General features: G+C 57.9%; 2 protein-coding genes across 4 annotated transcripts; one reads left to right on the top strand and one right to left on the bottom strand.

Moving 5' to 3' along the window:
* Positions 1-2,651: 2,651 nt before the first annotated feature.
* ITFG1 (integrin alpha FG-GAP repeat containing 1) lies at positions 2,652-46,018 on the bottom strand. Its single transcript, XM_084905503.1, has 18 exons — positions 45,736-46,018; positions 44,230-44,302; positions 43,212-43,357; positions 41,957-42,014; positions 40,423-40,497; positions 33,358-33,452; positions 28,361-28,422; positions 26,951-27,032; positions 23,143-23,237; positions 20,716-20,888; positions 18,096-18,246; positions 17,354-17,462; positions 9,679-9,722; positions 9,160-9,238; positions 7,399-7,523; positions 6,574-6,656; positions 5,067-5,184; positions 2,652-2,985 (listed from the first exon to the last, which is right to left on the bottom strand). Exons 1-18 carry the CDS (start codon positions 45,941-45,943, stop codon positions 2,926-2,928), a joined length of 1,836 nt encoding a protein of 611 aa, XP_084761629.1. The 5' UTR covers positions 45,944-46,018; the 3' UTR covers positions 2,652-2,925.
* A 161-nt stretch (positions 46,019-46,179) lies between these two features.
* Positions 46,180-92,512, top strand: PHKB (phosphorylase kinase regulatory subunit beta). 3 transcript variants are annotated; one of them, XM_084905473.1, is made up of 32 exons: positions 46,192-46,326; positions 47,995-48,107; positions 55,902-55,991; positions 56,377-56,515; positions 57,864-57,963; positions 61,549-61,656; positions 64,220-64,300; positions 65,786-65,901; positions 67,513-67,576; positions 69,372-69,467; positions 70,203-70,400; positions 71,025-71,082; positions 71,784-71,861; positions 72,952-73,110; positions 75,065-75,159; positions 76,593-76,648; positions 77,083-77,176; positions 77,831-77,914; positions 78,525-78,629; positions 79,109-79,191; positions 79,357-79,447; positions 80,749-80,810; positions 80,887-81,049; positions 81,134-81,215; positions 82,965-83,022; positions 85,261-85,351; positions 86,488-86,687; positions 88,540-88,674; positions 89,354-89,483; positions 90,660-90,767; positions 90,882-91,022; positions 91,724-92,512. In XM_084905473.1, the coding sequence occupies exons 2-32, from the start codon at positions 48,053-48,055 to the stop codon at positions 91,859-91,861; spliced, it is 3,258 nt and encodes a 1,085-aa protein (XP_084761599.1). In that variant the 5' UTR covers positions 46,192-46,326; positions 47,995-48,052; the 3' UTR covers positions 91,862-92,512. The 3 variants fall into 3 exon arrangements, with proteins under 3 accessions (XP_084761598.1, XP_084761597.1, XP_084761599.1); XM_084905472.1 differs by lacking the exons at positions 47,995-48,107; positions 85,261-85,351 and adding an exon at positions 84,307-84,397 and having other exon boundaries at positions 46,180-46,326; XM_084905471.1 differs by lacking the exon at positions 47,995-48,107 and having other exon boundaries at positions 46,181-46,326.
* Positions 92,513-138,941: the final 46,429 nt, after the last annotated feature.

The raw sequence follows: 138,941 nt of genomic DNA on the forward strand, positions 1-138,941 counted from the left end.
CCCACCCGGCGTCACTGGGGACCAGGGCCGGCACCGGGAAGAAACCTCCCCGGTTGTCAGGAGCGCTCTTTCCTTCCATCCCCAAGAGGCAAAGCAGTGGGTTTGCTGTGAGCGCGGCCCGACCCCGGTGGGCACCAAGGTCTCAGCCCGTGGCCGGGCCCGGAGGCATCGCAGTGTGTGTGTGGGCGCCTCCCCCCCCCTCCCGCCGTCATACGGAGACGGCATGAATCAAGAGCCAGCCAGCGGATGGGACGTTCAGGAGCCCCTTCCACACACACTGTCAGGTGCCCCCGGGGAGACCTCCGAGCGCAGACAAGGGTCGTGGGGCCATCTGCAGCATGGCAGGCTCTACAGGCATGGCCGCCGCGGGGCGCGAGGAGGCGTGTGTGATGCCATCGTGGAGGGGGACACGCTCAGGGGAAGGGCTGGGTGGCGAGGGGAGAGGGGAGAGGGGAGCATGGTGCTCGGAGGCGGCGGTCCCAGCGGGCGGAGGTGGGCTCTGGAAGGGAGAGCCTGCTGGAAGGACAGGCCGGAGTCTGCTCTCCACTGAGGGCAGGAGGCACAGGGTCACAGGGGAAGGCTCAGGGGCAGGAGTTCAGGCTGTGACAGGAGGGATGAGAGCACCGGTAGTAATTCATTCTTAAAAATACACGTTTGTTTATTTCAGAGGGGAAGGGAGAGGGAGAGAGAAAAGTCTGTGATGAGGATTGTGGACCGGCTGCCTCCTGCACGCCCCCCACTGGAGATGGAGCCTGCATCGCAGGCCTGTGCCCGGACCGGCATCAAACCCTGACCTCCTGGGTCATAGGGTGAGGCTCAGCCCCGGAGCCCCGAGGCCATAGCCACTTAACAAGCACACACACAGCGTTTTCATTCAGCCCCGCAGCTCTCACTGGTGCCAGCGCCATGGAACCTCAGCGGCTCTTCTCCTCTGGTTGGGGAGCAGCCCCCAGAGGAGGGTGGGAGGGCTGTGGAGGGGTGTGGCTGGGGGTGTGGCTGGAAGGGGGTGGGAGGGGGGTGGCTGGGAAAGGAGTGGCTGGGGAGGGGGTGGCTGGGGAGGGGGTGACTGGGAGGGGTGTGGCTGGGGGTGTGTCCGGAAGGGGGTGGGAGGGGGGTGGTTGGGAAGGGAGTGGCTGGGGAAGGGGGTGGCTGGGGAAGGGGGTGGCTGGGAGGGGTGTGGCTGGGGGTGTGGCTGGAAGGGGGTGGGAGGGGGGTGGCTGGGAAGGGAGTGGCTGGGGAAGGGGGTGGCTGGGGAGGGGGTGGCTGGGAGGGGGGTGGCTGGGGGTGTGGCTGGAAGGGGTGGGAGGGGGTGGTTGGGAAGGGAGTGGCTGGGAGGGGAGTAGCTGTGGAAGGGGCTGGCTGGGGAGGGGGTGACTGGGGAGGGGGTGGTTGGGAAGGGAGTAGCTGGGGGAGGGGAGCGTGCGGAGGAGCGTGCAGGGACGGGGAAGCTCGGCTGTGGCCCAGCCTGCGGGGAGGCCATATGCTCCGGAGGCCGGAGGCCAGCGTGCACCTGCCTCGCAGCGGGGTCTGGATCCGGCTGCCTTTTCTGGGAAGACCACCCAGGAGCGCCGGTCTGTTCCCGCTACCCGCCAGTGCCCAGGGCAGGCTCGGGGCCTCCTGCCGGCTTCCTGGCCTGGGTTTGGCCCCTGCGGCTCTCAGAGTCCCGCCCACCCGCCCGCCCGCAGCCTGTGGTTCCTGGGACCCGACCCGTCCTTCCTGCCCCAGCACGGCCCTGCACCACTGAGTGCTGGACGCTTACACCTGTTCACTCGCAGCCGCAACGCACGCCGGTTCCTGGTACAACATGAAGCCATCATGTTAACATGCAGAGGTCTTCCCGTTAGTGCTTCCTGCCCATCAGTGCACGGGTAAAACTTCCCACACAGGTGAAAATACATGTGCAGCTACTGTAGTTTAATTGTTCCTGTTTTTTTAAAAAAATATTTTTTATTGATGCCAGAGAGAGGAAGAGAGAGGGAGAGAGAGAAGAATCAATGATAAGAGAAAGTCATTGATCAGCTGCCTCCTGCACGCCCCCCACTGAGGATCAAGCCCCCAACCTGGGCAAGCTGTGACCTCCTGGTGTGTGGACTGATGCTGCCGTCTGTTTTTGAACTTGACATGGATAGTATCGTGCTGGATGTATTCCCTTCCCACTTAACTTCATGGGATGGACGGGTGCCGTCTGGTGGAGCTGGACATTACGTGTCCCGGCTGCTCAGTATGTCACGGTGAAGCCATCGATGGCTGGGCACTCAGTATGTCACGGTGAAGCCATCGATGGCTGGGCACTCTGCCACAGCACAGACAGCCCCCGGGATGTCTGCTCATCCATACCCAAGGGTTCTGAACGTGCCATCACCAGCCCTAACTAGATATACTCTTCAAATCCATCTCAAACCGGTGGGAACTATAGGCAGGAGAGATTTTACCAAGCATCGGCTACGTTCCCACGGCCTGCGGGGGTGGGGCCAGGGCTCGGGCAGGTCTTTCTCGAGGGCCCCAGCGCAGGACTCCCAGCCACCGCGCCGTCTGCCGTCGGGGAGGCCCCGGCCTGCCAGGCGGGGGAGGTTGGTAACGTCCCTGAGACTCACAAAAGGGTGTCGTTGGGGTGAGGAGCGAGAGCCAGTCAAGCGGGACAGAAACAGCTGCTCATTTAAATAGTTTATTTACAGCCTTTCCCACCACCATCATTCCACGGCGATTACGAACACGGACACGGAGAGCATGCACCGCCCACGGGGGAGAGAGCCCGGCACGGCGAGGCCCTGACCGCCGGGGGCTCGGAGGACCGGCCCCTCCGCACGCCGGCCGCAGCCCTTCCCCCGTCACAAAGGACGCAGCGCCCGGAAACAGCCCCCCTTTCTGGCCGAGCGCACCAGCGTCTCCTCCATCGGCGAGTGCCGTCCACGCCGCCCCAGGAGGTCACATGGCGTCGAAGTGGAACCGGTGGGCTTCCTGCCGCTTCTCTCTGTCGTCCGCCTTCTGAAAGAGACAGCAGGCCGTTTACACACGTCGGCTCAGGCCTGGGAGACAGGGGCCAGTTTAGAAAAGCCCTCGGGATGAACGGACACAGGCGTCATTCTGGAACCGTCTGCGCCCCGTTTCCGAAGTGGTTTTACAAGTAACGATCTACACTGACTCTACAAGCCAGCCAGAGCCGGTCCTTCAGCGCCTCCTTTTAACCGCGTGGAGCTTACTGGAAAGCAGGGGAGACGGGAGACTCTGTGAGGACGGAGCCCGCGGTTACACTGCCCCACTCCTGCCCCGCCCGAGGGTGACCAGCGCCTCCCAACTGATCACGTTAAAGCGCGTTGTTCTGGGGTTACCCTCGTGAGTTAGCAGAACTGACTCTGTTCCCGGCAGAGTGCTGTGCTCGGTGCTTCGAGGGATTAAGAAGACCCTCATTTTTGTATTTTGCTCTCAAGGAACTGAAAGGCTAGAGAGAAAAAAGCCAAACACACTGAATGGTGTTTCAGAATAAGAAGTGAAAAACATGCCCGGCCGATGAACCAGGAGGTCAGGGTTCAATTCCAGTCAGGGCACAGGCCCGGGTTGTGGGCTCCGTCCCCCGGGGGGGGGAGGGGGGGGCGTGCAGCAGGCGACCGATGGATGATTCTCTTTCATCGTCGATGTTTCTCCCTCCCTCCCTCTCCCTTCCTCTCTGACGTCAATAAAAACATATATTTTTAAAGTGGAAAATGCTGCCAGTGAGCTGAGAGGGAGAGGGCTTGGGAGGGAGCTGCGGGTGCAGAAAAGAAACCCTTCAGGGACCGAAGCAGCCCTTTTGGGAAGCACTGGCCACCTGCCGGCGGGCGCTTTGTGCTCGTGCACACGTGGACATGGCCCTCCATCTGCATCTAAACCGCCATAACTGCTGCCTGGTCCCCTCACCGCACCGTGTGGAACCCGCACACTGGGGTCTGCTTTTCATTGGTCAGGGTTACACTGAGGCACAGGGATCACTCAGTGCAGAGGACACGTGACAGGAAGCTGGCACTTTAGCTCCGAGCCCCTGTGGTCTCCCTTCTTCTCAGGGAGAGAGGGGGAGGGGAAGAGAGAGAGGGAAGGGGGGAGAGAGGGAGAGGGGGAGGGAGAGAGAGAGACAGGGGGAGGGGGAGAGGGAGACAGGGGCAGGGGGAGAGGGAGACGGGGAGGGGGAGAGGGAGACAGGGGGAGGGGGAGAGGGAGACGGGGGAGAGAGAGAGGAGGAGGGAGAGAGAGGGAGGGGGAAGGGGGGAGAGAGAGAGAGGAGAGGGAGAGAGAGACGGGGAAGGGGGAGAGAGAGGGGGAGGAGGGAGAGGAGGAGAGGGAGGGAGGAGGAGAGGGAGGGAGGGGGAGAGGGAGGGAGGGGGAGAAAGGGAGAGAGAGAGGAAGAGAGAAGGGGAGAGAGGGAGGGAGAGAGGGGGGAGAGCGCGTGCTCGAGAGGTGTCACCCCCGCAGAAGGCCTCCGCGCTCTCCCGGGAAATCATGAACACTCATCACAAATGATGATCCTTTCCCAGGCCGTCAGGAGATTGTTCCAATTTAATTTTCTCAGCACCTGGTGACTCGGGCCATCTCTCTGCCACTCTACCACAACACCAACATTTTAAAGGAGATGGTCTCCTGTAATTTGTATGGCCTGCTGAGACACAGCACCTTAAGGGAATAAAAGCAAGAACCGATAAGGTGCCATTATGGCCCTGGCCAGCGTTGTCCAGTGGTTAGAGCACTGGTCCAAGCACTGACGGGTCGAGGGTTCAGTTCCTGGTCAAGGGCACGTACCTGGGCTGCAGGTTCGATCCCTGACCTGGTGGGGGCACGTGCGGGAGGCAGCCAATCGATGTCTCTCTCTCTCTCACATGATGTTTCTCTTCACTCTCTCTGAAGCCAGCGGGAAAGCAGTGCTCGGGAGAGGATTAGCAGCAGCGAGGAAGAGACGCACGGACCGGAGTGGGGATCAGAAAGCTTCCCTCCGGTCGGAAAGGCTAGTGTGAGGCCGCGGTGTGTGAGGGCCGCGGTGTGTGAGGGCCGCGGTGTGTGAGGCTGCGGGACTTAGCCAGCACGGGGCTGCCGGGACGGACCTTCTCCTGCCAGTGCAGCGTGCCGATGATGGCCAGGATGAACACGCACACGCCGATGAGCGCGATGGCCGTCAGCAGGACGATGTTGCTGGGCGTGAGGTACAGCTTGGCGCTCCAGCTGCCGAGGACAACAGAGGAGTCAGAACGGTCGTTTTGACTTAAAGATTCTACTGAGACCAAAAGCCAGACGGCTTATTCACGTCACCCCCGTCTGTCCCTGTGTCACCCACGAACAGAGCCGCTGTCCCGGGGCAGGACTGACGCGCTGGCCCTGAGGGTGCAGGGGGCAGCAGCGACCTGGAGCCGCAGGCTTTCTGACGAGGGGCTGTGACCTTTCTCCTCCGTCTGGGGACAGTGCTCCGAGGGACCTCTGTCCAGGGGGCTTGGGATGACGTTAGGCGCTGCTTTCACACCCTGCTCGCCTCTTAACTCCACACCTTGAACCCTACGCTGCTGGCCACAGGGTTTCGGTGAGGTCTCCTTAGCATCTTTCCTTGGGCCTCCGCGCACAGATGGACTAGACCAGCTAAGACAAGCACGTGACCAGGTGGGTGCAGACAGGGCTAGGGGGGCCCCTGGGCCGTCCCCGTGTCATGGTGGACGGGAGGCCCCGTACAGAAGCTCCACGCCAGGGCAATGGGCACCTCAGCGCCAGCAGAGCGGGTCTCTCTGTGGCCCCACACGGCGGCACCGCACCCGGGAGCCGGAGGCAGCACACTGCGGGTCCCCCACAAACCACTCCGCTCTCCCCAGAGAGAGGCGATGGGTGTGTTCCATCCCCGAAGCTTAATAAAGGCACGCAGGTTCTGACGAATGGCAAGTGAGACTGGCTGATTTGGGGCTAATTAAAATTTATTGATCCTCAAGTTAGTCTCTAGTGAGTAAATCTCAAAATACACCTCCAAGCAAAATCAGTCTGGCTTTTATTACGTCATAAATCTGGAAGGAACATTTCCTCAGAGAGAACAAGAGGAACATGAAAAGTGTGGAGACTGCAGAGGAGCGGGGAGTTTTCCGGAAGCCCGGGAGTGGGAGACCGGAGCTCATTAGAAAGCCCGGAGCCCTGACCTGGGGGTTCACAGCCGGAAAACCGAGGACCGACTGGTTAACGGACGCGCAGGAACCCTCAGGTCGCCTGCTGGCGGTCGGATAAGGTGCGATTTGTCTGCACGGAGTGTGGGGCTTTGTGTGGGTCAGGGGTCTGCGGGAGGGGTGCCATGCGGGCCCGCCCTCCGGGGAGCACAGCAGGAAGCACAGGACAGACGCTGGTCTGGGCGGGAGGGGTGCCGTGTGGGCCCGCCCTCCGGGGAGCACAGCAGGGAGCACAGGACAGACGCTGGTCTGGGCGGGAGGGGTGCCGATTGGGCCCGCCCTCCGGGGAGCACAGCAGGGAGCACAGGACAGACACTGGTCTGGGTGGGCGGGGTGCCGTGTGGGCCCGCCCTCTGGGGAGCACAGCAGGGAGCACAGGAAAGACACCGGTCTGGGCGGCGCTCAGGGGCCTTACCTCCGAGGCATGTCGTGGGGGTAGGGGATGACGATCAGCTGGGAGTTGGGGATGATGGCGGTCCACTCCTGCTTCCGCACAGCCTGCAGAGGGGAGGCTCAGCGTCTGTCCCTCACACGGCCTCTCCACCAGGAGCGGGCCAGTGCTCTCTGGCCGCGGAGCCCTGGGCCCGGGAGGCTGCGTCCCCGTGCGGGGCCCCGGCAGCTCCCGGCGCTGCGGCTCGAGGTGTGCGATCTCTCAGGGAGGACCGCATGTCCGCCTCCCGGTGCGTTCCTTCCACAAATATTATTTATCACGGCACCACTGCTTCCAGGGCTGCGTACGGAGGCCGCTTGGAGCTCGGAGAGGAGGGGGTCTGACAAGCTCCTGAGACTCTGAATGAGCAGGGGAGGGCGAGGCTCAGGGAGAGGAGGCGGGAGATCCAGCTCCCATTAGGACGTGCTCCCGACAGGCCACCGCCAGCGATTCTCTTAGCTCTTTATTTGCATCACTGTGATTCAACTCAACTCAACTCAGGAGTCTGAATTCAGCAGAAACCATTTGGCTCAGTGGATAGAGCATCGGCCTGCGGACTGAAAGGTCCCGGGTTTGATTCCGGTCAAGGGCATGTACTTTGGTTGCGAGCACATCCCCAGTGGGGGGTGTGCAGGAGGCAGCTGATTGGTGTTTCTCTCTCATCGATGTTTCTGACTATCTCTCTCCCTTCCTCTCTATAAAAAGTAAACAAAATATATATATTAAAAAAAAAAAAAGAGTCTGATTCAAATGTCTGAATAGTGAATATTAGAATACAGGTTAATTGTAAACAAGTATGTTTGTACGCACCTTCTCTCCAGAGGGACGGGGGATCCCGACATAGAGATGATCAAGGAAATTCGCACTTCGACCCAAACCAAGCACGTTGTACGGCAGCTGGAGAGCCAGGTGTGCCGACTGGCTAAGCTGTCCGGCTGCGTTTATTAAAAAAAAAAAAAGAAAGAAAAAGAAAAGACACCTTTGGAAACAATGCGCTCATCAAATATCGAAAAGATAAACTTAAAAACAGGAAGAGAATCTCACGAGGCAAAATCTTTTGTTCTAACAAGTTCGGCGCTGCAGTTCCTAATTTTCCTTGATTTTTCAGAATGCGTCTGACTCACTGCCTCTGTGCAGATGGGATTCCTGATTGCCGAGCAGCTGAACGAGCTCCAAACTTTCTTCCCGTTTCTCCTCTGTTCCGTGCGTGCGTAAGTCATCCGTTCACCCCGTCGCTCGGTTTTTGAAATCAGACCGAAAGGAGCACCAGTTGCTGCTTAGAGGCGGCCTGTCTCTCCCTCCGCCCCTCCCCCCGCCCTTGCCTTTCGGAAAAGCACCGTCACTAGTTAAGTCCCTCCATGTCCCCTGCTCTGCGGACGTGGCTCTTCCTGTCAGGCCGTCAGTTGATGTGGGATTAAGGTAAGGGAACGATTCTTGCAAAAATTAATTTTTCCAGAGAGAAACCATGTCGTGGGCGTTCCAGAGGGCATTATCGCTCTTTCCATTTTCTTTTCTTTTTTTGTTTTGTGTTTTTTGACACAAAAATCTGCCTGATATTCGCTCAGCGAAGAAGAAGGACCCCAGCGTGTCCTGGACGCCCTGGCTTCACAAGGATCTGAACTGGGACGTGAGGAAGCGCTTTGTTCGAACGTCTGTGTCCTCACTTAGGCTGCCCTGACCAGCACCGTCTACTACGGCATCTGATCATCACTGCTGGCCAACTCCTCCCTGAGTGCTGAAAGCTTTTACTTCTGGGATCTGTGTGCTGCGGCAGCAGCAGGACTGAGAGTGTAACCGTGTGCAGTGGGCCGAAAAGGGCACTCACGGGTATACCGCCGTGAGGCCGGCATGCGCAGCGAGAAGGGCCGCCCAGCGAGCTCTCCCGTATGGCTGGGTCCGTAGAAATGGAGAATAAAAGCAGCTGCGCTTATGCGTCTCCATGGCGAGGCCTAGCGTCTCAGAGAGGCACTGACATGTCACGGCCCCTTTTCTTATTTAGAGAGTCGGAGCGATCGCAGGGTGCTTACTGCGCTCTCCGCCCCATCCCAGGCCGCCGGCATCTGTCAAAGGCACCCTTCCCTCGCCGAGTCTCATTTCTCTTTTGTCTTAATGGCGTTTCTCTCTATTATTGCCTCAGAAGTAGAGCGAGAGTTTTTCTTTACGATCATATATCAAAACCAGCTCTGTGTAACGTTCTAGCTTCTATTCCACTGGGGAAGAACCAGGACTGCTTTAGGCTGTAGACTGGATTCCTAATTTTTATTTCTCAGGGAGGAGCTTAGTTAACTAATTTCCACTTCAAATTGGATAAAAATAACGCAAGTGATTTCTCTCAGTCTTTGTTACTTCAAGTGAAAAATCGGGTAACAATTTGGCTCCATCCCGGTTGGGGAATGTGTTTGTCACGAGGACCTTCTGTGACCTACTGATGTCAGTCTGCAGAGAGACTCCGTGTGATGTGCCGGTGAGGGTGGTGAGGGGTGAGAGAGCGGCTCACTCTGTCACCAGCTTACTTTCCCACAGACCGACCAGAGGGGTTCCTGTGCGTGTGAGCCCGGCACCCAGTCTTACCCGAACCGTTTTTCGCATATCCGTTGGCGTCCACGGTTGTGTACATGATGTACGGGCCGGGCTGATTCACTCCGAAGGGCTGCAATGGAAAGAAGGGTCGGCCTTGGGAAGTGAGTGAGCCCTCTTGTTGGACATCCAGGCGCTAATACTGTCCACCATATACGGTCAGCACCCGGAGCAGCTCCCCCAGAGGACTGTCCCTCTTTGAAGTCTGGCAGCCCGCCCCGCCCCCAGCATGTCTGCATCACCCCTCCTCCCCCCCCCCGTCCGGAGCTTGCTCTGTGTGAACAGCCCTACCAAGCGGGGCTGTTTGTTAAAAACAATCTTCAGGGACCTGAGCTGACAAGTCTCCTAGGCAAGGTGCCTCCTTCCCAGCAAGCTCTCCTTGAGCATGGGAGGGCACTGCGGCCACTCCTAAAGGGTACCGGCTGGATTGTAACCTATAACAACTATTCTGTGTGTATCTATATGTCACGCAAAGAATTTCTCAGAAATATTGATAACTGAGAGGTTACTTACTGTTATCTTACGAGGACAGTCATTAGAACAGAGGCCGCTAAGAACTGTGGAGAAATAAAAAAAAGGCTATTTATTATCCTATATAATAAAAGCATACTATGCAAATTGCCCGAAGGGCAGAATGACCAGTCGCTATGACACACATGGCCCACTGGGCGGACAGACGCTCAATGCAGGAGCTGCCCCCTGGTGGTCAGTGCACTCCCACACTGCTCAGAAGCTGGGCTCACGACTGGCGAGTGTGGCGGTGGGGGTGGGAGCGGGAGCCCCTCCTGCCTCCGCTGCGGGTGGACAGTAAAGCAAGGGGTCCCGGGCCGCGGGAGCCCTGGACTGCGAGAGGGATGTCTGACTGCCTAAGCCAGCAGGCGGACATCCCCTGAGGGGTCCTAGACTGCACGAGGGTGCAGGCCGGCTGAGGGACCCCTTCCCCCACCCCGGTGCACTAATCTTGTACATGAGGCCTCTAGTTACTGATAAAATGCAAACATATTTAAAGCAAACTCTTACTGTTTCACCTAAAATCTATTAATATGCTCTTCTGGTTGAGCAGAAACCAATTCATTTCTTTAGATCTGAGTAAATTAAATTTTTGTTGTTCATTTTATACCGGGATTTCAAAAGCCTTTGTGAAGCCATCAGGATGCTAATATATAGGTGAGGTAATTCTGGTTACATCCAGCTACAGCTACTGTGGGATTTATTTTCCAACTGGTTAGCTCCATTTCAAGGATGAATTGGAATCTGACAAAAGTGCCAAATGCAAACCAATTAAAATGCCTGCTGAGAAAAACAAATAGAACATTTAGTACTTTATGCCTCAAACTAGACTTTTCCCATTTATATAGTCAAAGTTTCTGGTCACAGATTTTGGGCACGTTTGATAGCTGCTATAGAAAACACAGCTATAAAATAATTGATGAGTCTACCGAACAACAAATATACAGAAATAATGACACACGTATTCTATAATCACCCGCAAAGAGAAGGCGAGGATATGGGAACAGTCCTTATAGGAGCGACCTCAGTAGGAGACACAGCTGCGCCCCCGCTGCTGCAGGTGCGGCGACGCCGTGTGACAAAGCAGACACGCGCTAGGACACGCCTGTGTGTCACGAGCTGGAGAGAGCTGCCGGTCCCACTCACACGCATGCGCTATCTCGAGGACAGTTCACACAGGTCCATGGGAAAACGGGTTCTTCCCTTACGTTCTGTGACTATAACATGACGATTGTTCTAAAGGAAGTACAAAGGCGCTAAGACATGGGCGTGATTGTTTCATCATGTGAGAAGAGAGCTGCTCATTCACGCTGAAGGCATGCATGTAGTTCCATGTTTACATGACATACAACTTCAGGGAAGAGTGAAGTCAAGTTTTCTGCTTGCAACACCGTTTTCAGTGGTTACATTGCTTTTTCCGGGACAGTGCCTGGCCCTCATGTTTTATTCTCAAGGGTTCTTTTGTTTTTTGTACATCTCCCCTCCACTCCAGGCAGACATCAGTATTTCTTTTCATTTATCCCACAGCCTGAGTGTCACACGCCTTCCCTGAAACCACCACTCTGCTGAACAGCAATGGTTGCCCACGAGCCCGTTGCTGCCTGGCAGGGGGCTCTGCAGCATTTCCCGAGTCTCAGGGCCTGTGCCACGGTCGCTGCCCCAGAAACACTCGTGCCAGCAGGAAGAGCTGGATCATTCAGTAAACGCCCGGAGAATGGACTGCGTGGAGGAAAGTGAGGGAGACTATAGTGAGTAACATAAAGATTACATTTGGCAATGGCCCAGATAATACCAAGAACTCCCACATTTCAATAATGAAGAGACGATCCATTAAAAGTGAGCCAAAGGTCTGAACGGGCATCTCTCCGAAGAGGAGGCGGCAGACGAGTTCATGAGAAGGTGAGCGGCCTCGCACCAACTAGGGGAGCGCCTGCTACTCGGGTCCGGGAGTGGAGGCACCCCTACACCCCCCAGGGGCTCTGCACCCCCCCCAGGGACTCTGCACCCGCCTGGGACAGGCTCCCCCCACAGGAAGAGGTCCTGCCGTGGGCCACCCCACGGGGAGCCGGACGTCATGCTGTGAAACAGCCAGACACGGAGGATGCAGGCGCCCGAGGAGCCAGGCTCACGGAGGGTGGGGTGGCGGTGACCAGGGACACTCGTCACAGTGCTTCCGGGCTGAGCCTAAGGCTTTGGCGGGACAGCGGAACTCCTCTGGGAAGATCAGGCATCATCTCCCCGTCTTCTCTCCCCCTTCTCTCCCCGATGTGCGGTGAGTGGCGGGCTCTCAGGCGGACTTGTCCCCGCAGGAAGGCCGCAGGGAGTGCAGGGGCCCCTGCTCAGCAGCGGAGCCGGAGTGGGGCCAGCAGCCACTCGGGCACAAAGCTCACGGAGCTCTGAGGGCCACGGACTCTGGCCACGGACTCGCCTGCAGACACGCTCTCCTGCGTCGGGAAATGGCTGTTCTCTGTACGGGGTGCTGTGTCGGCTCAGCACACTTGAGAATTCCAGGTGAACCGGTTAATAATGCGGACTTCCTTCCATCAATAAAGTTACACATGTGTTGATATATGCGAGTTGATATGTATGCTGTTTTGTTGTATTGACACCAAGCTTCAAAACTTCATGTCAAATTTTCTGAAGATGTTAACATCATAGTTATTTTTATGCTTAAAAATGTCAAATTTTGGGGAGGAATCCAAGATGGCTGCTCGGGTAGGCAACTAGCCGCAGCCGCACACAACAATTTTAATAAAATACAACTAAAATATAAAATGGACATTACCCAGAACTACAGGAAAGTCGACTGACTGGAAATCCTACAACAAGAAGCAAGGAGAAAACCAGAAGGAAGCACGGAGGAGCTGTAAAAGCCTAAGGTACGGAGCCGGAGAGGAGGGAGGCCGAGTGCCTGGCGGGCGTTCCCAAGCGGGAAGGAGAGAAAACTCCGACTGTGCTTGGCCCCTGACTGCTCTGAACCCCAGTTCTGGGCCAGACCCCGGGGACTCAGGCTCAGCCATAGGGAGCTGGGCTGTAAGTCGGAACCCCGGGGTAGCGGAGAAAGGAGGTCCCGGAGGCGCGCACACTGCCCCCAGAGAAGGGACGGTCGGCTGTGCCGCGGGATTGCCCTGACGGGAAGGAGACTGGGGCTCCAGACTGTTGTGAACGCCACCTCCAACTCCACTTCCAACTGAACTGAACCCCAATACCGGGCTCATTGTGGGAGAGCATAGACTGTTTGGCAGCAGGCGAAAACCGAGGGCACCTTTCTCTCAGAGGCGCCGGCAGCGAGCACTGAAGGACCCGCATAGGGCGGGGCTGACGGAAGCCAAAGCTGCAGGCTCCACCCTGAAACCCCGTCCCATCTGTAACTGCGAAATGCGACAACAAAATAGATCACAAACGAAAGAAATGGAGGACAAAAAGCTTCTGGATATAGAGTTCAAATCTACGCTTATAAGGTTTTTCAAGAATTTCCTAGAAAAGATGGATAAGGCCTATGAGGATATGAAAAGAGACCATCAAGAAATGATAAGGGAACAACAAGAAATAAAGAATACATTGTCTGAAATAAAAAATATTCTACAGAGTCCTAAAAACAGAAGGGAAGATCGCAAGAATCAAGTCAAAGATTTGGAACATAAAGAGCCAGAAGACACTCCTCCACAGAAGCTAGAAGGCAAGAGAATCCAGAAAATTGAAGATAATGTAAGAAACCTCTGGGACAACTTCAAGCGAACCAACATCAGAATTATGGGGGTTCCAGAAGATGAGAGAGAGCAAGATATCGAAAACATACTGAAAGAAATAGTGACAGAAAACTTCCCCCACCTGGTGAAAGAATTTGACTTACAAGTCCAGGAAGTGCACAGAACTCCAAACAAAAGGAATCCAAAGAGGACCACACCGAGACACATCATTATTAAAATTCCAAGAGCAAAAGATAAAGAGAGAATATTAAAAGAAGCAAGAGCAAAGAAGGTAGTAACTTATAAAGGAGCACCTATACGATTGTCAGCTGACTTCTCAACAGAAACCATGCAGGCCAGAAGGGAATGGCAAGAAATATTCAAGGGGATGAATAGCAAGAACCTACAGCCAAAAATAAGCTACCCAGCGAAGCTATCACTCAGAATCGAAGGCCAGATAAAGAGCTTCACTAATAAAAAAAAGCTAAAGGAGTTCATCACCACCAAACCAGAATTATATGAATTGCTGAAGGGGGTTCTTTCAGAAGAGAAAGTAAACAAAGATAAAAATTATGAACAACAAATACGTAATTATCAACAAGTGAATCTAAAAACCAAGGAAATTAAAAAAATCTGATGAACAATATTAACTGTTGAATATAATAGAATCAGAGGTATGGAAGGGGAGTGAACTGACGATTCTTGGGGAAAAGGGGAGAGGGGGGCGTGGGAAGAGACTGAACATAAACTGTGCACCTATGGATGAGGACAATGGGGAGAGGGAAAGGGCAGAGGGTGGGGTGGGAACCTGGTGGAACAGAGCAATGGTGGGGGGGGGGGAAGGAACATTTGTAATAATATGAAAAATAAAAACTTATTAAAAAAAAAAAAAAAAGTCAAATTTTGTGCCAAAAGAAGAGCATTTGCGGGAAGTTTTAATTCATTACTTTATTTTGAAGAAAAGTGCTGCTGAAGGTTATCGTATACTTCGGGAAGCTTATGGTGAACATGCTCCATCTCAAGATACTTGTGAACGCTCGTTTAAATGCTTTAAAAGTTATCCTTTCAATGTGAAAGACAAAGAACATCCAGGTCAACTGTAAAAATTTTGAAGACCAACAATTACAAGCATTATTGGATGAAGATGTGTGTCAAACTCAAAAACAACTTGCAGAAAGGTTAAACGTTGCTCAGCAAACAATTTCTGATCGTTTAGAAGCAATGGGAAAGATTTTAAAGGAAGGAAAATGGGTGCCACATTCACTGAATGAAAGACAAATGGAAAACCGAAAAGTCATCAGTAAAATGTTGCTTCAATGGCACGAAAAAGTCTTTTTTGCATCGAATTGTGACTGGCGATGTAAAGTGGATTTATTTTGAGAATCCCAAACGCACAGAATCATGGGTTGATCCAGGTCAACCATCAACATCAACTGTTTGGAAAGAAGACACTGCTCTGCGTTTGGTGGGATCGGGAAGGTGTGGTGCATGATGAGCTTCTAAAACCAGGTGAAACAGTTAATACTGATCGCTACCGACAACAAATAATCAATTTGAACCACGTTTTGTTCATAAAACCACCAGAATGGGCCAGAGGACACAGCAAAGTAACTTTGCTTCCTAATGACGCACCATCACACACTTCAGAACCAGCTAAAGACACGTTAAAAGATCTTGCCTGGGAAGCATTAACCCACCCGCCGTGTTCACCAGCCCCTGCTCCGTCAGATGACCGCCTGTTCCCATCGACGGCACACGCCCTGTCTGAGCAGCACTTCAACACGTACGAAGTGGAAAATGGGGTCTCTGAATGGTCTGCCTCAAAACAAGAACAGTTCTATTGGGACGGTACCCACAGATGACCTGACAGACGGGGGAATGTGCAGCTAGCGATGGACATCACTTTGAATAAAGCACTTTTGATGTTTCTCTTGAAGTTATCATGTTTTCTTTGATTATAAAATCTGCTATTATTAACTGGTACACCTAGTATTTACTCAAAATTACATAATGGGCTCTCTTTTCATTTTTGATAGAACAAGCTAAAAACTGGCTTGTATCCTGCATCTATTTTTGTTTTTTACAAGACTTCCTCTGTCAAATTTGAAGTTTCATATTGTATGGCCAAAAATGATAAGATTTCAACGTGTTGTAGATAAAATTACACATACATTACCCAGCACGCATTCCTTGGTTTCTATAAGGTCCGGGAAGGAAGGAGGCCACTGCTTGGGCGTCATTAACATCCTGCACATGATACTGTGTATGACAGTTTACACGCCCGGGACTGCGAGCGCCTCCAGGACTCGGGGCCTCGGGGCCTCGGGCGGCGGCCGGGCCGGTACTCTCAGACTCGGGGTAGGAAGTCATGGGCCACAGCCCCAGGAGACGCTGAGGTTTGTACACTGTTCACACGCAACTTTCCAAGCACACACCTAGAACAGTATAAGGTAGCCCGCCACACAGCTTCAACTGTCAACAGCATGTGGCCAGCCACGTCCACGGGCCACGTGCTGCTCCGGGCCCGCAGGGGGACCTCAGGCCTGCGTTCCCGGGCAAGCACGTGGCTTCCGGCTGCTCCTTCTTTAAGGAGGGGGTCCTCTCTGAGTGGCCCTGGGGTGGCCACGGTGTCGGCCATGGCGGCCCCGTGCCTGCTCTGCTTCAGGGAGAACAACCGCCCTAACTGGATGAGGACTCTGTGGTCATTTGTTATTATTTTAAAATTTATCTTTATGGCTAAAAGCATCACAGATGTCCCCCGTTCCCACCACAGACCCCTCCACCCAAGATAAGCATGTTTAAAATTTACTTTAGCCCTAGCCAGTTTGGCTCGGTGGAGAGAGCATTGGCCTGTGGACCAAAGGGTCCTGGGTTCGATTCCTGTCAAGGGCACGCTCCGTGGTGGCAGGCTCCTCCCCGGCCCGGGCCCTGGTCACGTGCAGGAGGCAACCCATCGAGGTGCTGCTCTCACAGAGATATGTCTCTCTGTCTCTCCCTCTCTCTCCCTAAGAATCAGTGGAAAATACCCTCGGGTGAAGATGAAGACAGAAACACCTAAAACAAACAAACAAAAATGTTTTGGCTCTAAAATAGCCGAATCATACCCCATCCAAAATGGCAGAGGGGACAGTCACATGGATGGGAAGTGCAGACTCAGGCTGCTTCCTGTGGCCACATGGGTGACGGAGGCGGGGCCATCCTGGCTCATCCAAAAAAGAGAGCATTCGCTAGGAAGGTCTCAGAAAGCAAATCACATGCTCTGTCATTTTCATTTCTCGCGTCTCCTAATGCTCATATTTCCGTGGCTTTTCCGTGTTTAGCTAATCAGGACCACTTCAAAACCGTAATATTCACATGGAATACATGCCATTTCATTAACAAGTGGACTGATTTGCTGTCTGGGTGTCAACTGTGATGACAGCAATAACACAGAGACAGTTACCTTCTCTCACCAATTCATGATAAAACGCTCAGCAAACCAGAAACGGGAGGTTTCCCGCACAACCCAGAGCGCCCACCGAACCCGCAGCTCGTCGCCCTCAGCGTGAGACGAGCGCTTCCTGCGAAGAAACAAGGCAGGAGTGCCCGCGCTCACCAGCCATCAGCCCAGGGGGGGATTCTAGCAAGAGCAAGAACAGGGAAGGCAGGGCCCGGAAGAGAGACACAGCCCGGCCCTCTTTACTAACACCATGCCTGTCTCTGGAGAAAGCCCCAGGGACCTAAAACCACCCCGGGGACCCCAAACCAAACAGCAGGAACCGTTACAATCACCTCGAGGGGCACAGACACAGGCAGACGCTGACGGAGCCCGTGTGGGGCCCGGGCCGGCCGGTGGCGGGAGGGGACGGGGACGGTGAGTGACTAAGTCCCCGGGGACGTGGGCGAGGAGCCGTCACCGGCAGAGGGTGAGGGAGCCTGTGGGTGGCTGGGTTGGCACAGAGTCACGCAGGCACTCCTGCGGATGCGGGTGGTAAGGGTGAAGCACTCACCGATGACCTTCACGAAGTAGGCGTCCGCCTCGAAGTTGTTCTTCAGCGCGTGGATGGCCATGTCGCTCCTCCCGCGCCCTCTGCTGAGCACCACGATGTCCAGGATGCCCTGGGGGCGCAGGCGGACCGGTGAGCGCAGACACGGCATGCAGGGCGTTTCCACGTAAACGTCACCCGTCCCCACCCCCACGTGCCCACGCAAACACACGGACAGGACAGAAGCCCCGAGCAGGGAACACAGGGCGGGGAGTCGCTGCTAATTCAGATCCCGGAGGACTGCGCTCTGCTCGGCTGACCCAGGGCTGACACGCATGAAGGCAAAGGCCCGGGACAGGGCCCCACGCCACGGCCACGCCTGGCAGAGGGCTGCCTGCTGTGCCCCTCCTGTCCCACTCCCTGCGGGAGGGGAGCCTTGCTGCCCCTGTTGGGGGAAAGAGGGCGCCTGTAGGGTAAGGTGACCAGACGTCCCGATTTTTAACAATTTTAATAAAATTGGGACTTTTTAAAAACGCCGCGGGACTCGGGACAAATTGCTAGAAATTGGGACTGTCCCGTCAAAAGCAGGACGTCTGGCCACCTTCCTGTAGGGTCCCTTTCCAGCCCGTGGGGTGACCAGGGACCGGCTTTCCCACGCCAGCCGCCGTGTTTCTCCTGTGAGTGACGGCGCCCTGGTGCTCGGGAGGGGGTTTTGGTGAAGCCTCTGCACAGCGAGGCGGTTAGTGATCCGATCCCCGGGACTCACGTCCTCGTAGATGTCGAAGAAGGCGGCGGCGGCGGCCTGCGGGATCTGGCCCAGGTCCGTCAGCTCCCAGAACACGCGGAACATGCGGTGCGCGCCCTCGCAGCTCGCGTTGTTGCAGGGCACGTTCTCCAGCAGGAAGGCCTGCTGGCCGCTGCGGGGAGGACAGGCGTGAGGACACGGACACGCGTGCGCGCCACGCGGGCGGGGGCTCCCGGCGCGGTGCTGTGCACTGGGGGTCGCTGCCAGCGGGGGGCGTCTTTGTTTCACATCTTTACTGCGGACAGGGTCACATATGCCCCCTCCCCCATCTCCCCTCTTATCCCCCACCTCCCCCGCCCCGACCTTCTCCCAGCTGTCCGTGCAGAGCGGTCTTCAGTGCTCCCGGAACAACACACACCGGGAGACGGTGACGGCGCCGCCGAAATCAGAAGAGCCCACAGCTGTGGCCGCCTGGCGGCCTCGGGGGACAGGGGCCATTTCCTCTCACCCCACAGGGCAGCGCAGTCAGGAGGCGCCCCGCACGGCGATGGGACAGCGTGTCCCTCGCCATCGGAGGACGTGTGGACGTTCGCTGGAGGTGACGCCTTTCCTGGCGGTGTTCCACTCGGAGCTACAGACACCCCGCCCGGGAGAGCTCAGAGGACGCCTGGTGCTCAAATACCGGCGAGGACACGCCTGTTCTCCCGGGAGGACTGCTCTGGGCAGCAGGCACCGGCACGTGCGACTGTCCGGTAACCGTCAGCCCGTCCGTCCTTTACGGGGGGAGATGGCAATGGGACTCAGACAAAAAGCACGAGCCTGTCCTGTCACCAGCGTGTTTGGTGTTCACACCATATCCGAACACCAGTTCCTGCGAAGCGCTCGGTGTTCCCTGAAGGGAGACGTTCTGTGCGCCCGAGCTCCTGGGCGGGAAGAGCTGCCCCACTGGAGTCCCAGTGCTCCTTCCCGGGGAAGTCTGACCACATGCTGAGTAAGACAATTACCACCGTCAGGAAGGGGCGTCATCCCGACCGGAAATGCACGGAAACGAGATTAAACCAGCGAGGGATACGTAATCACCTATTAGGCCCTTTCTACCGCAGAGGACAAAACAGTTAGGTAATTAACCAGCAGAGGAAAGCAGATGGAAATAATTAGTTAGAGCTTCTGTGCAGCTGAAAACCTTCTCCTGGTGGGGCCTCCCTGGCCTCGGGTGGCCCCAATGGCAGATTCACGCTCAGCGCCCTAAGCTCTGCTACCCTGCCTGCGAGGGGGGAGTCTGTTCTCGCAATGAAGATGCTTGGAACCTGCCCCGTCATGGCACAGCCGAGATAATGGGAAATGGAAATCTACGCCAATGTCACTAATGAGCCGCGACTCCGGGCTGGGGCACTGGAGGCCATAAGCAAAGAATATGGTTCAGAGACCGAAACCGCTCCGCGGGATTCAGCCCCAGCCGCACGCTGCGCTGAGCCCAGGCCCAGCCCCTCCTCTCGCCGAGGAGCCCGCTCCTGAGGCCGTGGCTCCGGAAAAGCCAGGTCCCTGGGCGTCCTCCAGGGCCAAACCTCCACTTCCTCTCGAGGGAGGGAGCCCCTTCCAAGGCCTGTGACCGCGGCACGGCCCCGTAACCGTTTCCCGTTCACACGCCACACACCGCAGCTCCCCCGCGCCCGAGCACCGTCAGCCTGCCCGTCTGCTCTGGGAGGGGGACGGGCTGCCCACCGCCCCAAAGGCTCAGAGAGTCACAGATGTATTTTCTGGGGAGCTCAGGACCCCAGGCCCCCCCCTTACGTTGCCCCAACTGCGGGTTTTGGATTTAGAAGGAAATCGCGTCTGAAAGGCCCATCTCTGGCCTAAACAAAAACTCGGGTAAGAAATCCTTTTCTGAGATTACGTGGCAGGACTGCCAACACCCTGCTGTGAAAGGGTGGTGAGCGCGGGCCTCGTCTCGTCCCTGACCTTAGGAAGGGCTTCCGGCTTTCCGTCACTGAGTATGATGCCAGCAGTGGCTCGTAGCCTTTCCTGTGTTTAGGCATGTCCCTTCCATGCCCACTCACTGTAAGAATGGATGTTGAATTTCTTATGTATTGAGCATATGACTTTTATCCTGCACTCAGTGTATGTGACACAGTATGCTGCTTGACTGGTGGGTATTAAACCATCCTTGCATTCCAGGAATAAATCTCAATTGATCATGGTATATGATTTTTTTTTGTTCTACAGAAAATAAATCTGTGAAAAAGAACTAGTGTTCTTCTTTTTTCTTTCTTAAAAAAACAAACAAAAAACTTCTATTGACTCTCCAGGAAGGGAGAGGGAGAGAGAGAAAAACATCAATGATGAAAGAGAATCACTATTGGATGCCTCCTGCACACTGTCTACTGGGGATTGAGCCCGCAACCTGGGCCTGTGCCCTGCCTGGGAATGGAACTGTGACCTCCTGGCTCATAGGTTGATGTTCAACCCCTGGGCCAGCCGGGCGGGCGGGAGGGTGTTCTAAGCAGCTGAAGAAGTTCAGGGACCACGTGAAGAAATAGGACCCACCTGGTCTTGGTATTTGAGGACCGGACCACATCTGGGTGCCATTTAGTTACAAAGTGTCACGTGACGATACTTTACAAACAGGGACTCGATCCTGTACCTGCCGGACGTGTTCCTCAGGATGGCCAGGGCGTCGGGGTAGCCGTCCATGTTGTAGTCGCCGATGCGGAGGGTGATGGGAACCGGGATGTCCGCCGGGTGCTGCTCCGGCACGAACGGCACGAAGCCCCAGAGGGTGCCCTTGCTGCTGAAGTCCTGCAGGACCGGGACCCACTGCGCACGGAGAGAGGGGAGGGCCCTGCCGTCAGCTTAGGAGAAAACCCACTGTCTGCAGAGCGGGCAGTCCTCTCCGGGTCCGCACGGAGAGAGGAGAGGGCCCTGCCGTCAGCTTAGGAAAAACCCACGTCTGCAAAGCAGGCAGTCCACTCTGGGTCCGCACGATACACAGCACCTGGCTAAGTTCTTCTCGCTACGGGGAGGGCGCTACACTTCACTCTGACCTGCGGCGCCGGCAGGAAGCTCTCTAACACTGATCACTGGCCGTCTTACCCCGAACGGGCACGCACAGCCTCAGGAGGATTTCACAGGATTTCAGAGTCTTAGGACTAAAAGGGCATTACTAACTACAGAGCTGAACTGCCCACTGGAAAACCTGTATTGACTGGAAATATAACCTTAGAGAAATAGTGTTAAAAGCTAGAGCCAGCTGTAATATGTCACTGATGTCCTTCCAGGAGGACCGGGTTAGGGGCAGTGAGAACCCGACAACGCTCTTTCTGGACAACCTCGTCCCCGCCGGGCCTCCGACACATGGCCCTGACCTTGGCCATCACTCCAGAGCCAGACACCACCCGCCGGGCTCTGACCACGGGCTCTGCCTGCCCCGGAGGAGAGCTGGGTCCTGGAAGACGGAGCTCCGTGTCAGTCAGTCCTTCCTTTGTAAAGGAGCGAGTGAACAGAACAGAGAGAACAGGCTGACTGTAAATAAAGGGTTTGGAAACCCTTTCTTTCCTGAATGCCCCCGTTTTCCTGTGCACAGCGAACGCACACCACGGCTCTGAGGGCGGAGAGAATGCTAACGGCGCAGACTGCCCCGGGAGCTGGGAGCGGGGACGCCGGCGGGAAAGCCGGAGACACCGAGACAGAAGCGGGCGCCGAGGGCAGGGCCTTTCTCTGCCGAGCAGGGGAGCTGCATGAAGCGGCTCCGGAAAGGACTCGCTGCACAGGGAGGCCGGACGCCTCTGTGCTGTCTGCAGGAGCACCATTTGCCGGGGAGAAGAGAGAAGCTTAAAGACACAGCTACAGAAAACAAGGCCCTTAAAAATACTTGTAACTTTGCCCACTTCTCCAATCCCTCATAAAGTAAAAAGGTTCTAAATATCATCAAACTGTTTCCACGTTTCGCTGGACTGAAAAAACAAACAAACTGGTTTTGTTTTGGAAGATGGAAACTTCCTAAAGTGCCAACGCATCACCCCCCTGGAGGCCGCCAGCTCCCGGAGGAGGGAAAGCGTCCCAGGGAGGGGGATGTTAGGGCCGGAGAAGCACAGCGCTTCTTCATTAGCGTAACATCCCGCAGTCACCGCAGCCCGGACACTCCCTCCCGGGCTGGTGTGAGGTGTGCGTGCGGGGTGCCCCCGGGGACGGCCCAGCAGGGGATCACTTACACCTGTGAATCCACTCGAGGTGTGTCACCTACTGTCTCAGAGGTTCAAGCTTTAAGGAAGTCCAGGGTAATAACACTTAGGACTGTAACAGCTAAATGTGTCAGGATGCTATTAGAGCATTGGGAGGACAAGGGCTATAGAATTACACGGCTTCAGATGCACAGCCCCACAACCATCATCTGTACACTGTGCTTCGTGTTCAAACCCCCCCCCCCCCCCCCCCCCGCCCCTCAGGCTTCCTTCCATCACCATTCATCCCCTTTATCTCCTCTCCTTCCCCCCCAGGCAATCACCACGCTGTGGTCAGTGGAGACTGGTTCTCGTTAGTGTCTCAGCGTAAAAGGTGGTGTTTGTACTTCTAAGGCTATAAAAGTCAGTGTGCTATTCTATCCTTTCACCGCCAAGTAGGAAGGAAAACGGATTAGCTCTGCCCTATCACTGGCCTCCTGCCAGCCCGTCCACAGGGAGAAGTCCTCAGTGTCATGACCTCTCGCCTCCTTGTCAGTCCTTGGCTGTGACTATCGGATCCTAAATCGTCCACCTTCAGGCGGAGGGGAGAGTCGGCGGGAGATGACATGGATCTCAAAACCAGATCAGCCCGGGCAGAGTGAGAGTGCGCCCCCCCCCCCCATATAAATGCTGACATCATTTAACTACAGGACGGAGACCAGGTTTTCCTCACCGGAATGATTGCAACAGCACTCCCCCCTCCACAAGCCAATAAGGAACGGATGGGAACGCATGTCCTAAGGGAGGAAGTCCATACTTTGGTTTCTCTGCTTACCCTTCAGATCATCTTTCGGACCCTCCGGAGACCGCCTTCCCAGGCCCGCCCCCGCCCACATCAGCGGGGGACCTACCTGCTCCGCCCCGGACCTCGCCAGGTAGATGGCGCTTCGCTGGCAGCCGGGATCCTCACAGCCCGGGAGCAGGTGGTCCATGTGCCCGTCTCCGTCTGCGGAAGAAGCGCCCAGAGTCCGCTGCAGCCCGGCCACGCGTGCTCCGTGCGGGCAGGGCACGCTCCCGCCCCCCCCCCCCCCCCCCCGCCACGCGTGCTCCGTGCGGGCAGGGCAGGGCACGCTCCCGCTCCTCCCCTGCCACGCGTGCTCCGTCCGGGCAGGGCACGCTCCTGCAGCCCGGCCACGCGTGCTCCGTCCGGGCAGGGCACGCTCCCGCTCCCCTGCCACGCGTGCTCCGTCCGGGCAGGGCACGCTCCCGCTCCTCCCCCGCCCACCTCGCCCCAGCACACCGAGCAAGCCGGCGCGACTGCTAACCGCGTTCCATTAACACTCCTGGGCCTGGCTCCCGGTCACCCGGCTGCTTCCTGTTTTAACCGCTCACCTTTCTGGGCTACATACTTACCAACGTGGGGAAAAGGCCCCGTTTCGGGGTCTGACGTTAAAACCGCCCATTTAAAACTACGGGCTTTTGACTTATTTACATAACGATCGCCGCCGCCCTGGGAGAAAGAAGCGTGTCCGCAGTACCCCACGGTCAGGCGTGTTTTACATGTGTTTACACGCGGTTTGTGTCACATGCACGTTTAGGTGTCGCCTAGACAGCAGGATCTCAGTGGTCACAAAGCTCGCAGCCCTGACCTCTAAAAAGCAAGACGTTTTCTTTTCTTTCTTTTTTTTTTTTTAAAGGTTTTTTAAAAATATATATATATTTTATTGATTTTTTACAGAGAGGAGGGGAGATAGAGATAGAAACGTCGATGAGAGAGAAACATCAACCAGCTTCCTCCTGCACACTCCCTACTGGGGATGTGCCCGCAACCAATGTACATGCCCTTGACTGGAATCGAACCCGGGACCTTCCAGTCCGCAGACCGACGCTCTACCACTGAGCCAAACCGGCTTTGGCAAGCAAGACGATTTCATCAATAAAAGAGCAAATGGAGGAAAACCAGATGTCATTTCCAGCTGCTGCGTTTGTCAAGCACGGCACACTGTCTGCAAAGACCTCTGGAGGGGGTGCTGAGGGCCCGGGGCCACCCTCAGGGCTCCCCATCTGCTGCCCCGGAGCCTGATGGGAGCGGGGGGGGGGGGCAGATTCTGATGTCTTCGCCAGGGAGTGGTCCCCTGGCTCCTAGGTCGGGGCCTGACTCGGCGCTGCTCTCATCACTGACTCATCGCCACAGCTCAGGGACCCGTGCCCCGGGGCTGGGCTGCCGCGGGGCCGGTGCTGGGCGGTGCAGGGCTGCCACGGGGAAAGGCCCCGGCGGAGCTGGCATACTGGCAGACAGACAGACGGCCGTGAGCCTATGGAGGCTGCAGGGCCGCACCCAGAGGGAGAGGCGCTTAGGCGGAGCGGGGACCTGGAGTGGAGCGACCTCAGCAGGTGCCTCTCAGAGGAAATGAGCATTTTCATCGGATTCCTGGGGAGCCGCTCAGGGTCCTGGTGCTCTGGCGAGGACACGCCTCCGGGGGAGGGAACTGCCAGCGGGAGGGGCAGGGGACCGGGGATGGGATGGCGGCTGGGCTGCGGGGAGAGCGCCCGCCTGGCTGCGGACGCCCCGGAACAGCCCAGCTGAACAGGTTTAAGACGATCTCAGGATTCCGTGTGAGAGAGAACCCACCACAGCTGTGGAAGCCCCGTTCCCAGACGCCTTTTGGAACGGGCTCCTCCTGTGAGCTCCAGCCTTTATCCGCAGGCGCCCGCTTCCCTTCCCTTTTTTTACACCAAATGAATGGAGTCACGCTGACTTCCTGCCTGTCAGTCATTCCCTGACTTGGCTCACAGGAAGTGGGAGGCGGCAGATGAAGGCTGGGGTTCACAGACTCACTCAAATGCACAGGAAAATCCATCGTTTGTACATATTAATATTCATAGGCTTACTCAATGCACAGGAAAACGCATATTCCGTATGCATTAATACTCACAGACTTACTCTGTGCCATCTGCTTTTTGGGACTCATTAGCAGCCTTGTTTTTTTCTAAAACCAACTAAGATTACAAGGACCTCTTTTTTTTTTTTTTTTTTTAAATATTGTTGTTGATTTCAGAGAGAAAGGGAGAAGGAGAGACAAAAACATCCATGATGAGAGAGAATCACGGATCAGCTGCCTCCTGCACTCCCCCCCACTGGGGATCGAGCCTACAACCTGGGCCTGTGCCCTGACCAGGAATCCAACTGTGACCTGGTTCATAGGTTGATGCTCAATCACAGCCACACCAGCTGGACAGGACTTTTAAGTAGACGTTGTGGAATATTTATCTAAAGTTTATTGATATATTAATTCATATGCAACCTAGAATATATTTATTGACATGCTACCTAAAGTCATTAAAAATAGGGGAGAAATATCATTGTATTTTCATTGACTATATCCTATATATATTTTTTAAAAATATATTTTATTGATTTTTCACAGAAAGGAAGAGAGAGGGATAGAGAGTTAGAAACATCGATGAGAGAGAATCATCGATCAGCTGCCTCTTGCACACCCCCTACCGGGGATGTGCCCGCAACCAAGGTACATGCCCTTGACCGGAATCGAACCCGGGACCCTTCAGTCCGCAGGCCGACGCTCTATCCACTGAGCCAAACCGGTCCCGGCATATATATCCTATATTTTGTGCATCTTAAAAATGACAACATATAAATGAGCAACACATGCGCCTGACCAGGGACAGAGAATGGAGCCTACAACCCAGCAGGTGCGTGCCCTTGACTGGAACTGAACCCGCCCTTCAGTCCGCAGGCCACGCTCCGTCCACTGAGGCCTGAGGAGTGCACTGGCCCCAGACATCTGCGCTGGGTGCAGGGTCTGTCACTGACGCAGCCCCCGGTCCCCAGCGGCACAGCCTCGTGCTTCCCTCCCTGGCTGCTTGCAGTAGACGCACTAGCGCCAGGTGTGAGCTCCAGACCACGGTGTGCTTCATGTCCCACCCCCCACGGAGGTCAGGGCCACCGACACCACCCGACCTCCTGCTGCGACAGGGACTCGTGGCTGTGACAGGGACGCGGGAGGCAGCCATCTGACAGACCCAGGCAGGGCCAATGGGAAGAGAGCAGTGCCCTGTGCTCCCAGGATGTGCCGACACTGCTGCCCTCAGCCAGCCTGTAAGGTGCCCGCCACCGTCACCCTCGCTGGATGGCGGGGAGACGGGCCTCTGGGTGGGGTGGCACGCTGTCTGCACCCCGAGGGTCAGGCTGAGGAGTGGCAGCCTGCAGAGGGAGAGCTGCCACCTCTCAGGAGGAAGCTAGACCCCTCTCTCCTCCTCCTCCTCCTCCCAGCTGCAGCCCCGGGGGCGGAGAAAGCATGTGTTTGTGTGTCCCAGCCAATGCCAGCGTGGCTGGCGGGACAGAACTGCAGGAATTCCTAACGGTGCGCTCTCCGGCACGGGCTGCAGGTACAACATAGAGTCTATGCAGGGGCAGGTGGATCCTATAGTCACTTTGGCTCCCTAACCTGGACGTATGGAACCTTCCCTGAGAGAGGCCCGGGTTCACTGTTACTGAACACACGTGGGCAAACTGCTCTTCTGCACCAGGGTCTGACCACAGCGCGCACACAAACATACACACACACACACACACACACACACACACACCCGCGCGCGAGGAGAGCCATCTATGACACGATGGCTGAGGGTGGCTGTCTGCTGACGGAGGTGGCCAGGGCAGAGTGGGGGGTGAACGTGAAGGCGGAACAGCCTTACCGAAGTCTGCGAACGCTGACTGTCCCACCACCACCATGTTGTGAGGCTTTTCAAACACGGTCTTGCTGGAAAAGTTCCCGTCCTGTTAGAGGCAGGAAATGCTGGTTAGACTGTACAATCCATCCGCCAGGGGGGCAAGCAAGCATTTAGCGGAAGCAGGAGAGAAGTAACTCGGACGTGTGCATCCTACACAACGATGGTCCTGGACAGGGCAGCGCAGCGCGTGGACGGAGCCGTGCAGCTGGACGGCTCTCCGGTGTGGGTCCCAGGGTGACCACCTCCACTACACGTCACCCTGACCCCAGACACACTGAGCGCCCTCTTCCTTGTGTCAGGAGGTCTCGGAAACACTCCGCTATAAAAACAGGAGCAGACACGGTGTGACTACCCTGTTCACGGGCAGTCCCGCTCACCGCATGCACGCTGCGTGCACACGCTAGTAAGGCCTTACGGACATCACCCCACTGATCCTCACAAAGCCTCGCACAAGCACATTTTAGCGGTAAGTAAACAGATGCTTAGATGAGAACTTCCCACGCAGGCCCGTCGGACATGCTGTACCGCACTCATCAGTAATAAAAGCTCCAGCCATCTCTCTCAGTCCTAAAGCCTTTTAAACACTTTGAAATCCAACGTTAAGATTGGGGGGATTTATTCTTCATTAATGGTCCTTTCACATCATCTAGACAGAGCAAGCTAAAAATGAACAAATCAAATCACAACACCAGTTCGGGAATCTTCTGCCTGCAATTACACAATAACGTGTATTGGGGGGGAAAACTCCTTAATCTTGGTCAACTTGGCAAGAAGCTTAGTATCTGGGGGGGGGTGTGTTTTATATAAGCCTGGAGGCAGGGAGAACAACATCAGTCTCTTATAAAGAGTTTTCTTCAATAAGCCATCAGCTGACTAATTACTGACAGCCCCGTCTCTCAACAGCTGACAGACAGCCCAGCGGGGCTGCTCCCGCCCCCACGGGCCGCCTGCTGGGTGTAAGTGGCAGCTGCCCTGAGCCTGCAGGAGCGGGCGCGGGTGCAGGAGCGGGCGCGGGTGCAGGAGCGGGCGCGGGTGCAGGAGCGGGCGCGGGTGCAGGAGCGGGCGCGGGTGCAGGAGCGGGCGCGGGTGCAGGAGCGGGCGCGGGTGCAGGAGCGGGCGCGGGTGCAGGAGCGGGCGCGGGTGCAGGAGCGGGCGCGGGTGCAGGAGCGGGCGCGGGTGCAGGAGGCTGATGCTGAGTGGAGCATCCTTCACGATGCTCGGCCGCCTGCATGCAGCAGCCCAGCCAGACTCCTCACCTCGTTCTATTTATTGTTGTAACCGACCGACCAGCTGATTCCTTTCGCTTCATTTCCTAACACTGTGTTTTTACTGAAAGCCACCATTTAAACATGCTTCAAAGAAGAGATTTCTTACCAGATTTTCCCAGATCTCAAACTGCGGGGTGCCAGCGGCAGACAATGTCGTGAGGAATAAATCTAGAAGAAGGAGAACCGAACTGTAAGCTGGGTTACTGATGTGTATGCTGGAAACAGGAAGACACGGCTACACAAACCGCCATTCATTCAGTCGCTGACACTGCGTTAAGTGAGACTGTGAGGAGCCCGATCCCAGCACAGGAAGCAGCAGGGGAGCAGGGCTGCTGCCTGAGGAGGTGTTTGCAGAGGGAGCACGGGGAGGGAGGAGCCTCCGACAGGAGCAGCCTCAGCCCAGCCAGGCCTCTCCCCTCCACCGCAATCACACCATCCCCGGGACACCCTCCCCTACCCCAGAGAGAAGAGGCCCAGGCCTCTGGGAACATCTCCCGGCCAGAGGGCCAGGAGGAAACACAAAGCAGGCTTCACCTGTGACGCCCTCCCACCGCAGGGTCCCTCCTGGCTGCTGGGAGGCGCTGCCAGGGAGCCCACTCCTCTCCCCAGGACTCGGAGCACGCTGTCTGTCTGTTTTTATTAGGAGGCAGACTATTTTAAGAAAAGATATTCTGGTCGTAATCCCAGTTTGCTGTCTGCCCCTAAAAGCAGCATGAACCCCTACATCCACTCAGGTTCAAGCCACAGTGTTATCCACACCGAAGTCACAGAATCCTGAGTCTCCAGCACTCATGTGAAGTGAACAAGTTGTATTTCAAATTTTGAGTAGAAAAATGATCGCCACACATTCTATCTCGAGAGCGGTGCTTTACTGAGAGGTACGACGACTTCGATTAAATTTACAAACAACAGGCCGGCAGCGGCCAGACCCCTGCCTGTGGGAGGCCCGGCAGCAGCCCCACTGCGTCTGCGCTGGCAGCTGGGCCTGTGATCAGAGGGGTGAGAGGGGTGAGCCAACTCCCAGGGACACGAAACGACATTACTCTTTGGAGCTTTAGAAATGGAAATTGTGCAGAGTGATGGGAAGGCCTGACTGTTTTAAAGGGAATAGACACAGGAAAACATCATTCATCCTTTGTGTTTTCTGTAAAGATTACATACGAATTTAATGAAGCTAATTTATGTGTCATTATAATAAATGAAAATGAAGTCATTATAATAAAGATTTCCCCAGGTCCCCAGGAAGGTAAGTCATTTGCTGCTTTTATTTCTAGTTGAACTCAGAGCTCCTGACAAGAGTGCGTGAGCCCATCCTTACGTCGCACACCCGCCGCCTCCGCCCGCGGGCCACCCCTCCCGGGGGGGCTGTGCCTGACAGAAGGGGGTCCATTGCGAAGATAAACGTACGCTCCCCAGAGTGTGCGCCTCGGAGCTCATCCAGGAGGGTCCCCAGCACAGCTGAGGCCTGCGCGATGACACGGCAGCCCCCCTCCCCTCCAGGCCCCCCCCACCGCCAGCGGCATGACGCAGCACAGAGCTCACATCTGAGCCCTCCCGTCTCCGGGCGTGGGGTGGCCTCCTCGTACCGGTGACGCCTGTCCGCCCGCCCACCCGTGTCCGGCTCACTCCCTGTCCCAGGAACCTCCTCTCAGTGGCACCAGCTCAGACGGCCTCCCTCCGCCTGGGCGGCTCCCCTCGCTGTGGCCCCACAGGGCGCCTTGTAGCCTGGTCTCCGGCCTGTCTCTCCCGAGCTGCCGCAGGGGAGGGTCACGCTGAACTGTGTTTCCCTCCCTCTGCCTCCTCCGGGCTCGGAAACAGCAGGCGCTCACACGGCGGCTGGGTTATGAAATGCCGCACAGATTGCACATTCGCTTGGACTGCTTAAAAGCAGTCACTTGATTGCATCCTCTGCTGGGAAGTCTTGGGAGAAGAGAGGTCTTATGTTAACGCATCTCATGGAAATGAGCATTATCTCTGCCTACTGCGTGACCGCTGAGAACACTGAACGCCGTTACATTCTTATATTATCACATTATCTGAAGATGTGGGCCCTCAGCAGGAGAGAGTGACGGGGACTAACAGCCACAGAGACGTCCAGGTCACTGAGCCGCCTCCACGCAGTGCCGAGCTGGTTGGAAGAGACAGGACCGGGAAAGGGGCGGTGATGTGGTTATTTGCTGTGACGCAGGTGACCGTTCAAGCGGGTGACAGCCACTGCTGCATCCGGACCCACGTGAGGAGACGCGGAGGAGGCAGCGTTGCCACGGGCACCCAGGCTCACCGCCGAACGCGCCCTCGCTCTCCGGGTGGTTGCCCATGGCCAAGCGGGTGGCACGCCCCGCAGCCCGTCCCAGTCCTGGGAAAACAGTGCCTTTTTCTGCGGATGTTGCTACGTCCCAAAACATTCGCTTGAAAGATGCTCAGAGCGTCCAGTCTGTCACTCATCTTTAGGAAACGGAGGAACTATAACCAAGTCTTCGCTGGTTGTGCCTTCACGGCCTCACCAGCCGTTCGTTGAGACTTTGAAAACCAGTGAAGTGAGATAAGGGGTTGGAAGTACCTTGTAAAATTGATTTTAAACATTCATTCCACTTTTCAATTACGTGCGGAGGTTATAGGAAATGAATGATTCATTATGTGCAGAAATAAAAATAGAGACGGTTAATTATTAACAGCTCAATGTGGAGAGTCACGCCCTGGCTCTGAGGGAGAACAGAGGCGGAGCTAGAAAACCTTCCAGGCGACAGGCAGTGAGGGCTCGGCGCCCTGTGGCTGAGAGGACGCCCACAGCCCGCCCAGCTGGGGGCTCGGGGGTTGAACGTCAACCATGAACCAGGAGGTCACGGTCGGGGCTCCTGCCTGGGTTGCGGGCTCCATCCCCAGCGGGGGCTGTGCAGGAGGCAGCCGGTCCGTGATTCTCTCTCCTCATTGATGTTTCCCTCTCCCTCTCCCTCCCTCTATGAAGTCAATAATAATAAAAAAGACTCACTGACTGCCCTCGCTGCGGCGGCAGGTGCTGAGCAGTGGGTGCTGCGGGAGGCGGAGGGCGCCGGCACCCAGTGGGCTGGGCTGCCCGAATGCAGCCTGGCTGCCCCGCTGCCCACAGCGTCCACACGCCGCTACGACAGACGGACAACAGGCCCCCCTCCCCGTCTGCTCCCTGCATCCCTGCGCCATTTACGTGCGGAGGAACAGGAGATGGAGGAGGCAGAGCCGCCGAGGAAAAGGCCGAGTTAACACCACACCTGGTACCTCCCGGGAGCTCCTCCCGCCGCGGGACAGGCAGGAGCTCGGACGTGGCCTGACCTCTCCCACCACCCGCACCCGGGGGAGGGACTGTGAACCGCCGCCGCCGCCGCTGTGGGCACGCGTTTCCGCGGCTCTGCGTGCGTGCTCACTCCCGTTCGCTGGGACTCTCACGCCCGTTAGTAAAAGCCCGAGTATGACCAAGGCAGTCTGCTTCTAAGAGGAAAATACTAACTCGATTCGGGCTGCCTCCTCTGCTCCGTCCCTGGAAACACATCAGACACCAACAAGGTCCCCGAGGCACTCCCGCCCCCAAATAACTCAGCCCCTTCCTGAGGCAGAGACTCCCCCCGAATGCTAATCACGGCTGCCGCTGCTCCTTCCTGTGCCCGTGAAGCCCGGGCCCCGAGAGCCTGCCCCAGGCCCCGGGCGGGGAGCACGCCAGAGGGGGCGCCCTGCCCCCCACGTGCAGCCCAGCGGGGAGACCAGGCCGGGAGGGAAGGGCTCGCGCCTCAGCTCGCTAAGTGTCCCCCGTCCCCGGTCAGGTGGGAGCTGACAGGTGCTCCGCGCCCCGAGGTGCTCCGGGCGCGGGCGCTAACTGGCACCCTATTAACAGAGGACAGACTCAGCGAAAATGGGGGGAAGGGGAAGGGAGCCATACCTTTACGTATTTCCACAGAGGCCCACCCTTTACCTTCCTTCTTTAAGAAAAAGCGCAGACAGCGTTTCCATCAGACAGTTCGCGCCCACCCGGCCGCAGCCCTGCCAGCGCCCTCCCCTCCCGCAGCCGCCCTGCTCCGTGCCTGCTGCTGCAGCGAGGCGGCCCCGGCGAGGGTGTTCCCGCTCCCAGTGCCCCGTCTTCCCGGCCGGCAGTCAGCAGCCTTTCCTGACGTTTCCAAGGGCTGAGGCCACGTGCAGCAGCAGCCTGCTGACCCCTGACGTGGGCGGGCAGGCTCTGCCCTGGTCACGCCGGCCTCCTGACCCCTGACGTGGGGCGGGCAGGCTCTGCCGTGGTCACACCGGCCTCCTGACCCCTGACTGGGCGGGCAGGCTCTGCCGTGGTCACGCCGGCCTGGTGACCCCTGACTGGACGGGCAGGCTCTGCCCGTGGTCACACCAGCCTCACGTGCGCCTGCTGCTGGTGCCGTGCTCTCAATGTCGGGAAGCACAGCGGCGGGCAGAGCAATGCCGGCTGGCTCTCTGGGGCGCGGGGCAGGAAGGGCGAGCCTGGGTGCGGATCGCGAGGCTCACAGTTATGCACTGGGCGAGGGCGGTGCTGCACAGCTGGCGGGCCCGGGAATGAAGTGTGAGGTCAGAGGGCAGGCCGTTCTCGGGCAGCAGCTCCCGGCCTGTCCCCCGCTGCCGCGTCCTCGGGGAGAACCGAGGGCTGACCCGGACACGCTCTGGCTAGAGCACACGGGCCTCTCCATCTGGGCCGATAGCGATCAGCTATTATTTGCAACCGGACGTGAACCGGTTCAAGCCGAATGCATTCAGGAGGGATTTGTGAGATAGCCTTATGAGATCTGAAGGGCTGGAATGGTTTAATTTGTATTTTTTAGAAAAATGGACAGAATCCTTAAAAAAAAGTCTCCATTATCCTCTCCACCTGCTTAGATAAAGCCCCATGGCCACCGTCCCTAAGCTGTGCACGTGACCCCGAGATGCTCCTGTGGAAAGTGACATTTAGACGCGCCCCCAAACCACAGTGCCCACTTACCAAAGTCTGTGCTTCTCCCAGGCGTCCAGTACCCCTGACCTCCCTACATCCTTAAACATTCCGCACGCAATCAGAAAGAAAGCGCTTGCTGAGAACACAGGAACAAGTCCCACGATTTACACGGACGCACAGCTCACCTGCTGTGAAGTCTCCCGTCAGGTCAATGAACGCGTGAGAATGTGGAGTCCGCATCTTACTTTTGGTGGCCAGTGCAAGGTGCCATGATAAATTCCTGAAAAAAACAAACAAAACAGCACCAAGATTTTCGTGAGGCAAACATCAAATGAGCATGGCAGGGGCGTAAAAGTTTTGTTCCTTTTCGTTTGGCTGTTTCACACGCCCCCAGCTTCCCCATCCTACAGCTCAGTCGCAATGTAGGAGAGTTCTCAGATCTCCATTTCTGTGCCAACACTTACCGCTGTCACATGTTTTATTATAACTGTCCTGTGCTCGCCGGCCACAGGCTATCTGCTTTGGAGAAATGCCTCCTTGGACCCGTTGCCGGTTTGAAAATTGGGCTATTTGTTGCTTTATGTTTGAGTTGTGAGAGTTCTCTATAAAGACTTCACCCCTTGTGTGACTTGCCAATGTCTGTGTTTTTCTTTTTTGCTTGTCCTTTTGGTGTCATGTACAGGAATTCATTTCCAAATCCAAGGTCATGAGGTTTTACTGCTATGCTTTCTTCTGAGTTTATAGTTTTAGCTCTTATATTTATAGATCTCTTCTAAATACAAGAAATAATGATTAAATGCTATTTTTTTCCTAGACTGTAGTATTGGTTATCTTTTATGAATATCAATTTTAAAGTTTGAGCCTTGCAGAAGAATGAATTTAAGACTCTACCTCAATCCATATAACAAAAATTAACTCAAAATGGACCCAAGAGCTAAAACTAGAAAACTCTTAAAAAAACAGTGATACATCTTCATGACCTTAGATTTGGAAATGGATTCTTAGGTATGACACCAACATAACAAGCAATAAAAGAAAGAAAAAAATAGATGAACTGGACTAATTAGAATTAAAAACTTTTTACATCATAAGACATCCCATCTCTGCTAAGGCCCTGGTACCCGGACTACATAAACAGCTTTCACAGCTCTGCATCAGAAGATAAACAGCCTTCGTTAAAAATGGCCGGCCTAGCCATGTCTCCTAAGAAAGTATACCGACGGCTGCCAGCACGCCAGGAGATGCTTAGCGTCACCCGTCACTGAGGGGTCGCACACCAAACCAGTGAGCAGCCCCTTCAAGCCGAGGGCTGGCAATCGTCAAAGCCAGGAGCACCGGGCGGCGCAGTGCCTGTGGGCAGCGGGTCAGCCGGCCCCCAAAACTCAGACCCAGACCCACACGGGACCCCGCCCTGCCGCACGGGGCCTCTGCCCGCAGCGCTGAGGGTGACAGGCTGACATGAAAGCACCCCCTCCCCCAGTTCCTCTTCGGCAGGCATTCCCGTCCCGCAGGGCCCCACCCACACCTGCCGCCTGCAAAGGCCTGCTCCTCTCCGGCCTCTTCCCATAACCCGCTCTCCACCACACGCTGCGGTCTGTGCCGGAACCTTCTCTCTGCGGGTGTAGCCCCTCCAGCGCCCTGAGCCCCAGCCCCGCGTCAGAGGTGTCAGCAGCACCTCCCTCTCTACTTCTACCCTGTTTCCCCGAAAACAAGACAGTGTCTCATATTAATTTTTTCTCCCAAAGTTGCGCTAGGTCTTATTTTCAGGGGATGTCTTATCTTTCCATGCGTTAGGTCTTATTTTTGGAGAATGTCTTATTTTCAGGGAAACACGGTAGTTAGAATCTGCCCCCCTCCCATTATGCCCCAGCCCCTATGGAAGTACAGACACGTCATCTCTGAAGAGCAATGGAAGGCTCATTAAGTCCAACTTAATTGTCTGCGCAGCACCCGACTGCCTGTGGGCCAGCAAGGCCTGTTTGTGAACCCAGCCCGATGGGCGTGGAGAGCGAATTGCTCATCTGTTCCTGGCAGCTGGAGCCGCGGAGAGAGGACGTGTTCACGGGCGTGATCTCTCGGCCCAAGGACCTCCGTGTACACGCTTTTAGGTACACACCGGGCCTGGGCGGAACAAAACCAGCACTAGCTGTACAACCTGATTTTACGATCTTAACCAAAAACATGGTGATGATGAATTTTATAAACGGAGAAGCTGTATTTAACATTTGTAAGGTAATTCCGTGCCGAGCATTCATGCCGTGCTCTTTTAGACCGCACACGGTTAAAAATGCTTAAAATAACTGCAATTACGTTCAACTGAATACCGGCTGGTGTGCTTCTTTTTAAGAGAGGCCATGCATTCATTGGTCCTTCAAACTCGAAGCATTCGGGTATTTTTAATTACTAACAAAATGATCAGATTCAGGCTAGAGATTCTATGACAAGTTTAACCCAAAGTCGTTTCAGAAGCACTTCCTGGTATTTGCAACAAATTTGTAATTATAGGCCAAACTGATTAAAAACAGGCTTTTTCGAGGTTGAGCTTAATGGGGTTAATCATGGTGCTGATAGCTTAGTGACTATCAGCACCGTTATTGATCTCAGTGCCTGGAGAATTTCCTACAGGTTTGCTTTAAAGGAAGCTACAAGTAGAATGTTGGAAAACCTCAAATAACTGGTGCTATTCGTTCTGGGAACTATTTGACAAAAATGTGCATTTCAAACGAAGAATGGAGAACAGGGATAGAGCAGAGTGATAAAGAGGTGACGGGCCAATCCAGTAGGAAGATGTGTTATTTGAGCCGCATGCTGTTTTAAAAATTTTGAATTCACTGCTAGAAGTTAACTAAAACGTCAGCTTTCACCTACAAGCCTGGATTTCCAGCTTCTCCGGAAACATCAGCCGGTCTGACAACCCCTGGCCAGCGCCCGCCGCCCCAGGAGGCTTCGCCCCCCCGCCCCCTCCTGGCCCTGCAGACGTTTGTGTTCAGACTCCGAACAAAGCACGAGCTGCGGTCTTGCTCCCTGAACACTTCAAAGGAACTCTGCAGCTCATCACAGTATCGACGCTGCTATGTGCTGCCGGTCCTCTGCGGCTTCACATGGACGCCTCTCACAGGCGGTCGCCTGACCCTCACACGTATGCAGTGCCCATGCACCACGCGGATGGGTGCTGATGGCGGAGAGTGGAATGCACAGACAGCTGTCTGTCAGAATCAGACGGTGTAAGATTTCGTAGTTCGAAACAGAATTCATTTTTCCTTCTGCCTTCAACGGGGCTCTCTGCACTCACAGTTTCTCCTAAGAGCAGACACCGGCGTTTTCAAGCAACTGTGCTCACATAAGCTATAACCTCATCCGTGCTCAACTCCCATTGGAAAGCCAAGGTCGCAAGAACAAACTGTTCTGATTCCAGAGGAGGAGACAGCAGCGATGAGAAAGTGGGCAGTCCTGAGGCAGGTCGAGTCTGCTCGCTGACGCTTCCCGTTCTGTGGAAATCCCCGATATTAGCTGCCCCCCACGGGAAGCACAATCATGTCAAGGTGTTCTGATCTGTGGGCACCATCACCCTTACTCTCAAAGAAGAGCACTTATCAAAGAATCAATTTAAATGTAATTAATGTCAACTGTGGCTTCTCGTTGCCCATGGTAACTGCTCTTTGAAGTGACTGCCAGTCCACCCACTTCTCCCGTCAGCCTGGGCCGAGTCATCACTATTCAAGGAGCCCAGGGAAGGCACGGGAGACGGGTCTGCATGGAGATGGGACTGGCATACTTCTCCAAGCTGCCTCCTTCTTTTTCTTTTTTTAAAATATCATCAACTGAGCATATTTTTCATTGATTTTTGGAAAGAGCTGTGAGGGAGGGTGGAGAGAGGGAGAGGAACATTGATGGGAGAGACACACATCAATTGGTTGCCTCCCACACGTGCCCTGACCAGGGCTGGGGTTTGAGCTTGCAACTGAGGTACGTGCCCTTGACCAGAATCGAACCCGTGACCCTTCAGTCCAGGGGCTGATGCTCTACCCGCTAAGCCACACCAGCCATGGTGGCCTTGTTCTTGAGCCCACCGGCCCTCGCACGCTTCTGCTCAGAAAGGCTCTAAAAGAATTTTGAAAATCTGTGTGCCCTTGAACACTGATTTAAATTCATTTCTAAGAAATGAAAACAAAATATTTTCATCAGCCTAGACAGCTACAAAATAGGAAATCTTCAAATCTATTAGAACTGTCGAGGTTTTAAAATAAAACGATTATCTTAAAAATGCATCCAGTGGACTCTAACTGCCATGCTGAGTTGCCATGGGGACGCGCCCCCCCCAACATGGCACGCTCCTCTTTACTGCGACTGTCCCTGTCCTTGAGGTTGTGCCTCCAGCCCATGTCCTCACAGAACTTCACTGCAATGGAGACGTTTCTATACCCGACGTCTTTTTAGCGATCACTCGATCCTAGGTCTCCGAAGAGACGCAGGTCTGCAGGCTGATATGTAAATTAAATGGGTATCTAAGTGGTCTTGTGAACGTGTCCAAGTGTTTAAAAAAGCTCCGAGGTTATGTGAACTACATGTGCCATTGGTAAGAACACATGTTATATATACGGCTGGATCACGTACTAACGCAGAGGAAAGACTGTCCTGGAAGCGCGTATCTGCAGGAGCCGGTGGAGCTTCGCGTGGATTGGCTCCTGCCCTGCGGCCCGGCCGGAGCTACAGAAACAGCGCCTCCGCCCTCCGCGCCCTCCCCGCCCTCTCCGCCCTCAGACCAGCTGCTGAGGATCCCGTTCACAGGTCCCATTAACACCTCCCCGGGAAACAATGCTAAGAAGTTATTCTTACTTGTTAGGTCTGATGCACTGTAATGTATTTTTTAAAGTCCTTGTTCTTTAGGGGTATAGGTTAAACGTGGAGAGATGACCATGTCTGGGAGGGAGCTGGCAGTGAATGGACAGGCTGGTCAGGAGGTGGTGAGGACAGCTGGATGACAGGTGCGTGACGCACACATTCACGGCCCGCTCTCTCTCCCCGTGCGCGGTTCAGGTTTCCCACAATAAGCGCAGACAGAGAGCTGCGGCAGAGCTGCGGACGTGGCTGCGGCTCGGTGCCGGGAAACGCCTGCCGCGCACTCCGACCCGCAGGCGGCCGCACCGCCTCTCCGCCTCCGTGGACTGACTCTGACTGACGGAGTCTGACCTCATTTCTCCGTTCACGTACGTGTGTGGCGATGCAGCTCCGGGAACGTTATAAAAACTGCCGAGCCGAGGACTGACTACAGGGCGCAGGCAGATTACGCAGAGCAGCCGATGTTAAAACAATGGAACCAGCAGGAGGGATGGACAATTATTTCGTTCTTTTTAATTGTCACCCCAGAGTTCCCCCCTCACCGTCCCCCACTAATTTCTAGAGGGAGTGGAAGGGAGGTAGGAGGGGGAGAGAAAGAGAGAGAAACCTCGATTGGTTGCCTCCCCCACACACACCCCGCCCAGGGCCGGGGATCACACCTGCCACCAAGTGTGTGTGTGCCCTTCAGGAACGGACCCTGCTCTCACCGTTCAGATGAGCCAGCCAGGGCCAGAACCAGTTTTAAAAGCTACCGTTTTTCAAGAATCATCAGAGAAGCGAAATCTAATGTAGAATCCACTGGGAAATAAGCTATGCGGCTGTCACATGACACGGCGGGTGGGTTTCCTGTGCCCAGGAGCAGGGCCACGGAGATGCTGGACGGGTCCCTGTGCAGCCCCAGCCACAGGCACACTCCCAGCCTCGCGGTGGCAGGAGTGGCCCGTGCAGCCCCCTCCCCACGCCCACGCCCACGCCCACGCCGGCCCCCCCACTTCACACACACCCCACGCACACGCCCACGCAGGCCACCCCACCGCACCCCCCCACGCACACGCCAACGCCCACACCCACGCCCACGCCGGCCCCCCCCCACACACACCCCATGCCCACGCCCACGCAGGCCCCCCCACTTCACACACACCCCACACACGCAGCCCCTGGCCACGAAGGCAAAGCAGGACCTCCCCCCTGGCCTGTGAACCGGGCTCTTCCGGGCGCTTCTCAGAGTTTGGGGGTAACAGGCTCAGGATTCACAGTTAGCCTTTCACAGGTCACTATGAATAGCAGCAAGACACCCACGGTCTTTACGCAAACCTTTGGAGAGAGTGACAGGAAGTGCGAGAGCTTTCCTTCATCACACCTTGAATTTTAACAACTGACTCATCTGTGAACCGCATCTCAAACCCTAACCGCAAAAACACACGACCTCGCCGCCGCACAGCAGAGCCGCCATGGTTCCCGAGCCGTGGGCAGGCAGAGCTCCAGGGAGTGTCTGTGAGCTGGAAGGCAGGGGCAGGCCCGTGCTCGGTGCTCCAGAGCCAAAACCGGCCTCATTCGCAAATCCCCCTCCGCGGTTCCGTTCTCAGACACAAAAGGAATCAGCCGGGTTGAACAGGCCGGTGAAAAACGCCTTACGAACTCTGTGTTAGGACAGCTCTATTTTAAGCCTAGAGGAACTGTGATGAAGATCTTAGACTTGGCCCGGCCGGCGTGGCTCAGTGGTTGAGCATTGACCTAGGAACCAGGAGGTCATGGTTTGATTCCTGGTCAGGGCACAGGCCCAAGTTGCTGGCTTGATCCCCAGTGTGGGGCGTGCAGGAGGCAGCCGATCCATGATTCTCTCTCATCATGGATGTTTCTATGCCTCTGTCCCTCCCTCTCCCTTCCTCTCTGAAATCAATAAAAATACATTTAAAAAAAAGACCTAGAATGGCAAGGCTCCAGAGGGTTCCGGGAGCACAGCTGCCAGGATGGGAGGAGTCCTCGCACACCAGCGGCCAGGAGAAGTGCCCACGGAGAGCCCCAGGGCGGAGGGAGGGACTGTTTACTCTGACAGGCCGCCATTGCTCACTGAACAAACAAAAGGAAAAGGAAGCGGGGGCATCACTGAGCCGGGGAGCTAGCGACCGAGGCGGAGAATCCAGGCTCCATGCAGACACCCAATGACTCAGCACCGACACGGCCCTCCCAGAGGGCGGGAGCCGCGGCCGCTCTGCACAGAGCCCACCTGCAGACCCAGCCCAGAGCCCCGGAGCACTCGCTCGGACCAGACGCCCTTTCCACGTCTTTCCAACGGGGGCTTCCAGCGAGCCGGGCTTGCCAGTGGTGCATGCAATGGGCTCACAGACACACGGTCCCCGTGGGGCTAACAGGACACTGGGTTACAGGGTAATAATCACTCGTTTACTCACCCTCCTATCAGGATCTGTGGCTGGCTGGCTTCATGCGTGACGCCAAACACATCAGGAATCAAATCACCATTGAAGCTGAGAAGGAAAGACGAGGCAGCGATGTTATCCAGCTCTCCGCCTGGCTTTAGAAGGAGAGACCCGGGTGGTGTGGGGACATCGGGATGCTCACAGCATCTGCCACAGTCCGGGAAGCGCCAGCTGAGGGACAGGGTCACCTCCAGGCAAAGGGTTTGGCTGTGGTAACCAGACGCTCAGCCCTCCTGCCACGGCCACGAGGAGAGCACGTGACTCAGGGTCCAGCCGCACAGAGGGCCAGGCCCGGACAGCCGGGGTGTCTGGGTGACGGCCCAGAGCAGAGCCCACCATGACCCGCGCGGGGTGGAGGGCGAGAGGACCCCTGGGCTACCTGCCCCCTCTGCCTGATCTCCCCATCCCCGAGGAGACGGAGAGGCTGCGAACGGCTGAACGTGACCCAACCTGTTCGGTCGGATGGACTTGGGAGGATAACCGGCTGGTATCAAAGTCCAAAGTGTCCGCCGAAGGCTGCGATAACGACGGAAACACGCAGCAATGGGAGAGATCCAGCTGCGTGCCGAAGGGGATGAGTCCCCGGGTTCCAGAGCTCTGTGGCCACTGACCCGCTGATATCGACGGTGACTTTCATAAGGACGGAAGGACAGAGTGGCCCAGGCTGTCTGTCCCCCAGTGATCTCCACCGCGTCACCGACAACCCTGACTCTGGCTCGTTTTATGCCTGTCTGGGTCTGTCCTGAGGAAATGAACGCTAACACTGAGGAAGAGCTGTGAAAAAGGACACAAGTTTCTCCTAAATGTAAAAACCCGTGCAAATCACTGGAGGAAACCCTGTACCCTGGATATCCGTCTGTGATGTAGTAATAGTTTTACCCAAAAGCAGTTCTCTCAATTCTCTGATTAATGACATGGCTGGAATCACCCTGGATTCGTAACAGACACAATCAAAACGACTGACACAGAAAGAAAACACAAATGTCCTTTTCTTTCAAAAATACTGAATTTCGTTTTCCTCTTTCCTTCATCATGGCCAATAAACACCGTATCACCGAGGTCAGGCCCCTCTCAGCTTTAAAGGGAGAATGAATTTAGTGTCAATACTACTTAGCAGAGTAGTTTAAAAAAAAAAAAAATATATATATATATATATATATATTATATATATATATATAATATATATATATATATATATATATATATATATATAATATATATATATATATTTTTTATTGATTTCAGAGAAGAAGGAGAGGGAGAGAGAGAAACGTCAATGATGAGAGAGAACCATGGACCGGCTGCCTCCTACACACCCCCCGCACTGGGGGTCAAGCCCACAACCCAGGCATGTTCCCTGACCGGGAATCGAACTGTGACCTCCTGGTTCATAGGTCGATGCTCAACTGCTGAGCCACACTGGCCGGGCAGTAGTTTTTTATGTGAAAAATGTTATGTTATGTTTGTAAGTTTAAAATGACTCAAAGGGAAGCAAATGCATACTTACTCCATAATCAGAGGTTCATCTTGGAAAGTCCTATTGAGCATGGTCATGTTGTGAGGATCTGCGAAGAAAGCGCACACACAGGTACAGGCACTGCGTTACTCTCTATATCTTCCAGCAGGAAAAGATTCGTCTCTAACAAATTCCAACTCTCACCACCACGGAGACACTCAACCAGGGGTTGGCAAACTCATTAGTCCAGAGCCAAATATCAACAGGATGATGGAAATTTCTTTTGAGAGCCAATTTTTTTTTTTTTTTAATTTAAACTTCTTCTAACGCCACTTCTTCAACATAGACTCGCCCAGACTGTGGTATTTTGTGGAAGAGCCACTCTCAGGGGGCCAAAGAGCCGCATATGGCTCTCGAGCCACAGTTTGCCGACTACGGCTCTAAACAGAACTCAAACCAACAGCCGGTTTGTGAAGACAAACCCCCAGGCGAGTTCATGCCACAGGGATGACCGGCCCGACCCTAACTTCCACTGCGCTCCCCTCGCCCCACCGCACGGGCCTCCTCCTTCAGGTCCGTGCTGCCGGGCGGCCTCTGAAGCAGGAGAGTCCGGTCCTCATCCCCACGTGACAGACAACACCACGGCCCCTCCGGGGCAGAGCTGCCGGCTTAGCCAGGAGGAACTGGAGCTCAGATGAGACTGGAGGGGCTGGGAGGGGACATGGCCTGACTCTCAACCCTGCTCCGCCCTCACAGCGCTTCCGAGGGCAGCACGTCTCCGCCAGCCCAGCACCGAGCACCGAGGCACGCCCTCCCCACCCCGCCTCCGTGCTGGGAGTCCGGGAAGGCAGGTGTGCGGGGCCTGCAGGTCTCCCGGGGGCTGATCACCGCACTGTGAGTCTCAGGGGGCAGGTGCGGGCACCAGTGGGCGGGGAGAATCCCAGTGGGCGGGCACAGTGGCGTCCCGGCAGGTGCTGTGCAAATGGCTCCTTTCTTGAAGTCTTTGGGGATTGTTCCAGAAAGTTCAACCTACAGTGAGCTCTTCAGCCATCAAGACCCTCTAATAAATCTCCTTAGCTATCCAAACTGAGTTTTGTTCTCTGGAACTGACCTCAGAACAGGTCTAGGTTGAGAATGAAAAATCAGAAAATGGACTTTTTTTTTTTTTTTTTTTTTTAAATAAACAATCACTGACACTCAAGAACTGCAATATAAAAAAAAACCTGACTTCAGAACAAACTTTTGCTACATAAGAATACCCTTCCTCAGCCACTGGTAAATAGTAAAAACTCCTAAGACAACTCACCTAAGGTCTGGTTTCTCCCCCAGACGATGACAGCGCCTAGCCCACCGTCCACATGATTCTTGGGGAGATACGTCAGCAGCACGTCCATCTGCGAGTCCCCGTCGTAGTCCCCCGGCACCACGCCAGTGATCAGGGCGCTGTAGTTCCTGCGGAGACAGGCGTGTGAGCCGCTGGCCGGGCTCGGAGGGAAAACACGGCCCTGTGGATGCACCGCACCTGGTCCCGATGCAGAGCCGGCTCCCTGCGAGCTCTGCTCGTATCAGCATCCCTGTGGCGTAGGCCCCTTGGGCCTACAGAGGAATTCAGGATGAATGCAGGGTGGTTTTCAGAAACAAGACTGTGCCCAGCCGGTGTGGCTCAGCGGTTGAGCATCGAGGCAAGAACCAAGAGGCCACTGATGGATTCCCGGTCAGGGCACATGCCCAGGGTTTTGGGCTCGATCCCTTGTGTGGGGTGTGCAGGAGGAAGCCAATCCATGATTCTCTCCAATCATGAATTTTTTTTTTCTCTCTCTCTCCCGCTTCTTTCTTTTCTGAAGTCAATAAAAATATATTAAAAAAGAAGAAAGAAAATGAGAACAGAGGTCACTGATCTTTTCTCCAGTGCAAAGGACTCCCTCCCCTCAGCTCCCACCTGCCCCTCCCAAACACAGGGAACCTGACAAGCCTGTGAGCGAGCTGCTCCCAGGACCCTCAGGGTCAGGGTCAGGGTCAGGGTCAGGGTCAGGCCGACCCAACACACGCGGGAGAGCAGACTAGACAGCGAGGTAATGAGAGGGGACTGCCGGGTCAGACCTGGACCCGCCGACTTCTATTTCCTTTCAAAGTGAATCATTTGCAGCCTTTGCTGCAGCCACTATTTCTCCAAACAGATGACCTCCGACTCACACCTCATCACCGGTGGTTCTGTGCCAGCGTCGCAGTTGGGTGCCGCGGAACGCAAAGGCCACTCAACCAACGACCGCCTGTCCCTCACGACACTGATGCCCGCTACGGGAAACACATCCACGTGGACTTACTTCAGGGAAACCTTCACTCTGGGTTTGAAGTAGGGCGCGTTCTGGTCCGCAAGGAAGACGATGAGGTCATTTCCTAAGAGAGAGAACAGGGTGTCGGAAGAAGGCTCCAGTCCGTGTTCCCAGGCCTTTCCCGGCACTTTCTCAACAAGAAATCTTTCCCTTGGTCCCAGGTCACCTGCCCTCTGGAGGTCAGCCCCTGAGTCTGACGGAGCGGAGAGCCCTAGGGCCCATCACCGATCCGAGGCCCAGAGGGGGGTGGACATGGGAAACGCAGCCGGACAAGACAACCCGGAGCCGGGGAAGGACTTGCGCCAGAAGTCGGATCGGTCGCCTTAAATAACGCGCCTCATGACTACACGTCAGCCCTGTCCCCCCAAATCGGACCCGGGGGCCCCTTGTGAAGGCTGCTGAGTCCGTCGGACGCGTCACGGGAAGGACACGGGACTCCAGGGCTCTCATAAGAACACGGGTTCGTGTTGAGGCAGAACAAGCCGAATCCTCCCAGACCCTCCTCTGGGGGCTCCCATGGACCCTTCTCCGGGCCGAGGCCACCTTGGAGCTCAGTGAGCAGCTGCTGGCACGGACTTGAGTAGCTACAGGCGCGGGAGCCTGCACCCTTCCTGCAACATAAGGGGGCCCACCAAGACAGGGAAGCATCCGGGTCCGCAGGAGGTCCCGGGCCTGGCAGGGGCCCCAAGAAATCGAAATCTGGGCCGGGATCCCATCTGTCATAAGCCCTTCTTCATTCCTGTCTTCCTGGCCTTGACCTTAAACAGTACCTGGTCCTGTGGGTTCTCGAGAACGCCACGACCCCGTAAGGACCATGGTCAGCACCGAGATTTACAAAAATGTCTGCTTAGTGATGGCCAGAGCAAGGAGCTCTGGCAAGAGAGCAATGGCATGGAAGACAGGAGCGTGACCCACGCACACGACAGGCCCGAAGGCTCCGGGCGGGGTGAGTTGGCGGGTGGACAGCCCTTTCCCAGGGGGCTCAGCAGCCGCCCATCGGCCGTGGAGAGGTGAGGGCGCTGGAGGGCCCAGCAGCTGCCGGTAAAGGGCGGGGCGGTGAGTGGGGCGCACAGGGAGGCGGGGAGAAGCCCACTGAGCAGAGATGTCCGGGTGCATCTCCCAGGTGACAGGGGAAGGAGGGAGGGGGAAGCAGGAAGGAATGGGGCCTGGGAGGAGCGCAGGCCCACACTCCTGGGGACCAGGAAGGACTCGGAAGGCAGGGGATCCCAGGGAGGAGGAGGGTGGGCCGGCCTCTGGGGAGAAAACTGGGGTGTCTGCAGGGCTGTGGGTCAGATCACACTGTGGGGGACCCGCCAGGACCTGGGAGGGTGGGGGGAGATGGAGGGACGGGCAAGCTGTCAGGGGTCTGGGGGTAAGGGGAGAGGGTCTGGGCTGGGGGAGAGGGCCCGGGCGACCCAGGGGCCCAGCCCGCGGGCAAGGGGTGAGGGGGACCCCGGGAGGACACGGGGCGCGGCCGAGGGGGCGGCGGGCACTGACTGTCTCGCAGCACGAAGAGGTCCGTCTGCTTGTCGGAGTTGAGGTCCCCGAAGGCCGCCACGGTGCCCCAGGCCTCGGCCCCGAAGAGCTCGGCCGTGACGTTGTGCAGCGCCCCCGCCGGCGCCGGCCCGACCCCCAGCCGCGCGAGCGCCCCGAGCAGCGGCGCCAGCAGCGCCCACAGGCCCGGCAGCCGGCCCGCCGCCGCCATGGCCGCCTCGGCCCCGCCCGCCGCCGCGCCGCCGCGCTTGACGGCAGCCGTAAAGCACCGCCGCCGCCGCCCCGGCCGAAGCCTCCTCCCCGCCCGCCCGCCCGGCTCCGCCGCCGCCCCGGCCCCGCCGCCCCCGCCCCGCGGCCCGCCCTCCGACGGTCGCGAGGCCGCGGCTCGGGCGGGACCGGCCCGCGCGCTCACTTCCGGCCGGCGGCCTCGCGACAGTGTCGCGCGCGGGGGGCGGGGCCTGCCGGCGAGTTGACAGGCGGCGGCCGGGGGCGGCGGGCACGACGGCCTCCCCGGCGCGATGGCGGGGGCGGCGGGGCTGATGGCCGAAGTGAGCCGGACGGTCCTGGAGCAGAGGGCCCGGGCCAAGCGCTCAGGTTTGCGGGCCGGGGCGCCCCCTCCCCCGGTCGCCTGGGGCGGGGGGCAGCGGGGTCCCGGCGCGAACCTCTGCCCGCCGCGGGCCCCTCAGAAAGCGGCCGGCGGCCCGGCCTTCCGCCCGAGGTCTCCCCCCCCACCCCACTAGAAATGAGGGGGTGCTCTAGCGTGACCCCTGTGTGACCCCCAGAAACCAGGCGGCGACCACGTTCCTGGTTAGGAAAGGCCTGATGTGGGTCCCTCCCCAAAGCCGTGGCTGCACCCCTTCCCCCCTCCGCACCCCCGACGTGAATGGAACCGCTCGCTGCCTTATCTCACGTCTGCTTCCTGCCTTCTCTCCATCTGCTGGCTGCCTTATTGCACATCCCTCTTTGCACTCCTCCCCGAATCCTGAGCCCCAGCCAGGTCATCTTGGCGGCAAAAATGTTGGGGGACAGGGCCCAGGCCACGAAGCGGGTTCCGGGGAGCAAAGTTAGGGCTCCTAAGGAAGCGGGTGCCCTCCCCAGGCGAGGGGCCCCCGGGATGCACCCACCCCAGGCCGTGCAGGCAGCCCTAGCAGGCAGCCCTAGCGGCTCCAGTGTCCCGAGCTGACTCCTTCAAATTGCACAGTCACGACCCTGCAGCCCGGAGCCAGGGCTGAGCGCCCTGAGCGGAAAGCGTGCCTGTAAGCCGGACGGAGAGGGGGTTCCCCCCTCACCCCACAGCCTTCCCTTGGGAAGGGCCCAGGCTGCTGCAGGTCGGAGCTGCGTGGCTAACGGAAGAACAGAGGCGCGAACCCCGCAGTTGGCATCGGTGTTCAGAATGCTTTTGCCTCCGCCAACATGGTGCTCCGACGCTGCGTTCTTGCCGTGCATGACATTCTTCGCTGTCTCTTGTTGGATGGATGCTCTCTGGTCACAGAGAGGAACCGGGTTTTTTTTTCCGCAGGGAGCTGAGCTCTGCCCTCAACATGTTTTCAAAGCATTTCTCTCTCCCTTTCCTAAGCACGTGTGGGGGGGTTGATTTTCTTCTCATCTTTATTTCCTCTGAAATGCATGTCATAACCGTGAGCTCTGAGGACCTACCTTCTCTTTCTTAACCGAGAGGGAACGTCCCAGTTTTATTTAACCCCGTGGAATGCAGCCTCGTCCGCCCCGTTTCACGTGCACAGCGGCTCGGTGCATGCTCCGGACATCGCCTGCTCCCTTGCTTGCGCGGCGGCGGTAGGACAGGACCCCCTCCAAGTCCCTGCTCCCCGTTAGTTGGGGTCTCAGCGTCCTCTGCTGACTCTGAAGGAGCACGAGACTCTGATGCTTCTTGAGTGAACCATTGACGTCCCATGTCACTAAATATAACCCGCCCAGGGCCTGTTGAAAATAGAAGAAAGTGGGACCCGAGCTTTGTCTGCAGCGTGGGCTACCCCGGCTCTGGTGGCGAGGTCCCCGCAGAGTTCTGAGCATTGTTACATAGCCGCCTGGTCACGTGATGCGCCATCAGTGGACAGTACCTGTTCCTGCCCAACCCACACAGGCCACCCGAGCGCCAGGCGCTTTTTCCAAATCATAGAAAGAGCACACCATGGTAACGAACGTTGATTGACGGCCTTCGTCGCGCTCGGCATCCTGGGTTAATACCTGCTCACCCGCTTCCAATGATCCTAACCGTGATTGCTTCTAACCCCCACTAAACAGCTGTGGACATGGCTGTGGTTTAGCCTGTGACGCTTGTGGTCAGAGGCGACCATTTGACATGGCCAGCCCGCCTGACGCGGCCGCCTCGTCTCCCCGAGCCTTCTTAAGGTCTGGTAAGTGTGGAGCGCCCCCCCCGCCCCCGGGGGGTAGTTTTACTTCCCTTTGTTTCTGAAATTTGATGCCGCCGTATGATGTCCTTGGGGTGGTGTGCCCTCTGGCGGGCCCACGCCCGCACACCGCGGTCCCGGGTCCCGCTCCGGTTAGCGAGGCTGTGTGTGCGCTGTGTGCTGGACGTGGCCTGGCCCGCGGGGGTCGTGCGGGCCTGAGAAGTGACGGCTGTCAAATGGGTGCAAAAGTGACGGCTGTCAAACTGGTATATGAGAAGCTTCTTAAAAGATTTTTGTCTTCTCACGTCACGGAAATAAGTTTACCAGAGTTAGAAGTTTTCAGTCAGCGCCCCAATTACTATTATTATTTATTATTACTATTAAAAAAATTTTTTATTGATTTTTTTTTTTTTTTTTTTTTTTTTTTTTTAGAGAGGAAGAGAGAGGGACAGAGGGCTAGAAACATCGATCAGAGAGAAACTTTGATCAGTTGCCTCCAGCATACCTCCTACTGGGGATGTGCCCGCCACCAAGGTACATGCCCTTGACCGGAATCGAACTTGGGACCCTTCAGTCCGCAGGCTGATGCTCTACCACTGAGCCACACCGTAGGGCCTGGGTCCCAGTTGTTTACTCAGCATGGACTCGCCGTGCAGCGGGCACGTTCACACGTTCTCAGCCAGGACGGGGACGCTCCCTTGGTGACGAGAGGAAGCAGCCGGCCCAGGTCCTGAGACGCGGGCTGCACAGCCACGCGGTGCGCTTGGCAGGAGGGCGGGGGGCGAGGTGGGCACCGCGGCTCTGAGACGGTCGTGGTGGTGAGACCCCTCGCCAGCTGGACGGGGGCTGTGGAGCTCCCCCCATGGGTGTTGAACAGGTCGGAGGAGGGTCACGCCTCCAGGAAGGACCCGTTCGGAACCCAGGCCTGGGGTGCGGCCAGGGAAGGGGCCGTGGCCCGACGTGAAGGCTGGAGCCCTTGGGCTTTCCGGGAGAAGCCTGTGGCCAGCGTGTGCTTTGTCCCTTAGGGACCTTAGCAGAATGTCCTCGCCTCGCCTGGCCGGCGGGCCTCAGGGGTTGAGCATCGACCTATGGACCAGGAGGTCACGGATCAATTCCTCGTTGGGGCACAGGCCCAGGTTTCGGGCTTGATCCCCAGAGTGAGGGGTGCAGGAGGCAGCCGGTCCATGATTCTCTCTCATCATGGGTTTCTCTCTCTCCCTTCCTCTCCGAAATGAAATATGTATGAGAAGAACGTCTAGCCCTCAGGACCCATCACTGGGTGAAGGTGGGATGAGCCAGCCAAAAAGGGACGGTGAACGTTCCGCTTTCTCTGTAGCCGTTTATCTCCATTTCCATTTCCCATCCTGGTTCAGCACCACGGAGGAGAAGGATCTTGGGGTGTGCGTGGGGAGGGAAGAAATAAGAAATAGCCCAGGGAAGATTCATTCCCGGGAGATAGAAAATCTTCTACATCGAGGAAGGAAAACAGTTCTTGCCTTCAGTGGCCATCCGCTGAGTGACACGGCATTGCCAGTATTCGGCGTCTGACTTAGTCTTCGAACTGAGTGAGCAAGAGGACGTCCGTCTCTCTGTCTCTCCGTCTGTCTGTCTGTCTGTCTGTCTATCTTCGGGCTGTGTCTTCTTTTGTTCCCACTTCGGCGGGCCGGCAGGAGCCGGGGCGTGTGCAGGTCTCGCCGTTACGGGGAAATAGAAATGCTAACTCTGAGGCCGGCTTTCCCGCCTCGGAGTCCTGGGAATTCCACTCCTCCAGCGGCTGTGACATGGCACAGCGCACACCGGAGCTCTCCCGGCGCCGCGCCGTTCCACGGAAACAGCACGCGGCGAGCGCAGGACAGAACGAGCCCCGCGTCACCGCCGTCGGCCACTGCATGACTCTCCCTTAGCCTGGGCTTGCGACGTGGACGTTCCTGGAGGGGCCTCTCCCCGGCGAGGAGGGAGGACTCCGAGGTCCGTCCGGGGAAACGCCCGTCCGCCACAGTAGGGCCGTGGAGGCGCAGGTGCTGCCGGTGCTCCCGCAGAGATGCCGCGTTTCCGTTGGGAACGATCGTTTCCCCACGGCAGCTCCTCGGAGGCGGGTGTCTGTGGCGCCATTGAACGGCATTTCAAAGCCCGGGCCCACGGCCCCGCTGTTCCTGGCCCAGCGGAAAGCCGGGGTCCTGCTTCTGGAAAACCCCTTCCCAACGCACCCTGATGGTTTAGTGTGTTTAATCCTCTGAACGGCCTGCGGTTCTGTCTGTATCTGCACTTTCTTGGCTGCGGCGTGTGTCCTGCATTCCGTGCGGGGCTTGTGCTGTGCTCGGACTGCTAATGTGTCAGCCTGTGTGTGGCTGAGGATCGCTGCTCTGTGCAACCGCTGGAACCCCGAGAGAGCTGAAGGGCCAGTTTCCTTCCATCTGACCCTCCCTCCTTCCCTCCCTCTCTTCCTCCTTCCCTCCCTCTCCCTCTCCCTCTCCTTCCCTCCGTCCCTTTCTCCTTCTCTCCCTTCCCTTTCCTTCCCTTCCTCCCTCCCTTCTTTCCTTCCTTCCTCCTTCCCTTCCTCCCTCCCTTCTTTCCTTCCTTCCTCCTTCCCTTCCTCCCTCCCTTCTTTCCTTCCTTCCTCCCTCCCTTCCTCCCTCCCTTCTTTCTTTCCTTCCTCCCTCCCTCCCTTTCTTCTCGGATTAACTTTAAGATTTCCCATCACAGATGACACACAATGTTATATCACTTCCAGGTTCACAGTGTTGTGATGAGACTGTACCTTTTTGAGACTTGGTTTCCTTGTCCGTAAAAATAAAGATAATAATACCCCCCCCCCCAAGATATTGTTGCAAGGATTAAATAAGATGCTATATAATGTAAGACACACTTGATGTTAAAGAGCTGGCCAGTACATTTAAAATATGTTCTTATCTTTCCTAAAAACACCTGTCCTGTCCAGTGTTGCTGATGTGTCTTCAAGAGTGGGGATTACCCAAACCGACCCCGAGTGCTTCTTTCCTGCCCTCGCTTTGGCGTCCGCCCTCTGAGCAGCCGCTGGAGTGAGAAGACTTCAGCTGCGGGGCTGGGCTTGGGGGAACCTGGCTGAAGGCCTCTCTGGAAGGGGCGTTTGAGCCGAAGGAGGAAGCGGGGGTCACCGAGACCTCAGGGTGGGCACTAGGAGAGGACCTTGGGGTGGAGCGAGCAGCACGGGGGGAGCTCCGGGAGGGCCAGGGGGCAGGGCCGGCTGTGGGGTGCTGCGGTGGGTTACGGGCTGCGGTGGGAACCTGGGAACCCGGGGAGGAGCCTGGAGGAAGGAGGCCCTGCTCAGGCTGCAGGCAGGAGGGGGCTGCCCCCCGGGTGCCGTCCCAGGCCCTCCCGCTCCCAGCCCGCTTATTTCACAGGGACTGTCAGGAATCCCTGCGCAGCTGTGCGTGGTGTTCCACGGGGCATCGGCGGCGGGGGTATTCATCATCCCCACGGACTTTCTCTCCGCTTCGATGGGGGTTTTTCCGTTCCAATCGAGGCCCTTTTAAATGCGGCTCGTCTCAGCGAGTTGGTCTTAGACCCATATGTCACCTTCATATTGAACGTCTTTAAGACGGTCTGCCGGGAACAGGGCCGTTTCTGGTCAATGTCTCTAAAACAGAGGCATTCACAAGGAGAGCTGTTTTCTTAGCTCCCATATTTCGGAGGGTAATTATCTTTACTTTGCTGTGAATTTTTATCTGCTGTTTCTATCAGTTCAGAGATCCTTGTTCACAGGGAAATGCATCGCGAAGCTCAATTAATTTGTTATACCCACTTAATCCCGATTCTCAATAGGCTTGTAGCTTCGATAATTATCATTTGTTCAATAACCGCCAGGATAAAAAATCCTGGCAGGATGGAGGGTTAGTTATAATAATCTAAAGGAATAAAAGCCATCTGAGGATTAGATGGGGTCCTCGGAGTCTCTCCTGCCGCGTCCCACTGAGCCGTGCTGGCTCTGGTGCCCAAGACCTGCCCCGAGTGTAAGCCTTTCTCCGTCCTGTTTATTCCACCGCTTCAGTCCTTCCTGCGCAGCCCTCCTCTCTGCCACCCTGCTCTCACTGCCTTTTTAAGAAACACACGTTTTTATTGATTTTGAGAGAGAGAGGAAGGGAGAGGGAGAGAGAGAGAACCATCGATGGGCTGCCTCCTGCACACGCCTGACTGAGGATGGAGCCGGTAACCTGGGCCTGTGCCCTGACCGGGAACCGAACTGTGACCTCTCAGTACCTGGGACAGCGCTCAAGCCAAGGCTGCCATCCCACCTTAACCTGTTAACCGAGCGGGACCTATAAATAAGTCAAACATAAACACTATCGGGAACGGGTAGGACATATGAATACGTCCTTGGAATATATGTTGCGCCCTGAGAGGGACGGTATATATTTTTTGTAATCTTTATAATTGTTTGTAAAATTTATAATTTTTTTAATTCGATGTTTCCATTTCTTTGTTGGTATTCTTTTTTATTTGTTTGTAATTTTGTGTTTTCCTTTGTGCTTTATATATATAAATAAACGAAAAATATATATTTCATTTATTTTAATTAAGTATAAATAAAAAAAATAATAATATAAAATTACGTCCGCTGGGCGTGACGTACTGACACGTCCCAGTGAAAGAGTATGCGCCCGTTGTACGTTGCGTAATTAAAAAGGGAACTCCCCGGTTAACAGGTTAATGCTGTAACCACAGAGACTGCAGCCGCCGCTGGCCTCTTCCCCGCCGATCTGCGCTTTCTGCAGGCTGGGTCACGTGATGTCCCCGGTGCCTCTCCATCTTCGAGAGCAGCGGTTCTCCACCTTCCTGATGCCGCGGCCCTTTAACAGCTCCTCATGGTGTGGTGACCCCCAACCGTAAAACTACTTTCGTTGCTACTTCATAACTGTGATTTTGCTACTATTAATGAGTCGCGATGTAAATATCTGTGTTTTCCGATGGTCTTAAACCACCCCTGTGAAAGGGGTGGCTAGCCACAGGTCGAGAACCACTAACAGGGTCACCTAAGATGGTTTCTTACCGCCCCCTCGCCCGCCAACCCTCCCCAGCCTTCCCGCTGTCATTGGACAGTCTGTTTGATGCTTCTCTGACTCTGTTTCTATTTCTGTTCATCAGGTTATAATGTTCTTTATTGTCCATAAGTGAGTGAGAACATGTGATATTTATCTTTCTCCGACTGGCTTATTTCACTTAGCATAATGCTCTCCAGGTCCATCCATGCTGCTGCAAATGTTAAGAATTCCTTCTTTTTTACAGAAGCGTAGTATTCCATAGTGTAGATGGACCACAGTTTTCTAATCCACTCCTCTGCTGATGGGCACTTAGGCTCTTTCCAAATCTTAGCTATGGTGAATTGTGTTGCTATGAACATAGGGGTGCATATACCCTTTCTGATTGGCGTTTCTGTTTTCTTGGGATAGATTCCTAGGAGTGGGATCACTGGGTCAAATGGGAGTTCCATTTTTAGTTTTTTGAGGAAATGCCATACTGTTCTCAGTGTCTGCACCAGTCTGCATTCCCACCAGCAGTGCACAGGGCTTCCTTTTTCTCCGCATCCCCGCCAGCACTTGTTTGCTGATTTGTTGATGGTAGCCATTCTGACAGGTGTGAGGTGGTACCGCATTGTTGTTTTGATTTGCAGCTCTCGGATGATTAGTGACTCTGAGCATGTTTTTTTCATCTGTCTCTTGGCCTTCCTTCTGTCTTCTTTCGAAAAGTATCTATTTAGGTCCATTGCCCATTTTTTGATTGGGTTGTTTATCTTCCTTTTGTTAAGTTGTGTGGGTTCCTGTAAATGTTGGAGATTATAAACCCTTATCGGTGATAGCAGGCAAATGTGCTCTCCCTAGCGGTGGGCTTTCTTGTTGTTTGTTGATGGTTTCCTTTGCTATGCAGAAGCTTTTTATTATGATGTAGTCCTATTTGTTTATTTTCTCTTTCGTTTCCATTGCCCAAGGAGCTGTGATCAATGAAGATATTGCTTTGGCATATCAATGAATACCCTATTACATAAGCTTTAGACCATCAGAAACACGTAGAGTAAAAGCCACTATCCTGGTGGCAGTCCTTTTTGACCCGTTCGGTGTATGTCCCAGACTTTTCAAAGTATGTTGTTTATCTACATGTTCATATGCATTTGTAAAATCACACATGTAATCCTTTTTGCTTAGCTTGCAACACATAGCATCATGCTCCATGCCTTGGTCTCTGACATTACCTTTTCACACTATATTTTTTTGGTCTCTCCTGGTATTACAAACAGATCTACTTCATCCCTTCACTGTTTAAGGTATTTCGTTGAATGGAGGTGTCACCATTTATTCGTCCCCCCACCCTCCGCCCCACCTTGGGGGGCATATCTATTCCTTAATGTTTCAGTTCCTGTGCATGGACCAACTGGACAGTAAAGGAAATCATGGTTTGCACTTTGCTTCTTTGCTTTGCAAGGAGAGATTGGTGACCTTGGAGATGCTCAAAGTGCTGGGTCATGCTTAGTGCGTTCAGATCTCTTAGCGAAAACAGGTCCCTGTAGCCAGGAGACGCCTTTCTCAGCATGTCTGCCTGCGGGAGTCTGTGGGCGGCCCTTGACCACAGATTCTGGGGTGTGGGTGGGTCGCAGACAGTCCGCAGTACCCAGGGCACCCTGAGATCCTGTATACCGATGGGGGTGAGCTGCCCCAGGCCTAGCGGTTTTGAGAGACCGTTATGCAGCCACAAAAGCTGCCTGTGGTCGAGGCCTTTGGCAAATGTCACATGTCCATGGCAGGTCTGAGATCTTACGTAACACTGCTACATCTGAGAAAATGTGTGCAGGCCCAATGCTGCATTATCACGTCCTACGGCGCTGATGCTGATTTGGAAATGAAATTGCAATTCTTTCAAGAGGAAATGGCCCATTTGAATCCCATAATTTGGGATGCTCTCTGCTTAGAATTTAGGATAAATGGATCTTTCTATTCAATATTTTGTAACCTAAAAAAAGGAGGGGCCCATTTGATCTCTTAAAAATGCATGGACTTGACTTCCTACGTTAACGTCAGTTTAGGAAACTAATTCGCAATGCGTCCAACGCCTCAACGGGAAGAGTACTTTCTTACATAATAGAAGCGTCGCGGGACCTTGGGGTGGCTCTGTGGCCCCGAGGGGCTGTCTCACGCCTTTGCAAGCGGAAACCAGGCAGATCACAGGTTTGTTCTTGTGCCGGTGTCAGACCGACTCGCGCTCCCGGGCCCGGGTGGACTCGTGACCCTGAGCCGCTGGTTCTGAGCGCGCTCAGCAGCGATCGGAGGCCTTTCCCAGGCCCTGGCTGCGGGCTCCGGTTCTGTCCTGTCATTCAGCCGCTGAGCGTGTGCGCTGGCCAGGTGAACGCCTTAGTGGCCAGTTGTCCTGGTCACGGGGACTCCTGCAGCGTGTGAGCCGTGTGCCCTGCCCTCCCGGGCGCTGGCGGTGTGAGCGGCTGGCAGGAGCCGGCCTGGTGCGGCTGAGCACGGTGTGGCTGCAGTGTGGGTCTCAGGGCAGGTTAGTGGGTGTTTCTCAGGTGGCACGGAGACGGTTGGGCGGCTGACCGGCCCTGAGCACGGGAGCTGTTTGAGGTGTTGATGGCTGCGGGGTGAGGGGAGGGATCTCCCCGCAGCCAGACCCCCGGGCTCGCTGCAGGGGAGCTCTCTTCTCCCCCTGCTCCACCCAAACCCGAGCCGTAGTGAGCCACGCGTCCCCCGCAGCGCGGAGTGAGATTGCTGGGCGTTTCCTGGTGCGCGGGGTGGAAGGCCGGGTGACAGGCTGCTCTCCCTTCAGGCTCCGTGTACGAACCTCTGAAGAGCATCCACCTCCTGCAGCCCGACCATGAGAGCCTGTGGGAGAAGCTGGACCGTTTCTACAGGATCGGTGAGCGCCGTCGGGGCCAGCGCCCGCTCCCGCGGGAGTGCCCTGGACGGCACGCGGGATGCCCCCGCGCTGGGAGGTCGGGCGGCGGCCCTGGGCCGCTCTGTGCCCGCGGCGTGGGGGGCCGGGGCTGCAGAAGGAGCCAGCAGTCACATCCATCCCTGGAATAATTATAGCGCTGTCACCGGGGTCCCCGGTGCCCCTTCGGCCTTCCGGAACATTCCAGAGGCTTTCCTGGGGCACCTGCCCGGTTTGTGCATGTGCTGGCTGCTCATTCGCTCACGCCTGGCTCCCGGGCAGCCCTGAGCCTCGCGTCACCGTCTCTGCCTCATCGAGACACAGACGTGACCTCGGGTCGCCGGTCCTCATGTGGTCCCTGTCCTTGCAGTCAAGGCCACGGTGCTGCTGTACCAGAGTCCCACCACCGGCCTCTTCCCCACCAAGACCTGCGGCGGGGACCAGCACGCCAAGGTGCAGGACAGCCTGTACTGCGCCGCGGCCGCCTGGGCCGTGGCCCTCGCGTACAGGTGAGCGGCGTGCGCTGCCCTCTGGGGGGAGGGCGTTCCCTCAGGACGCCGGGTCAGCTGCGCCTTCCCGTCTGCCTACGGGTGTACATGAGACAGTTCAGTGTTTCACGAGCGTAAATTCTCACCTCTGGGTCGGCCATCGGCATAGGTGGTGGCAGAAGGAGCTGCCACGGGAAGGAACTTGAAGAAGATACAGATACGGGGGTGTGGGGAGGGAGGGAGATAAGTCAAGGCCACATGCTGCTGGCCAGAGTCCTAGTGCCTCCAGCGATACACTGCTGCGTGCAGCCCTGTTAGAAACCAACGGCTTCTCCTCAGACGAGAGCTTGAGTCCTAAGATGCATCCGGAATACAGAAGATCCAAAGTGGCTAGAGAACCTTGGAGAAAGTACATAGAGGGAGGGGTCAGGCTCCCTGATGTCAATACTATAATACAAATAAAAACAAAATAGCAGTCAAAACGGTGTGGTACTAGCATGAAACATATATATGTATTGTATATATTTATATATATGCTAATAAAAGGGTAATATGCTGATTAGACCAGGAGACTGGACATCTTCCTATCGTCCGACTTCCAGACAAAGCCACGGTGGTGGGGACTGAGGCAGAGGCAGTTTGGGGCGATCAGGGCTGCAGGGGAGCGGTTAGACGGTGATCAAGACAGTGGCAGTCAAGTGGTTATGGGCCAGTGGTTCCGGATTGCAAAAGGGATGTCAGACTGCCATGGGATCGGACCTAAACCGGCAGTCAGACATCCCCCGAGGGGTTCTGGATTGGAGAGGGTGCAGGCTGGGCTGAGGGACCCCCCCGCCCCCCATGCACTAATTTCATGCACTTGGCCTTTAATATATATATATATATATATATATATATATATATATATATATATGGAGAGAGAGAGAGAGAGAGAGATCAATAGAGTTGTATGGAGAGTTCAGAAATCAAGTGGCCATTGCCTAACCTAAAGGGAGTGATATTAAAAACTGCCTCCACCCTGAAACAGTGAGCTTTAAAAATATCTTCTGGTAGATTTTTCCAATATAGAAACATCGCTTAAAATTTGAGCCAAGTCCGTGTGGAAAACACTGTCTGCTATTTTTAAAGCAATTGCCTTCCGTCCTTAAGAGAAGGAGAAATCTGCATAAATTTCATCATGGGATTTTCACATATTTTTCTGGCAGCATTTCTGCATCCGCCGGGAAAACGGAGCTTCACCGTGAGGGAGTTAGTGGATGCTGCCGGAACGCGGGATTAGCCAGATAGCTAAATAGGCAATTATCGAAAGCTCTGATCCCTCCCCAAATCCCAGTTTCCACCCTCCTCCCCGAGCTATCTCTCCCGCCAGGCGCATCGACGATGACAAGGGGCGGACCCACGAGCTGGAGCACTCGGCCGTGAAGTGCATGCGAGGGATCCTGTACTGCTACATGCGGCAGGCCGATAAGGTGAGGTGTGGGCAGGGCCTCCGCACCCAGGAGGGGCGAACCCGCAGCAGCCCCTCCTGGTGGGGGGCAGGGGGCACTCTCAGGGGGCCGAGCACAGCCCCTGCCTGCCCAGCCACGGCCCCCAAGTTCCGCCATCGAGGAGACCCTCGCGCCAGGTGGTTGGGAGTTGCTGTTCAGGCTCCCGCCGGTTTGTGTTTGGCATCTGGTGTCTGCTTGCTGAGGCGTTTCTCAGGAGCCTCACAGCGTCCATCTTCTCCCCGGAAACCCTCATGGAAATTCCCTCTGGGCCTGGCCAGGGTGGCTCCGTGGTTGAGCATTGACCTGTAAACCAGGAGGTCACGGTTCAATTCCTAGTCAGGAAACAGGCCCAGGGTTCGGGCTCTAGGGGGTGTGCAGGAGGCAGCCAGTCCATGATTCTCTCGTCATTGATGTTTCTCTCTCTCTCCTTCTCCCTTCCTCTCTGAAATCAATAAGAATATATTTAAAAAAGGAAACAGCAGACTGTGCAGGGTCATTGTGGAGATTAAAGGAATAACACACACAGTAAGGCTGTGTAAATGGCCAAGCACCACACACATGTAATGAGGTGTTTCCCTCCCTGCCTGTACACATGTGTCCCGGGCCCTAATATGATAAGTGTCTGTGAGCGTGTCATGTGTCCCCAAGGCCACCCAGGCAGATGGCTCACTGCAGAGATGCACACCGTGATTATACGGGCAGTCCTACGTGTGCTACATTTTGTATGTTCTTATCATGTGAGTGTTGTATTGCTTTAACTGATGCTTGACGTGGTGAAAAATGGGGTGGTGCACAGCGTACCCGATGGTTACCGTTTCTGAGGGCCTGTCGTCTGCGCGTTCAGCGTCCCCCGCCTGGAGGCAGGTCTCCTTGGGAGCAGATGGGCTCAGCCAGCATCGCGGGCCAGAGGGAGGTGCTGTCACGGCAGGGCTTCTCCCTGTGGCTTGTTGTCCACTCTCAACGTCCCTTCCTGACACTCCACCCTCCCCGCCCGGCTCCTCAGGGCGGCGTCCGGCGAGGGCAGCCCTTCGGGGGTTTTCCTCTGTGCACGGGGTCGGTCACTGAAACCCGTGCGCTGTATGTGTGCGATGGCGTTGGGACTGGGTGTCTGCACACCCCGCACACGGGGCTTACAGCTTTCAGGCATTTTCCTGCTGTGAGCCTTCTTTTTTCTTTTTTAAAAAAAATGTATTTTATTGATTTTGTACAGAGAGGAAGGGAGAGAGATAGAGAGCCAGAAACATGGATGAGAGAGAGTCATCGATCAGCTGCCTCTTGCACACCCCCCACTGGGGATATGCCCGCAACCAAGGTACACGCCCTTGACCGGAATCGAACCCGGGTCCCCTCAGTCCCCAAGCCGACGCTCTATCCATTGAGCCACACCGGTCTCGGCGAGCCTTCTTGTCTCACACCTGTCAGAGCTTAGTTACAACGACTTACGTTTTCAGAAAAGCCAAATAGAATAGAAACAGAGAAAACATTCATCTAGATTTTTAAAAATCTTCTTTACCCGAGGATATTTCCCCATTGATTTTTATTTATTTACTTATTTATTTTAAAAATATATTTTATTGACATTTTACAGACAGGAAGGGAGAAGGATAGAGAGTTAGAAACATGGATCAGCCGCCTCCTGCACACCTCCTACCGGGGATGTGCCCGCAACCAAGGTAACATGCCCTTGACCGGAATCGAACCTGGGACCCTTCAGTCTGCAGGGCGACATTCTATCCACTGAGCCACACCGGTTTCGGCTCCATTGACTTTTAGAGAGGATGGAAGAGAAGGAAGAGAGAGAGAGAGAGCGGACACTGATTTGAGAGACATTGATTGGTTGCCTCCCACACGCACCCTGACCTGGGCCAGGGGTCAAGCCTGCGCCCGAGGTACGTGCCCTTGACTGGGAATCAGATCTGCTATGCTTTGGTCTGCGGGCCGACACTAACCACTGAGCGAGACCAGCTCAGGCTCTTAGATTTTCTCAGTCCAGCAAATGTCGTGTCAATCATCCCTTCCTTTTACTTGCCAGATGTCAGACACCACGAAGCACGAGCTGATGTCTCCTTGATTTTGACTGCTTTCAGGAGTGCTTTTCGTCAGTAATTCACATCCAATTCACCCCATTCCATTCCGACGCTTATAGAGTGTGGGCCCTGCTCTTTCTCTGAAATGTTAAATTACTCGTCCTTCAGCGGCTTTCGGACTGAGAGCTCGGGCACGGAATGTTCCGTTTGAGCATCGTGAGTCGGTTAGCCGTTGCCTCCCCCCCCGAACGCGGTGATTGAACGTAAACCTCCCGCCGGGGCCGTGCGTCTCGGAGACAAATGACAGCCGCCGCCCGGCAGCTGCCTCAGCCATTTTATTAAACAGATCAGACCAGCTCCTTCGGCAGATCCTTATCCCGGAGGCAGGATGGGCTTTGTTTTACTGTCAGCAGGGTTTAATCTTTGCTCCCAGAGCCATGTTTGAGATGATAATCACGTGTGTGGAGGGGGTGACCACACGGTGTCTGCCTGTGTGGTCCCAGGCCACCAGCAGTTAGGGTCTGAATAATATTTTTTTAAAAAAATGTGTTTATATTGATTTCAGAGAGGAAGAGACAGGCAGAGAGAGAGAAACATCAGTGATGAGAGAGCATCATGGACCGGCTGCCTCCTGCACGCCCCCCACTGGGGATGGAGCCACAGCCCGGCATGCGGCCTAACTGGGAACCGAACTGTGACCTCCTGGTTCCTAGGTCGACGCTCAACCTCTGAGCCTCACCGGCCCGGCTCTCTCACGTCTTTTCAGTTGCTTTTCCACTGAGTTACGTGCCATCCGTGCATCCTCCGCGCCTGTCCCAGGGTGCTTCTGGGGACCCGCCCGCAGCTGGCCTTCAGTTGGCACCCGTCAACGTTTGCCAAGTTGACTTGGATAGGAGGAGACGAGGGGAAGGGTTTTGTTCTGCGGGAGCATTTAGTGCTTCCTTGGTGTCCTGAACTGTTAGCGTGGATGTCAGTGAGCGAGGGAAGGCGGGGCCTGTTCCCTGGAGCTGTCGCCTGAGAGAGGGGGCGGCTGGGAGGGAAGGACCAGGCGGACGGGAGCCCGGGCTGCGTCCGTGTCCCCGGAGAAGGAAGCAGCGTTTCCGTCCGGGCGCTCGCCGCATTGGCCTGCGGCCCCCAGCGCGCTGTCACCGAGTGTCACGTAAGCGCTTCCACAACGGTCAGTGGGACACGAAGTGACAGCCCTGCCCGCAGGGGAAGCCGCTACTGGACTCTGACGGAGACGCAGGGCCTTCAGAAGCCAGTGGTAGGACATTGGCGAGCTCCCTGCTACCTCGCTGCTGGGTTTATAAGTCCCACCAGGTGTCCATGGCCGGGAACGCCGGCCAGGCAGCAGCCACGGTTCTGCCTGTCGTGTTTCTTCAGAAAAAGTCACGTCTCTGCCTTGTCCCGCCCTCTGCCTACAAGCGGTAGCTTTCCTCAGCCGAACCTGCCGCGAGAGATGGCGCAGGGTCTGTGAGGAGCTGCAGCCCGGCCCGGACGTGCACGGCCAGCGCTGTGTGCACGTCGCATGTCATTGCAGGTCCAGCAGTTCAAGCAGGACCCGCGCCCGGCCACCTGCCTGCACTCCGTGTTCGACGTGCGCACCGGGGACGAGGTCCTGTCCTATGGGGAGTACGGGCACCTGCAGGTGAGCACATGCCTGCCCCGGCAGCCCGCCCCCCCGCTAGAGGGCTCACGGCCTCGCCGCGGTCCACAGTGACCTCACGGGTGTTCACGGGCGAAGGGCAGCAGCCATGATGAGGGGGTGCCGGGAGCCGCCGGGGCCGAGTGAGTCATGGTGGCTGAATGTCGAGTCTGGCCGACTCCTTGGCCCACAGGCAAGAGGGCGGCTGGGAAGGCTGTGATGTCAGGACCGTCCAAAGGACGTTTTCACCGATCTCAGAGAGGAGGGGAGACGGGGAGAGGCAGGAACATCCATGATGAGGGAGATTCATTGATCGGCCGCCTCCTGCCCTCCCACCGCCCACTGGGGGTTGTCCAGCCGGCAACCCGGGCCTGAGCCCCGACCAGGAATGGAACCGTGACCTGCTGGTTCATAGGTCGACGCTCAGCCCCTGAGCCACGTCAGCCGGGCACATCTTACAGCTTTTTCGTGGCTAAAGCTTGTACTTGTCATCGAACTTGAAAGAGTTTCGACGCTTAGGAACCAGGGAGTAAGACTGTCGGCAGGGCCGTCACGGCGGATCAGAAGCTCCTGTTCCACAACAGCTCGTTTTTAATGTGTCAGCTTCCCACAGAGCGAGACCTTTCCCCCAGTGACCCTCCGGAGGCTCCGGAGCCTGTGCGTTTGTCTTCGTAACGTGTTAACTCCGGGCCGGGCTGAGGACCCCTGCAGGGTTTTATGTTCTGCCTGCCCAGCTCCCGCTGCTCCCAGCTGGAGTCCCGATGCCTGCCCCAGGACACAGATCCATACCGCCGTCATCCTTAGCGCTTCCTTCCTCCCCTCCTGCCGCCCTCCGGCTGCAGGGCAGAGTGCGGATTGCCCATTATCTGGTGCTAAAATAAGATCTTCTCCTTATAGTTCCTCTCTTCCCAACCATCAGAAAAGCCTCGCTCTCGTGTCCTAATTTCAGTGCAGCGCCAACTCCTATACTTATCTGTGACCATGAGTCCATGGGACGCAGTTATATGCCCGTGTTGTTGCTCAGCCTTCTCCTAGGCCAGTGGTCTGCAAACTCATCAGTCCACAGAGCCAAATATCAACAGCACAACGATGGACATTTCTTTAGAGAGCCACATCTTTTTTTTTTTTTTTTTTTAATATATTTTATTGATTTTTATACAGAGAGGAAGGGAGAGAGATAGAGAGTTAGAAACATCGATGAGAGAGTCATTGATCAGCTGCCTCTTGCACACCCCCTACTGGGGATATGCCCGCAACCAAGGTACATGCCCTTGACCGGAATCGAACCTGGGACCCTTCAGTCCCCAAGCCGATGCTCTATCCACTGAGCCAAACCGGTCCCGGCGAAGAGAGAGAGAGCCACATCTTTTAAACTTAAACTTCTTCTAGCTCCACTTCTTCAACATAGACTCGCCCAGGCCGTGGTGTTTTGTGGAAGAGCCACCCTCAAGGGGCCAGAGAGCCACATGTGGCTCGGGAGCCGCAGTTTGCCCACCACGGTCCTAGGGCTGTCACATAATTGGCTCTAGGCACCTCTTGCTTTGACAGGAGTTTCCTACCTGAAGTAGGTTTTCAGATGTCCCCAGCTCGTGTATTTTTGTATCCCGGAGCTGAGGCCCTGTGCTGGGCACACAATAGGTGTTCAGTAAGTGCTGGTCACTAGCCACTTGGCGGGCCCTTTACCAGGTGCCACCCACTGACCTTTCTCACCAAGCACCCCAAAGGTCAGAGCGGAGGGCCCCTGGAGGGTCCCCTCAGTGGCTGAGTGTGGCAATGACACCTCTCTGAAGCCGATCCTGCCGGCCAGTGTTGGCGCTGGGATAGGTATTTGGGGCCTGGCTGTGGGATGAGCCCTTTGCTCCATGAGCTCTGAGACAGGCCACGGAGAAGCCCCGCCCATCAAAATCCCTGCACCTTTCTGTGTGGCCGCCTGCATCCGGGGGAGGCCCTGCTGCCTCGCCTGTCTATAGTGGGCCAGTAAACCCAAAGAAGGAAACCGTTTGCTTACAGACCGTTTGTTCGCACGTAGCTTTCATTATTTATTTATTTAGACATTATTCTGCATATTTTTTTTTAAATTTCTTTATTGATTAAGGTACGCACGTAGCTTTTAAAGGCTCTGCTGGAGCGTCCAGTGACATGAACACGTGCTGCCGATGCTGCCGTGAGCTCTGTGTCCTCTGTCCACGGTGGCCGTGTCCCCATCACACCGGACGCGCATGCGCTCGAGAGGGTCGACGTGACAAAGTTACTTTTGGGGCAGAACTAGTTTTTATATATAATAGTTTTAGCCCTCGGTTTGAGTCTGAAAACACTGCTCTAGATACACCTGCCCCGAGGCCCACCTGCGGCCCGGTGTGACCCCGCAGCGGACCGGAGGGTGCTGGAGTTGCCCTGGGAAGCCGGGGTTTCCTCAGGGGCCAGATCCACAGCTCCTTCCGGTCACGGCAGGAAGGACTCTGCTGAGAGCCGACGAGAGCGGAGGGCGGGCCCTGTGGCTTTGACCTTTAACTCGGTCACGCGTCTCTGTTGTCTCTCGTAACGCGCACGGTGCTGTGTGTTCCAGATCAACGCCGTGTCCCTCTACCTGCTCTACCTGGTGGAGATGATTTCCTCGGGGCTGCAGATCATCTACAACACCGACGAGGTACGTGCCCTCCGGCTCCTTCTGAAACGTGTTTATTGACTCAGAGAGGAAGGGAGAGGGAGGGAGAGAAACGTCAGTGACGAGGGAATCACGATCGGCTGCCTCCTGCACGCCCCCCATGGGGGCTGGAGCCCGCAACCCGGGCCTGTGCCCCGACCGGGAATCGAACCCTGACCTCCTGCTTCATAGGTCGACGCTCAGCTACTGAGCCACACCAGTCAGGCTCCTCATATTCTTTCGCGCTGAATTTCATCTGCAAGGACCTCTTTTATCTTACTTCTTAAAACTTGATTTTTGTTTAATAAAAAATGGATTATTCTTCATTTCATATCATCAGAGATTGGATTTGGGATATCAGATACAAAAGTCTCAGTGCACAGCACTTTGAAAATGAATAATCATATAGCAAGTTATAAAATTGTTCTCCTATGAAGGCTCTATTTAAGGCGATCTGAAATTGAAGCTTTCAGGATATTTTAGTAACAAAGAAAGTAAAGTAGCATTTGCAGGTTTTCTCTGTTATTATTTGTGGGTTTTTTTTTTTGCTTCATTCCTTTTTGTGACCCGTCCCTTTAAGAGTAGAGAGATGCTTTTGTCATATTGTATTATTTTCATCTGCACGGCCTCTCAGCAGGGTTTCTGGTGTTTTTCAAAGAGAGAGAGCACGCTCTTATTCTTCTCGGGAATTGGAACGGAATGTCCGCCCACACTGCCCAGAGTTGGGGAGCGTTTCTTTCGCGGGGGGTAATGCCGGACGCACACAGACACACCGCGACACGCTTTCAGCTGGGCCCAGCCAGGCACGGCTCCTATTGAGGCGGCACACACAGTGGGGGCACAGGCTCTTATTGAGATGGCACACACAGTGGGGGCACAGGCTCTTTTTTTTGAAAAAATATATTTTATTGATTTTGTACAGAGAGGAAGGGAGAGAGATAGTTAGAAACATCGATGAGAGAACATCATCGATCAGCTGCCTCTTGCACACCCCCTACTGGGGATGTGCCCGCAACCAAGGTACATGCCCTTGACTGGAATCGAACCCGGGACCCTTCAGTCCCCAAGCCGATGCTTTATCCATTGAGCCAAACCGGTTTCGGGGGGAGCACAGACTCTATTGAGACGGTACACGCAGTGGGAGCGCAGGCTCTTATTCTTGAGGTGTTAGAATGTTAACATCTCAGGTGGGCGTTTGTGATCCCAAACGTTATCCTCTGTGAAACGGTGCTTTCTGTTTGTCTTCGTTCCCGAGATGCCCTCACACCTCCCTGAAGAGTGTGGCGGGGCTGGCGGGTGTCAGCTCTTTCTCTGGGCGGAGCAGCGTTAGCTCCCGCTGGAGGCTGAGGTCAGTGCTCACGGCGATCGGTCGTCAGGAGAAGCTCGGCGTGTCCCGGAGGGCCGCGGCCCCACGGGCGTCACCGTTCCTGCCGGCGCCTGAGCACCTGCTGCTGCGCCTGTGCTCACGTTCCGTTTCCTTCCTCCCAGGTCTCCTTTATCCAGAACCTGGTGTTCTGTGTAGAGAGAGTTTACCGGGTGCCTGACTTCGGGGTCTGGGAGAGAGGCAGCAAGTACAACAACGGCAGCACGGAGCTGCATTCGAGGTAACCGGCTGCTTTCTGAGCGGTTCTCATTCATTTAAACGTGTGAGTCTGAATATGAATCACAATCCGAGTGTCGGATTGGCGCCGTGCCTGCTATGCTAATGTCCACCTGCTCTCTCCCTGTACGTGATGCCGATGAAATTCACTTCAAATTAGAGCCACAGAGCGGCTCCGCTCCGCAGGGCGGTGATCTCTCTGAAAGTCAGGTCCTCGGAACCGCCAAACCCCAGCGCACACGCGCTGTGTGGTGCTCCCCTCTGCCCACAGGGCCACGCTTCACCCTAACCGGCAGGGCAGACCTTTCACATCCAGAGGAGCGGTCGGTCGGTCGGTCGGTCGCTGTTTTCTGGAAGAGGTGCGAGCAGCTGTGGGTCTGAGGCAGCCGCAGTGGCTGCCGACGGCGGTTAATGGCGGATGAATCCCCCCGCCCCATGGGGTGAGGGAAGTAGCCTTAGTGCCCCCTGTGCCTCTCAGACACTAAACGAATGCCCAGGAGGCCAGCTTTTATCGAGGCTCAGGGCAGGTGGCGGCTCCCCTTCCCGTCCACACAGCGTGCGTTTCCCATCGGTCACCTCCCTGTGACGCGGAGCACCTACTGCAGAGGCGTCACGTGAACACGCCACGGAGAACGTGGCTCCCAGCCACACGGACCTCAGAGCAGGTGCTCAGGCACCTGCAGGGCCTCTGCCCTGGGCATGGCCTCTCCGGGGAGGACGGAGGGAAGAGGGAGGAAGGGAAGGGAGAGAAGGTGGGAGGGAGGACTGGCTCTGCTGCCGGCTCCCCGCCGGGCTGCTGCTCCGGCCGCTTTGTTCTCTGCCTGGGAGACGGCTGAGCGAGGACAGATCATTAATTTTGCTCAGTATTCATGGCACGTGCAGTTGCTCTCAGAAGAAAGTTGCAGTAAGTGAAATAGGCTGGATGTGAAGTCTAAATGCTTTAAGGTTGCTATTTATAAGATGACAGTGTCCTATTTTTAATGGAATTCGCGTCTCCCCGTTTCTGAGCACCATTGTACGCGGCGGAGGAGCACACATGGTATCACAGAGAGAAGCCTGTAGGGACAGATGAGGGGCCGGTGGCCGGTCAGCCGTGCTGGGGACACGGACTTGCCTGTGTGTCCGTCCCCGAGCGGGGACTTGGCGGTGTGGCAGCCACACCCTCTGGTCCATATATGACGCGAGCGAGCTCTTCCGGGCTCCAGTGACGTCAGGCAGCTCTTCTGTGTTGTTCTGGACTGACCATGCCCAGCTGGTGGTGCCCGGTGCCCAGCTGGTGGTGCCCGCACCGCTCCTCCCAGCAGCCTCCTCTGAGCTCACCTTCCCTCCTGGGCCAGTGACTGTCAGTGCAGCCCGAGTTCAGGCTGCCCCACCGGTCCCATGGCCCCTGTCCACGTCGAGGGGAACTTAGGAACATCCCCTTCCCCAGAGGTCACTGGCGACCAGAGAGGAAGATGAAAACAGCGGCACGCCATTCTGAAGTCTCTCAGCCTTCCTCTCCTCCCGGAAGTCGTTAGAAGTGTTCATGAGGAAACTGGCTGTGGATGTTCATCAGACGATGGCTCTCGTTTTGTAGCCGATGTGGCAGATTACAGCGTGTTCCTTTCCCTTCCAGCTCCGTGGGCCTAGCAAAAGCGGCTCTGGAAGCAATTAATGGATTCAACCTCTTCGGCAATCAGGTAAACACACGCAGCAGCAGCCAACGCCAATTGTGTTTTTAATTACCTGCTTAATTAATTCGGCCACTCATTCACCACGTCACTCCTCAGTATCACAGAGCGTCTGAAATTTATGTCGCACGGCCCAGCAGGCTGCCCTGCCTGCAGCTAACTCTTAGTTTCCTGACTAAAGAACATTGCTTAATTTTAAAAACCTTTTAGTGCAGGATTCTCATTACCTTTTAAAAAAACTATATATTTTTATTGATTTTAGAGAGAGAGGGAAGGAGAGGGAGAGATAGAAACACTGATGTGAGAGAAACGTCGGTGGGCATGCTCACTAGTCACTAGTCAGTTCCTGCGTCAAGCAGCCATGGATCAAGCTGCTGGCGGAAAGGGTGAAACCTGAGTCCGCGTCCTTCTCTGGTCAGGAAGGAGGCTCACTTTCCTTAGCGATGTTTGTAGAGATTTCTAAGACGGACGGCAAAGGGGCTTCCGGCTGATATTGCAACGAACCCCAAGCTATGGAAGCGCTGGGTCGGTACAGGCAGTGGAGGGGGTTAGATGGAGGAGCCAGATGCGGAGGTTTCTGTTGTGGCCATGACCGTGCTACGGACCCCTCGCGGTGAGTGTGAGGAAGTTCCTGTGGTGCCCAGCGGCCTCCTCTTCCCTCCCCCCACTTCCCCTGGGGGTGGCCGGTGCGATGGGAAGGATGAAGGGACTGGGCGAGGGGCGCGGCACGCATCCTGGGCGCTCACATGGCAGCCCGCCCCCCACTGCCCGCACATCCTCTCGTGGGATGTGGGGGTGAGGGCGAGGGTTAAGGCTGCGCCTCTCCCCGGGGGTCTCGGGGGGCGGGGGTGGGGGCGTGGCAGAGTTGTGATGACTGAGGGGGTGGGGATGAAAACTGCCAGGGCTCACGGACACCTTGGAAGGCATCCCCTCCCTCTCCTGTCTTCCCGGGAGAGGCGCCATGCCCACCGCGCCGAGGCCCCGCCCCCTCTGAAGGCACTGAGGGAGACTGCCCATGAGATGCAGGGCATTCAGAGAAGGCACAGCCTCCCTCCCTTTGAACACCGCAGCCGGAAGCCAGTGTGTCTGAGCCTCTGAGCAGGTGATAATTGCCTCCACAGGCACTTACTCCTCAGTGATGTTTTTAAAAAGTCGCTTCTGAATGCGAATCGCTGCCTGTGGCCGTGGGTGATTGTTACCCCCCTGTAAACCTGGGCCATATGCCGAGGCCGGTTTTATTTATTTATTTTTTAAAGGTTTTTCAATTGATTTTGAGAGAGCAAGGGAGAGGGTGAGAGAGGAAACATCGATGTGAGAATGAAACATGGATTGACTGCCTCCTGCACGCCCCCTACTGGGGAGGGAGCCCACAGCCCTGGCATGTGCCCTGATGCCTGGGAATCGAACCGGCAACCTTTTGCTGCTCAGAACGATGCCCAACCACCAGCCACAGTGGGCGGCGGGCAAGCTGGTCTGCGTTTAAGATAAGCTGACCATTAGAGAGTTAATTGCCATAGCATACAAGTCTGCCTTGAGTTGAAATTTTAAAGGCACAATCTAAGTAGGCTATTTATGAGTAAGGAAGTGAAATGGTGGATCTGGCTATTCTGGCTGTTGTTTGGCCTGTTTGTCCAGGTCTCTCCCTCCGCCAGCCACTAGGAAGGACGTGCAGGGGAACGGTCTGTCCTCTCACCACACATCAGCCCCGAGCAGGGGCCAGGCAGCGGCGTGGCTTGCTGTCCTCTTAAACCTGACAGTCCAGGTGCCCAGCTTTGTACGCGTCCCCACTCCTCTCTCGTTCCAGGGCTGCTCGTGGTCGGTCATCTTCGTGGATCTCGATGCTCATAACCGCAACCGGCAGACCCTATGCTCCCTGCTGCCCCGGGAGTCGCGATCTCACGTGAGCACCTTTCCCGTGGATTCGGCGTCCCTGGTGACGTCACCTCGGTTACCTGTCCTTTGCCAGCGGAGACCTTCGCAGAGTTTGCTGGGAGTTCCTTGTGGCTCTGTTTTTAGATAACGCCCCAAGTGAGATTAATTATTTAAAAACAACTGTGGTATAGAAGTAACTCAAGATTTTGATAAAAGAAAAGAAAAACCCACACGTGCAAATATCGTCATCTCATTCCTGCAGCCCCACACTTTCACCGCAGGTGACACACTCCTGTTTGGGGGTGTCCGCATGGTTCATGTATGTGCCCGATATTTTCACTTTACAAAACTGGAAGATAGTCCCAGTAATGCCCATAACGAAGTCCTACGAACGGACAAGCTTCCATATTTAAAAAAATTGTTTCCCCAGCATGCATTTTAATGGCTGCTAACATACCCTCCTATTGGTTGGACATTTAGATGGTTTTGTTTTTCCTGATTATAAAAGATTGTTACGACAAGCTAAGTTTGAGGACTAATTAATGGCGTTACGTTTTCACACTCTGCCTTCAGTAAGATCTTCACGCCGAGCTCAGTGCTGGGCCCTGAGAGGACTTCCTCACGGATAGGATCTGTCTCCTCCGAGGCCCAGGGCCCAGGCCGCGTGGCCGTCTAGTCCCCGGGCGCCGCCGTCCCATTGGTGCCGGGTCCCTGCCGACTTCCGCCTCCCCGGGTCACGTCGCCCCCTCCTCTCGCTCCCCAGAACACGGACGCCGCCCTGCTCCCCTGCATCAGCTACCCTGCCTTCGCGCTGGATGACGAGGCTCTGTTCGGCCAGACCCTCGACAAGGTGGTCCGGAAGCTGAAGGGGAAATACGGCTTCAAGCGTTTCCTGCGAGACGGGTACCGGACGGCCCTGGAGGACCCCCACCGGCGCTACTACAAGCCGGCCGAGATTAAGGTGCCGGGATTCCCCTCCGCTGCCTACGGGCCGGGAGTGCCGCCCTGCTTGAATCTGGCGAGGCGCTTACCAGTGGGCTAGACAGTGAGCCTCCTCATATGCCCCGTGCGCCGCTGTGATGAGGAAGTTAGTCCCCGGGGTGCCACTCGCACAGGCAGCCGGTGCTTGTGAGGCGCCCTCGTCCCTCGCTGGAGAGACCTGCCAGCCTCCTGTGAGCCCCCTTCTCCGAGCCCTCCCCTGGCCCTGGCAGACCCGGGGGTTTCGTCCCAGTTCCGGACGCTCATGGGCGGACATCTGGGCCCTGAGGGAGCGGCTGCCTGTGCTCTCAGCCCTGGGCCAGCTGGCGCCGGGCATGGGCATGCTCAGTCCCCGTGAACTGTCACGGAGCAGGCAGGCTGAACGGTGATGAAGCACAGGCTCCAGGAATGAGTCAGAGAGTTTAAACAACAACGGCGACACTGCTCAGTGTGCCTTCTCCACGAATGCTCACCCAGCCCGCTTGGTTACACCATCAGTCACTCCTTTGGACCTCCCGCTGTGACTGTGACTGATGCATTGCCCTGGCACTGTGCTTGTCGCAGCTAATTGTTCATGAAATCCTCAGCATTCTACTTTCTGTTCCAGCTGTTCGATGGCATCGAGTGTGAATTCCCCCTGTTCTTCCTGTACATGATCATCGACGGTGAGTGCGGCTGCCGGCGGCCGCCGGGGCGGGTGGTCAGGGAGGGGTCAGTGGGAGATGCCACGGCTTCCGGCCGCTCCCCCGCGCCTCTGCCACTCGCCTCAGCACACCACGCTCTCCTGCTTCCCGGTGGAGGGTTAAATCGCTAAGAGAATTAGAACCGCACTGTGAATTATTTTATTGTTTTTAAAAATATATTTTTATTGATTTCAGAGGGGAAAGGAGAGCGAGAGAGATAGAAACATAAATGATCCCATTCTGGGGACCGAGCCCGCAAGCCGGGCCTGTGTCCTGACCGGGAATCGAACCACCACCTCCTGGTTCATAGGTCGATGCTCAACCACTGAGCCACACCGGCCAGGCTGAATTATTTTTAAAATGATACAGCTCTATTTTCATATTTATAAAGAAGGAAGTTTCATGCGTAGAAACCATGAATGCCATAATCTGCGACACTGAATATCTATAAAATTTATACTGAGAATCGAGAAATTTCAATTAATATTCAGTTTTCAATTCTAAATACTAACATGACCTTCTAAATTGACTTCCTGGAAAAATGTCACACACATTTTCGTTGCCTGTTTTTAAGTTTTATGTTTATCGTTCACCCGGTTAATCACCCACGCGGTCCTGGGGCGATGGCTCCCCGCGGGGCCGTGTGCTCGCGGAGGGGCTGCTGAGGGCGTGCTGTCTTCCAGGGGTGTTCCGCGGCCACGCCGCGCAGGTGAAGGAGTACCAGGACCTGCTGGCGCCCGTGCTGCACCGGACGGCCGAAGGTAGGCCCCGGGCCAGCCCCGAGCTCCTTCCCAATGCGCATGCTTCCTCTTCGACAGAGCGGCCGTCAAACCGAGAGACACGAGGGGCCGGGGATGGATTAGGAGGATCAGCCTATTCATTTGTCCCCTCAAATGCGTCTCCTGCACGGAGTTGGTTTGGCGCGGCCAGGACGGGCACTTAGGTGGTCTGGCTGCAGCCGCTGTAGGACGCCGGCCGGGCGGCGGGCCCTCCTCTGCCACCTCTGCAGCTCCTTCTCTGTGCCGGCCTGGCAGGAAGGACTGGCTTTTAATCCTCACCGGAGGGTGTTTTCCCGTCGGTGTTTAGAGAGAGTGAAGCGGGGAGAGAAGCATGGATGTGAGAGGTACATTGATTGGTTGCCTCCCACACCCCCCTTACCGGGCTGGGGATGGAACCTGAAGCCAAGGTACCTGGCCCCTCAGTGTGGGGGGCAGCAGGGCCAGGGGGACCAGGGGGGCACAGGGGGACCAGGGGGCTCAGGGGGCTCAGGGAGGCACGGGGCTCAGGGGGGCACAGGGCTCAGGGGGGCTCAGGGGGCTCAGCGGCGAGCGCTGACCCAGGAGCCGGCGTATCACAGACTTCGGGGGGGTCAGACAGACACCAGGCCTGCCTGCGCAGGAGGACGGGGTTAGGGAAACCTGTGCGATTCTGTCAGGAGACGGGGTTTCCCACGGGCTGACATGTAAAGACGCAGAATGCCGTCTCCCCGTGTAGCACCCACAGCCCCATCCTCCCACGGCCACGGGTAGTTCCCCCGGGAGTGTCCTCACCGGCGGAGCAGGAGGGTGGTGCTGTCTCCGGAGGTGTGGGTCCGAGAGCTGGGCCTCGTTGGAAATGGGATTTCTCTGCTCCCGGCCGGGGCCCCGGGTTATGACCCTCCCCTACCATTTCCCACGAGTGAGCTTCCCTGACCGACCGACCGACCGACCCTCCGACACGCTTCCCCGCAGCTGGTTTCCTGGAGCCCCCCGACCCACTACCTCCCGCACACTCTCGTCTCTCTGCCTCCTCATCCCCGCGCTCCTGGCGGGCAGCTGGGGGCGGGAGGCTGAGGTGCTGTCTCTCGCCCAGGCTACCCCGTGGTCCCCAAGTACTACTACGTGCCCGCTGACTTCGTGGAGCTGGAGAAGCGGAGCCCCGGCAGCCAGAAGCGGTTTCCCAGCAACTGCGGCCGGGACGGGAAGCTGTTCCTCTGGGGCCAGGCCCTGTACATCATCGCCAAGCTGCTGAGTGAGTGGGGCTGCGGGCGGGCCCCGGGTTCAAGCCCGTCCCCGTGCGTGGCTTTGCGGCCGTTTTCCCCGGATGTCCGGGTGCCGGTGCGGGGAGGGGGTCCAGCGCACAGGCGTCTGGATGTGGCGTGCGGCAGAGGCGAGCGCCCGCGGGGATGTGCATGAGCAGCAAGCCTGGCCGCAGGTGCAGAGAGAGAGAGAGAGAGAGAGAGAGAGAGAGAGAGGAGAGAGAGACCCGCCGGGACACAGTGCTCTCAGAGGCCTCGGCTGCCTGTCGTATTCATGCCCATGCTAGTGGACTCGCACTTACGCTTGCCAAGGGTATAGCGTCTTAATCCACCTGTGGTCCTTCGCAGCTAACAGAATAGGATGGAGCTGCGTTTCCGTGCCGGCGGTGAACATTAATTATGTAACATGCTGATGGTCCTGGGAGTTCCCACATCCCAACGATCAGACAAACGAGCCCGGGAAATAATTTGCTGCTGTTTAGAATATCAGAGCACTAATCACCCCTGCCTCACGAGCTAAACTGCTGCTTAAATGGAAACGACAGGTCGATACTTGCCGTAATGAACCTGTGTTGGCTCCACTTAAATCTTGCAAAAATATGCAAAAGCACGCGAGAGAATGCTCTGGCTTGCGCTCCCTGGTCTGGGCAGGACACTACCACCCAGTAGGTCTGATGTATCTGTGGAAGGCCTTTTCCTGCGTCTGCCCCACTCGGTGCGGGGAAAGTAGTCGTTCTTAAAGGGCAAGGCTCCCGCGGTTCAGGGCCCGGCCCCGGAGAGAGCCTGCTGTGTGAGGCTGAGCGCCGCCCTCCCCAGCGTGGGCGCCAGTTGCTTGGCCACACGGGGCCTCCGTTTCGTGGCCTGCGAAGGAGGAGGGTGCTGTGAGGAGGAATGACTGGCTGCGTGGCCGCCTCTGCTCCTCCCTCCCCTCGCTCCTGTTATCAGCATCGCCCTCGCTGTTAGAGACCTCTCCAGTGCGCCTAGAGACCCGTGGCGATCTGGGCAAAGGGCAGCGTTGCCACGTGCCCAGGCACTGCCCAGCTTAGAGGCCCCATGAGAAACGCTCCCCCAGCTGCCCGCGTCTCTGTGGCAGCCTCTCCCGCCCTGTGTTCCAGACCTGGCCGCTGCAGAGGCGGCACTCACACGGCCAAGGAAAAGGGAGGACATCCTATAAAAGTAGGCATTCCACAGGGCGCGTCTGCACAGGAAGCCAGCAGGCCGTGGATTTTACGTGGTTGCATAGACCTGAAGGTCAGGGGAGAATGAGCGCGTTGTCGTAGCTTCCCTGCAGTGAGGGGGAGCAGTAGAGGCGGGGCTGGCCTGACCCCGCGGCTCAGTGGCTGAGCATCGACCTCTGACCCAGGTGGTCCGATTCCTGGTCAGGCGTACGTTATGTCTAGGTTGCAGGCTCGAGCCCCAATAGGGGTCAGCCGAGCAATGATTCTCTCTCATCATTGATGTTTCTGTCTCTCCCTCTCCTTAGTTCCAGAAATCAATAGGAATATATTAAAAAAGAAGTAGGGTCTTTATTTATGTTATTCAATTAACTTTCAACTTGTCTGAGCAAAACACAAGATAACTATGGCTAAGATAACTGGCCATTTGGAAATTGGGTGGTTTGTCTTTTTATTGCTGAGTTGTAAGAGTTCTTTATGGATCCAAGGTACAAGTCCCTACAAGATGCATGGCGTTCACATTTTTTCTCCTGCTTTGTGGGCTGTCAGTTTGACTTTCTTGATGGTATCCTTTGAGAAACAAAGATTATAGTGCGGCCAAATCCAGTTTACCTCGTTTTTTCTTCTGTTCCTTGATGTTTGGTGACGTGGTTTTATCTAACTTGAAATCACGAAGACTCCTCCGGTGGCAGTGTTCTGTGGAGACCGGTCAGGGTTTGCTGGGGTTGGGGTTGTGCAGTGCATCTTAGGTAATGCCTTCCTTCTTCCCCAGCGGATGAGCTGATCAGTCCTCAGGACATCGATCCCATCCAGCGCTACGTCCCGATCCAGAGCCAGCGGAACGTGAGCATGAGGTTTTCCAACCAGGTGAGAGCCGCCTGTTCCCCAGCTGGGCTCCTGCGCAGACATTGGCAGCTTAACTGACGGAGAAAGGTTACTCCACATGCGGTTTTTATACCTCTGTCCGAGGCAGGCTTCTCCCTCTTCCGGGCAGTTAGCATTTGCCTGTTTGTATGTCAGCTATACTTTAATTTGATTGATTGATTTACTTTTTTTTTTTTTAATATATTTTATTGATTTTGTACAGAGAGGAAGGGAGAGAGAGAGTTAGAAACATCGATGAGAGAGAGTCATCGATCAGCTGCCTCTTGCACACCCCCTACTGGGGATATGCCTGCAACCAAGGTACATGCCCTTGACCGGAATCGAACCTGGGACCTTTCAGTCTCCAAGCCGACGCTCTATCCATTGAGCCAAACCGGTTTCGGCTGATTTACTTTATTTTTTAAATCCTCACCCTCGGATATGCTCAGAGAGAGGAAGGGAGGAAAGGAGGGAGGGTGGGGGGGAGAGAGAGAAACATCGACCTGTTGCCTTCTGTACATGCCTTGACCGGGAATTGAACCAGCAGCCTTTTGGTGCACAGGACAACGGTCAGCTCACTGAGCCACACGGGCCAGGGACTGTACTTTAATTTTAAAAATGGCTTTGGGTCCAGGGCTGCCTGTGAAGGCGGCGGTGTGAGCCAGAGGTGCCAGCGAGATGTCTTCCGGTAAACGTCCTCATAGGGGTTACGTCGGAGGTTTGAGAAGATGCAGGGCGAATGGGGGGATGAAACCCATGACCCTTTGGTCCTTTGGGCCACTCTGTAACCACTGAGCCAGACTGCCTGGCAATGCTGCTCCTTTTAGTTTAAAAAACATGCATGTGTGCACACACACACACACACACACACACACTTACACTCACACACACTCGGGCCTGGTCTGCCCCTGGGCCAGGGCTGCCCCGCCGCTGCTCGCAGCTCCCACATCTGTCACATGGTCTCCGGGTGATTTGTGAGTCTGGCCCTGCGGTCACGGGCCCCCAGGACCTGGTTACGGTCCCCCGGAGCGATGGCGGGGCTGGTGCCGGAGCCGGGCTGCGGAGTGACGGGACTGGGTGGCGGAGAGCGGGCTCGCTGGGTGAGTTTGCCGCCGGCAGAGGGGCAGCCTCTCCTCGGCCGATTCCTCGGCAGCTCCCACAACACGGACTCCCGGCGCCCTCTGCTCTGGTCTCAGTGCTGCTCACGGTGTTAAAGGTCCTTCAGGAACTTTGCATGAGGCTCCGCTCCGTTTGGCTCTCTTCATTCTAACGCCCTCGGGCAGTTCGGAGGCTCCTCCTGCTCCGTGGGGCCCGCGCGTCGGGGCCCAGTGGCAGCGGGAGCAGGGGCGGCCGGGCAGGCAGCTGGGCCGAACGGAGACGGGACCGCCGCCGGCGCCCACAGGCGGCCCCCCTCCTCAGCCTCCCTCTCTGCGCAGGGCCCCCTGGAGAACGACCTGGTGGTGCACGTGGCGCTCATCGCGGAGAGCCAGCGGTACGGGCGTGGGGGTCGCGGGGGCCGCGGGGGCCGGGCGGGCCGGCTGCTTTGCCTCCCGGCAGTGAGGCGGTGGCAGGGGCCCCTCAGCAGGGTTCGAGGACGTCGTTCTTGCCCCTTTAAGGGCAGGACCACGCTCTCTTCAGGGTTAGTGATGTGAGTGCTAGCCACGGTGACCAGCCCAGCGCTGCCTGGGTGCAGTGCTGAGACAGGAGCACACAGATTAGGGGAATCCCCCAGCCCTGTGCCTGCCCCCCGCCCCCGCTGGCCGGTCCCCAGAGCTCCCATCTGATGTTCTGTGCGGACCCCGGGCCTCCGGGTCCCAGGGCAGACGGCGCACTGCGCGCTGACAGACACAGCTGCTCCGAGCCGGGCCCCCTCGCCCTCGGTGTCCCGTGCCCCTGCTGTCCCCAAGCCCCCCCGCCTGTCCTCAGCCTCCAGGTTTTCCTCAACACGTACGGGATCCAGACGCAGACGCCCCAGCAGGTGGAGCCCATTCAGATCTGGGCGCAGCAGGAGCTGGTGAAGGTGGGTGCTGGCTCCGCAGCGTGGCCCGGGGAGCCCCCTTTTCCTGACCCGCAGGCCTCGTCCCAGCCCTCCCGCTCCCGCAGTCCCAGCAGCACGGAGCGGCAGAGGATGCCGGCGCACAGCTGGTATCCGAGAGCCACCGGGCCGGCGTCTGCGCTGAGGCGGGGGGTGCGGGCATCTGTGCTCCGGAGGCTGCCTGCTGCTGGCGGCACAGGGCCCCGGCCGCACCTGCCCCTGGGACGGGCACCAGCGTTGCCCAGGGGGCTGTGAGAGCCCGCGGGCCGTTTAGCTGCAGCGTTTGGCTTAAACTTTAAAGTAAAATTTAAGTCAGAAGCAGCAGGAAGACACGCCCACTTCGGGGGGCGGTGCTGGGCGGGGAGGGCCCGGCGGCCTGAGCTTTGCGTGAACGGCGGCCCCGTGGGCACGGCCTGGCCTCCCGGCGGCCTGAGCTCCGGCCGGGCCGGGGGAGCCGATGGCCGTCCGGCTCTCACACCGCGGCCCAGAGTCCAGGGGCCACCGGGGCCGGCGTGTGTGCCGAGTCCACGGAGCAAGGTCTCCGCCGCCGCCGCTTCTCGGCGGGAATCGGAGGAGAGGAGGCGGGCGGGGCGGGGGAAGCACGCTGCCCGTGGGCTCGCTCACATGCGTGTCTTCCAGGCCTACTTCCACCTGGGCGTCAACGACAAGCTGGGCCTCTCCGGCCGGCCGGACCGGCCCATCGGCTGTCTCGGCACGTCCAAGGTGCGGCTCCGGAGGGCGGGCGGGCAGCCGCAGCACCGCGGGCACCGCGTTTCTCACTCTGCCGTCCACACGCGCGTTTCGCTTCTCTGCTTCTACTCTAAATTACATTTCCATTGATTTCAGAGAGGAAGGGGGAGAGAGAGAGAGATAGAAGCATCACGATGAGAGAGAATCATGGACTGGCTGCCTCCTGCACGCCCCACACTGGGGATGGAGCCCACAGCCCGGGCCTGTGCCCTGACCGGGAATGGAACCCTGACCTCCTGGTTCATGGGTCGATGCTCAGCCCCCGAGCCACGCCGGTCGGGCCTGAGTCATGATTTCAGCAGCCATCTCCTGAGTGGGTTTGTGGAACATCACAGGAGTCTCCGGGAGGGAGCGCCCGCTCTGTTACTTCTGAGCGCAGACAGAGGCTCTGTCGTGGGGGAGGGACAGTCACGTGCTCATCCACACACCGAGCCAGTCCCGGGCTTTCAGACGCCTTCACGTTGCGTGCTTTCTCCGAGTCTATCACGTGCCTGCTGAGAATCGGCCATCAGTGGTGGTTTCTGCAGGACTTCGGTGGCCTTGGCCTTGGGGCGGCTCTGATCTATCTGAGCGTCTCCTGCAGATTTACCGCATCCTGGGGAAGACGGTGGTGTGCTACCCCATCATCTTCGACCTGAGCGACTTCTACCTGTCCCAGGACGTGCTGCTGCTCATCGACGACATAAAGGTAGCGGAGCGCCCCACAGGCACGGCTGTTCCCGGGCATTCCGCGGTTACACCTCCTCCCTCCCCGTGTCCCCTGCGGACCATCGGGGCCTCCGGGGCCAGGCGGCCCTTGTGAAACGCTGGCCCCGCCGTTTCCCAGCCGCACGGCCCCGAGGGGGATGGGCACGCAGACACCGAGTGGAGGAGACCCTCCCCATTGTGGGTTCAGTCCCGGCTCCCCACCTCCTCTCCGGGCCCCCTGGGCGGTGCTCATCCGGCCGCGCCCCAGAGCCGGCACCCAGGCCGTGTGTGGGTTCTCTCCCGGCACCAAGCACGCAGGCGGGTGGCTCCCGGGAGCTTATGCGTGCCCTCCGTGTGCGGGCAGGTGCTGGGCTCCGCCTGGCTGTCACTCCCCCCGGGCTGGGCGGGGGTGACCTGGGAATGGAAGGCCTTGCCGGCTCCCTGCTGGCCTGGGTGCCACCCGACGCCCTGTCTCCCCAGAATGCGCTGCAGTTCATCCGGCAGTACTGGAAGATGCACGGGCGGCCCCTGTTCCTCGTGCTCGTCCGGGAAGACAACATCAGGTGGGGGGGCGCCGGGAGGGTGCCGGCCCAGGGGTGTGCTTTGTGCCCCAGGCCCCAGGCTGGCGGGGCGTGGGCACCGAGAAGGGCCGGGCAGGAGACAGCCTGTTTCTCATTCTGCCGTTCACACTCGCGTTCATGCGCTCTGCTTCTCTGCTTCTGCTCCAGGGGCAGCCGGTTCAGCCCAGTACTGGACATGCTGGCGGCCTTCAAGAAGGGCGAGGTCGGCGGGGTGAAGGTGCACGTGGACCGCCTGCAGGTGCGCGGCGCGGTGCGGTTCGGGGGCATCTCCTTCCATCCGGCTGGGCTCGCACCTCGTTCAGTTCCCACAGTCCAACGGGAGACAGAGGCGCTTCTCCTCGGCGTGCTGTGGAGGGCGTGGTCTCAGGCTTTATTCCCGCCGTCCGTGCCCGCTGGCGCCCTGTCCCCCTGACCCTCCCCCTGACCCTCCCCTTCCCCCTGACCCTCCCCCTGACCCTCCCCTGATCCTCCCCCTGACCCTCCCCCTCCCCCTGACCCTCCCCTGACCCTCCCCCTTCCCCTGACCCTCCCCCTTCCCCTGACCCTCCCCCTTCCCCTGTCCCTCCCCCTGACCCTCCCCTTCCCCCTGACCCTCCCCCTGACCCTCCCCTGATCCTCCCCCTGACCCTCCCCTGACCCTCCCCCTTCCCCTGACCCTCCCCCTTCCCCTGACCCTCCCCCTTCCCCTGTCCCTCCCCCTAACCCTCCCCCTCCTCCTGACCCTCCCCCTCCTCCTCCCCACCGCTGCTTGCCTGTGAGCTCCAGTTAAACATCTCCTTTATGGGCTGTTAGTACAGAAGGGGCCACGCTAATTGAACTAGAAAACACTAAATCAGAATTAATTTTCTTATGTTCTCACGTCAGTTCTCAGCCTGGAGAACAAATGAATTCTTGACTCTTTCCTCCTGCCCACGTGACAGCCCAGGATCACAGCGGTTTTCTCTCCTCTCGGATTCCATCAGCACCTAGCCGCCCCGTCTTCCCCAGCCCCACACTGTGGCCCAGGCCCCCTCCCCCACCCCGATCCTCAGAGCCCTCTCCTCGTTCCCATTGGCCACAGACGGCTCCCGCTCCTGCTCTCCCCGCCACAGGCCGTCAGGGCGCGGCCCACACCGGGGGAGCCGGGCCCTCTGCTCTGGGCGCTGCCCACCCGGCCCTGCACAGGCGCTCTGCCCGGACAGTCTGAGCACTGTGTTTTCTTTGATTTCAAATTATTTTTTCACATGTTAATGGGCGAGTTTTATCTCTGCTTGACAATGACCGCAGCTCTGAGAGCGGAGGGAAGCACAGCTGGTGTCGTGTTGCTGTCCTTGTTCCCTCTGACTTGGGACCATAGCTCAGCGTCCGTGTGTGTGTGTGTGTGTGTGTGTGTGTGTGTGTGGCGTGTGCAGACCTGTCTGATTCGAATGCCCACGTAGGAAACGGCGTGAGGGCTGCCTTCACGGTGGGGAAGCCCATGGAGGATGCCCTGGGGACGGAGGCGGGGCGTGGTCACAGAGCTGGGCGCCATGAGCTCACCCGCCCGGCCTCCGCCTCCAGACGCTGATCTCGGGAGCCGTGGTGGAGCAGCTGGACTTCCTGCGCATCAGCGACACCGAGGAGTGAGTCGGGGTCGGGGGTGTGTCCACGGCGCCTCGCGGGGGTGGGTCGTCCGGAACGTTCTCTGTCGGTTTCCAGGCCTCCGGAGTTTAAGAGTTTCGAGGAACTGGAGCTCCCCAAGCACTCCAAGGTCAAACGGCAGAGCAGCGCCTCCCAGGCCACGGAGCTGGAACTGCAGCCCGAGGTCAGCCTCGCCGAGTGGCGGGCCAGGCCCACCCAGGACATCCTGCAGAAGCTGGAGGTGACGCGGGCCTGCCCGCGGCCCGGAGGGGGGCCCGGAGGGCGGCCCGCAGCCCCGAGGTGACCCAGGGGTCTGTGTTCCCAGGACTGCAGCGGCCTGGCCAGCCAGGTCATCCTGCTGGGCATCCTGCTCAAGAGGGAGGGCCCCACCTTCATCACCAAGGAAGGTAGGCGCCGAGGCGGTGCCGCAGCGGCCGCGCTGCTGGAGCTTCTGCAGCACGCGTGACCGGTGCCCACCAGGCTCACCAGTTATTTCCTTCAGCTATTAAACTTTTAAGTGGGCAGCGTTCACGCATGCCACCTGGCCCGGCGGGGGAGGTGGGGGCCCCGCGCGGCTCAGGGACGCGGGTTTCTCTGACTGCAGGGCGTGGGAGCCGGGGCTCTACGTGACTCTTACCCCGTTGCTCCCGGACACTGTCTGTTTCCAGTTTTACTTTCGGTCTGTTTTTGAGAACAGCACTGAATTATTGTAGCTGTAAGGACGAGCGGCCTGCGGCCGCAGCAGCCATGTGGGCGGGACCGGATGGAGAGGGCTGAGCTCTGACGATGGACAGAAACACGCTGCTTCTGTGGGGTCCACGCCTCTGCCTTCACGGGGAGCCCGTGACCCTGAGCCCACGTCCGTGCGCCGAGTCACAGCTCTCAGGAGCCTCTGAGGTCTCCATTGCTGTCTGCTTCGGGCATTTCCCAATGAGCACAAAGCAGGAGGCATCTCACGGGGGTGTGGGCTAGCTGCTCAGCGTTTTGGCTCAGCTGGGCATGTGGCTTTGGTTGGGATGGGAATGAGTCAGAATTTTAAACGTCGTTGTAATTAATCAGATTCACAGTTTGGGAGTGAGCCACACACACTCGCTTATTCACATAAGGCGATTCGTTTTTGCATGACTGTAGCTAAGAGTTAACCTTCTTGGGCATTATACATGCAAATGGAATGCTTTTAATTTTCTTAACTAATTAAAGGCAGAAGAACTTTAGGCGAATTTCAAACAGAATCCCTCATTTCTAATTAGTATTGGAACTATAAGTATAAGCAGAATCCCCAGTATATTGGGGACATCCGCTGACATTTACACTTTAAAACAATAGGATTCCATAAAAGCAAGGATTTCATTAGGAAACTGTAGTGCAGACTATTTATGTAAACAGTTTATCATGAAAATGCCGAGGGAATGCGTTTTTAAGCCATTTTTGTAAACTTGGAAGTATACTCATCCTTCACTTAGATACTTAGATGGTTTAAACCTGTAAACCTCATGATGCAGCGGAAATCAGGGGCACATAGAGAACCTGAGTGTGGTCATACCCAGTTAGCACAGAGCTAGCAAGGTAAGTTCAGGGTGAAATGGTGACTCTACTCTTTACCCCAGTGGTCGGCAAACTCATTAGTCATCAGAGCCACATATCAATAGAGCCGAATGTCAACAGCACAACGATTGACATTTCTTTGGAGAGCCACATTTTTTAAACTTAAACTTCTTCGAACGCCACTTCTTCAACATAGACTCGCCCAGGCCGTGGTATTTTGTGGGAGAGCCACACTCAAGAAGCCAAAGAGCCACATGTGGCTCGCAAGCCGTGGTTTGGCTGTGCTCTGTGTTTTATTTTCTGCGGTGAATTAAAATAACATTTTCACGTGTTACAAACTTAGAGATTGCATATTAAATAAGAAAAAACAGAGAAGTACAGTGCTCACTGAGAGTATCTGCTCAGACCAGCTAGCTGCAAGGGCAGGACCGTGTGTGTGTTGGGCCGCCATCACATGTGTCAGGCTGTGCAGACACGGCGGGAGGGGGGTGGCCATACTGATTCTCGTGGAACCAAACAAAACCGGAACCGAGTGCCTTTGAAGGGGAGAATAAACGCATTGAACGAAAACCTCTTCTCAACAAAGGCTCTCTTCTCTCCCCGATGTCCAGGCACCGTGTCCGATCACATCGAGAGAGTCTACAGGAAAGCTGGCAGCAAGAAGCTCTGGTTCGTACGCGTGTCTTCGTCCTTGTGTGTGTCTGTGGTGTGTTGTCATGGTCAGGGGCCTGAGGAGGATGGGCTGGTCTCAGAGATGCTGTTCCCTCATTCCCACTTCCCAAGGCCGCGGACAGCGCGTGGCTGCCACACTCCACGGCCCCCTGGCTCTCCCGGGAGAGGCACAGAGCCCGGGACAGAGACTGCACGGGGGCAGCCTGGGGGACTGGTCACCGGGTGGCGTGTACTGGCCTTCCCCTCCCGGGGCCCAGCAGTGCGTCCGGCTCTGCTCTGTCCGGAGCCCCGCCCGCTGCCGGGGGCCGGGGCGGGGGAGCGGCAGGCAGACCTCCCACCACTCGGGCGGGATGGGTCCCAGGGCAGCCGCGGCTTCGCGAGGAATGACTAATGTGCTCGGCGGCGGTAGGCTCTTCCCAGGGGTAGAGACAGAAGCGAGGTAAGTCGAAATAAAACAGTTTAAATTCACAGCAGGGCCGTTTGCCTAAACGCATGGCTCTCTGCAGCTCAAAGCAATTCTAACAGCAGTACTGGCGGAATCTAACGTTTTGAAAGTAAAAATATACATATATATATATATATATATATATATATATATATATATATTTACGAGACCCATTATTTTCTAATTTTGGGGAAAAAAGTCTCAAGATGTGTTAGAGACTCCCCTCACCTGAGTGAGCCTTGGGCTTGGAATCCCTGAAGTCAGGTTTCGATAAAGCAGTCTCTTGGCAGCCGTCCAGCTCCGTGATGCTAACACACACGCCATTCCAGCCCGGAAGCATAGCGCGGTGACCTGCGGGCGGACCCTTTCTCCCTGTAGGCCCTCGGCACGTGCGGCGTGAGCTCACAGATGCTGCCTCACAGCCAGTGGGGCCTGGGGGGCCCGTGACCCTCCTTGGGCTAAGCAGCCGGGTCCTCACTGCCTTTTAGGTCAATGTCACACCTGCCTTTTAGGTCAATGTCACACCTGCCTTTTAGGTCAATGTCACACCTGCCTTTTAGGTCAATGTCACACCTGCCTTTTAGGTCAATGTCACACCTGCCTTTTAGGTCAGTCAGTGTGACACCTGCCTTTTAGGTCAATGTCACACCTGCCTTTTAGGTCAATGTCACACCTGCCTTTTAGGTCAGTGTCACACCTGCCTTTTAGGTCAGTGTGACACTGGTGTCTCTGACCGCTGGCCAGCAGCCGGTGCTGGCCGTCAGGTTGAGAAGAACCAGCTCCCGCCAGTTGTATTCACTGTGTTTTCCTTTCATGCTCCGCACTGGCACGCCCAGGCTGGCGGTCCGCTCCGGGGCCGCGTTTACCCGGAAGTTTTCCTCCTCCATAGCCCCGCACATCACCACCCTGCTGGTCCACGGGAAGCAGGTAACGCGCACGCGAGCGGCCGCGGCTGCCCGGCGTGTGGCTTCCCCGCATCCGAGGGCTGCGCCGCCCTGCTGGCCGAGCGTGCGGTGCCGGCTTCTCTAACCGTCGCACTAACTTCCCCGTCACTGACTTCCTCTCGCTGGTCCGCCCGCGCTGAGGTTAAGGAAGGGCCTGCTTTTTATAGGAGCTTCCATCAATGTCTGAACTTCAAGGAAAGCGTTTTAAACCTACATTTCACTTTTTTTCATCTAAAAGTTCCACATGAATTTTCACTTTTGAGGGAGAAAAAAAAATCTCATGCCTTGCATGTGCTGTGCTTTAAAAGCAATCTGTTCTCCGAAGGCGAAGACTTTTGCAGAAAAGTAAAAATAGCAGTGTGAATTCTTTCCTCCCACATTCCGGCTTCAGCTAAGAAAAGTGCTGGTATTTCCTTGTAACACTTCCTAAACCCGGGACTCGGCGAGTCCGTCAGCCAGGCGTCCGGCCCGAGGCTCCGAGGGACACACGGCGACTGTGGTCGGTGCAGGAGCAGGTGGCCGGCGTTAGGCACCAGCCTTTCCACAGTCAGGGCTCCCACCCAACCCCTCCGGCCCCAGCCCTCCTCCAGCCCTCCCCTTCAGAGGCTGTCAGGTCCCTCCCCCGGTGAAGCTGGTGACGGCCGATGACGCTGTGGCCCAGGCGGGGACGGGGACCTCCCTGTCCTGCAGGGTCAGTCCTGCGTCTGGGACAGGCCCGGCCGGGCCCGGTGTTGGGCCCGGTGTCCCCGCGGCCGTGGCTGAGGCCCTGCTGTGCGTATGTCTGCGTCCCCCCCGGGGGCCCGGCACTGCACAGCTGTGACCCTCTGGCCGCTCTCTTCTCCCCAGGTCGGTGGTGCGCCACGCAGCGAGCCTTTTAAGTAAAGTAGTGGACAGCCTGGCCCCGTCCATTACTAATGTGTTAGTGCAGGGCAAGCAGGTAAGTGTCCGCCTCAGACTCCCCCGGGGGACCCTGGCTCTGAAACCTGGCGCCCTCGGGCCCTAGGCCTCCGCAGCCGCGTTGTTAGAATCCCGGTGCGTCCACTTCCCCGGCACCGGGCCTCAGAGAGGCAGTCACTTCCCTCTCCTCTGCACCGCGTTAACGCGAGGGCTTGGGAGACGCGGGCACAGGATGGGGACCTGCTGGAGGCAGGTCATGGCGCAGGTCAGACAGGCGGGCAAAGACAGCTGCACCGGCAGGCCTCTCCCCCGCTCTCGTGAGGGTCTCTCCCCCCGGGGCACACCGACTCCCAGACTCTGTCCCTCTGGCGCCCCCTCCCTCCGCCAGCTCTGCTTGGATCTGCTCTGGACCGCAGTTCACTGACCATGGCTCTCATCGCGGCTCGCATGGCTGGGCGCTGTCCGAGTGCCTCCTGGGCGGGCCCTGGTGCCGTGGCTGCGTGGAGCTGGGGGCGCCTGGGGGTGGGGGGCCTGCGTGGAGCTGGGGGACCTCCGGGCTGTGCGCTTGCGCTCTGGCTGCCTGGCGGGGTGAAGGCCCGTTTGCTTCTTTCTCTTCTGGGGGAACCTGGTGCTTTGTGGCCGTTTCCGGGAAGTCAGCCTGGGCCCTTGTGAGCGGTACAGTCAGGAAGGGCTTTAAGTCTCAGTGCAATTCCTGTGCTCTCTTGTCCTCTCTGTGGGCCGCCCCACGGACGCCCCTCTGAGGTGAGAGAGCAGCCAGATTTTAGAACTCACGGGTGACCTCCCCTCACCCTCCCCAGGGAGCGGGAAGAGGCGGGAGGGACCCCTCCTGCGCTGTGTGCGGACCGCAGAGAGACACCACTGTGTGCGCTGGGTTCTCGGGGACCTGCCGGTGAACTGCCTTCCGAGCAGTCCCGTCTCAGTGGTTATTCACGTCCCTCCCCTGCCCTCAGCCGCTCGCCTCTCCCGCGAGCTGGGACCCCCCTGCCCTCGCTCCAGCCAGACGGCGCCCGGGGCCCCGCGGGAATCGCGCTTTCACAGCCGTTTCCATCCAGGCCGGAGCGGTCCCCCACCTGACCCCGCCGCGCGCAGCGCCTGCCCCGCCCGGGCCTCGGGCGCGTGGGCAGCGGGAGTGGCCGCTCCGTCCGTCTCCTCTAGGTCACGCTGGGCGCCTTCGGGCACGAGGAGCAGGTGATCTCCAACCCGCTGTCCCCGCGTGTGATCAAGGACATGATCTACGAGTGCAACACGCACGACGAGCGGGAGGCGGTCATCCAGCAGGAGCTGGTCATCCACGTGGGCTGGGCCATCGCCAACAGCCCCGAGCTGTTCAGCGGCATGCTCAAGATCCGCGTGGGGTGAGTGGCGCCCGCCGCGGCCCCGGGCCTCTCCTCCCCCCCTGGTCCGGCCTGCGCGGCTCCTCCAGCGCGGCCTCCATCGGGCCCGGCGGCACTGAGCCCGCTGTGGACAGTGCTGGTCAGATAAGGATCTGATTTGCTGTTGGCATTCATTCATGCTCGGCCTTTACATTGGGGTCCATCAAGCTGCTGACAGGCCCATTACTGTACAGACTGATCTAGCTCTGTGCGCCGCCTGTCAGCAGCTGCCGGAGACCCCTGAGGAGGCGTGCTATCAGCCTGTGCCATCTCCCTCACCTGCCTGCACACCCTCACTCAGTGACGGCAGGCACAGTCCCTCCTGCTGCCTCTGAGCCTGTGCCATCTCCCTCACCTGCCTGCACACCCTCACACAGTGACGGCAGGCACAGCCCCTCCTGCTGCCTCTGAGCCTGTGCCATCTCCCTCACCTGCCTGCACACCCTCACACAGTGACGGCAGGCACAGCCCCTCCTGCTGCCTCTGAGCCTGTGCCATCTCCCTCACCTGCCTGCACACCCTCACTCAGTGACGGCAGGCACAGCCCCTCCTGCTGCCTCTGAGCCTGTGCCATCTCCCTCACCTGCCTGCACACCCCCACTCAGTGACAGCCCCCTCCCGCTGCCCCGTGCCTCTGAGCCTGTGCCATCTCCCTCACCTGCCTGCACACCCTCACTCAGTGACGGCCAGCACGGCCCCCTCCTGCTGCCCCGAGCCTCTGGGATCCCAGGGGTGCCAGACTGTGACTGTGTGCGCAGCCCTGGGGGGTGGGGGGAGGACACAGCTAGGGTCATTAGCGTGGCTGAGGCCTCACAGGCCTTGGCACTGGACGTGAGGGGAGGAGGGAGACCACCCTCCCTGTGCCCATCGGGGTCCAGGCACCCGTCCCCTCCGCAGCCCGCCGCCCCTTTGGGATGGCGGGTGTGGGCCGTGCCGTCGGCCATTCACGCCATAGCAACCTGGGCGATTCTTCTCAGCACCTCAGAGCAGCTCAGGACGGTTATGGAAAACTGTTTCTGGTTATGAATCGGTGCATTCTATTAAACATTTTTGTAGATTTCAGAGAGGAAAGGAGAGAGAGAACATCAGTGATGAGGGAGCATCGTGGACCGGTGGCCTCCTCACGCCCACGCGGAGCGGGAGGAGGGGGACGCGGCCCCGCTGGCGCAGCTCGCACCCGGCCTCCCCGTGCGTGTGCGGCGCCGCCTCCCTCGGCGCCGTGTTCTCTCCTTTGGTTCGCAAAGCTGGTTGTCTCAGTGCTCGCCTCAGAGTACGGCGAATGAACAAAATGAGATAAAACTGCAAACATGCTGATGAAAAGCTGCTCAGCCCTGGCCCCGGTGGCTCAGGAGTTGAGCGTCAACTTGTGAACCGGGAGGTCGGGGTTCAATGCCCCGTCAGGGCACAGGCCCAGGTTGTGGGCTCCATCCCCAGTGGGGGGCGTGCAGGAGGCAGCCATTTGGTGATTCTCTCTCATCATTGATGTTTCTATCCCTCTCTCCCTTCCTCTCTAAAATCAATAAAAACATAAAATAAAATAAAATAAAAGGGATGGTGTGACAGCTGTTCGCGTGGGGGCCTATGGTGCCGGGTCGATGGGATCTCATGTGGCAAGATCCCGGGTTCGAACCCGGTCTCCATATTTCCTGCCTCACCTCGTCTGCAAGCACAGCCGTGTGCTCGGCGGTCAGATCCCGTCACAGCCCTATGGGAGCGGGTCTCTGGCTCGGGAAGCTGCGTGGCCTCGCCCACGCCCCCGGTGGGCGGTGCTGCGGGACGGCCGCCAGGAGCCCAGGGGACTGCGCCCGGTGATGGCCCGCTCTCCCGCCCGCAGGTGGATCATCCACGCCATGGAGTACGAGCTGCAGCTCCGGGCGGGCGGCCAGGCCGCCGAGGACCTGTACCAGCTGTCGCCCAGCGCCGTGAAGCAGCTGCTCATGGACATCCTCCAGCCGCAGCAGAACGGACGGTGAGAGGCCCCTCTGGACATGTGACCACGCTGGACGCGGGCCGGAGGGAAGGGAGAGAGGGAGGGGAACGCCACAGGCCCAGGGATGGTGCAGGGACGCGAATGGAAATACCGTCCTCGGCCGTCACTCGGCACTGCCCGGAACGGGCACACGTCTCGGGTGCACTTCATCGTTCTGGGCAGCGCACGGCACTCCTCTCACCCCCGCCCCGCCCGAGCCTCTGCGGCCGCCCCCTCCTCCCCTCGCGTGGGCGCAGGTGCGGCTCGGCGACGCGGTGAGGCGCGGGCCCGCTCCCTGCTCCCGGGTGGAGGTTCACCTCCGCGGCCGACCTGTCCGGAGCCTGGGCTTGTGCTGAGGGTGGAGCGGGTAAAACCTTGTGGGTTGCACTGAATGGAAGAACATGTTCAGGACGGAGGAGGCTTTTGTACCGTTCCTGAAGCTGCTCCTGTGAGTTTAAATGAACTGCTTTGGCTATTAGTCATTTAACGACAGGGTGAGAGGAAGTCGGGGTTTCCTCCTTTCCTGCAAGCTTTTCCCTGAAACAGTCCCTCTGACACGGGCCCGGCCTGCGTCCCTGGCGGCCCCGGCTCCCTCTCGGAGGGCGGCCCCTGCCGGACGCCGGGCTCCCTGCCAGGCCTCGCCGGCGGCTCCGCTCTGAGGCCGTCTCCTCTGCTGCAGGTCTTGGCTGAACCGGCGCCAGATCAACGGGTGTCTGAACAGAACGCCCGCCGGGTTCTACGACCGCGTGTGGCAGATCCTGGAGCGCACGCCCAACGGCCTGGTGGTCGCGGGGAAGCACCTGCCGCAGGTACCGCCGCGTGGCCTCGGCGCGGGGCCTCGGGGGCCGAGCTGCCCTCTGCGTGGCCAGCACCACCCGCGGGTCCGGGTCCTGGGCGCGCTCCCCTGGGCCCGGGGCAGGGGGTCACCCTTCCAGCAAACAGCCCCTCGGAGAGCCAGGCCCGTGGGGGGGGGGCACCGAACCCGAAAAGGGAAGTGATCCCGGTGGGACGTACGCCCAGTGGGACGAGGAGACCTTTTCTCACATCCCCCCTCACATGCACGCCCCCGCCCGTTAGCGCGCCTGGGAGAGGGAGCAGCGGCGGCGGGTGGGGCTGCCCGCGGACGGGCCCCCGGGAGGCAGGGGCATCGCACAGGCAGGGCAGGCTGCTGAGCCTCCGCTGGGCCCCGGGGAGTGAGTGGCTGGCTCAGTTGGGAGGCTGAGGGGAGTCCCGGGAAGTAAGTGGGAAGCGTGACTCGCCATCTCCGCCCGCCCCTCCGGGATGCTGGCCCCTCCTCCCGCCCCTCCGGGATGCTGGCCCTTCCTCCCGCCCCTCCGGGATGCTGGCCCCTCCGCCCGCCCCTCCGGGATGCTGGCCCCTCCGCCCGCCCCTCCCGGGATGCTGGCCCCTCCGCCCGCCCCGCTGGTGGAGCCCACACTCAGCCTGGATGCTCCGGTTCAGCCCTCCCTGCTCCGCGTGCGGGGAAGGCGCAGGCACACGTGCAGTCCTCCTGCTGTAAGCGACGTGCAGGGCAGAGACAACCCTTTGGTTTTGCTCGTTCTGTTTGCCTGCCTTCCCCGCACACGGCGCTGTCCTTGCTGATTCGGTGCATTTTTGCGCCGCCGGTTCAGACAGGTCTGCCACAGGGACAGGTAAACTCCTTGGAGAGGGTCTGGCACGCGTCTGCCGCGCATCCCGCTTTCTAAGCCCCGTGGCCGAGTTCCACACGAGGCACGGCCCGTGGCCGCACAGACGCCTGGCCGCACTCACCGCGGCGTGCACGCGCTGTGGGGCGATGGTGCCTGCCGGCGGGGGGGGGGGGGGGGGGGTGTGGGGTGGTGCGACATGAGATCCCGCCCCAGGGCTGGAAGGCGCTCGGGTTCGTAGGGACCGAGAGGGATTCTGGGGGAGCAAGTGGAGCTCCTGGTAGAGCCAGGGTCCCCCCACCCCCCTGTGCCGCGGTGACGCTGGGCTCCGTGTTCCAGCAACCCACGCTGTCGGACATGACCATGTACGAGATGAACTTCTCGCTGCTCGTGGAGGACATGCTGGGCAACATCGACCAGCCCAAGTACCGGCAGATCATCGTGGAGGTGCGGGCGCGGGGACGGGGCGCACGGGGGGCCCGGGCCGACCTGGCCGGGGAGGGGGGACCCGCCAGCCTGCGCCACCGCCGGCCACACCCGGCCTCACTGTCGTCTCTGCAGCTGCTGATGGTCGTGTCCGTGGTCCTGGAAAGGAACCCCGAGCTCGAGTTCCAGGACAAAGTCGACCTGGACAGACTGGTGCGGGAAGCCTTTCAGGAGTTCCAGAAGGACGAGAGTCAGCTCAAGGGCGTTGGAAATCAAGTGAGTAGAGAAGATAGCCTTTCGGGGGTGTTTTTCCTGCCTCAGTTCCTCAGGCGGCCCCCCCTCTCACCGTGTGCTGCAGAGTCCCAGGGGCACAGTGGAGAATCGGGGAGGGGCAGGAGGTGTGAGTGACCGGGAATTAGGCTCCTCTGTGTTAACTGGGAGGCAGTCCAGCCCTGGGTTCTGTGGAAGAAGCGGGAAGAGGGGACTCTCCTGTAGGAGCAGTTCCGTGCGGCCCCCGAGGCGGAGGGTCCGACCCGGGAGGGGTGCGCACCCCCAGGCTCTCTGTGGCACGTTCTGTGTCCAGCTGTTGGGGGCCCCGAGGAAACACGGGTTGTCGGCGGGGAGGAGGATCGGGAAGAGCCGTGTTTGTTTTGCTCGCTGAGGAGACGCCTCGGGACCGGGAAAGAGGAGGTTTTTTTTTTTTAAAGAGAAGGAGAACCGCTGGAGGCGGTTTTCCAGGAGGAAATCCTGAGGATGATCTTCCCGGGCTGGCAGGGGGGAAGGGAGAGGAGAGGGAGAGAAACATCAACGACGAGAGTCAGGGATCGGCTGCCTCCTGCGCGCCCCCCACTGGGAACGTGCCCACAACCCGGTCAGGGCACTTGGGACCTCCTGGACGGAAGCCAGCACTCAGCCACTGAGCTACGCCAGCCGGCCCCGCCAGCCCTAAGTCAGACGCCCCTGCACTCTCCCCCCAGGACGACATGACCGCCTTTTACGACACGCCCCCGCTGGGCCGGCGCGGCACCTGCAGCTACCTGGCCAAGGTGGTGATGAACCTGCTGCTGGCCGGCGAGGTCAGGCCCGGCGGCGACGACCCATGCCTGGTCAGCTAGGGAGGAGGCCGGGCCCGGGACACGCGCGTTCGGGGAGCGGGGCGCCGGGTCCAGGCGGCCACTGCCGGGTGCGCTGACCCCGCCGCCTCCCACAGCGGCCGGGCCTCCGGCCGCCCCCGCCACGCGCGTGGTGGGACACGCTGCCGGGCACGCGGAAAACGTCCTGACTGCACGGTCGGAACAGCCGACGGTGGCAGGCCCGCCTCCGCGTGCCCCGCGGTCAGCAGCTCGTCAGGAGCAACATGCTTCCCCGCTCGGCGCCACTGCAGTGCGTGTGCCACGGCGCTGGGACAGAGGCGGCGGATCCACACGCGTCGCCGCCCGCGGCCGCTGACGTGTGACGCCAGGAGCCGCGGTGTCGGTGACACGGCAGCATCCAGAGCTGCGCCACCGTTTTCACCTGGGAAACGTGACCGTGGTCTTGCATGTGTCCCAGCGGTAGCGGTTGGACTAAAATGCAGTGATAAATCTGATCCAGCGTGTGTAACACTTGAATGTATTGCAAACACCGATCATGCCCGATGAAACGCTTTCTTTGAGCTTTTCCTAGAGAGAGGGCGTCAGTGAGATTATTGAGAAGTGTGGGTGGCTAACCTAGTTTGTATTAGTAAAAATGAAATTAAATATGACTGCATTTCATTTCTGAGTTAATGGTTTTGTCTGGTCACAGTCTTTGTTCTCATGGTCCCAACACCGTCTCCTGACCATTGAGGGAGGGGGAGCGAATCACTGGTACCTCCCATCACACCATTTGGGCACCTACGAGATTTCCGTAAGCAAACTGATAAAAGCAGGATGTAAGCATTTGAATGTCATGGACGGTCCTCTTACCTGAAATGTACCTCCCCCCCCCTCCCTCGGTCCACCCCGCCCCTCCTCCCACTAGTCTGCCGTGGGATGCCCGAGGGCAGTGCCATCCCAGCATAGGACACACCCTCGCCACTGTCGTGGGCTCTTTCTCAAGGCCACCGCCTTCAGATGGGGCGCACGCCTCCTGAGGCCCGGCACCAGTGAGGCTAATGAGGCGGTGTGTCCGCTCACTGCCCACGAGGCGCCAAGCATGCACAGAAGCCGAGTGAGTGCTTGTTACTGACAGCAAAGAGGAGGTAACAAACACTGACGACGAATGGGGGTTCCGCCCAGGAAGATGGGGCTGTCTGCTGGTCGGGGACCGGGAAGGGGGTGGTTTTATTGGTGAGTGTGCAGAGAGCTGAGACTCACGGAGTGCCTCCGTGTTGATCTCCCCGGACCATGGGAGGCAAACACCCTCAGCTCCACAGTTAGGGCCGCCGATGAATGGCTTGTTGTCCGCAAGCAAGAGCCGAGGATTCCAATTTGCTCTGCAAAGATAGCTTTGTAGTCACATTCTGGCGCTGGAAGCTTTTATGCAAATTAATAAGTGATTTTCCCGCTTCTGTGGAACAGAGGCGGACACAGCCAGGATCCCGAGACAGCGGCGGGAGTTCTTGCAATGTGGGGGGTGGAGGGGGAGGGAGGGAGAAGAGAGGGGGACAGTGCGTTCCTTTCCTGTTGTGTGGAGGAGGGGACCCAGCATGGTTCCTGCCGCTCTGCGCCCCGGGCTCCATCTCCTCGGCAGGCGTGTGGCTGGCCGCTGTCTGGCTAGCACACCTGATGCGGCGGGACTTGCCTCGGCTCCTGTGGCTGAGGGGGACCCAGGCCGCAGGGCACCCTTGCTTCACAGGAAACCGGCGCTCCCCTGGGCCGAGTTTGAAGAAGTGGCGCTAGAAGAAGTTTAAGTTTAAAAATGTGGCTCTCCGAAGGAATGTCCACCATCGTGCTATTGATATCTGGCTCTGTGGACTCAGGAGTGTGCCGACCGCTGGTTTAGCTCAAGCTCTCAAGCTCCTCCAGCAAGGGCGCGCAAGGAGAGGGAACTGAGGGAAACGGTAGAGGAATGAGAGTGGGCACTGGGGAGACTGCGAGCCAGGAGCCGTGCTGAGTGCTGGCGTGCACCAGGACTTCATCGGTCCTCACTGCCACTTGCTAAGGTAGAGGGCGTGTCTCCGTCAAGGCCCAGGGCTGTGTGGGAGCAAGGGACTCAGTAGCGTTGTCAAGGTCATGAAGTGGTGACACTAGGGTCCAGACCCGAGTTGCTCATCTTCCAGAGTCCACACTCCCAGGCACGTCTGTGTCCTCCGGGCGGAGCTGGCTGGATCATATGGTCCGTCTAATTTTAAATGTTGTGTGCAACCTCCATGTTGTTTTCCATCTGTCTGTGCTCATCTTCACTCCTACCCACTGTGCACAGGGACGCTGTTCCTCCTCATCTTCTCACCAACGCTTGTCATCTTTGGTCTTTTTGTTGACAGGCATCCTACCAAGTGTGAAGTGGTATCTCTCGGCGGTTTTGATTTGCATTTCCCTGATGGTTAGTGATGTGGAGCATCTTTTTAAAAAACGAATTTTATTGATTTCTTACAGAGAGGAAGGGAGAGGGATAGAAAGTTAGAAACATCCATCAGCTGTCTCCTGCACACTCCCCACTGGGGATGTGCCCAAAACCAAGGTACATGCCCTTGACCAGAATCGAACCTGGGACCCTTGAGTCTGCAGGCCGACACTCTATCCACTGAGCCAGACCGGCGAGGGCTATGTTGAGCATCTTTTCATGCATCTGTTTGCCATTTGTTTAGATAATCCTGTTTACTAAATACTCCTTTATAAGTATGTTCTGGATATGTCTCCACACACACACACACACACACACACACACACACACAATGCTGTATTTGTCTCATCGAATCATCCCTGTCTCCTGAGAGTCTCAGGGGAGATCGCTGGTAGAGGTCAGTGTGGTCACTGCTTTGCCTCAGCATGAGCTGGACACCCAGGGTGGGTGAGCTCCCACAGAAAGCAACGGCCCGAGTGTCACAGCGAGACCAGAGCGACCCAGCGTGTGAGCCGGGGACACACAGCAAAGCTGTCTGGTCAGCTCCTCTGAGCAGCAGCTCTTAGGAAGCTCCCTGGGGCTGCCGTCCGAAGCAGGACTCTCGCCAGGACAACAGGGCCCCGGCTTCCACCCAGCCGGGCCTGGTCTCACAATCATCTCACCCCAAGGCTTCTGAGCCTTTCTTTGCAAAAGCCAAGGGCAACTTGATCTTTGCCTCTTGGTTTTTCAATACAATCGCAGCACATTTTACAAAATGCCACGCACTCTGAGAGTAATTTACATCTCAGCTAGGAATAGGCTGGATTTTAAGGATATTTTCCTCCTTTTCCCCCCCAATGGGGCTCTGACGAACGCAGTGGTGGGAGTAAACATTCAACGAGGAACAAATGGCGTGATTAGAGGGGAGAGCTGCGAGGGCGGAAGGAGCCCGGACGATTTAAAACGTATCCGGAGATCACTTAATTCCGTGCAGGGCGCGTTCCCGGCACTGCCAGGGAGCCGGCGGACGGGAGTCATTAAGACGCACCCCCCCGTGGAGTTAGATTAGGGGTGATCGTTCAGAGACCTCATAGTTTCCACACACAAATGCAACCCCATCGTCTTCACAGCACAGACCAGCTGACAGGGGCATTCACCTGCCGGTGGTTAAAGTAAGTCTCTCCGGCTTCATCCAGCAGAGACTGCGGGGCCTGACTACAGTCCCCACCCCCTCTTCACCCTTCCCCTTCCCCGCCCCCGCTCCCCGCCCGAAACGTGCTCACGTGGCCTCGAGCTGTCTTCATTACAGCACACGGAGCCTCCACTCACGCCGCGTGATTTCCCAGGCCTCTGGAAACCAGCCCGGAGACACCAGGAGACACCAAATCAGAGGAGGACTCCCCAGGCTTTCAACAGAGACTCTAACCACTGAGGCACCGGGGCAGCGGGCAGAAGCTGCCCGGCCACCCTCATAGCCCCGGCTGCACCCAGAAGGTTGTTCTGCTTTTCAGCCACTGGGTAGATATGCATATTATGCTCTTATTATTATATTGATAGATTAGCACAAGTATACACACACACACACACACACACACACTCACACACACTGGCATATTCACCCTGAAGGAGAAGGAAATCGTGCACTTGCGACAGCATGGATGAACCTGGAGGACGTATGCTAGGTGAAATGAGCCAGACAAACTCAAAACCTGCCTGATCTCACTTATGTGTAGAATCTAGTCAAACTCACAGCAGCGGAGAGTCAAGTGGTGTTTGCCAGGGGCTGGGGAAGGGAGCCGGGGAGCGGCAATGCTGCTTGAGGGGTACAGCTTCTGTGCCAGATGGGGAAGATCTGAATATCTGGCGCACAGCAAGGTGGCTGTAGTGAACAACACTGTATCTGGTAGGTACTTGAAATCTTCGAAGTGGGTAGATCTTTAGTGTTCTCACCACACACACACACACACACACACACACACACTCAAATGGTAATTATGTGAAGTGATGGATGTTAATTAGATTGTGCTGATCATCTCACAATGTATATCAAAACATTATGTTGCACACCTTAAATACATGCATCTTAATGTCATTTATACCTTGACACACAATCTATAACCATAAAAGCATAATATGCTAATTAGACTGAACAACTGAATGACCTTCCGGACATCTTTCTGGATGACTTTTTGGATGAAGCCAGGGCTGCGAGGGCCGAGCCCCTTGCACGAATTTCATGCATCGGGCCTCTCGTAGATAGAGAGGGTCCTTGGGCTCTTGAAGGCTACTTTGGCCCCCTGACCTGCCCGCTCACAGTGGCTGTTGTCCGCTGACTCGGGTACCTCTGGTCCCGGGCTCCACCTGAGCCACACCTCTTACTCAGCACCACTGATCTACACGCCCTTGTTCTCAGGTATGTCCCTCTTGTCTCCGCAACCAGCGTTAGCTCCTCGATGGCAGTAACCACACAGGAGATGGCTTCTCTGCCGCTTGTCATGCCTGCGACAAAAGTCCACATGTATGTCCTGGTGGCCTCACTTTTCGGAGTAAAAAGAAATGTCGTTAGTCTTCTGTTTTCCTAGAAGTGAAGCTGACATAAATCTGGCTTCTCAAAACGAATCCTGTTAAACTTGGGGCTGCTTCTTTAACATACGCAGTCACCTGCCTTCCTCAAAAGCCACAGATGGCCTTCCATTGGGATGATGTTGCTGGTTTTGTTCCCTTCTTGGCAAATTCAAGTCAGCTACGAAGGGAAGGGGGAGTTTTCAGAAATCTGGCCTTCATCCTGTGTGACAGGGAGCTAGCTTCATGCAGAATAATTTTCTTTTCTGCAAGGCTGCCTGCTGCTGCATGATTGAACACCGCCTTTAATGTGTGGGAGGAGGGAGATGACTGAGTCGGTGGTTCACGTGGTATCTTTCAAATGCTGGCTTTCTTCTACTTTCTTTTGCCATTTAAGCTACAAACATTTTAAACTCTCAGCACTAGCAAGAATGTTGAAAGCAGTTATTTTCTGAAACGCCCATTTTCTTAATAAGTTTGCAGGAAACCTTAGGACATGTGATGCTATCATTTGGGAAATCACTCACTTTACTAGACACAGCTGTGAAGTGGCGTGTAAGATCGATACTGAAGTGTGGCCGAGATGGCCATTATTTTCTCTCCTCTCATCCCCCCCTTCTTTGGTGACCATCAGCTTATTCTCTATATCGATGGCTCTGTTTCTGTTTTATTTATTCATCAGTGGTGTTTTTGTTCCTGCTGTCAGATTCCACATGCAGGCAAAATTATATGGTATTTGTTTCTGTACTTAGCATAATACCCTTTAAGTCCATCCGTGTTGTTGTAAAGATTTGATTCTTGCTTATTGATGAATAATGGTCCATTTTTCTATACACCACACATTTCTTACCTATTTATTGACGGACATCTAGGTTGCTTTCACATCTTAGCTATTAGTAGTAATGCTCCATGAATATAGGGGTGCAGAGTGTATCTTTCTGAATCGTTGTTTTTGTTTTCTCCAGGTAAGTACCCAGAAGTGAGATTGCTGGATCCAATGGCAGTTCTATTTTTAATTTTTTTTGAGGAACCTCCATACTGTTTTTCACCACGGCTGCATCAATTTATATTCCCACCAACAGTGTAGGAGGTCCCCCTTTCAGCACAGCCTTGCGAGCGCTTGCTATTTGTTGATTTACTGACAAGAGCCATTCTGACGAGTGTGAAGTGACATCTCGGGTGGTTTTAACTTGCATTTCCCTGATGGTTAGCGATGTTGAACATCTTTTCACATGCCTGCTGGCCAGCTGAAGGTCCTCTTTGGAGAAATGTCCATTCAGGCCTTCTGCCCATTTGTAAACCGGATTGTTCTTGGGGTTTTCTGGTGCTAAGATGAATGAGTTCTTTATGTATTTTGGATAATAACTCCTTATCGGATATATCATTTGCAAATGCCTTTTACCATCGGTAAGTTGTCTTTTTGTTTGATTGGCGGTTTCCTTTGCTGTGCAAAAGGTTTTTAGTTCGATGTAGTCCCATTTTTTCCCCTTTTGTTTCCCTTGCCCTAGGGGACATATCCAAAAAGATATTGCTAAGAACGATGTCAAAGAATTCACTGTCTTGGTTTTCTCCTGGGAGTTTTATGGTTTCAGGCTTAACACAAGTCGCCTGCAACTCTGAGCCTGCTGACCGGCAGGTAGGCCGCGCCCCGCACCGCCACGTTGGGTGCGCCTGCTCCCCTGGTGAGGACTCCCCGACGCTCCCCAGGCTCCGGTCCCCAGGCTTCTCCGTGGTCTCTCCCTCACGCTTGTCGTCAGAGGCTGTTCCTGGAGCCTCGGTGGTCCCGTGGGAGGAATGGCTCTGTCCACGCGCGTGTGTGTGTTTGCTCGTGGGAGGGGCGGTCAGCGCCCCCTGCCGCCGCCCTTTGACCTCCGCAGCTGGTCATGGTTGCTGAGTCATAGACAGGGTCTACGCCTGGACCCACATGGTGTTACTCAGAACACGACCCACCCATGGTTCACATTTAAGCTTGGCCTTTGAATGGAGATCCCAGGATATCGGGAGGGCGATGTGAAAGGACACGGGGGCGGTGGGCCGGAACCTCGGCCAGAGGCTGGTCCCTGGGGACATGTTCTTGCACCACCTCCATCCAGCTGCCCATGGTGCACAGCTCCTCCGCCAGGCCAAGCGCACAGCAGCCCCCATATGGCCAAGAACGCATTTGACAGGAGGGGCTAGTCACTCTTAATCCGTGTGTGTGTGTGTGTGTGTGTGTGTGTGTGTGTTTAATTATGTCTCAAAGCTCCCTTTGTTCAGGCCAAAATGCGCGTGGGCCGCGTGTCTGGAAACACACTGAAGTCTCTCTCGCAGGCAGGCGGGCGCCCCAGGGAGAGCCCCTGCCCCCTGCAGCTCTTGGATGTCTGAGCGGAAATGATCCGTGGTGGATGCCCTTCAGCTGTTGCTGGGGGCAGAGAAGGAGTTGCACGGACTCCTTCGTCCTTGAGGCATCTTGCCCTTTAAAGGAGGAGAGTCTGTCCGGTTGCAGACTGAACTGTCTCAGGAATAATGATGATAATAATTCTAATACCTGAAGGTGGAGCAAGGGCAGCCGTGACTGGCCTCATTGATTTCTCCCCTCTCCAACGTACAATGCACAGCAATGCACATACAATGCACATACAATGTCTCATACAGAGACACCCACTCCTGACAGCCACGGCAGGCAAGCGCGTGTGTCACGAGTGTGGCCGTGTGGGTGGCATCAGTAAACAGCCCCCAGAAGCCATCATCTCTGGGAGTGAAGCCGGGAGCCCCGCCAGGGTACCCCAGACACAGTTTCCGAAGGCGAGGAAACTGGATGGAATGGGAGACTGGCGGGAAGAGGAAGTCGTTAATCAGCCAGGTTTTTGCGAAATCTGAAAAGTGGTTTGGGAGAGTGGGCTTTGGCTCCCCGGTAATGAGCTGTGGGAATGTTGGTGAAAACATTTCGCTCCGATTGTCTTAAAGAGAAGAGATGAACTGTTTAACGTGCACCCGGAGTGTGCCTCTCTCCGCGTTTTAAAGGATAATCCTAATGAGACACCCACAATGCACAGCAGATCAAGTCATCTAGCTTCCCATCGGGGTGCAGGTGAGAACAGTGGCACAGATGGAATATATTCAGTTGACGAGGTGAGAGCCGATTTGAGGAGAGAGGAATTGAAGTGCCTGATAGAAGAGTATATGAATACCCCCACCTGGCCCTAGGGCTCACCTGCTGACCTTGGCCAAGGTGCTTCATCATACACTAGAGGCCCAGTGCGTAAAATTCGTGCACAGCTAGGGTCCCTCGGCCTGGCCGGCAATCAGGGCTGACCAGGGCCTTCCTTCATTCTGTGCCTCCCCTGGTGGTCAGCACATGTCATAGTAAGCGGTCAAACTCCTGAGGGGACAGTTTGCATATTAGCCCTTCATTATATAGGATAGGGCCAACTGCCGAGTCTACTTTCTGACAAAAAAGATACCCTAGGGCTCTTGAGATATGGGGGGGGGGGGGGAGATGTGATTGTATTAATGATTATGAATCTTTGTTGCTCAGTCCAGTGGTCCTAATGTTGTTTTGAAAGAAAGGCCAAGAAAATGCACGTCAGTATTGTGAGAAATGGCTCACCTGTTTGAATTTCAAATGCTGGACTGGGAAACAGAGGCATGGCGAAAAGGAGACTTTTAATAACACTCCGGAGAGTGGGTGTCCATTGTATGATGCGTGCGCGCGCGCACACACACACACACACACACACACACGTGGGGCAGGGAACACAGCCTGTTTCGTTAGTCCCCCCTCTGGTTCCTCATTGGCTGAGCACTCTCTGGTCGCTTGCTTCCTAACACGTCCCCTAGGTCTTCCTGTCTCCCGTTGGGCCCTTTGACACATTGGGCTGAGACTTTCCAGCTGTTCCCACGTCCCTTTGTTAGGGGAACCTTCCTGGGAAATGTGCTGCCGCCACTGCACAGCTCTCATACCCTCTCCCCGCCCCCCCCCCTCCCCCCCCGCTTCCTGTTCGCTCTGGGGAAATTCAGCAATGGTCTGCCTTTTCGATGAAGATGAATCAGAGGCAAGTTTCTTACCATTTGTATGTTTAAAATAGGAACTTGGCCACGAATAAAGCCTTAAGTACTTCTGAACATATTCTTTGATTATAGTCCAATGAAATTGGAAGTAAACAATGAAAGGGTGAGTTTTGAAATCCTAATTCTTTGGAAATTAAAAGGACACACTTTTAGAAAACCTGGAATTAGAGAAGAAATTTAAAAGAAACCCAGACAAAATCAAAAGACCCAGCACAGCTGAACTCTCCGAAAGCTAGAGCTTTGAATGTCTTAATTTCTAAAGAAAAAGGACAAAACTATTAAAGGAACAAAATGCTCATCATATAAAGTTAGAAAAAGTAACCAAGTAAACTAAGAAGAGGGAATTAATTGAGATAAAGGTTGAAATAATGAAACAGAAAAAGAGGCAAGATAAATAAACCTTGAAATTGGTTCTTTGAAAAAGCAATAAAGCAGAAACATTTGCAAGCCTAATTAAGATGAAGCAGAGAACAAACACAGGCAAGATTTGAAATGAGCGCGGGGCTATAGCCACGGAGAAACCACAGAGGCTGCAAATGCAGGGCGGGTGCTCTCTCCCAGGCCCTGGCGGGTGCTGCTGCTCCTCCTGCCCTGCCCCCACCAGGAGCTGCTACAAGGTCTGCCCCCCTGCTTGCTGTGTTTTCACCAGCGCGTCCCTGAAGGAGGAGGAAATACCCTCCATTGCAGTGAACCTCTGAGGGGCCTTTGTGCCCTGCCTGCTGCCTCCTGTACACAGTCTCCCTGGCTCTCCCTCCCTGCAGCCCTCTGTCCCCCACCCAGCACTGCCCTGGTCCGTGCTTTCTCCGTCCCCCTCAGACAGCACTGCCCTGGGGGGGGGGGGTCCATCCCCCTCAGACAGCACTGCCCTGGTGGGGGGGGGTCCATCCTCTGACAGACAGCACTGCCCTGGTGGGTTCCTGTGGCCGGAGCTCTGGCACCCGGAGGGCAGCGCCTCCCTGGCGGTGGGGGCGGACGGGCACCCTCCCAGCCCCAGGCCCCTGTGTCCGCACGGAGGCTCCTCCCCCTGCACCGGCCGCCTCATGGGGAGGTCAGCTCTGGGCCCGCTCCCCACGCAGAGGGGGTGGCCTTCCTCTCCCGCCCGGGGCTGGCAGGGGGGCCTCGCTCCTCGGGAGTCAGGCCCGAGCAGAGGACGCAGGGCAGAGGAGAGACGGTGTCCCCTGAGCCCATCTCCTGGCAGTGCCAGCGCCCGGGTCCTGCTCTGAGGACCTCCAAAGAGCGAGCTCCTGAGACCATCACTGTGGGGAGGGCATCGACGTGGGAATCTGAGGAGGACAGACTTTCACCTCCTCTGCCATCTCTCACCTCACTGCCATCTCTCACCTCCACTGGCATCTCTCACCTCCACTGGCATCTCTCACCTCCACTGGCATCTCTCACCTCCACTGCCATCTCTCACCTCACTGCCATCTCTCACCTCACTGCCATGGTTGAAATTGGCCTGAAGACAGAGGCTCAGGATACCTGTTTGGTTTCTCTGATCTCACACACTCGGGAGTGAAAGGCTGGGTTGAAGGGAACAGACCCACAGCTCACAGGCGCTGTTAGACCCTAGAAAGCCAGGCTCTCCTCCTGAAGGCAAGGAGAGGGTCTATGCGGGACCCGGGGTGGTTCTTGTACAATTTTCCCCATTAGAGTTGCCAGACGCGTCCAACACTGTCCCGATGGATGTGGTGCACGTCCGTTCGGTGTGTGTGTGGGGAGGGGGGTGGAGGTGGGGTGGGGCGAGGGTTAACGGGGCCTGGGGCCCGGGCGATCGGAGGCCTGGTTCCCAGCGTTAACAGGTGTTACAGGTTCGGTGAAGTGGTCGGAGGCCTGTTCCCAGCGTTACAGGCTCGGTGAAGGGGGCGGAGGCCCGCTGCGGTGGAGGTCTGCCTGCTGGTCCCCCTGCGGGAAGGAACTTGAGTTCCCAGCGCCTCCATGTGCGATCGCTCGGCGCCACCCTCTTATAAATAACACGAGCCGTGCTCGGGCCGCGGAGCATACGGAGGCAGGCACGCGAGGCGGGATTTGCATTAATTCAGGTTTTTGGAAAATGCGCTCGCTAAAAATAAGGTAATTTCAGACTATAAAGCAGCTAGGGCAGCCGGGAGACGTTGCAATAGGAAATGATCCGTTCCATTTAGTGCCGGCATCCTGAACCACTCACGGATTAATTTACGGGAAAGGTCACCCTGGGGGCGGCGGGGAGGCTGGGAGCCGCTCTGAATCACAGTCAGGACACGGCCGTGGCCTCCAGGCCCACCTTTTCCTCCCCTGGCTCTTCAGCGGCAGTGTCAGAAACACCCTGTCCCCCTCTCCCCCCACCAGAAGTCACTGATGTGGGAGAAGACGGGAGAGGGGGAGGCCTGGAGACCAAGCTTTCCCCTTCACCTTGATCTATCATTAAGGGCTTCATCTTTTTTTTTTTAAAAAAAATAAGTTTTTATTGATTTTAGAAAGAGAGGGAGGGAGGGAGAGAGAGGGAGAGAGAAACACCCATGAGAGAGAAACATGATCTCCTGCCTCCCGCAAGCCTCCTCCTGGGGATTGGGCCCATAGCTCAAGCATGCACCCTGACGGGGCCTTTGGTTCATGGGTTGACGCTCACCACTGAGCCATACTGGCTGGCATGGGGCTTCTTCCTTTTTGTGGGCAGGCAGTTCTGAGTGAGCCAAATGGTTTAAACTTAAACTTCTTCTAACGCCGCTTCTTCAACACAGACTCGCCCAGGCCGTGGTGTTTTGTGGAAGAGCCACACTCAAGGGGCCAAAAAGCCGCATGTGGCTCTAGAGCCGCGGTTCGCCGACCACTGGACTAGGTAGCCTTTAAATTTTGGCAGCTGCCTCTCAGGATATCTCTTCAGTCTGTTCTCCTGCCTTCGTTCTGTGCTGTTGCCTTAAAGCACCCGCCATGCTCACCCCTGGGTTGTTCCAGTCCCCTGTTTTTTTTGGGGGGGGAGAGAATATGGGGGGGACGCTCTGAGGGAGAGACAGGAGCGCCTCCTGCAGTGTCGGCGGGTTTCTGGATGCTTTTAAGGAAGATCTGGAGCAAATGGCCCAAAGCTTAAGGTTTACTGAGTCTGTGCGGCTGAACCCGAAGTTCATCACTGGCTGTTTTTTCTGTATTTCTACTAAAACAGGAAAAAGGCCTTCACGTTCTGGCCTGGCTTTCTGGAGGCCTCCCTTCATCCTGTCCTTCCTCCGCAATTCTGCTAAACACTTTAATCACAAATCTTACTGTCCTTTTTTTTTTTTTACTTGAAAACCCCATTATGCTACTACTCCATCTGGTACAGAACAAAAACCCAAATTTACTAGCTCAGCACAGCAGGCCATGCTAGACGCCATAGCTCCCACACAAGCACCCGGACTGACGGCTCCAGGGCCTGCAGCTGCTGCCGGTGCCCAACCCCCAAGGCCGCCCGCCCCACCTGGGGCCCGCCCCCTCTCACAGCTGACCTCCAGCGCCCAGAGGAGGCGAGCTTTCTCCGTCCCCAAGCAGTGCTGAGCTTGGCTTCCTTCATGCAGGCTCTCAGGGACTTCTGTTCCTGGCGTTTGCCATTGCTCTCACCGCCGGATTCGTTTCTACGGATTCTTCTGGAAGATAGCTCCTCAAGGGCAGGGCTGGCCTCTTCATTTCTGTGAGTCCCACGCAGAGTGCAGTGTCCACACGTCGGGAGCTCCGAGGGTGCTGTGCTCCTGGACCCGGGAGCCCTCCCCTCCGCACGGGTAACGTGAGACACCGGGGCAGACGTGTATGCTAGGGCGGTGGTCGGCAAACTCATTCATCAAATATCAATAGCACAACGGTTGAAATTTCTCTTGAGAGCCAAATTTTTTTAACTTCTTCTAACGCCACTTCTTCAACATTGACTCGCCCAGGCCGTGGTGTTTTGTGGAAGAGCCACACGCAAGGGGCCAGAGAGCCGCATGTGGCCCAAGAGCCGCAGTTTGCCGACCACTGTGCTAGGCAGTTGGGATAGCACACAGAGTCGGTAATCAGAGACCCACTCTCAGAAGAGAATCAAGTCCCAAGAAATGGCAGGGTGGAAATTTCAAATGCCAGACTGCAGTCTGTGAGGGCAGACGCCAGCCTGGGCCAGCCGGCGTGCTGCTGGCGGCCGTGACACAGTGCCCGTGGGGCCCACAGCCCAGACCGCACTGGAGGGTGGCGTCTCCTGGTCCCCCAGCTGCTGGGCATGAGGCAGCCAGTCACTCTCTGGAAATTGCCCTCCAGTAACGCAGGCCCTCACATTCAGACCCTTCTGAGAAAAGGAGCAGATACTTAGGGGGGGTGTATGGGGTGGGGTGTTTTACTGACTAAGCCAGTTAACTGTTCTCTCTGCAGCTGCTTTAAGGGAGTCATAGGTGTTTGCATTCACTGACCTCTCTGCGCTTAAAAGCTGGTCAAAACTTCTTTCCCGGAGTGTGGTGGGCGTTCCTGGGCCTCGCTGCTGTCTGTCCGCGGTGCTGAAAACACTTTTTCTCCGAGTAGGTGGCTGAGCAGAATCAATGCTGCCGCCCTCTTCACTGTGAGAGATGTCTGAGTTTCAAAACTCCTTCCCCACACACGTTATTCCTGAGCGCTCTGTAAACTTTGTAGGGAAGGCGGCTCCCTCTTCCACATTTTATAGACTGGACATGTTTAGCTTGAATAAAAAAACCCTCTACTTCCATTAGAATTCCCGTAATTCTGATAGATGTCTCTTAAACGGAATACTTTTATACATATAAAAAAGTTGATTGTAGAAAGTTTTGGAAATACAGACAAAAAGAAGGTAAGGATGCTTTTATTTTTATTTAAAAACCCACACCCACATAGAACGACTATAAACCTTTTGGTAACTGTTCTTTGATGGAGATAGGTAAATGGATGGGGAGAACTATGTGATCAGATGTTCTTAATGTTTTACAGTAATGATGTTTATTTAGAAAGTTATTGCGTACCTTTTTATGTTACTAAAGATACTTTACAACGTTTCAAAATAGGGAAATAGTATATAATTGGGTTTGTACCATGATTTCTGACCTTTTTTCTTGGGTATTTGGATAATTCCTATTATCTCTGCTATTATACGTGATTCTATAATAAGAACTCGTGCAGCTAAATGTTTCTGCTTATTATTTCTTCAAAAAAGTGCTGGGGTTGGAATTGCTGGTCACATAATTTAAGGTCTTATGATCCGTGTTGCTAAGTAGTCCAATTTGAGCAACAATCAGCAGCTCATTTGCTCTGTAGTCATACAGAGTGCCAGCTTTAAAAAATTCATGGGTGAAAATGGCATTCTTCGGTTTTAATTTGCATTTCTCATATTACTCGCGAAGTTGGATATTTTTTAAAAGACTTTTTGGCGATTGACTCCTCTGCCTAGCTTCCATCTTGCAGCCTTTCCATTTGACAGATTGGAGTCTAGGTCTTTTGACTCGGTACTCGTTTCCTGAGCCCCCGGGCACAGCCGTCATGAAAGAGTGTGCTCAGAGCCGGTCCTTGGGTGGTAATGTGGGCTCGCCTTCTAGATGCTTCCCCTCGAGCTCCCAGGCTGTCCCAGTTTCAGCTGTGACAACCCTGAGCCTCCCTGTTGCTTCATTACTCGCAGGTGACCTCTCGGTTCTCCCAGGCGTCCTGAGAGGCAGGCAGGCAGGCAAACCCTGGTCTCTGCACAGCAGGGATCGCAAACTGAGTGGAGGCAGGTCTCGAACCAGGACCTCCTGCAAGGAGTCTAGTGGGACAGGGATCTGATGAGCTAACCACACTGATGTGTCCTGACTCAACGCAGTTTCCTCCCCAAAGTCATTGCATCTAACTAGAGGAACCCGGAGCAGTCACTACCGAGTGTGCCCTCTCAGGCAGGGGCAGGGCAATTGCAGGGTCTGGAGCCTGCCCACCCTTAGCTCACCCTGTGTGGGCATCCACCTACTTCATCTGTGCCTGGCCCGGCACATCTGTCTCCAGGCGGAATGCCAGCTCTCACAGTCTGCCCGCGCACGATATAATGCCCCCAACACAGAGAGAATAAGCTCTGTCTTTCTCTCTCTCTCTCCCTCCCTCCCCTCTCCCTCTCATTGTTTTTGTTAATCTAAAAATAAAAGGCCTTTCTGAGTGAGAGGCAGCAAGCCTTTAATGGGATTAAAAAATAGCTATTTGGGAAGCACGGATGCAGGCAGAGCCCGGATCGTGTTGCGATGAGGGGGCCAGGGCAGGGGCGTGGAGGAGCCGGAGGGAACGAGTCCGGGAAGGAAGCGTGTCTGCTGGTGCGAAGGCAGGACCCGTGACGCTGTCTCCGCAGTGTTTAGATTTTCAGTCCCTGGTCAGGAGTCACCCTGCTTTCTGTGCAGACAGCTCTTTGGGGCACAAAGAGTGACTTTCCCTGTTTTAACATCGAAGGTGTGAGGCATAAGGCATGCCTGGCAGTTCCTCTGGGGCGGCAGCTCTGGCTCATGTGAAAGTGGCTCAATTTATTGTGGCTGTTTTTACATATTCTTTGTGCAGAAACTGTGGTGTTTGTTTTCCCATTTTCACAAAGTCACTCAGACCCTCTCTCCCTTTCTGTGGAGAGCGGCTACAGAGTTTGGACAGGTCCAAGCCTCGGACTATGAGAGGGCACAGACCCCATGGCCACGTGCAAGTCCCAGCCTGGAGGGCAGGCCTCCCAGCACACTGATGGCCAACAGCTGTGGTTGTGAGCGTGAACCTGTGGCCTGGACACGTGGCCCCACGTGCCTGAGTGCTGTGGGCTGCAAGTAAACAAAGGCTGGTCAGGGGCATGTAGGATCCAAACTCCCACTTGCTTGAGTGATAGAGGCTGCAGGTAAACAAAGGTTGGTCAGGTGCATGTAATTGAGTAGGATCGAAACCCACGAGAATGGTGTAAACATCTTGGCCGCGCCCTTACTTTGCTTCGTGGCCTCTGCTATGAAATAGACACAGCTTGTAGTCCGTCAGAGAGGACAGAGTCCCACGGAGACCCAGCTTCCATCCTCTTGTCTGTCTTTTCTCCACCCTTCACTGCCCCCTCTCAGGGTCACTGAACCTGGCTGAGCTGGTGCGGCACAGAAGGTGCCCTGGGGCTGAGTGTGCCATGGCCGTGCCAGCTAGCCACACTTTCCTCAGAGGTTAATGAACCCTGATATGCCTGCCTGCTGCCCTCTGTCCTCCCGCCAGGCCCCCGAGGACGGGGTGCCTCACGTGAGCCGGCCCTGGCACCCTAAAAGCCTATCCTTGATCCTCCTCATGGGGCCGGCTCGGGCCGGTGCAAGGTGGACCTCCTGCGGTCGGTCACGAGGCTCAGGTGAGATGGGAATATCCAGGGCGTTAGGAGCAGTGTTCAGACGTGCCCACCTGATCGCGGTGAGTGACAGAGAATGCGAGGGACAGGGACAGCCGGGTGAGGTCTCAGGGCAGCCCTGCTCTGGGGGAGCATGGGGCCGAGGTTCAGGCTTCGTTTTCCTGCGCTGACACCTGCACTGTTACAGCCTCAGGATCACCATCTCCGTAACGGGCCCGTGCACAGACCCTGGGGCCCCCTCACTTCCCTCCCTCCTCTCCCCCCCTCCCCCGTGTCTAATCCTCGGTTGTGGTTGGATGCACAGACAGCGACCTTGTGAGACCTCAGCCGGACCACCCTACAAGCTCACGTAGGCGCGGTGGGGGCGTGCTGCCGAGGCGGGGAGACACCAGGGGGGAGGCAATGGCGGGGCGGAGAAGAGCCCGCCAGCTCAGCGTCCTGAGGTGCCTTTTGCACTTGCAGGGTCAGTTTCGGAGGAGCGGGAGGCCAGTCCTCCTCGGCCAGCACGACTCGACGCTGAGGAGCCGGTCCCCTTCAGGACCAAGCCTGAGAGGATGCAGCTGGGCTGCCGTGTCCATGGCAACGCCGCGGCCTGTGAGCTAACAGCCCTGCTCCTCAGACGGCAGAGGGGGCATGGGCTCGGCTCCCTGAAATTTTGATGAGCCTCCCAGTGGGTGCCGGGGTCAGAGGCCCCCGTGCCATCTGGTGGCGGACTCGGCAGGCCCACGCCTGGGGCAGACAGGCCTGAGTGAGACGGGGGCGCCCCGGGCGGCCTCTGTCCCGGTGGGACCCAGAGGGTGGGTTCCCACGGGGCCTCCGGAGTGGGCGGGCAGGGCTGCTCACTGCGGAGCTCAGACTTGGCGGGAACGGCTCTCAGAAAGATGAGAGCATCCACCGTGGACCCGGGTACTTGTGAGAACGCCGTTTGAATTCTCTGCATTCCGGTTCTTCTGAATTATTTAAGACGGAGTGCGCTTAGGTACTGCGGGGAAATGAGTCCAGGCGGTGCAGAGAATCGGAGAGAAATCAGAGTGCATTCAGCGGAGCCGAGCGCCTCCCCAGGGCAGGGTGCTCGAGGGCGGCCCCGCCACGATGCCGCCTGTGCTTCCCGGAAGATCCCCTCAGAAACGCGGCAGATATTCTCCAGCCCGTGTTCGCCGAGCCCTTGTGGTGTGCAGTGGTTTGCAGATAGTTTGATTGCTTCTCCGGAAAATTCAAGCGAGTAAGCCAAATCCCTACTCATTTTCATGAGCTTTCAGTAATAAGGTCGAATAAGGTCTCACAAAAATGGTGCGTGATCCCGTATGTCATTGATAGCCTCTGGGAGGCGTGAAGGGGGGGTCCGTCCGCAGCAGCAGAACCAGACCTGACCGGACTCAGCCTGGGGCTGTTCTCTCTGGTGCTGGCCCGGGGCAGGGTGGGGGGTGCACGGAGGGGCAGGGGGGCTGCTCCTTTCTCTGCGGGTGCATCCGCCTGGGCCTCCCCCCCTGTGTCGCTTCCTGACACCCTTTCTGCCCCCTCCTCCCGCCAAGGATCCACGTCAGGGAGGCTGAGACCCGTCTGCGCCTGCTCCCTTCCTGGTTCCTGCTTCACTCCCATCATCGTCACCGTCCCGCCTGGTGCCGGGGCAGAGGCCCGCGGCCTGGAGACACACTGCATGGGCTCGGCTCTCCTCCCGGGCAACACCGAGAGGCGAGCCGGCTCATGGGACGCGAGTCTCCGGGCCCAGGGCTGCCACTTCCTGCGAGTCCCGAACCTGCAGCGGCGGGGGCACTCTCTGTCAGGCCCCCAGCCCCTCCCGTCCCGAGGGGCCCGCAGTTTCCTCCTTGTGCCCAGAGTGTTTGAAAACCGGGGAATTCTCCCTCTCCCAGACCCCACGTGCCAGCAGAGGCTGTGGACGGCGAGCGGGGACACACGCAGACCTGCCGAGGAGAGGCGCACGCAGGGGTGCTGGGCTCATCTCCCCCCCCGCCGGGTTTGTTTGCACATTAGCAGCACCGGCTCCGCTTCCAGGGGGCCCACCCCGTCTCATTGGCCGTAACGTGATTGTCTGCTCGGTCCACTGGTGGTGAAAATTGCATTGTCCTCATCAGCGGGAACCGGAGAACGAGGCTGCGAGGAGCCCGAGGCTGCGAGGCAGGAGGTGGGTTTATCTCCTCGGCTCCTTTGAGATCATCTCTGATGACCCTGAAGGGCACGCCTCACCGTGACCCTAACCCAGAAGGTGCCAAAACGTGGCCCGATTCAGAGCCCTGCCAGCTCAGCAGTGTTCGGGGGTCCCCTGGGAAGAGCTGGGGGTCTAGACCTTCACCAGAGGGCGGGTGCAGGAGGCAGGGGGGGGGAAGGGGGGTGCACAGCGCCTTCCCTGCGGCCCTCGGGGGAGGTTTACCACAGAAAGCCCGCATACAGGCCCGGCCTCTGCTCTCCGGTGGCACAGAGCGCGGGTGACCTGCTGCCTCCCCCATCGCCCATTCCCTGGGCTGGGGGCTGTGCTGCGTACGGGGGGGTAGGGATCGGACCAGGGCAGGTGGAGTCCGCGCCATGAAGACGGCGGCTGTGCTGTGCGCCCACGCGCCGGGCCCCGTGTGGCCCTCGGGGGCACCGTCTCAGGGACCCGCACGCAGCTCGGAGGTAGGCAGGTGAGGCAGCTGGCAGTTGCCCCGGTGGCGGGCGTGTGGGCGTAGTCTGGCCACGACGTCGTCAGTTGTTCCGAGCACCTGCTGAGCAGCGGGAAGCCAGGGCCTGGTTACGGGGGTCCTGGAGGCGCTCTCAGAGGGCCCCGCTCAGCGTTGGGTCGGAACCACCCCAGGCCGGCAGGCTGGGCTCCCACAGGCTGGCTGGTCCCAGAACCGCCCAGGGGCATCTGTTAGAAGGTTCAGGGGTGAGTGTGGCCCAGCTAACGCTGACCCTGAGGGGCTTTTGATGCGACTGTGGGCGGCTGCACCACCGGCTCAGCAGTGCCGTCTCCCCAGCCCGTCTCGGCCGCGCCTCTCACTGCTGTGGCCGGTCAGTCCTGGCCACCGTCCCGAGACCTGGCTCCTCCGCCCGCCCTCGGCTGCTGTGAGCGTGGAGTCCACGTGAGGACCAGGAAGCACGAGGCAGTGGGCTCAGTGGAAATGCTCAGCAAGTCCTGAATATTAATATTTATTAGGGTCTGTTATCTGAAGAAAAGGAACATGAGCATGGACGAATTCTAGCTAGGCCTTTAATTAGTACTCGGGGGCTCCTGCAAACTCAGACTGTCTCACTGCCTGCATATGTGTGTGCGTGTGTGTCTGTGTGTGTGCGTGCGTGCACGCACACGCATGTACATGGAACCACAGACTATTGACCATGCTTCCTGAAACGTAGCTAAGTGAGCTCCGTGCCGGGAATGCACGTGTGACCAAGCCAGGAATTTCACTCCCCTTCCTCTTAACCATTATGGAATTCCCTTCCCGGTAACATTTCTTTTGAATGCACTCTGAGTCCGTTTGAATGGGAGAAAGTCACTTAGATCAAGTAAAAGAACTGCTTTTAACAGCAAAAGAGAGTCTTTAGGGAAATGGGAGCGACTGGGGAAGGGCGTGTGTGTGTGTGTGTGTGTGTGTGTGTGTGTGTGTGGTACCTTATTTAGCATAACGGTTATCCCGAGTGTCCTCTTTCATTTTAGCATCGCCTGTTCCGTCCCCTTGGGAGAGTGTTTAGCTCCACAGAGCATGAATTTTTCACTTATCTAGCGATTATTTGGAATAAAAATCTCCTGTGGCGTGAGTTCCCACCTTTACCGGTCCCTTCAGGGAGCAGTTTTCTGTAAACATTACATACGCTTCTCCGGGGAGCCGGTGACCCACTGTTCTTTGGGTTCCAGGTTTCCTTGTTCTGGTGGCGTTTCTACAAGACCCTGATGGTTAGCTTGAATGCGGGCCCGCAAACAGGCTCTCTCTCTGCTTGTGCCCTCGGTCTGTGAGATGAAGGCTCTCTGAGAATCTGCCCCCCGGGGGCTACGGTGGGGTCAGGGTGTTCACGGGTCAGGCACTCAGAAGTGCCCACCCACCAGAAGTACTTCCTGCGGCAGCTTATCACCCTCAACCAGCCCACAGGAGGCGGCGATCCCCAGTGGAGCGCCACCCTCCAGGGCACCCAGTGCGGCAGCGGGGGTCGCTCACTGTGTGGCCTTATCGTGAGGGTGGGGTGCGGTGTGAATGTGAGGATAAGGACGGACGCCGTGCCTCGCACGCTCACAGCAGGTGTTGAAGAGCCGCCTGTAGGTCTCCCTAGAGCGCTGGCTTTCCGCTGAGCTCTTCAGCATTTCAACAAGCACAGCAAACCCGGTAACTCATTCCTCCTCCGTATGCCCCCGGCGCTGCTCCAGCCTCCAGCAGGGGTCAGGGGTCCGTTATCAGGGACAGCGGGAGGGGAGGGGTTCTCTCGGAGTGACGGGGCAGGGAGCAATAGGACAGGGAGTATCTGTTGGGGCAGGGAGCAGATAGGACAGGGAGTATCTGTGTCTGTGGCAATCACTGTGGGGAAATAAAGATGGAGAAGGGGTGCGAGAGCATGGTGGTCAGGACAGGAGAGGGGATGGTCCAATAGATGGGACGTGAGAGGGAGAGAAGGCTCCCTATTTCTCCATTTTTCTCACCAGCCTGGGAGCTAGAAGCGCCCGAGGCATCGCACTTCAAGACCAGATGGACCTGAGGGAACCACGGGGCGCTGCTGACGAAGGCTCGAAGGCTGCAGCCAGCTCCCCAGGTCACCTACAGCTTCGAGGGCGCCCTGCCCAGGGCAGCTCCCTGATTGGGTCAGAGAGCTGTCGGCCGCAGTCTGCAAACTGCTGAGGCTGCACATGCGCTGATTAGCGCTCTGCCATCGCTGGCTGCGGGCAGAGCGGGGGAGTGATTTGCTATTGTCCTCCTGAAGAGCGGTCCCTGGGCGAAGTAGTATTAGATTTGATTCTTTTTCCCCTAAAAAGCTGGGAGTGACGCTATTTAATTAAGATTGTGTCAAAGCAGAACTCCGTTCTCCCCGTGGGCCCTTTTCATTCCAAATATGAAAGGTTCCCTCTGGGAAGGATGCACAGAAGCTGGTTTGTCTCCATTGTCGCCAAGCGGCGTTTTATTTAATCAGCCTGCTGGCCATTCATCCTGGGAACCTGCTACCAGGCTCCTTTATGCTGGAAATGCCCGATCAGACCTAATGCTGCGTACGCCGAGGCCGGGCTTCATCTAGCCAGGCTCGCGAGGAAAGGCCGTGGTCTGGGCGGGGACTCCGTGTTTCCCTCCTCACACTTGTTCAGCTCCTTCGTTCTCTCCTGGTTATGAGACCCGAATGGGCGCCTTCCTGGGCAGCGGGGCCGGCAGAGCCCTCGCTGGCGCTGACCGCGGCCCTCCAGGTGCCGGTGAGGGCGCCTTCCTGGCAGAGGCTGGCACAGGCGGGTGCGGGTGCCGCGTCAGGGTTGGCTGACCTGGGGCTTTGGTGCCCGCGTCTCGCTTTCCGCTTTAGCAGCTCTGGGCTCTGTTCCCGAAGGAGTCCATCTCTCTCCTCTCTTCACACAGCACATCACAGTGTCTACAGCCGTTGCTTACGCGAGAGCCAGTTTATTCCAGATAATCTTTCTGATGTGATTCTTATCAGTAGCCCCTGACAAGAGCGAATGAAAAAGAAGCCTCGGCAGGCACGGTGCCTCTGCCGGCTGCTCTTGGTTAGTCCTTCAGGCCGTGCTCCGGGCTGGGCATTGGGCACCCTCCGCCTCACTGTTTTCCATCGGGAGACGGACCCCTTCGCCTCCGTCTATCGGTGCTTCCCATCTTGTATTCACACGAATGCCCGCTCTGAGCCGCGATGAGATATTGATTCTTCTTCTTGTCATTTTGTCCGCGGCAAAAGGCACCGATGCTGGACCTCGCTCCTGGGGTTTGAGAAAAGAATTCGGAGCCAAGGGACTCGGATACAAGCAGAAGCGTATTTAGAAAGTCACGGGGGGAGGAGCAGTGAGCCTGCTGGGCTGCATGGGCTCGGGACACACGGTGCAGAGGCACAAGGAAGGCCTTCGGAGAAAGAAGCCAAGCCACACGCCTGGGGGGAAGGGGGGAGGCAGGAGGGGGAGGCACGGGTGCTCTAGAGGGAGAGCCTTGCTGGGAAGGATGGGGGAGGGGAGAGGTGTGAGGGGGAGGGGAGGGAATAGGAGAGGAGGAGGGGGAGGGGGAGAGGGAGAGAGACACCACGCTGGGTTCCTTTAAGGGCTTTTATCTGAGGTCTCAATAGAATATTCGTCAGCTTCCAGGTGTGTCGCCTCAGGGCGCTGGTCTCACTGACTGGCTGGCCTGGGACAGGCACTGATGGTGATGGTCCTGCGCCTGGGCCTGATGCCCGCCATGGCCCGGCCTTGTCTGGTTCGCTGATCCCTGGGCCTGGAGCTGAAACCCGCTGAGGCCTAGGTGTCCCAGGAGTTTGACCGAAGCCTGTCCCGGGGGCCACAGACCCACAGCATAGTTCCTCCGATCAGGGGTGTGGCTCGGAGCCTCATGGCCGAGGGCTGCATTGTAGGGTGGTCCTGGGGGCTTGGACGGGAGTCTGTGGGGCTGTCCCCGCCCCCGCCCCCAGGTTCCTCCTCAAAGGGGTCTGCCACAGGCAGGGAGGGAAGGCCACCTGGGGTCAGGCCCAGCTCTGGAAGATTTAAGTCCGGAGTGTGTGCTCTGAGAGCAAGGGGCTGGGCAGGGACAGGGACCGCACCAGGAGGTGCTTCTGGGCCGAGCAGAGCAGCCCCTCTGCCCTGGCCCCCCGAGGTCGGATTCGCGCCCGGGACCAGGAGCTTCCGTTCCAGTTCCCTGTGAGTGAGAACTCGGCCCTGAGGCTGCGTCAGTCCTGTGCCGGCAGCGGGCGAGGGAGGCAGGGAGAGCTTGAGTGACTGCTCAGGTCACCCCCAGGAAGGGTGTCTGTCGGGGGCGGGGGAATGGGGACCCTGCCTGCCTGCCTCCAGGCTCCCTGAGCCCCTCTTGTCTGCTTTGCACACAGAACATAACTTACCCAGCCTTTTTGGAACTCAGCTTGACAAAATCTATTTTTTTAAAAAACATATCTTATTGATTTTTTTACTGAGAGGAAGGGAAAGGGATGGAGAGCTAGAAACATCAATGAGAGAGAAACATCGATCAGCTGCCCCCTGCACACCCCCTACTGGAGATGTGCCCGCAACCAAGGTACATGCCCTTGACCAGAATCGAATCTGGGACCCCTCCGTCCACAGGCCCACGCTTTATCCACTGAGCCACACCGGCCAGGGCTTGACAAAGCCTACGGGGTGCAGCACGCCTGTTCCCTGCCGCCGGCACTTCCATTTCCAGGAGGCGCCTGCAGAGCTCTCGGCCTGAGCACAGAGACCCCGCAGACAGGAGCACACTGCAGCGCGGCCGGCCACGCCAGAGGCCGCCAGGAGCCACTGTGGGCCCGCAGCAGGGAGCCACTGTCGGCGCCGCTGCTCCCACCCAGCAGCCGGGAGCTCGCTGGGACGCTTGGCCCCTGTAACAGGCGGATTCGCGTCAGGAAGCGGGAAGAGGCGTTTACGGACCGAGAAGACCTGTGCGCCTCTGTGAGGAGCAGAAAAGCACCCGGACGGCAGCCCGGAATGGCAAACTGATCTTCCCGGAGGTGAGGGCTACGGCAGCGGATGCGGTGGAGGTGTAGTTACTTAGTATCAATTCATTGGATATTTAGTCCTACGCCTGCCCCCTATTAATTTCACTGCGAGAGCTCCGGTGTTCAGGGAGTTTTACATTTTTTGAAAAAGAGCACAGGCTCCCCGCACACAGGCCGCGGGTCCTCGGGGCGGCCGCTCCCAGGGCGGCGGTGTTTCTCCTGTGAGCGGTCTCCCGCGGGTGTGGTGGCGGCGGTGAGTCCCCCGTCAGAGCCGGGGGGTATGAAGGGACCTCGGCACACTGACAAGGCAGGACTCTGTGCCTGGAGACGCCGGGCCCGTGGCAAACGAGTCGTATTTCATTTTACGCTCAGTTGCTCCCACGTTTTAATAAAGAGCCCTTTCCTAATGGGCTCCTTCCCAGGGGAATAAGAATCCCATCAGACGTGCACAAAAGGACAGAGACGAATGGCGCGCAGCGAGCTGCCCCTCCTCCCTGGCCCGGCGACGGGCACGGCTCCCTCCTGCCCTTCTGTCCCAGGCGCTCGGCTGGCCCCCGCGGGTGTCCCGGCGCCGGCCTGGGAGAGGGGCTGTGGGTGCAGGTCTGCGCCCTGAACCACCTCGTCCTCCGTCAGGAGCTGGGGCGGCGGCCTCGGGCGACAGGGCGGGCAGCCCTCCACACGGTCGCCCTCAGCTCAGGGCTCCTCCTGCCTCCTTAATGGACTGCCTCGCTGGCGTCATGCTTTCGTTTCTCGTTTTTAAAAAGCTGTATTGTTGAAAGTATTACATATGTCCCCCTTCCCGCCCCCGCTGACCCCTTCTAGCCCGCCCCGCCCCGCCCCAGGCCTTCACCGCCTGTGGTCTGTGGCCGCGGCCATGCATCTGTGCACACAGGCCCCGGGCTGGTTTTAGCCCTTTCCCATGCTGTCTGGTTCCATCAGCCGCGTCAGGGAATGACGCCTGTCCCCGACCCGGCCGGGTGACCTGGTCTTAGGTCTCCCCTCCACTCTGACCCCGTTTCTGGGAGGAAGGAGCTGCCCCGGGTGATCATGTCTTCATTCTGGAATTCAGAATCCATAGCTTCTCCCGAGAAAAGGCCACTGGGCCCTGGCCAGGTGGCTCGGTTGGTTGGAGCCTCGTCCCGTACACCAGAAGGTTGCTGGTTCGATTCTCAGTCAGGGCACATACCTACATTTTGGGTGGATCCCCGGTCGGGGCCTGTGCAGGAGGTAACCGATGGATGTTTCTCTCTCTCTCTGGACCAGTGCAGGGGTTCAGCAGATGGTACCCAGCCAGGAGCGCCTTTCCCTCCCTCCTGACCCGATCTCAGCCCTTGCTGAGCCTGGAGTCTCTGTCTATTCCGGGCGCTCTGCCTCCTGCTCGCAGAGGCGCGGTGGGACCAGAAGTGAGTCACAAAAGCCTGGCGTGGCATTTGGAATCTGCCGCTTGACCTTCAGCCTTCTGTCTCCGGCGCCTGGCACGTTCCCTTCGCGAGGAGAGCAGAGGCAGCCCAGCCCCAGCCCCAGCATCACCTGCTCCTACAGGGAGGGAGGGAGGGAGGGAGGGAGGGAGGGAGGGAGGGAAGCACAGCAGGGGCCCTGTTTGCATGAGGACTTGCCTGGGCTCCTGGCGGTAAAACCCACACAGCCATGTGCCCCCCTCTCCCCCGACTCCATGCCTGGGTCCCGGTTGTCACTCTCAGACCTGCCCACGCTGAGCCTGACCATGTGCTGGGTGCCGTTCAGGCCCCCCCACCCCGGCTGCTTCCCAGAGAGGCCCTCCCGGTGCAGTGTCCGCCGCGCCTGCCGGCCCCTCTCCTCGGAGGTGCTGCTGCCACGTCACTGTGCCAGCTCCGTGCTTGCCACGGGCGCAGGGCCGCGCAGGGATGGCCCAGAGGCAGGCGCTGCTGTCCACGGAGGCCTTCCCTGAGGACAGGGAGCCCGAGTGACAGGCATTGTGGGTAACGGAACGATGGCTGCCCTCAGCCTCAGCTTGGAAAGCCCTCCGGCCGCGGTGACATCTCAGCTCGCAGAGGAATGGCCACAGGAGCAGAGGCGGCTCTGCACCTCCTGCAGCAGGCGGGGCCCTGCCCGGGCTGCTCCGGGAGCTCCGGGCTGGGCGGCCCTCTGGCTCACAGTCAGGCCGGCCTGTCTGCCTTCTCCTGCCCGGGAGCCGGCCCTGAGGCCCCTGTGCCCACGCCCCCGGGCCTGCCCTCTGCGCCCTCCCGGCCCACTTCACCCCAGCACCCCTCCTCTCTCTGGAGGAGACTCCTCCCCAAGGGCACACACTTAGCCGTTCCCACGTGAGGACCAGTGGAATTCAGGCGTCCGCCCGTACCCATGGTCCCAGTCGCCCACAGTCAGCCGCAGTTCAGAAATGGGGAACTCCAGAAATAATTCACGGTGGTCACGTTTGGCGCCGTCCTGAGGACCGTGATGGAATTGTGAGCCGTCCAACTCCGACCCCCCAGGACCCGAATCGTCCCGTCCAGCGTCTCCGCGCGGTGTGCGCTCCTGCGGGGAGCCGGGCAGCCTCCGGCCATCAGGCCTCCTGCCCGGCACGCAGCACGGCGCTCGGACAGTGGCAGAAGCACGGCTTCCCATCTCAGGCGAAGCGTGTGTGAGGCGGCCAGTGCTCCCCGCCTCCCCGCCACCCTCACCCCCGAGGCCCCTGCAGCTGGGAACGCATCCCAGTCGCCAAGCCCGCCGTGTCATTTGCCAGGCGGACAGGCGATGTCACAGTAGAGGACACTGGTGTCAGAGAACGTCCCGCTGGGAACACGTCTGAGACGGCCCCTCAGAACCAGGAGCGGATGTGCCGGGAGGCCCGGTCGGCGGCGTGGGTGCCAGCTGTCCCCCCCGTGGCACAGGCGTGCTGTGTGCCGTGGACACGGGATGGGCTGCTCAGAAGTCACCGGTGCCGGCGCCGGAGAACAGCCCGGAGCGCCCGGGGCACCAGGGACAGGCCAGGGACCGGAGGCTTGAGCCCGAGGTCGGCACCAGCCTCTCCCGATGGGACGTGGCACTGATGGGTGCAGCTGGTTTTTCCGGGCCGGCTCAGTGTCAAACATTTAGATTGTGACCTGAAGGGGAGCTAACATTTTAGAATTTAGGCCCGTTTTCAGGTGGGGCTGGTGGAGCCGAGCCCTGTGGCTGGGGAATGGACCCTCCGGAGGCTGGCGATGGCCTGGTTTATTTAACCACCTGCCTGGCGCTGTTGGCGTTCAGCTGGCCGTCCTGATTTGAGTGTGGGGTCCCAATCCCGATGTTTAAGGCGCTCCTAGTCGCTCCTTTAAAAATTTTTTTAAATTTACTTTAGAGGGAAGGATAGAGAATCATTGACCCGCTGCCTCTGCACGCCCCCCACTGGGGATCAAACCCACAACCTGGGCCTGTGCCCTGATGGGGGAGTGGAACCATGACCTGATTCATAGGTCGATGCTCAACCACTGAGCCACACCAGCCGGGTGTCGCCCTCAGTGCCACCAGGGCAGACCCCGGAGGGCCAGCGTTGCACCTCCCCGGAGGAGAGTTTCCCCCGCCCCCTGGCTTTATACCTGACAAACATTTCCAAAGGGTCCCTGCCCCCGCCCCCGCCATTTCGTCACCTTCGGGCTGGTCCTGGAGGGAGGGGAGGTCTGAAATGTGAAGAGAAGCCGTTTCGTGTTCATTCTGAACTGCAGCTGTGGGAGCCCCCCCCCGCGCCCCCCGGCTTCCTGCTCGGTCTGACAGCGGGGACGGCGGCGCTGTCATAGCTCCCGGAACAGCGCTCTCATGCATGACTGCCTTCCCATTTAAAGGCTGGAGATGCTTCCCTGCTGTCCCCGCTGTGGGGGTGATGACTGTTTTCATTGCCAGACACGTTGCTGTCAGCCCACGAGCTGATGGTCAGCTGGTTCTCCCGCCGAGTCCCCCCAGCGGCCAGCTCTGCCCACTGCGTCCCTGAAACACCGCCTCGTGTCAGGGCAGCCGCGGGGGCTGCGGCAGGTGACGCTGTCCTGGAGTGAGGGGAGATAAGGCGGGGCCGGCTCTCGCCCTCCTTCGATCCTCACAGACACCTCCTGGGCCCGGCCGGCGTGGCTCAGGGGCTGAGCATCGACCTATGGACCAGGAGGTCACGGTTCGATTCCTGGTCAGGGCACAGGCCCGGGGTGCGGGCTCCATCCCCAGTGAGGGGCGTGCAGGAGGCGGCCGATCCATGATTCCATGATTCTCTCTCATTGTTTTCAACCCCCCCCCGCCCCCCCAGAGACCCCTGCCCTTCCTCCGTGGCGGGTGATGCGTTCACTAGCTATCCAGAAGGGGCGGCGGGCACTCTTAGTCCCGGACGTGCTGTGAACTGGGCGTGAATGGATGCAGAGTCTCAGAACCCCTGGGGAAGGGAGCATGCCCCGCAGGGAGCCCCCCGCCACCCCAGCGCGGTGGCAGCGTGGCAGCGGCCGCACCCCGAATCTGGGGCGGAGGGGCTCAGACTCCCCGCCCACAGGATGTGTCTGCAGATCCTCCCGGGCCCTGGCTCCGCACAGGCCCCCCGGCTCCTCTGGCTGTTCTGAGCTGCCGCCCCCGCCCCCTGTGCTCCTTGTCACGCTCGGCTCTCTGTTCTTCAAACAGACGTCTGTTCTTCTCTAAAAATTCCTCTGTCCCTCGGAGCAGCGGCCGGGGCCCGGCTCCCGCCGGCTCTGAGACTGCGTCCCGGGCCCTTCCCCGGAGCTTTGATGTCGCCGGCGAGGAGGCCGCCCCGGCCTTTGTTCAGCTTGAAAGGGCCGCGCGGCCGTCCCAGCTGCGAGGAGGGCCGGGCCGGCCGCAGCTCACGGCGAAGATGGCTTTTCATCAGGCGTGCCCTCCCTCCCGGAGCCACCCCCTCGCTTGGGAGAGATGCGGTTTCTCTGCCGATAATCACTCCCTTTCTTGTTGGGAGCCTTGCATCAAAGGAACCCCCACACTCGGACTCTCGGGGCTCTCTCCCTCGCCGGGCTGGAAAGCTGGCACAGGCCGGCTGGCACAGCTTTCTCTCCAGCAGCCTGGCCTGGCCTCCGGGCCAGACCGAGGTTACCGGTGTTCGGCGGGGACTGCCCTGCAGAGCGGCTGGCACTCCTGCCCGTGAAAGCCACCCACGGCTCCAGATCCCCTTTCCACCGCTCTCGGCAGCGCCGCAGGGCAGGGCTCACAGAGGCCCCGACGCCCCACACTGCTCTGTCCCTTAAAGCGCTCCCTGCCTTGTTCCGGTTTTCTCCCCGCCCTGACATCCTGCCTCTCCTTTCCAGTGTGTCCCGGCCTTTATGGAGGAAGCTCAGGGATAGTCCAGCCTCCCCTCCCTGCCCGTTCTTTCACCTCTCCTCGTGAATTCCACCCACGTCCACATTGTGGGCGCGAACCCCAGGGGGGGCGTGCAGGAGGCAGGCCGTCAATGATTCTCATCGTTAGTGTTTCCATCTCTCCTTCTCCTTTCCTATCTGAAATCAATAAAAAACATAAAAAAAAAAAAAAAAAAAGACAGCCATTGAGGCAGAAGGAGGATCCGCCTGGGAGGCACAGAGCGGCCAGTGAGTCCCGGCGAAGCTGGGCTGCCCGGGAACAGGGCGGCGATGTCCGGGGACACCGCCCCCATCAGGGCCGCCCACGGCCACGGCCTGGTTTGCACCGCGCACTCGGCGCACCTCAGGGCGTGCCCGTGGGATGGTGCCTGGCTCAGTCCCCTGTCACACTCGGTTCCGGCTGCGCCAGGGCCCCCCCCTCCATCTGAGGGCGATGGCGGTGAGTCCTGTGCGGAGGCAGGCCCGCCGTGCCCGCCGCTTCCCGGGGGAAACGGCAGGACGTGAACCGAGCACACGCTCGCTCGTTGGCTAAAGGAAGGATTTAATTTTTAACAGCGACTGTGGAACACGGTTGCCTGGCTCGTACGGCTTCTCGTTCCTTCTCCCGCACTGGATTCTGAAAGAGGATTTGAGGAGGACGCAGCAGTATGAAAGATTCAACAGGATAAAGGCAAGCAAGCGAGAAAGCGGCAGGAGGGAAACAGAGTGAGGCAGGATGCTGTCACTTCTCGATGGAAGCTTGTCAGCAGACAGCAGAGATGAACCCAGAACCTTTGCCAGGAACGCAGCCTGATTCTGCCAATGTGCCCTGGGCTCTGACGAGACACAGCTTGCATCTCGAGGGAGAGGGGGTGGGGAGAATGGGGGAGAATGGCGGTGTCCTCTGGCCGGGCGCCCATGGGAGAGCCTGCGGGGCGGGGCCTCCCTGGGACCCAGGCCCTGACCTCACTCCGCAGTGTCCTGCTCCCAGAGAGGGCCACCCTGCCGGCTCCCGTCGCCGCGTCAGACCTGGCTCTTTCCGTCCTGCCTCGCCCCGGGATCTGCCTGCGTGTCTGAGAGGCCTGGCGGAGCCTGTCACCCCGTCCTCCCCTGGACTTGGGGCACATGAACAAGGGGCGCAGGGGTCCTTGGGAAACGAAGGGAGCCGTGCGAGGTGACAGCGCTGCTGGGGGGGCCCGCCTCCCGTCGGCGTGGCCTCTGGGTCTGTGACCGCTCGGTGAGCGGCCCCCGCCGGGCGCACCCATGGGTGCGGGCCGGTGAACTTGACCTGGGTGGGGCCAGGCAGCTCCTCAGATGCCGTCCATCACAGTGGAAGGTGGAGCTGTGAGAAGCACAGTGTCCGAGGGCTTTACCCTGACAGGAAGCTGTTCTCCGCAGGGAAATGCCTGGGAATGGGAGGCGAAGAGAGGACACACGGCTGACACTGCCCAGAGCCGGTGCCGCTCAGAGCCGGTGAGGGGGGGCGTACAGGGCGGGCAAAGGGAGGCTCACCGTCGTCCACAGGGGAACGCAGTGCGATGGCCGATGAGCATTAACGCAAGAACAAGCTCGGTGTTTCCTGCGCCCTCGCCCTCCCCGGGGACTCCTGGCCTGTAGTGTGTGAGTGTGCGTCTCGGTGAGGGAGCAGCCCGGCCCCGGCTTGTCTGCGGAATCCCCGGGTTGGCTTCCGTGAGCGGGTTTTGTGGGAGCCCGTCTCACGGAGCCACAGGCCACGCGTGAGAACATGGCTCGGGAGGCGGTGGGCTGGCCGGCAGCCGGGGGCGCCCAGCGCTTCCTGAGGGGCGGGGGTCTGGGCTCCGCTGCAGGGGCCAGGTCTCCCCGGGGCTTCGTGCAGCGGGGTCCCAGCCGGCGCTGACCGCCCTGGCCGCCCCGGCGCTGACCGCCCTGGCCGAGGCTCTGGTGGAGCCACCGCACCATGGTGAGCATCTTCCCAGCCATCGATGCAGCCGGGAAAGTGCGCATGCCTGCTCTGTTGCCATAGAGACAGTGCAGCGCTGGTCTTTGTTGCTTTGGTTACCCACCCCCATCCCCTCACAGCACTACCGTTGGGTATTTCACTCCCAAGATAATGGTGTCTATTGTGGATTGAATGTTAATGGTGGCCCTCTGCCCCCGCTGGCACCGGCCGGCCGGCTCCTCAGCTCCCCCTGCCCCATTGGGAAGGCCGGTCCGAGTGAGTCTCAGCGAGACAAGGACCCTCCAGCCAGAGGGAGCGGGGCTGCGGGCGGGCGGGGTTCCTTCTGAAGGAGGAAGAGGGGCTCAGCTCCTGATGGTGAACAGGAGGCCGCGGTTCAGGCCGCAGCCGTGCGGGCAGGGCCTCGGTGAGAGTGACGGGAGGGTGATCGCAGGCAGAGCTTCCTGGGTGAGGACGCTGGGCGGGGCGCTGGGCTGAGGGCCTCAGCTCCTTCAGTCCCCATTTGGCAGAGGAGCACAGGGCTACGTGGCCTGTTCACTGCCCCACAGCTCAGTGCGCAGCCCAGATGCAGGTCACTGCTGACTGCTCGCCCGGAGGCGGCGGAGGACCCTCTGTCGGAGTCCGCACACCCGGAGCAGAGAAACATCGATTGGCTGCCTCCCACACACACCCTGACTGGGCCCGGGGATTGAACCTGCAACCAAGGTACGTGCCCTTGACCGGAATCGAACAAGAGAGCCTTTGGTCTGCAGGCTGGCGCTCTAACCACTGAGCAACCAGCCACAGCTGGAGAAAGAAATCCCACACAGAAAAAATGAGAGGGTAACGCCTCACAGGGTGTGGTTACGTGGGAGGTTCAGCCCCGTGTCCGCCCACAGGCTGCGGTGAGCACAGAAGCCACAGCAGATTCTCCGGGACGGGACGGGAGACGCCGAGGGAGAGAATGCTCTGCAGCGGGCGACAGGGTCAGGCCGTGCTCCAGCCCCAGGCGATGCTTAACCCGCGCCCCCTCCCGCTCATGCACCTCTCACTGCTCAGCCCGGGAAGCCGCACCTCCTCCTCCTCCCTGTCCTCCAGGAGCCTCCTCCGGATCTCCCCTTCACACACACAGACACACACACACAGACACACAGACACACACACACACACACAGACACACACAGAGAGACACACACACACAGACACACACACAGACACACACACAGACACACACACAGACACACACACACAGAGACACACACACAGACACATACACAGACACACACACACAGACACACACAGACACACACACACACACAGACACACACAGACACACACACACACAGGAAGCGTCCTGTAACATTGTCTTACTTTTTATGGTTCTCAGTTTCACAATCCAATAATCCTACTTGCTGTCCAAGTGAAATTTTTTTAGCATCTCGAGTTCTCATGGCGTTAAGTGGAATATAAATCTTAAGAAATACGGTTTTTATGGTGTCTTGATTTTTTAAAAATCAGAATTATGACACTTAGACTTGTCCTCGCCTGTCTTCTGACTGGCCCCCCTTCCCCGCCCTTTCACCCCCCCACCCTGCCCCGGGGCATGGAGCCGAGGCCCTCGGCTGGAGGGACCCCCCCTCCCGGGCCCTGATGAACAGGCCGCTCTCCAAGGGGAACTCAGGGCAGGCGCCCATCTCTCACCTCCCACCTCCCACCTCCCGCCTCCCCATCTCCCCCCTCCCCCTCTCCCCCCTCCCTCCACAAAGCAACTGAGTGGCTCTCAGCTCAGAGCTCTCTCCAGTCATCTCAAAGGACATAAAACATGCTCAGCTGCCAGAGCCAAATGAATACAAACTTGTTTTTAATTTGTAGCACATGTGTGTGTGTGTGTCTGCATGTGCGTGTGTGTGTCGGGGGGGGGGCTCAGCAAGTCTTAGGGGGAAGGAAGGCAAAGGCTCACCTCAGGGGAGCCGCTGTGGCTGGGGGGGCTGTGAGTGCGACCACCTGCACTTGGACCAGCCCAGCTTCTCTGCCTCTGTCTGTGTCTCTTCCTCTCTCTCTCTGTCTCTCTCTCTCCCCCTCTCCCCGTCTGTCTGTCTCCCTCTGTCTCTCTCTTTCCTTCCCTCCCTCTGTGTCTGTCTCTCTGTCTCTCCCTCTGTCTCTCTCTCTCCCTCCCTCCCTCTGTGTCTGTCTCTCTGTCTCTCCCTCTGTCTCTCTCCCTCCCTCCCTCTGTCCCTGTCTCTCTCTGTCTCTCTCCTCTCTCCTGGCTCCTCTCTCCCAGCAGCTGTGTGCCCTGAGGCCCGCACTTCTTACTCTCCAGCCTTGTGCTGTCAGTGCACCGGGGAAGCGGTGGGTGGGAGTGGCTGTGCAGGTGACAGGGGGCGCAGCGGCCTGCCCACGGGCTTAGCGGGGCGAAGGCTCTCACTCCGGAAAGAGGCCGGGGCCCGAGGTCGCTCGCAGGCGGGCTTCCTCCGGTCGCATAGCCTGTAGCGGCGTCCTGCCCCACCGACACTCAGGTTATGTGGGAAGTTCCCTGGGTGCAGGGCATACTCCGGGCCAGCCCTCCGCCCAGGCCTCTCTCCGTGGTCCTGACCGCCTCCCTGCGGGGAGGGGGCGGCGAACGGCGTGCCTGAGGGTTAATTTGTCAGAGGCTCTTGCTGGCGCCTGGAGTGACATTTGTGCCATGGCCTGTGAGGCCTTGTGCCTTTCCAGAAATGGAGCTGGGTAATGGCTTGTCATTAGGAGCAATCAGCATTGGGGGATCTGGGGAGACTGGCTTCTTTTCTCTGCGCAGCTTTGGAAACTTGATCACCCTTGGCCCTCCTCCTGGGGCGCCCTGGGTGGGGGTGAGGTGAGGGCCTGGCTGTCCCTCTGTTAACCCTTGGCCCTCCTCCTGGGGCGCCCTGGGTGGGGTGAGGTGAGGGCCTGGCTGTCCCTCTGTTAACCCTTGGCCCTCCTCCTGGGGGCGCCCTGGGTGGGGGTGAGGTGAGGGCCTGGCTGTCCCTCTGTTAACCCTTGGCCCTCCTCCTGGGGCGCCCCGGGTGGGGGTGAGGTGAGGGCCTGGCTGTCCCTCTGTTAACCCTTGGCCCTCCTCCTGGGGGCGCCCTGGGTGGGGGTGAGGTGAGGGCCTGGCTGTCCCTCTGTTAACCCTTGGCCCTCCTCCTGGGGGCGCCCTGGGTGGGGGTGAGGGAGGGCCTGGCTGTCCCTCTGTTAACCCTTGGTCCTCCTCCTGGGGGCGCCCTGGGTGGGGGTGAGGGAGGGCCTGGCTGTCCCTCTGTTAACCCTTGGCCCTCCGGGAAGGAGCGAGCACCGCTTCTAGATGCATTCGTGCCCGGAGCAGCTTCCCTGCAGACACGTCCGGGGGAGCCGCACTGAGAAGGTGGCGTTCGGAGGCAGAGAAGCCGCAGCTTTTATTTATCGTCCATCGTGTCTAATCGCCCACAGAGGCCCGCGCGTGCTTGCTGCCTGAGACACTGATTTGCTGATGATGGAAACGGAGCCACCTGAGATGCTGACGAGCTCCGGCCTCTCCTTTTATGGATGGAGACGCAGGCGCCCCCCAAAGATGAGGCGACGGTGTTTTATCCACAGTTCATGGTGCGGACACCGAGCGGGTGACCTTTAAATTCTCCCGGACCCCCGGCCTCCGGGGCGAGGCTGTAAGACGGGCACTGGTGGGGTTTGTGCGCTCACACAGAGTGCTCACGTTTGTTCTGTTCGGGCCGATTCTGGCGTGTTCTCCCTGGGTCCCTGCGGGGCGGACAGGACGCGCCATGTCTGTGCTGGGGGCTGCGCTGCGCGGGGTCCAGTTCTAAGACGGGCGCTGGAGACCCGGTGAGCCTCGGGGGCCCGTCAGGCGTGCTTCTGACTCCGTCACCTGTAGCCACATACCTTGGGGAACTCCTCACCTCCCTCGGGTTCGGTTGGGGCACCTGCCTGCTCAGAGGATCGGTACAATCACCAAAGGAAACCATACAAGCACACTTTAAACCGTGTTCAGCCGGTTATAAAATACCGGCTCTAAGAAAGCAGAGGTTTTTGTCCGATGGTTACGTCCCAGAACCTGGGACGCTGCCAGCTCACTGCGGGCCCCTGGACAGACGTGGATGAATGGCTTCTGGTGACTCAGCAGACTCGGACGGGCCCCGCGCGTTCAGGTGTGACCTGGCCTCCCTCTCCTCCCGGGCGTGGGCAGGAGAACCTACCCTCTGAGGCTGCAGCCGCCGAGAGGTAATCCATTTCAAGTTCCCAACCTTGGCTGACAGTTGAGGGCGGCTGCGTTATTGGCCGGAAGCTTAGAAGCTGAAGGCAGCCTTGCCCGGGGCCACAGACAATGTGGTGGTGAAGGCCTGGGGCCGGGGGGCTGGGTGGGGGGGTGAGGGGACAAGGGGGATGAGGGGCGCCTCTGTAACACTCTCCACAGGAAGATTAGAAAAAGCCTGCAGGGAGAGCAGCACAGACAGCGCAGGCCTGCCTTCTGGAGTCATCGGCGTCTCCGGTGACTGGATAGGACCGAGACATGCCTCCCGGAGAACAGAGCACGGGGCACGTTTGTAGAGTATCGGCAGAATCTCCCCGTTCATCGCAAGCTGTCTGTGGGCCCGCGGTCATTGACTTTTTAAAGGCGTGATTAAAAAAAATAGTACTTGGTTGGGGGAAAAATGCAAACAAGACAGAAAAGGACAAATGCTGAAGCAACAGATGAACTCCCCGCGCTGCCCGGAAACAGCCGGCGGCACTCCGTGGAGGGCCTGTTCCCGCCGCCCCGGTGTGGCTGTCAGTGAGGCCGAGGAGAGACGGCTGAGGAAACCGTACCTGCTTCAGAGGAAACAAACCTGTTTTTGTTTAACTCCGCATTAATCTAATGGGAGGAAAAGAAACTGATGCAAATGGAAGGAGTTTTTCCCCTGCCGGTGTCGCTCAGGGGTTGAGGGTCCAGTTATGAACCCAGAGGTCATGGTTCGATTCCCGGTCAGGGCACAGGCCCAGGTTGCGGGTTTGATCCCCAGTGGGGGGCGTGCAGGAGGCAGCCGATCAGTGATTCTCTCTTATTGATGTTTCTATCCCTCTCTTTCTTCCCCTTTCTCTCTCTGAAATAAATAAAAACATTAAAAAAATTGAAGGAATTTTTCAAACTTGTATTAATGCTTTTATGACAGCTGTTGTTAATTCCCGAAAGATTCATTAATTTTCAAAAGATTCTTCTACCGTCAAAGTAGAAGCCGTTTAAGAGTTAGCTCCAGGGCTCAGGCTGTTTCCATCTTAGGGTCCCTTTGGTTCCTGCTCTTGGAGGTGAGTCGCTGATCCTGTGTGTGCTCCTCCTTCCGCCCCTCGCCACTCCACTCCGCTGGCTTTTGATCGGCCAGGATGCTGTGTGTTTATGGAACCACGATCCTCTCAGGAACATGTTTGATCTATGTTCATGAATTCTTGCCTGCTTTTTATGGTGTTTATTCTATTTTATCACACATCAGGTTTTATTGGGATAATAGACTGGGGCGTCAGATTACAGACGCTGTTTTTTCAAGTGGCCCTGAGAGTGCTGAATGTTAACCCAAGGCATTGGGGCCACAGGACGGGAAGTTGGGGCGTCCCCTGAGCCAGCGATGGAGGGGTGCAGGCGAAGGCCTGGCGGGCAGCCTCCTGGCGGTGCCACTCCGGGGAGGCCTCCCTCGCCCCAGCCGCGCCTGCTCCGGAGTCCCCGGGGAAGGCTGCTCAGGGCCCGAGGGAGGCAGAGCTCCCTTTTCTGCAAATGCCGACAAGATACGTAAAACAGGCGGAGTGACCGTGTGGGGTCCCCGCACCCAGGGCACGTTCCGGGAAGCGCCTGAGGAGCCCAGGACGAATTCGGCAAACCTTTTCCAGGTCACCCCGGCTGCGTGCCATTCCTCCCGCTCTGCAGGGTCGCAGCTGGGACACCGCATCCGAGGGGCTGAAGGCGCGGCCGCAGCCTCATCTCGATCCTGAGAAATGAGGGGGGGGGGGGGGTCCCGCTGGGCTCAGCAACAAGCAGAAGTCAGGCCTGGGATGGGGCTCAGCCTGGTACAGACTGTGACTTAGCAAGACAGTCTGAAGGTCAGGCAGGGGTTCCTCTGCTAAACTGAGGGCTGGAGGGAGAGGGAGGGGGAGGGAGGGAGGGGGAGGGGAAAACAGAGAGGGAGGGGGTGGGAAGGAGGGGGACTGGGAGGGGAGAAGAGAGAGAGGGAGGAGGAGAGAGGGGAGAGAAGGGAAGAGGAGAGAAAGAAGAGGGAAGAGAGGGAGAGGGAGGGGGGAAGAGGAGAGGGAAGAGAGAGGGGGAGGGAGGGAGAGAGGAGGGGAAGAAGGAGGGAGGAGGAGGGGGAGGAAGAGGAGGAGGGCGGAGGAGGGGGAGGGGAGGGAGGGAACATCTCTCCTGACCGAGTCCAGATTCTTTTAACTCAGGAGCTCTTGCTGGGGAACCAGAGGAATTCCGATCAAGCCCTTCCGCTTGGTTTCTCATTAGGGCCTGGAATATCTGCGGGAAATTAAATGGAGCCGGGCCTCCAGCCGGGCCTTATCTGATTGCACGTTATGAAAGAGACTTATTATCTTGTCAGGAATAATTCGAGAGTCCAAATAGGAGCAATTGAATCAGCAGAATTCCGGCCTCGAGATAACTATCATTCTTACTACCGGCCGCAGCACTTAAACCGCTGAACCTGCGTTTCCAGGTGCAGCTTGGAGACCCGGCTCTTCCCATGGCCCTCCCCTCACTCCCTCAGCCCTCCCCTCACTCCCCCACAGCCCTCCCCTCACTCCCACAGCCCTCCCCTCACTCCCTCAGCCCTCCCCTGTCCCCCACAGCCCTCCCCTCACTCCCCCACAGCCCTCCCCTCACTCCCCCACAGCCCTCCCCTCACTCCCCCACAGCCCTCCCCTCAGTCCCACAGCCCTCCCCTCACTCCCTCAGCCCTCCCCTCACTCCCCCACAGCCCTCCCCTCACTCCCACAGCCCTCCTCTCACTCCCTCAGCCCTCCCCTGTCCCCCACGGCCCTCCCCTCACTCCCCCACAGCCCTCCCTTCACTCCCACAGCCCTCCCCTCACTCCCTCAGCCCTCCCCTCACTCCCTCAGCCCTCCCCTCACTCCCACAGCCCTCCCCTCACTCCCTCAGCCCTCCCCTCACTCCCTCAGCCCTCCCCTATCTCCCACAGCCCTCCCCTCATTCCCTCAGTCCTCCCCTCACTCCCTCAGCCCTCCCCTCACTCCCACAGCCCTCCCCTCACTCCCTCAGCCCTCCCCTGTCCCCCACAGCCCTCCCCTCACTCCCACAGCCCTCCCCTCACTCCCACAGCCCTCCCCTCACTCCCACAGCCCTCCCCTCACTCCCACAGCCCTCCCCTATCTCCCACAGCCCTCCCCTCACTCCCACAGCCCTCCCCTCACTCCCACAGCCCTCCCCTATCTCCCACAGCCCTCCCCTCACTCCCACAGGCCTCCCCTCACTCCCACAGCCCTCCCCTCACTCCCACAGCCCTCCCCTATCTCCCATAGCCCTCCCCTCACTCCCACAGCCCTCCCCCAGCTCCCAGGGTGCCAAGTCTCGGGCTCAGACGGGATGCCGGGGGCGGGGGTGGGAGCTGGGGGAGGGGGGAGCGGCCTTGCTCCCTCATGGAAGAGTCTGGTCTGAGCCGGTTGAGCATGGCTCTTCCTGTGGAGCCTGCGGGGACCCGGGACAGAGGGCACACTGGGGCAGTGTCCCAGCATCCCATCCCACTGTCCTTCCCGGCCAGCAACTCCAAAGCTGAGGGATGGGAAAGTGCGTGTGGGTCACGCCTCTGAGGATTCACTCCCACCGGGGTTCCTCTCCTTCCTCTTGTTTCCCGATCCTGTCATCCTTCTGAAACCAGACCAGAGGCAGCGTGGGGGGAGGGCTGGGGGCCGTGTGTCCCCGACACTCCACCTGCCGGCGGCTCCCGTGGCGACGCCCCTGTGCCCAGCCCCCCCTCCAGCCCCCCACCCCATGTCTGAACCCACACAGCCCTTTCTTCATGGGCCCGCCATTCAGCTTGTTACCATGGAAACGGTTGCCTGTGTCAGCCCTCGGAGAGGGTAAGAGGAGGCCTGAGCAGTTGCCATGGCAACTCGCATCCCCCCAGCAGCAGCCCTTGCTCGGTGCCATCTTGACTCTCGGGAGGGAGGAGGGATCCCAGGGGATGCTCGTCGCCCCCGCTGGGCGTGGGGCTCACGTATCTGCAGCTCTGCCTGCAGGCGCTCAGAGCAGCCCCTGCCAAGTAGAGGGGCAGCGGAGGGAGGCGGGAGGGGGGCGGTGGCTGAGAAGGTCGGTTTGCTCAGTAGCTCTTTGATGGTAGACAAGCAGGGCAGGCGGCTCTCCCTCAGCACCGCCACTGCACAGACGCCCAGCTCCAGGTCCCAAGCCGACACCCTCTGTCCGTCCTGGGCTTTCCCGGTTCCCTGCCCACCTCCCTCTGCAAATCCTCATTTCCGGCTGCACCTGCCCCACAGCTGGGCTTCGGCGTGGAGCGTCCGTCATGGCTGTGCTACAAGGCCCCCTGGGGCGCCCCTCCCCTCGTGCAGGTCCCTGGCACTGCCCAGACCTCAGCTCAGGGCCCGCCTGAGGGGACAGTGTCACGCCGTTTGCAAATGGCAAACTTTGTGCAGCTCAGAGCCTGGTGTTTGACGGCGAGTCCGGGGGCCACTGAGCCCCCGCCCTCTAATCACTGATTCGCTCACTAAGGCCCATGACCCCCTTGCCCTTCGCAGGCGCTGGCTGGGTGTGAAGTGAGGCGGGGGGGGGGGGGGAGCGGGAAGGAGGCAGACAGGAGGGTCCTGATGCGCAGGCACCATCCCCGGGCTGCTGATGTGGGCACAGAGGGTTGGGCCAGCAGGGGGCGGTGCCACGCCTCAGCCCTGGCCTCCGCCACCTGTCGCAAAGGTGAGCGATGCGGTGCGAGGCCACCTGAGTTTTCTAGAGAAGCCAGAGCTGGGCCTGCAGTGCAGTCTCCTGGGGAGCCGCCGAGGCTGCTGTCAGGGAGCCCAGGCGGGGGAGGCTGTGCCCTCCAGCGGCAGGGCGGGCGGCCGGGGCAGGGTCCCTTTGGCACCGAGCAGAGGGAGGCCAGCGGGGTGAGGGGTGTGCCCCTGAGGAACCGGAGAAGCAAGACGGGCGGTGGATCCCAGGTCCGGGCCCCGCAGGCTTCTCGGGGGAGACATCAGCGAGCCGTGGGCACGCTCTCCTGCGAAGACCTCAGTCCGAGGCCTGGCAGCCGCACCGCAGGCCGCCCGGCTCTCATGGGAAAAGCAATGCTGAGTGCTCAGTGTTTGTCCTTAAGGTGTTCTTATTCTTCCGTGATATTTCTGAGCTCCTTTCCTCCCCCTCCACTGCAGGGTCAGGCGTTGTCAGAGGCTCATGCAGCCTCCTAGGGCCTGGCCGGCGAGGTGCCCGCGGGGCCGGGAACGGTGCAGAGACGGTGAAAGAGAAGTGCTCCACCAGCAGGGAGGGCTGACGGCTTCCCAGAGTGCGCACGGGTGCTCCCGGGAGGATCCAGCTGGGAGGTCTGCTCAGAGAGCGGAGGCACACGCCGGAGACAGGATGGGGTTCAGACCCTTCTCCTCAGATGGCCTCTGAGTAAAGTGTGTACTGACTGTGGTACGCCCTGTGGCGCTGTCCCTGGTGCTGACTGGGGTGCTGGCCGCGGGGCTGTCTTTGGTAGTGACTGTAGTGCTGTCCCTGGTGCTGACCCCGGTATTGGCTCTGGCGCTGTCCGTGGTGCTGCCCCAGGTCCTGACCCTGGTCCTCTCCGTGGAGCCGCAGGTGGAAACCTTCAAGGAGGTGAAACTATAATATAACACGACTTGAAAGCAGGAACCTCAGCGCCTGCATGCGCTCTGCCCCCGCTTTTCCTGTTCCTCCTCGTCGCTCCCCTTTCCCGCTGCCATTTCCCCAGACCGCGTCCCGCGCCTCCTTCCCGCTCCCCGCCCTGCCGCGGCCTTCCTCTGTCCTCCCCGAGTCCACGTGCTGTCCGTGGTCCAGTCCTCTTCCTACCACTGAGGATTTATCGCGTGGACCTTCCTGCCAAGAGGCTGGGAGAGGCCAGTCACTCCACCTTCCCTCTGGCCTGAAGGAAGCCGGTGTAGACAGGAAAGGTGACTCCTGTGAGGCCACCAGGACCGGAGCCGGGGCGGGACAAGAGTCCACGTCACTGTACCAGCACCTGCCCCTGCTCCCACCCCCGGGTGACCTGGCGGCCGGAGAGGCTCTGCCCAGGACCGCAGCGTCGGGGCCGGCAGAGCACAGGCTCTCACATGCTCTGCATCAGACTGGTGTCCTCTGAGACTGTCCAGGAACACGGTTCCTGGGGCCCTGGGCTTGTGACCAGACCATGTGGTCCGGGGCCAGGTAGACTGCTCTCCACGGGTTCTGCAAGGCGGTCCCTAATTTACTTGCTTTTTGTGACCTTGTCTAGTCAGAGTGAAGTCAGTGCTGGGACTGGTGAGCCACCCTTCCCCAGCCCCCCAGAGGGAACGTCCAACCTGGAACTAGCCACTTGTCCAGGTCACGGTCTGTCCTTGGCCTTGAGCTTCCTCCGTCCGATAGCCTGCCCACCCCTCCACGTCACCAGGGAGGGCCTCCTGCCATGGGAACTGTGCAGGGAACTTCACTGATCTCCCAGAGAGCATTAGTTCTGGAACCCTCCACAACAGCCGGTGAGTGGCGGCACAGCTGCGGAGATGGCTGCTGTGGGCAGTGGAGCTGGGCAAACGGCCGTAAGCCCCCGTCTGGGCCTGCCTCACCACCCTCTGCTTCTCCAGGTGCCATCCCGGCCCTCCCCAGGGACCGCCCGCGGCCGCCATCGAGCTTTCCCACTGGGCCTCCACCAGGCTGACCCCCAGAACTGCATCCCGCCCACATTGCTCAGTCCCTTCCTGTCTCAGGTCAGCCTCAGAAACTCGAATGGCTGCTCCACTGTTCCTTATCCGCTTGCAGACAGCCTTGCGGCTTTTGAGACGGGCCGAGGCCTCGGGTGAAGGCAGCTTGCGGGGAGGGCTCCCAGGGACTCGGGGCCCCGGGGCCCCCGGCTCTGTTCCCATGGGCCTCTGCTCTCCGCAGGGAGCCGTGCACCTGCTGCCCCACCACGGCCAGTTCCCGTGTCTGAACCTGTGCTCGCAGCTCCTAATTAAGCAATAACTTTCCCTCTGCTGCCTGCAGCCGGCCCGCCTCTCCGTACCTCCTCCCCTGGAGTCCAAATTACAGCCTGTCACTTCCTGGGTTTTGCATAAATGCAGGCATTAAATCGCACCCACATGCGCCCATTAGTAACTTCTCTTCGTGGTGGGTGTTTAAATGTCTTCCCGCGATCCCTCCACTTCCCACCCCTCTCAGAATGTTAATGAGTTCCACCGGTACCAGAGTTCCCATCTGGCTTTTCTCCTCCTTGCTGAATGTGGATCTGATGTTTACAGAGCTCTTTCTTCCTCCTCTTTGGGAAAGGCAGAGAGAAATATCTCTTGTGCAGTTACCACCGTATTTGAAGGGGAGAACCGGGAGGGGGCGTCACCTTCCCGGTTTCAGGCTGTGCTTGAGCCGAAGTGCAGACAGATGGGCCCGCCCTCTTCGCCCCCCCACCCCCCCCCGGGCTTCAATCAGATTTGCCACTCGGTCACACTTCAATGACAGCACTTATGCCCGGGGGGCTTTATACGTAGTGACTGGTTTCATCCCCACAAAAACCTGATGCGCCCATTTTGCCGATGAGGAAACTGAGGCAAAGAGATTCCCGAACTTCCTGAAGGTCGCACGGCAAGTACCAGAGGCAGATTGCAGCTGAGTGGTCCGGCCCCAGTGTGCACTGTTCGCCGGGCGTTTCTGAGTTACAAGGGAGAGAAGCTCAGCACCAGGCGGAAAGGGGTCAGAGCAGGGAGGGAGCTGCTCCAGGGGCAGCTGAGCTGAGCTCTCTGCCTCGTCCCTGCCTCTGGCTGGCTCGATGGTTCCTTCAGCCGGTGTCTTCCCCGAGGCTGGAGGCTGGAGGCCGGAGGCAGGAGGCTGGAGGCCGGAGGCAGGAGGCAGGGAGCTGGAGGCAGGAGGCTGAGGCAGGAGGCTGGAGGCTGGAGGCAGGAGGCAGGAGGCTGGAGGCTGGAGGCAGGAGGCCGGAGGCTGAGGCAGGACCCCGTTATTTCTCAGTGATGCCTCCCAGCTCCGCGGTGAAAGAAGGTGCAAGGTCCCTGAGTGGCCGCTTTGGGCCCACAGGTCCAGTCCCTGGGCCCCTCGCTGTGGTCAGGAGGGTGAGGGACCAGCATCAGCCAGCCAGCCAGCCTGGGTTGGGTCAGGTGCTCACCCTTGGAGAAGTTGAGTCTCCCCCGGAATAGAGTCACTTCCGGTAAATCACATTTAGAGCCACGGAATACGAGAGAAACAAAACAGCTCCCAGAAATACGGCGCAGTTACGGCACTGGAGTAATTACCGCCAGCACACGCCTCAGGAGCAGCAATTATGTGCCCGTATGTTTCTCTGGGTGTTTATTCCGGAATCAGATGGAGCAGGACCGCAGGGCGGGGTCTCCAGCCCTGCACCCCCGGTCAGCGGGGCTGGGGACCAGGCTCTCCATCCCAGCAGATGGGTGGGTGGGCACCGTCCACTCCGCCAACGCCGCCGCCAGCCTGCTCTGCTCCTGTCCGTGGGCTGCGGCCTCTACGGGCCCCGGCCTCTACGGGCCCCGGCGCTGGAGGCAGGAGGACCAGGAGTCACTGGGGTGACCAGTGAGAGCATCCGTGTCCCCCAGCGCCTTTGGCCAACAGCCACGGAGGTTAATGCTCCGAGGCCAGCGGAGGGCGGAGGAGGAGGGCCGAGGAGGAGGGCCGAGGAGGAGGGCGGAGGAGGGCGGAGGAGGAGGGCGGAGGAGGAGGGCGGAGGAGGGCGGAGGCTCTGGCAGGTGAAAGTTTTCCTGGCCGCCCGCTCTGGGGTCTGACAGGGGTTCCAGGCGCAGAAAACAGCGTGACAGCAAGCGCTCAGTGAGCTGCGGAGACGGCCCGTGGATTGCACAGCCCGTCACGCCGGCCTTTGTGCGCGGTGGGGGCTGGGAGGGAGGCCTCGCTCTCCTCTTTCCTTCTCTCTGCCCAGAGCTCAGTCTGCCCTCTGCAGGCGGTTGAAAGAAATAGGCGAAGCCATGTCTCTCTTATTTTAAAAAAGATATTTTTATCCATTTCAGGGAGGAAGGGAGAGAGAGAGAAACATTCGTGATGAGAGAGAATCATGGGTCAGCTGCCTCCTGCACGCCCCCCCCCGGGGATCCAGCTCACAACCCGGGCCTGTGCCCTGACCGGGAATCAAACCGTGACCTTCTGGACCCTAGGTCGATGCTCAACCACTGAGCCGCACCGGCCGGCTCCTCTGCCATCTGTCCCTCTCCCAGCGTCTGTGCAGAGGCTCTGCCCCTGCCCCCTGCACTGCTGTCCTCCTGCAGCCTGTGGAGCCACACCCCTCAGGACCTGGGGCCCTTGTGAGTCTTCCTCTCGTTGCCCAGAGAGACAAGACTGCTGCGGTTCCCTCGCTGCCTCCGAATGAGTCCCAGCCCCGCCCCTTACCCGGCTGAGCCCCTCGAGTTCAGCTCCCGTCTCAGTCAAGAAGCGTTGCCATTGGCCATTGGCCAGCAATAAAGGAATATACGTTTTAACTCTCTCTCTCTCTCCCTCCTCCTCTCCCTCTCCCTCTCCCTCTCCCTCCCTCTCCCTCCCTCTCCCTCCCTGTCTCTCCCATTTTAAATTTATAACTTGACAAGTGATTCTCTGTCACCTCAGATTAGTTATCCACCCACCCACCCTCCCAGCCAGCCTGCCAGCCATTTCTCATTCATCTTTTTGTCACCCATCCATCATTCACACATGTACCCACCCACTCAGCCATCCCGCCACCTGCCCAGCCAGCCATGTAACAAACAGTGTTTGGAGTGAAGTGAGTGCCATTTCTGAACAGGTTTATTACTCTTCCCAGCAATTAACATTCAGAGAGAAACATCAAATCAATGACGCATCTCTTTCGGTTTGGAATCCATCCCAGGACCACATGGGGTCAGATGCATCACCAGGCATAGCGCGTGTAACTAGACTTCTCCGGAGAGGATGGTTCCCAGGCCTTTAAAGGCAATGTTTAGTTGTGGAAGAAAAGTGTGACTATATTTCTTTAAAAGAAAAATGGAAGGAAGGAAGGAAGGGGGAGATGGAGGGAGGAGAGAAGAGAGACGTGAGAGCCCTAGCCACGGTCCCTTGCTCCCCAGGCCCCACCGTGGGCCCCTCCCTTCTCCCCAAAGGCCACTTTGTTCTGTGATGAGACCTGCAGGCCCTTTTAGGTGCATTTATAGAAATTTATAAAAACATTCAATTGTACGATGCAGTTTACATTACAACGCACAAAATAATGCCGCCTGTTTCTCCGTGGGTCAGTGAAGACTCACGCGCCCTGTGATGTTTTTTGACAAGGAGTTTCAGAGATCGCCCGTAGTTTCTGTAATAGTAGGTGGGATACTCGCGTGATTTCTCCCTTGCTTTTTAAAAATGTATATGGTTTTAAAAATTTATTTCAGAGAGGAAGGGAGAGGGAGAGAGAGAGAAACATCAATGATGAGAGAGAATCACAGATCGGCTGCCTCCTACAGGCCCCACACTGGGGATCAAGCCCACAACCCGGGCCTGTGCCCTGACCGGGAATCGAACCGTGACCTCCTGGTCCATAGGTCGATGCTCCCCACTGAGCCACGCTGGCCGGGCATCTTTCTTCCTTGCTTTTTTGGCCTAAACTTGGAAAACACCAGTGCTGTGGATGAGCTAGGGCCAGAAGGTTGGCACAAACTTGGAGAATTGTGATTTGCCCAGATCAATAAAATATGAAAGCACCCACTTTTACAGAAGGTCCCGTGCCATCCGAGTGCCTTCCTGGGGAGAGGCAGCCTCTCATCGCCGATCCCCCGGGCCCGCCTTCTCCCCACAGCCCACCTGCTCTCGCTCGCTCTCCCCGAATGAGCGCAGACCAATGGCCGCCCAGGGACACATAACCTGAGCGGGAGAGAGCCGTAAAGCTCCCAGCTGTCACCGCGTCCCGCCCAGACGGGGGCGGGGGCGGCGTAAGCCCGGTCTTAAGGCACAGCGCCCAGCCGCTGTCCCCGGAGCCTGTCCTGCGGCTCCTCCTGCACGCGTGCATTTATCGTCCACCCACTCTGCTTCGCCCCGTCACACGGAGCATCATACTTTCATTTGCCGTTAACACAGGCGCCCATCCTCCGCCCTCTGCCCCAAACCCGCCACCAGCTCTGCGCCCCAACGTGAGCTACGGAAGCCTGGGCGTCATCCTTCCCAGACTGAGCCCACCGAGGCTCCCCAAGTGGCAGGTCTTTGAGCTTTAAAGTATGTACCCAGCCCGGCCGGCATGGCTCCGTGGCCGAGCGCCAACTGCTGAACCAGGCTGGAGGTCAAGATGTGATGCGTGGTCAGGGCGCAGGCCCGGGTTGTGAGCGTAATGGCGTGGAGGCAGCCAATCCGTGATTCTCTCTCCTCGTGGATGTTTCTCTCTCTCTCCCCCTCTCCCTTCCTCTCTGAGATCAATAAAACTGTTTTTATAAAAATATGTATCAAGCCCTGGCCCATGTGGCTCGGTAGTTAGAGTGCTGGCCTGCGCACCGAGGGTCTCGGGTTCGGTTCCCAGTCAGGGCGCTTACCAGGCCCGGTCCTCTCGCCTTCCTCCTGCTCATCCGCCTGTCGTTGGAGAGCAAAGGGTGGTAAAGAAGCAAGAGATGGCTCCCCAGAGGCAAACCCTCCCCCAGGCTGCGCCCCGCCCTCTGCACACACGGCCGGATTGGATGGACCAGGCCCACAAACCTCCCACTGTTGGGGGGCCGGACACCCCAGCACGCTTGGCTCCAGGCCCCCGGCCCCACGAGGAGGCGCTCTGTGTCTCCAAGCCTGTGTGCCCGGGGAGGGCTGTGTGCCCGGGGAGGGCTGTGTGCCC

This window comes from Pipistrellus hanaki (genome assembly GCF_964339955.1).
Source record: "Pipistrellus hanaki genome assembly, chromosome: 15".
NCBI lineage: Eukaryota > Metazoa > Chordata > Mammalia > Chiroptera > Vespertilionidae > Pipistrellus > Pipistrellus hanaki.

Coding starts and splice junctions, on each gene's coding strand:
- ITFG1 (XM_084905503.1), bottom strand. CDS start 45,943: ATGGCGGCGGCGGGCCGGCTGCCGGGCCTGTGGGCGCTGCTGGCGCCG. Junction 27,033..28,360: donor TTGAGATCTGGGAAAATCTG/GTAAGAAATCTC, acceptor TGCCTCTAACAG/GACGGGAACTTTTCCAGCAA. Junction 18,247..20,715: donor CTGAGGAACACGTCCGGCAG/GTACAGGATCGA, acceptor TCCTCCCCGCAG/CGGCCAGCAGGCCTTCCTGC.
- PHKB (XM_084905472.1), top strand. CDS start 46,251: ATGGCGGGGGCGGCGGGGCTGATGGCCGAAGTGAGCCGGACGGTCCTG. Junction 81,050..81,133: donor ACATCCTGCAGAAGCTGGAG/GTGACGCGGGCC, acceptor CTGTGTTCCCAG/GACTGCAGCGGCCTGGCCAG. Junction 90,768..90,881: donor ACCGGCAGATCATCGTGGAG/GTGCGGGCGCGG, acceptor TCGTCTCTGCAG/CTGCTGATGGTCGTGTCCGT.